This window comes from Miniopterus schreibersii (genome assembly GCF_964146895.1).
Source record: "Miniopterus schreibersii genome assembly, chromosome: 8".
NCBI lineage: Eukaryota > Metazoa > Chordata > Mammalia > Chiroptera > Miniopteridae > Miniopterus > Miniopterus schreibersii.
This window is the reverse complement of record NC_138109.1, coordinates 54,003,024-54,108,752: the sequence shown is the minus strand read 5'-3', so window position 1 is coordinate 54,108,752 and position 105,729 is coordinate 54,003,024. Positions and strand designations below refer to the sequence as shown.

Genomic DNA, 105,729 nt, shown 5'->3' with positions numbered 1-105,729 from the left:
TATTTCTACAATCCTAATTTGTGTTTTCCATGTATCATGCTCCTTTTTTCTTGTCTCTTTCTCTACTTTCTTCCTTCTATTGGGTTAATACAGTTTTTCTTTATTCCCTAAATTTGAAAAAACCAAAGTTAATAAAGAACCTTAGATCTTCTGCCTCAGGTCACCCTCATTCTCCATTTATTGTCTGTCTTACACGTTTTTGTCTAGTATTTTAGTTCCTTTTTTGCATCTCCTTTTCCTCATAAGTTGTTGTTTTTACTCAGTGTCTGGTATGGGTAATGTTTATTTAGATGTACTCCTGTTTTTACCACTTTAGTCAAAATGCTTTTTGCAAACCACTTCTTCTTTGTGGGTTCAATTTCCTTCTTTCTTTAGTAGCTCTTTTATTGAGCCTCAGTCTCAATCTGAAAAAGAGTTTATTTCACCCTCAGTTTTCAGCAATTTTTTAGCTAAAAATTAAATCCTGGGCTGCCTACTATTTTCCTCCAGCGCTTCGGTAATGGCACGTCATCCCTGTTGGGCTCCGCTGTCGTCGAGGAGTGTTATCAGTCGAGCGACCTGTCTGTTCTTGCCAGTTGCTTTTCAGATTTATTCATTTTTAATACTTCATCGTGGGTGTGTGTATATTTTGAAAATTTAATTGTTCGAGGTCATTGTAGTTATTGAATCAAAAAATTCATGTCTTTCTTCAATTCTGAAAAATACTGTCATTTGTTTTTAAAAAAATATTATTTCCTTCTGCCCATTCTCTCGTCTTGATTTCTGAAAGGGATTGAAACATGTTGAATGGTCTCACTCCCTTTTCCCTATCTTGTACTCTTTCATATTTGCAATTCCCTTTTCTCTTTCTGCTATAGTTTAATGAATTCTTTAGCTATATCTTTCAGCTCATTCATTTTCTCTTCAGTTTCTGTTTTTAAATTTTTGTGTAAAAGGTTCATTGAGGTTTTTTTGTTTTTTGTTTTTTTAATTTCAATGACAATCTTTTATTTCTAGACGTTCTTTTTGGTTCTCTTTTTGTGCTAACCTCTTTCCCTTTTAAAGTGTCTTACTTATATTTTCAACTTTTTGCATGAGCTGGACTCACTAAGATGTAAACAGAATATAAATTTAATTTTTCCCCCCAATTGCCCATTTAAACCTGATATATGATTGGCCTTTTTCCTGCCTTTTGGGTGAAAACTTAGCCAAGTCACAAATGCTCTAGCTAGTGTTAGATAGTTATCTTGTGATGACTTTTAGACACACAAACAGCTCTGTTTCATTAACTGTAATTTCCTACCTGGTACATTAATTAAATTTCTGAATTTCATTCGAAGTTAAAATTTTTCTCCTTCCAAGGCTTGAGTGTTTCCAGCTGGAAAACCCGAAGTGGGAGGATGGAGTCTGGTTGTCACTGGTGTTTCTTTTCCTTTCCGTGCCCCTCTCTTCAGCTATCTCTGCTCCTGACCTCTCAGGAGAGGTAAAGAAGGGTCACGTGTGTATGGCTGTACCATCTTCATCTGGCGCTGGGGCCCTCTGCACAGCAAATGTTCAATAGCAGCCTCTTTCCCTCATAGGATGCTTTTCTGGGGTTTTCAGAGATTACCCACCCCTCACCCCCAAACACCTTTAGGGAATTAGAGCTGCAGCTACCATGAGTGGGCAAAGCCTCACCTGCAGCCAAGTCTTCCTTCTCCTGGTTTTCATAACTTTTTATTTTATGTTTATTCCTACACACATGGACCATTATTCTTTTTACTGATACTCATACCTTTTCCCCCTCATTGTCATTTGCCTCCACAACATCTGTTCCCACCACAGCAACATAAAGTAAGCCACGTCCCCGTCATTAAAAGGAAACTGAGATTGGAGCCTCCTAGATAATCTTCTACTGTATTTATTAATGTTTGCAACACATATAAAATTATATGATGTAATTATTACAATATGCTTCTTTCATAAAATTATAGAATCTTATTTTAGTTTATATTATTTTTTGGTTTCAAATTTTAGTACATTAAAAAGAAGGCTGAAAACTCAGCTCTTGGTCTTCCCTTTTAAAGGAATCAACCTTCTGGTTTACGTAGACTAAAGGTTAAGAGCTCAGATTGTTTTTATCTCCCATTTGTGTCTTAGTCTACTGTGTTAGTATCCAAAATACAATATCCATTAAATATTAATCTGGCCAGTATTCATCAAATCCAATTGAAAAAATCAATCTGGGAGATGAGATGTTAGTGTCCTATGATAGCTTTCTTTTGCAAAACAAGGAAAAAAGTTTAGTGCATACAATGCAGAAAATTCTAACATGATTTATTTACAACTCCTTCCTTTTTCTTTATCAGGTTTACCAGAATAAATATTTGTACAGCTGAAAGTGTTGCTCATAGCGGGTTGTTGGTGGCTGCCTCAGGCAAGGCAGATATCTAGGCATAGTTGGAGCATCAGGCTTCGGAGAAGTTGGCCTATTCCATGAGGAAATCAATGGAAAAATATATAAAAATAATTTAGTTATCATTGTCCACAGGCGGCTCCAGCTTTGCCTCTGTGGACCCTCAGCGCCCACATGGTTGACTATATGTAACCTCCGTGACACTCTCTTAAAGCTTCCTGGCCTAGTATGTACACATTTCTCAGGCTGCAAACTTTGCTAGCAAACATAGAGTAGCTATTTATCTAAAAATGGGCCTAAATTCTATCTTGAACCCCCTATTTCTATCACTGACCAACAATTTAACTGTTTTACTTTCCAGGTAAGCTCATGCAAGTTCAGCATGAGTCTTGGTCACTTGTTGTTTACACTTAGTCTTCTGCCACCCGTGTTTTCTCTGTTGTGAGATCTGAGTACTGAATGGACGTGGTCGTGCTCAGGTGTTGGGGTGGGGTGGGTAGGCGATTCACTCCTGCTCCACCACATCCTTTTGAGAAGTGACTCCCCCTCCTAATCATGCTGACCTCTGTTCCTGCTGCATCCACAGCCGATACGGCCTTTTAGGTACTTTTTCACAGGGAACTGACTTTAGTGCTGTTCTCACTACTTTGGGGCCCAAAGAAAAGTCAGGATTCGGTTCCTCCTATGTCTAGCTATGCCCTGTCACCACTTCAATATTGCTGTTCCCATAGCACCGTGGCATGGAGCACTTACGCGTGAATGTTTCCCATCAGACCGACAGCCTGGTACAGTACTTTTTGTTTGTTTATGTTTATATATTTTTCCATTGATTTTAAGAGAGAGTGGGGGGGGGAGGGAGAGAGAGAGAGAAACATCAATATGAGAGAGGCACATCTTTTAGTTGTCTCTTGCACCAGCCCCAAACTGTAACCCAGGTATATGTCGTGACAGGGAATCGAACCCATGACCCTTTGGTGCTCGGGCTGACACTCTAACCACTGAGTCACGGGCTATGGTACATTTTTGTTTTGGCTAGAATAGGCTAAGTTCTGCTGTGGTGACAAATGCTCCCCAAATCTCAGAGGCTTCAAAGAACAAAGGTTTACTTGTCGCATGTCATTCCTGGGTCAGCCATGGTGCCGTTCCATGCCCTCCTTATTCCTGGAACCAGGCTGGTGGAGCCGCCTCCATCTGGGACATTGCTGATATCAGGGTAGAGGGAAAGAGAACAGAGTAAACTTTGTGCTGGATAGTACAGCCCACACTTTTTGGCCAAAGGAAGTCAAATGGACAAGCAGAGAAGTATAATTCTCCCTGAGGGAGGGGCAGCTTATATTTTCAAATAACACAGTCCTCCACACTGTTTCTGGGTTTCTAGCCTGAGGGAGGGTGCATGTTTCTCTAGGAACAGCCTGAGGAGTGGTGAGGGGTCAGAAACCTCTTGCTCGTGTCTGTTGTTTCTTCTCTAGATCCAATTCTCCTGCGTAGTCGGGAAACCTTATCTGGTCTTCAGGGAAGGTGGTCTGGTTCTTCATCTGTTTTCTTCTGGTTGATTGTTTATGGGAAAATAAAGTGTGTTCAGCTTCTTTCAGCATTTAGACATTTAGAGCTCCAGAGAACTCACCTTTTGGAAATCATAAACCTTGGTGTTTAGATAATTTTTGTGTGTGTTTTGTTTTGTTTTGTTTTGTTTTTTAACTGCTATGAGCTTCAGAAAATCTATTTAAGAACCCAGGAGCTGAAAACTGTTTTCTTTTATTTTTTTGGGATTTTTTTCTCTTAAAGATTTGTTGTTTGTTTGGTTTGTGTCTTCCTTTATTAAATGCTCCCCAGAACAATGAATGCTGAGGGATCAGAGGGGTAAAATAAGAAAAAGTAGTACAAGAAAACTGCAATTATTATCTCCAAATGCAATTCTATCACGGTTGTAAAGAAAGTGAAATGGTTGCTAAAATAAAGCCTGCTTGGGAGAGGAGAGATTGTGTGAATATCTAAAGCGTGCTTTCCTTGGTGGTGGCAGATTACCATTTCCCACCCATCATCTCCAAGGCTCATTGTCAAAGGTGTTTGTAAGCGATGTACAGGGCTAGCTTCCTAGCTTTTGCTTGGGGTCTTTCCTCTGAGAAGCACAAATGTTGTGCCTGTGGTAGGAAGCTAATCCTCTCCACATGGATTCTGGTTTCATGGACCATCTAAAATTGAACAAACTCTCAAATCTCAATTTGACTGTATACGTTTTTCTTTATAATTATTTGTTTGGAAAGTCATGTGATCCAATAATAAAAGTATTATTTTTAGAAAATTTGGGGTATAAATGTTATACATGTTCATTGTTGAAAAATTTGAAATTATGGAAAGTATATGAAAAATAAAAATATGATAATCCCACCTTCTCATAATATCTACAGTTAACATATATAGGGGTATTTATTTGTGGTATTTTTTTTCTTTTATACAAAGACATGTTTTGTTTTGTTTTAAATACGTCTTTATTGATTTCAGAAAGAGGAAGGGAGAGAGAGAGACAGAAACATCAATGATGAGAGAGTCATTGATCAGCTGCCTCCTGCACGCCACTGGCTGGGGATGGAACCCGAAACTTGGGCATGTGCCCTGACAGGAAATGGAACTGGGATCTCCTGGGTCTTAGGTCGGTGCTCAACCGCTGAGCCACACAGGCAGGGGCAAAGACATGTTTTTTTAATTAGAAAAAAAAAAGGAAACAGATTTAGTTATATACTTTTGTATTCTACTTTATATAAAAATTTAATATGAAATCAGTTTGTTCCTATCATTATATATTTTTTGAAAACATGACTGTTAAGGCTGCAAGACATCCAATCCTATAGATGTATAATAATTTATTTGATCTATTTCTTATTGGATTTTTAGGTTATACTTATAAGTTTTTAATTTGTATAAATAATACTGAAATATTGATATTTATATTAAAATCTTTGTATACCTTCAGTGGCATCTCTAGGATAACTTTCTAGATGTGAATTTACTTGGTCAAATGGTATGAACATTTTTAAGGCTCTTGATATTTCACAGTACATTATGCCCAAGATCTCATACATTGTAAGGTGCACCAATATTTTATGTAACACTAAGAAAGAAAATGATGACAATTAAACATAATACTATCTTATCACATATACCTTTTATTTTATAATTATTAAAAGAGGTTTGGGACTTACATAAACATATGATCAGCTTATATTTTATTCTTCTGTATCCACAAAGGAGGAGCAAAAACGATGGCTATGGTATTCACCCCTGAACTTTCTCATTTTTTGGAGTCACCTTTTGACTCTATGTGGTCCTTGACCTGAGTGCCATCAGGAGCATTTGGACGTGACATTTAAAAAAAAAAAAAAAAGTGCTCTACTTTTTGCTCCATGATTTCCTACCAGAAGCCAACCCCCATTCTTTAAATATCAGTATATGTGGGCAGGCAATGACAACTAAATCACAACTGCTGCCTGGTTGACAGTGATCACAAAATGTACCTCAACTTAGATATTAGCATGTAATAATTTTTTTAAAAAGTACTTCTGAGAATGAATGAAAGCTGCTATACTGCAAATTGCCTACCAGGGAATTTTACCAACGTGTATTCCCACCAGCACCACATGAAATTACCCATTTCCCTTAAACTTTAGTCAGTTTTGGGAATATCTATAATCAAACACCTTTGCCAATTTCATAGGTGACAAGTAGTATCTCATTTTAATTTACACTTGTTTTTACCAACTTACACTTGTATTTCTTCTTTTGCTAATTCTTTATATACTTATTTTTCTGTTTTGATGTTAATCTTTTAAATATTAAGAGGTCTCTACATGCCTCTCAATAAGTAATGTAGGACAGGTGTTCATCTTTTACCTATTATATGCTGCAAATAGTTTTCTCCCCTAGATTTTAGTTTTTTTATTTTATTTAAATTTGCATTATGTACAGAAATATCTAATTGACATACAGTCAAGAAACTAACATTTTTTCCCTTGCTCTTATGTTAAAACTGGTCACCCTCAAATTTAAATAAATATTCATCTTTATTTTCTTCTAATTGTTTTATGTTTTTTTTTCTCTTTTTAAACAAATTAACTCTTTAATGCATATGAAAATTACTTTGGTAAGACTCTAGCCTTATTTCTCCCCAAAAGTAAAGGAATTGGGCTGAATAAGCCTTCCTGTTCCTACTGATTTAAGATGCCAACTTATTTAAATATAAACATTTTTATACTCACTATATAATTTATCAACCAAACTAGGATGCTTTTGCAAGTGAATTATGCCTGAATGACAGGCACAAATCTGGGCCCTGGGTTCCCTAGTTATTATGGTTTTATAATAAATTGTTATACTGGCTACAATAAGAGTTCCATCATGACTTTTATTTTCAAAATTGGTCACTCTTTTCTCAAGCACAAAATACGCAGAATTAAGTAGTGATGGGATGAATATCTCAGAAGTATTGTTGAATGATTTATGCATGTCATTTGTGATGTTTGTTCAATTTAAATGAAATTAAGCTTGTTTTTATTTTTCATTTTTTGGTATTTGCTGACTCTTTCTGTGACTTCCCGCTGCTTTCCACTTGAAGTTACATGCAATTGAAACACTCTACAGGCCGTCACCTGGCTTAATATCATCTCTTTTTCTCTGATTTTTATAGTTAACCTTTTGCTCTGTCTTTCCTCAGAACCTTCTAGCGCAACAATTTTCGACCTTTTTCATCTCATGGCACACATAAACTAATTATTAAAATGCTGAGGCACACCAAAAAATATATTTTTTGCCAATCTGACAAAAAAAGGGCATAATTTTGATTCATTCACACTGGACAGCTATTGTTGTGTTGGCTCTTGTCATTTTTTTGTTTGAAGATCTAAGGGAAAAGAGGTCAGTGCCTTGACCAAATAGTCAGGCATTGCATGTTTTAAAAACTCTTGCAGCACACCGGTTGAAAATCGCTGTCCTAGCTGTCATTTCAGGTGCCACTTACATCTCTCACTTAATAGTTGCCATTCCACTTTCTCACATTATTCACCTGCTGTAGGCATCCTCATGGTTAATTGGTACAGATGAACAAAATGTAACAGTTCTATAACATTTCAGTTCAGATATTACAGTTCAGTTATTTCCCAAAGTTAAGAATGCAAAAATCTATGAATTCCCGTCCATGTGATCAGCGGTCCAAGCCAAGCTGGGGGGCAGAGAAACATGGGCCTCTTTCCACAAACCCAGAAAGGAAGAAGTTGCCTGAGTCCCACAGTGCTTCTCTCTGTGGCAGGAGGCAGGCCTGTTTTTAATTTAATTTAATTTGTTTGTTTATTTATTTATCTCGCTGCATTTATTCCCTGCCAAGTAAAATGCTGGCTGACACTGGGTCTCCAAGGCCATCACAATTCTTTTCCATCAAGCACTGTGGAATGCTCCCTTTTTCCCTTATAGAAACAATGTTATAATCTGTATCTCCAAGAGCACAGAACACAGCACCATGCAGGGAGCTGATCCCCAAATATTAGTTGAAAAATTTTTGAATGACTTTCCAGCCAGTGAACTTTAAGGCAAAGTATACCCTTGGACTTTGAGTTTGCCATTTTTGATATTAATTTTAACTTAGTTTTACTACTGAAAACTGGTAGAGTAAGACCCTACAATGACTTAAAGAAGGTTCTGGTGGGTTACAGGCATTAATCCTTCAGCCTTTCTTTAAAAACTAGGATTTGCGGGTCACACCTTTATTCGTACTTATCTTCTGCCTCTTATCTTTTTCCTGTCCTTGCCTGTAGACCTATGTGTAAGCCGGGTGTCCTCCCTGCCCTCTTCCCTCTACATCTTTTTCCTAGATCACTTCCTTGCCTTCTGCTCAGGTATGACCCACATTTATTTAAAAAAATCTGCCTTTGTCTTTTTGCAGCACAGCTCATCATATTCCCTTCTCCTTTCTCCCCTTTTTAAGGATTTGCATGTTAAAGGCAGTGACATCTGGCTTTCTAGACTCCCTGTTCTACTTCGCAGTGCTCAGGCGCAGGAAGTTCCCAAGCTACAATGATGTGTTTCCAAACTGCCTTTGCTAATGAGTTGTTTGAAACTTGGAACACATTTTTCCAGCAAAAGTAGTCTCTAACTGGGGCTTACAGTTCCCAGTCCAGCCTGCAACAGCTTACTCCACATAGGACACATTTGTCAAGTCAGGCATTTGCTGAGCGCCCGCAGTTGAGACTTTTTTGTGTTTACCAGGTTGCCCTTCAGCACCTTGCTATTGGTTGAGCGTTCACTCCCCTGCCCTCGTTCTCACAGGTCCTCTGCAAGGTTTTTGCTTGTTCTGGTAAACGCGATCTTTCTTTAGTACTTGCTTTGCAAGTTGTAGCCCTCTGCACACAGTTCATCTGTAAGACACCACAGTAATTTTCTGAACACTCAGGGGAAGCAACAATAATTTGTACATGTTAATCAAAATGAAGCCACATCACTGTGAAGGTCTGAGGCGCACCAGGCTGTCATGGCCTCTGGGATGAGGTCCACTGCATTATCCAAACACGATCTTCAGAGACAGCAGAATTCCTTCGATGGTAGGGGCAGGTGATCATTGCAGGTTGTTTCCTGGAATATGGTTCCTCCACGGCATATAAAAGTTGAATGAAGAATGAATGACTGAATGGCAAAGGGTTACAGGCAGTCACCTGGGCATATGCACTCAGTGTTGCCCAAGGTTTTGAAGCCAGAATAAGAAGGACCTCACATTACAGCACTTCCCTTCCGTGCGGTCACCAGGGAGGCCCAACTTCTAGCACTTCTGTGATCTCATTTTGCTTTCTTCAGAGAGAACAGTCTTCATGACATTGTTTTACTTTGCATCTTTCTTCTTTACCAAAGATGGGTCAGTGGAGACTTTATATTTCAGCTTTAAAAAACAAAGTATCCAGGACTATTTACCCCAGGAGGCCAAGAAGCCTCTCATAACTTTAAATATTTTTTGTTTCCTGTTTCAATCAAAAGGTGCTTAGGACCATCCTCAGACTCTGGGGCTGCCTGCACCCTCGGGTTTGAATTTTAGAACAAATGTTCCCGCTTGGCAGTGAGCCTGCTCCCCACGGGGTTGAATGGGTGTGGGCTGCACTTCTCAGAAGCCTCTTCAAACAGATCTGAAGGGCAGAGGGGCAGCACTTAATACGCACCTCCGAGGTACGGCTCTGCAAGGCCTGTGGGTGCTCGCGGTCCTTTAGTGGGCTCCTTCTCCAGGCGGGCCACCCTCCTGGGGACAGTCCCAGGTAGGGGAGCCTGGGCAGAAGAACCTGATCCGTGCCTCGCCGGTGGGGGGCGCTCTCCCGTGGGAACGGTAGGGCTCCTCGAGCAGGGCGGGGCAGGGCGGGGACGCGGCCCCTCCGCCCCCTCGGCGCCACCCCTAGCTCCGCCAAACTTTCCTTGGGCTGCGGACGCGTCGCAGCGGCTGCTGGAGAGGAGGCGCGCCGCCGCCACCCGCCGAGTCCTCCGCTGCTTCTCGCGCCCGGCGGGAGCCTGGCGCCCGGTCGCCCCGTCGCGCACGGCCCGAGGGCATGCGGCAGCCGCAGGGGCCCCCGCTCCCGGGCTCGGCGGTGCGGGCGAGCGTGAGTGGTGAGTGGGGCGCCTGGCACCGGGAGGGTTCCCGCAGCCTCAGCCGGCCGGGGCGCGCGCGGGGAGGCTGGCATGCAGGGGCCTCCGCAGGGCCCGACGTTTCGGGGATGTCTGACGTCCAGCCCCGAACCCGAACCCGCTCCGTGCACCTGGGACAGGCCCCTCGGGGCGGTGCGTGGCGCATCTTGCGCTTTCTCACTTTTTCTCCCCGAGGAGTAAAAAGCAATGCGGACGCCAAAGCCGCCCCTGCGGTGGGCTGGTGAGCTGGGCGCAGGGCGCCTAGAGCGCAGCGAGGCCCCGCTTTGCTTTGGCACAGCCCTGCTTTGGCACGGCCCCGCTTTTGCACGGCTCCGCTTTGGCACAGGTGCTTCTTACCGGGAATCAAACTCCGTCTTACCGCCGTCGGTGGGGAACGTAGGTTCTCCCGCGGAGCCCGGGGAAATAACATTTTACAGCCTCCAGTTCCTCCTGGTACAATGGTGTGTCAGGGAACAGCTTGAACCATGCAAGGCATCTATAAGTTCGGGAAATAGTTATTATTAAGTAGTAACACTGTTGGGGGGTTGTGCTTTGTAAGTGAAGGTCCCCGTGGTAGACAAAAGTGCTTTGTTCTGCAGCAATGTTACTTTATTGCTTTCCCCCAGCAAGCCGCGACTACTCAAAATTGCTTAGAAATTTCTCAAGCATGTAATTTGAGGAGTGACAGTGAATATTGCAAACAATTTAATCTTCTTAAGGTAATCATTCAGACGCTCTGCCAAAGCATTTGTAGGTAAGTTGTTTTTATTTTTTGTTAATCCTTACCCTAGGATATTTTTTCCCATTGATTTTTAGAGAGAGTGGTAGGGAGGGAGGGGGAGGAGAGATAAGCCTGATGTGAGAACATCATTTGGTTGCCTCCGGAAGGCGCCCCCACTGGGCGGCATCCAACCTGCAACCCAAGTACGTGCCCTTGACCCTGAATCAAACCTGAGACCCTTTGGTCCACACGCGGATGCTCTAACCACTGAGCAAAAACAGCCAGGGCTGTAGGTCAACTTTTAAGAGAGTAATTTCCACGAAATGCCTCCCCCCCCCAATTTGTTGTTATTGCAACATATTTACTTCCTCACTCCTTTGCCACCCAGAGTATTACTTAGAAGTTAAGGGCCCCCTAGCTTCTCATGGTTCCTACTTGTTTTTGTTTTTATAAATTGGAGAATAAAGTAAATGTTAGCCACAAACAGATTATTCCTTGCACTGCACCATATTTCATTAATGCATGAACTTTCATATTGCTCAGGTTGCTGGTTTTTCCAGTGAACTCTCTATCAGTAGTTGCTAACCCTGCTTCCCATGAGTCAGTGGATCCCCTTTTGTGAGGTCCCTCCAGTGAGTAGAATTTTCCTCACCACCAACCACCCCACCCCCACCCCCACAGAAGTGATACAGTTAGAAGCGCACAACCTTGGCTCTGTTAACACCATGCTTGTCTAAACAAACTGGGCTATTCTAAAAAAAACAGCAAGCAAACCCTGCCAGTGAGGCTTATAGATTTGAGATAAGCTTCCAGAGTTGTCTTTTGTGCCTTAAGTATGGGACCCAGGACCATGACCCAGTATCTGGACATCTAACCATCTGGACATAACTTACATCGATTGTCACTACCATATAACTAGAAAAATAGATCATTTGGACACATTTTTCTTGTTTTATTTTTGTCTTTAGAATTCAAAACGTTGTAGCTTTGATTTGACTACAAATGGCATATCCTTTCTTCTAAATCTGACAAATGCGTAAATCAACTACCAGACTATCAAATCAGATGTATTTTAGGTATCTGGCTGTTTTACAAGATGTTTGATACAACAGATCTGTATATGTTTTCTATGAATGAAGGCTGAAACAAGTACACTAAACTACATGATTGTTTTTCATGTATGTTCATCAGAACCTGTTTGAGAGTCTACAACATGTTCATTCTCTAATTTTTCCAAAACACACACGCACACAGGAACAAATGCGCACACAGCATTGTAGCCAAGGCACACACTCTCAAAGTCACATCCACGTGCCTAGGGCTGGCTAGTTCTCTCCCAGGTTTTCCATCTTCCTGCTGAGGAGCAGAAATCCACCATAACTTAAGCCTAACCTCTTATTTCTTTGGACTGGAGCAAAGGGAATCACTGTAACTGGAATGGGAATTACTATAGCTCAAATGACCCATTAGCCATTCTCCTGGGAGTATACATTAGTTCAAAATGCTTTCTGGCCTGTGATTATACCCAACAGCGTGGTTAAGTCTGATTGCAAGCTTCTAAATGGCAGAGCCCAGGGCATTATGCATGTGGTGCAAAGGGAAGGGAAGGGCTTTGCAGTCAGACCAGCCTTTGTTCCAGGCCAGGCTTTGTGACCTGGGATACATTGATTCACTTCTCTAAGCCTTCATTTCCTTGTCTGCAAAAATGAAGATTATACCCACCTCCCAAGATTAAAAAAGAAAAGCACCTAGCAGGCTCTCTGGTACACAGGAAGTATTCCTTAAATGCCCGTTGCCTTCTCTTCCTTCTAGATAAACATTAAAGTATTGACATTTCTGGAAACATGGACACAAGTGTACATTGTTCCGGAAAAGTGCAAAGGTAGATCCCCAAGCTGTAGGTGACTTTGAAAAGTTCTGCACACTTTCCTTGCTTGGTTCCCCCCTTCCTGGCTGTGGTCCTTTGCTCTTTCCTTCGTCATCCCTCCTGCAGGTACTGAGCCGCCTCCTCTCTGACCTTGCAGAGCCTAGGTTCCTCATACAGGATTCTGTATGTATATGGAGGAGTCCCCTGGAACTTAGTCCTGCTGTGGATGAGAGAGGTGTTTGCAGAAGCCCTGAGAGTTTAGAGGGTTCGAGGGGCAGCTGCAGTCCAGGAACCTGGGTTCTAATCCCAGCCCCACTTTTGTGAGTTCTTGTGATCTTGACTAAAGTTTGGCTTGTTATCCTTGAATTAATTTTCTCATTTACACAATGGGGATAATAATTCCTTTCCTACCTACCTGTGTGGGTGGTTGTTGGGTCTCAATAAGTCTTGTATGTGAAAGAGTTTTGTACATACAAAGGGCCATATAAACATTGGAATTAAAGAGACAGGGCCTCCATGTGTGGGACACCCCAGGCAGACTGTATGGGGTGGTAGGATCTCCATGTGGGTGTCAGGTGTGCTGAGTGGACACGGGTACAGTCCCCCCACACCCCTCCCTCTTGTACTCTGATGTCAAAGGAGACATCAAGGATAAAATCCTGCTGAAGGTTGAGAAATTGTTCTGCAGGGAATACAAGAGGAAGATAAATTTCAGGATTGAGATTATCTGATACTGTGCAATCGAAGACACAGGGCAACATTCCAAAAAAGCTTTATTTCCTTCTTAGAATTACCTGCACTGTCTACTCACCTCAGATCTTAGTGGACAAAGCAAAGTGCTAACCAGCCAATATGCCAGAGGAGGGGGTGAAGGCAGGCCTCAGACTCTGCAGTGGGACGCCCTAGGCTGTTCTCACTGCCCTGGGCCTTCTTGCTAACTTGGGTCTCTGAGGGTCGCTCTGCAAAGCACTAAACTGACTCAAGGCATTTCCCCTTCTCAAACAAACTAATAATGCCATTCAGTGTGAAAGGTGTGTATTGCCGTCTGCCTGACCTGCCTGGTAAGCCAGGTGAGTAGTAGCCAGCGAGAGGAAGGTTCTGATTTACTGAGTTGTAGCTCCCCCTTTTTACTCTCTGGGCCAATGTCCTCCTCACTCCCCTTCTCTCCTGGCCTGAGCTCTGCAGCACCTGGCCCCTAGCCTCCTGCTCTGTTTGCCTACTGCCTTGAACTCCTCCCTTGCCTGTGATCCTGACACAGTCTGGGCCCCATGGACCTTGCCTTTTCTCAGATGTGAATCATTCATATACTTCAGGCTGGGCCAGACTTGGTGTCACTCTGGAAAACAACCCCCCCAGTACAGCCTACCTCACCCCTTCCAAAGGATATTCATCAGTCCCCCCTCCCCCCCTATTACTCATCAGCTAGTCCTATGTCTTCATTGTTTCCTGGGACTTTAGGCTGCAGTGTTACTAGCCCTGGCCTCGACTCGGCCATGTGCAAATTCAGTAGTATCATCAAGGGATGGCTTGGCAGGTGGCAGAGCTGGGTTGGAGGGCATTTTAGCCCCTCCATAAGCTGTACTGGTTTGCCCAAAGGCCCTCCAAACAAACATGAGATCTAAAAGGCAGTATGCTTGCCTTGTAAACGCAGCTTTAAGGCAGCCACTTAGGGCCCCTTTCTCTACGACTGCCCTAAAGCCCCTCCTCTACAGAGATTCTGGAGCTGCCCCAAGATGAACTCAGGCTAGGTTAGTCAAAGGTGGGCTGAGAAGTTGGTCAGAGTCTTTTGCTCCCTAAGGAGAGCTAGAAATCCAAACACAAGGCTCAGAGTCCTTGGGAGTAACTAGTAATGGAAGACCCAAGCAAGGGATCAGGTATAGAACATCATTGTATCATTTGCCTCCTGCCTTGGTTGATTTTTAATAGGTCAATCCTTGGATGGGTTTTTCCCCCCCATCCTGGACTAAACTGTCACATGGATCTAGCAAAGAGAAAATAAATATAATCTTTTTCTGTATCCCCGTGGCATTTAGATTAGTCGGTGTTCATCAAAGAAACAGAACCAATAGAATATACATATGAGGAGATTTATTATAGAAATTGGCTCTTGAGATCATGGAAACCAAGAAGTCCCACAATCTGTCATCTGCCAGCTGCAGACCCAGGAAAGCCGGTTATGTAGTTTAGTCTGAGCCTGAAGGCCTGAGAACCAAGCACTGATGTCCAAGGGCAGGGGAAGATAGACTTCCCAGCTCAAGCCACAGGGCAAATTTGCCCGGCTCCTTTTGCTCTGTTCTGGCCCTCAGTGTATCACGTGAGGCCCACCCACATTGGGGAGGGTGATCTTCTTTGTCTACTGCTAATTAGACAGATAGGAGTGATAGAAATAAATATCACTATTTGGCAGCCTTCATAGAGGTGGCTGATTCAGTAATTATATTCAAATGCTAATCTCCTCTAGAAACACCCTCAGACACACCCAGATAATGTTTTACCATCTACCTGGGCATCCCTTAGCCTAGCCAAGTTGATATAAAATTAATCATTGCACTAGTAAATCAGGAAGTTGAGTTGGTACAACACTACCACCCAATCCACAGAGCCCATTCCTGTTTCATCAGTTGTCCCCCAAATGTCTTTTTTCATGTCTGATCTAGGATCCATGTTAAATCTGTCACGTCTCTTCTGAATAGTTTCCCAGACTTTCCCTGTTCCTAAAGTCCTTGCAGCTCTTACATTCTGTAGGATGACTCAACCTGCGTCTAGCAGGTATTTCTTCAGAACCTGACTCTGGTCGTGGGTTCTTGGCAGGAATACAGACTCTGCTCTTCTCAAAGCATAGCATTAGATGGTACAAAATGCCAGCTGGTCCCACCACTGGAATATTGGCTTCGGTCACCTGGCTATGTTGGTGTCTGCCAGATCTTCTCACTTTAAATTCACCATTTTTCCCTTTGAAATGTATCGGTGGGGAAGTATTCTATCTAAGGTTATGCCAACAGCCTGTTCCTCATTAAATCTCCACCTGCAGCCTCATCATATTGATGACTTTTGCCTGAATCAGCCACTTCTATGAAGGCTGCCAAATAGTGATACTTATGTCTATCAGCCCTACATTTATTAGTTGGCATTCTACTATAAGGAAGAACTTTTTTCTCCCTAATTTATTTATTAATTTATATTAGGAAGAATTCATGGATTTCCTTTGTATGTAATATGTTGAAATCTGTTACTATCATTTTGATGCTATCATTACTCTCTGTCTTGATGCCCAAATGGTCCTCGGTTTTGGACTCCCTTTGAACTGGCCTTTTGAGTCCTGTATCCTTTTGACATCCTTACCATTCATGGAGCACTTAAACAATTTCTGCCACTACGTGATATTCCAGGCTCATCTTGTACTTTCTCTGACTTAGTTATTCATCCTTTTTGGTAGAGAATGATATTTAGAAACCAAGGTTGGGAAGGTTGATGTGCCCATTGTTACTGGGGTGTCATTGCTTTAGGTCTTTGAGAGAACAGAACTAGGAAATATAAACGGAAACATTTATAAATTTTTCTACATTAGGCCATGCATTATAAAATCATTCATTCATAGTAATACCTCCAATTCCAGTCCAACACCCAGGGATCTTTCTATTCTTTCCCCTTTATATCTTTGTACATATCTTCTCTGGCAGTTAGAAACTTAATCCCATGATCTTTAATATTGGTACTTATTTGCTCAAAGTAGCCCACCCTCCAATCACAAAGGCCATCCTGTCTGCTCCACCTCCCTTCCCCCTGCCTCTTGTCTTTGCCAGGCCTGGGAGCCCTTGTGACTTGGCAGCTTCATTATCAGCCTCCAGTCCCTCCAGCTCCCTGCTCTATGTGGCTTCCCAGCCAAGTTGCCCAAGCCTGTGTGCAATTCCCCAAACACTTTCTCATCGTATTGCATCAGGCTTATCCCTCAGTCCTGGGGAGGGAAGGAAAGAGAAGGCAAAGGAAGAGAGAAGATGGGAATGAAAAGGAAGCAAAGATAGAAATAGTATATATCTACATGTTTAAAACCTTTGATACGTATCGCCACATTGCCCTCCCCCAAAGTTGTATCAATTTACCTGCTCACCAACATATTATGAGAGTGCCATTTTCCCTGTACCCTTCCCAACACTGAATTTTATTCACCTGTCTAAATGTTGTCAATCTGATGGCACTTTACTTTTGTCTCTATTACAGCTCATGCCATACTCAACCCTGATAGGATGGCCTTCATTCTATGTCTCATCTTACCTTTAGATCAGGGTCTCTCAGCCTTGGCACCACTGGCAGTAGGCTGGATGATTGTTGTGGGGCTGTCCAGTGCCAGTAGCATCCCTCAGTCATGTTTACCACAAATATCTCCAGATATTGGGAGATGTCCCTGGGGAGGGTGGAAGCTTAGCCCTGGCTGAATATCTGCTGCTCAAGATGACGATCTTGCTGAGTGCATTTTATGTCTGCAAACATGTTTGTGTGTATCTGTCTTTCCCCTGCATCTGGTGAACAGTGGGGAAATGTGAACTGCACAGGGATGAGAGGAACCAGTGGTTGGGGAGAATCCACTATTCATGGCACCAATGGATCTTGCCCACGGCATGTATGCAACTCTCCACATATGCAGATCTATGAACATCTGACAGGGAAAGGACAGGGAATGTCAGCAAGGATGCTACCAGGTCATTACTGGTCTTTCTTAGTTAATTTCCATCTAATTTCTTATAGGCAGATCATTAAAGTCTGTGGCCTAGTTCAACTGGTAGACTGTTTGGCTGATGGGAAAGTAACATGCTTTAAGAGAAGGTGTTTCTTAGATAACATCATTCGACATGTTAGAAGTAAACCGGTTACTTGCTCTTCTGAGCTTTCTCTGAAACAGGAAAACTGACCGATCATTGCTATTTCCTATCATGTATTTAGAGTTTTGTTCTGTCGTTTTCATTTGATTATATGAACTTTTCCCCATAAACATCTGTCAGAAATTCTAAGTAGAGATACACTTACAAATTTTTATTGATGTTTACCATAATCATAATGCATTTCTTCTAGAATCAGTAAATGTTTGTAAAAAGCATTAATGTTGTTATAGAGGACAAATCTGCATATTTTATCTCTCAGGGGGGCGTAGAATTAACCACTGAAAAAATGCCGCAGTGGTTGGTGTGACACGAACGATGGCAGCTGGTGAGAGTGAATCGTCTCCCAGGTTTGGTTTTCTTCTCTGTAGAACAGAGAAGGCTACACTGCCCGTCTCGCCACAGAGCAAATGGGAAAAGAGGTGTGCATTCACTTTGAAATTCATTCAGTGGATATCGTTGAAAATATTTGGATGGATTACTCTAAGATCTAGATTGAGTGAGTGGTCTAGAAGTAAAATAATAATAGAATCAGAAGGTTAAACATGAGGCTTTCAACCCAGCTGGCTGGCTAGCCCTCTCTTGCACATATTCATCTAGTACTAAGTGTTTTCCGTCATAGTGAGAAACTCCAGCTGATGGCTCTGGACTGAGTGGTAGAGGAAGAAAGGTCCTGGCTTTGGGGTGGTCATGTCAGGGTCCCACCCAGCCTGAGGGAGGGGGTTTCCCTCTTTGATCGCCCTCCCTGGTAACTCTGTCGGGACCCTTTCTTCTGTACCTCTTGAGAACAGGTTTGCTCTGTTGCTTACCGGACTTGGCTGACTGCCCTGGACCCAGAAGTGAGCCGGGGTCTTACGTTGGCTATGTCATTCACTTTGTCCCAATAACCCAACAAGTTAGTCCGTCTCCCTTTTGCAACAGCGGAAATTGAGTCTCAAAGAGGTTAAGTAACTTTCCTCAGTCCCCACTGATAAATAGCAGTAAGGAAATTAATACTATGTGTCAGAAGGCACTGTTGTTCTCCCCATTTTATAGATGAGGAAATTAAGGCACAGAGAGGTTCACTGACCTGCTGGTAGGCAAGGATTCAGACTCAGGCCATCTGTCTTCAGAGGTCGTGCGCTTTTGCATGTGGATAGCTAGTTCTCCCCAAACCATTTGTTCAAGAGACTGTCTTTTCCCTGTCGTGTATTCCTGGCACCCTTGCTGAAGATCAGTTGACTGTCCATGCGTGGGTTTATTTCTGGGCTGTCTGTTCTGTTTCATTGGCCTATATGTCTCTCTTTATGCCAGGACCATATTGTTTTGATTACTGTAGCTTCGTAATAATACATTTTAAAATTAGGAAGTATGAAGCCTCCAAATTTCTCCTTTCTCAAAATTGTTTTGGCCCTTTGGGATCCTTTGTAGTTTTATATTAAGTTTAGGATTGTTTTTTTCTATTTCCGTAAAAGATTTTGTTATTTAACTTTCTTGGGAAATATTAGCTACTATTTATTGAGTCCTTCCTAGGTGCTGTGCATCTTGCTGGACACTTTATAAACATACATTTAATTTGATCCTTTCGACGATCCCATGTGGTAAGTGTAGTTATTATGCCATTTTTAGAGAGGGAGGAAAGGGCTCTGGCTGGATCAGCAATGTGCCAAGTTGGAGTCATTGCTGAAAGTGATGAACCTACATCTGATTCAGGCCCAGCTGATGCAAAGCATCTGCTCCCTTCCCCTCACCACCCTGCCCTCTTATGTGTTATAGGCCACCAGGCTTTCCTTGGGAGGGTTTAGTTTACCAGAACGCCTTTCCTTCTCTAATGCTTTAAATACCCATGTTCATTATTTCTTTATTCTGACTGAGAAACATCCATTATACAACGGAGGAATAGAAACAAGAAAACCACAAAAACAAAAACAAAATACACCCATTTAGAAGAACGGGAGATAGGTGTGTAGCAGCCACAGGCGCCTAAAAATGATGAAGGCCCCTGAGCCGGAATTACTCAGACCTCTCCGTCCTGGCTGTGGAGTCTGTTTTGTGGTTGATCCCTGCTTCTGCCCTCGGGGAGAAGCCTGTCAGGGTCCCTGGCTTTGACTGTGTCCCCTGGGAAGTTCTTCCTTGTTCATTACCGTCTGTGGCCGTATCTGAAATTGCTGTTGGAAAGTGTGTGCTTCTTGGGGGAGAATGAAGACGGACCTTTCCAAGCCAAGCCGTGGCTTCCATGGCAATATAATTCCGTAGAAATGTCACAGGCTTCTTTCTGGTCTATTTGCATCCAGCCCATTCCTCTTGCCAGGTACCACATCCAAATTCTTAGTGGCCTCTGCCTTGAGGTCCTCTAAAACAGGGACTAGGGCCGGGAGCTTCATCTTGACGTAGGCCTGTGTTTCTCTTGTTCCACGGCAGCATCTCACTGAGAGGCCTGTGAGAGCTGTCAGGGGTGATACTGTTTCCTGCCCTTTGGATTTACAGAAGCAGTTAACTTCTCTAATCTTCCGGGCCCCCCAGCTTCTGGATGCTGTCTGTTCGTTTCCACCTTTGCATACAAAACTTACAAACAGTTCTGGCCCGAGCTCATTGCTTCCTTGAAATGCCTCGCTAACAGCCGCGCTGAGCCGCCAACACACCCACACTGTTTCTTTCCAGCACCTTCACTGAGAGCTACCGGCTTCTTAGGCAGAGGGGCCCCAAAACACTGTGGCTTGGGAAAAACAAAAACAAAAGTTTATTTTTCTCTCGTTAACCGTCCTGAGGTTAAGTGGCTCAGGTTCCAAGGGTCCCTTACCTCTTGTTTCTCCGTGGCAAGGGCCGTGCATCTAAACTCCCATGTTTAAAGACTGGTTTCCTTATTTTCAGTGTGTCTAAGACCCATACTTCTGGTTTATACTCCACGGATCATCCACTTGTATTTTAAAGTAATGTCAAGGTGCTGTAAACATTTATAAGTGCTTATGAACGATTTCTGTACTTATCGCCTCGTTGGTGGAAACTAGTTTGTGCACTCCTTTGAGTCATGCACTGGGCTTTGCCTGGGCTGAGCGATCCATGCCCGACCACGGGCCTGTCTGTGTTCCAGCTTGCAGGAGCGCCAAAGAGCTCGGAGGAGCGCACACTCAGTGTTTGAGCGCTCGCCTGGAAGTGGCACGCTTCAATTATGCTCACCTTCAGGGCCGCAGGACTTAGTCACGTGCCACCCTAGCTATGAAGTCTGGAAAATGGAGTTTAGTGCGCTATAAGAAAAGGAAAACACAATTTAGCAGTCTGTGCCATAGAACATAAAGCGAAATGATACAAAAAATAATGACAAGAGAAGTTGCAAGGCAATGTACGATATACAATTATTAATGAGTTAGAAGAAGAGCTGAGCTTGGTGTCACACCACCCAGAGCAGGATTCCTTAGAACAGGGAATCTGGGTTCCTGCTGGACCTTCTGTTTGGCCTGAAGTCCAGAGGCTGGTGGTGTGGTGAGGTTAACAAAGGGAAGTTCACATGAAGAGAGACTGAGAGCCACTGGGCGGGGGGAGTCCAGACACCACACACCCGGGTTTGGAACTGAGTTAGAACCCACAAGAGTGCTGGGGCAGGAGCGTCTCTGCAGGCCTCGAGCACTCCAGTAGTCAGGCCCTGGTGGGGCATCAGAGAAGCGAGCCCCATGCTCTGCCCTGAGCCCAAGCAAAGCACCAGGAAGAGGGAGACTGAAAGGTTCCGACCAGGTGAGAGGGATGGAGCCTCTCCAGTTCCAAACCTCTGTGCCCACTTGTGGATGCTGTACTGCAGACACCTGCTGAGGCCTGAGGCCAGCATCCTCTCAGTCTCCTGCATTAAAAACCTGCTGTTTAAACTTGCAACTTTATTCCTTATTGTGGCCTTTTCATCTCTGACGGCAGAGCTGAGGGAGACGGAGAGTTCTAATCTGCATACCTGCTACCCTCAGGGCGACTTTCTTCTTGTTTATCTTGAAGGCAGTTTGGGAGGTTAGCCTGAGAGGGAGAGGACCTGAGATAGTTATTTGGGAGTCATCACGTAGAGGCCATAATTGAAGCAATAGTAGTTCTAGTGGAAGAAAGTTTAAAGGAAAAAAGAGAGGGCTGATATCCGAGTCCAGTATATGCATACCCCAAGGCCATGGAAGGACTGGAGACGAAGTCCAGGAGGGGACAGAGCCACACAGGCTTGGGAGGGGAGTTTCAAGAAGGAACTAACTATTTGTCAATTTCCACAGTGAAACCAAAGAAAAAGAGGACTGGACACTGGATTTGGGAATTAGTCAATCAAATTGAACCCATTTTTATTCTGTGCCAATTACAAGCAAGTTTCTGCATTTGAACAGGGAGACAGAAGGATACCAGTTCTGCTCCCGACAGATTCAGAAGTGAGGTTAAGACAAATAAATATTTAATAAAGTAAGTTGAATACCATAGGAGAGGTTCCAAGAATTTATCAGATTTCTTGAAAGAATAGCCTATACTTTCTTCCTACTTCCGTCTCACCCAAGCGTTACCCAGTACAGTGTGATCAGGTTTCCGTCTCCTCTGCTTCCAACCAGCTAACTGAAACTAACCACCATGTGCACCGAGCACTCGTTGGGCATCGACTGCATGCCCCTTTGTTGGGCATTGGTTGCACAAATGTAAGAGACTCTTCTGGCCCTTAAGAAGCTCAGCTGACACTGAGGTAAAGAACCCTTCTGCAGTGCACGGTCAGGGGATTTCCCTTCTCCCAGTGGCTGAGAGAGAGTCTGAATTTAGTAAATAAAAAGCCACTTTAGGGAAATCGGTGGATGCATGTGTGAAAGGTCCAATTGTATAGCCTTGTATAGGACCCGGGTTCATCCAGGTCTTGTATCGCCCCTCATGTTTGTATTCCCACTGTAAGGCTCCGGTGGAAGAGCAGAGGTGAAAATGCTAGAATAAAATGAGGCTATGGATGGAAGAGGGATGAGCTATTCCTGAGCCCCTGAGCTTTTTTGTCCACTCAGGGACTATGCCTGGCTCGTGTTCCCAGCATCTAAAGACCTGCTGCATTTATAGCATCTCCACCAGGGCTGCAGACTACAGAGCTCCCGGGAGAGCGGCACTTGCCCAGCATCCCCCACAGCTAGTCCTGCCACTGGAAGTGCCACTCAGGAGGGTGCATCAGTAGTGCCACCCAAATGCAACCCTTGTAGCTAAATCTGTGTTGGGTTTGCTTCGCTCCAGGCTGCAGGGCCCCCTTGGCTCAGACTGTCAGTTACCCCCACCCCCACCCCCCTTGCCCTCCTCACAGGCCTCTTAAGGAAAAGTCTACTGCTTCCTTCTCTGCAGTGTCTTGTTTTGAGCCTGGCTAATCCTTAGGCCCAAATTAACATTTAAATCCATGTCACTTATTTCCACGGTACACAAGACTAGGAACACAGAGAATTGGAACTGATCCTGGCTTGCTCTGGGCTTTGGAGGTGGACTGCACTGTGCAGGGATCTGCTGGAATCCAGTGTAGTCATCTTTGTTTTATGTAACCCCTATAAGTCACTCATTTAGTGAATCACTATGTGTAGAGATATTTGCTAGGGTTCTGGTATGTGTAAGGGGACATGGAGGACATCAGAAGAATTGTGCTACTGGTCCATGCCAGACAGAGGATTTCTTCCACTTTCCTTCTCTGAGAGTTGCTGTTTATAACCAGAAAATGTTATGTGTTTTAGATCTTAGTGAAAGATTTAAGAAAATCCATAACATATTAAAACTTTGCAAATAACGCTTTTTGTTTTATTACTATGTGCTTTAAATGACATCTGTATTACTCAGAGTTCCACAGGAAAGAGATGATCCAGTCAAACTGGTCATTGGAGTGGGGGATGGTAACTCGGTAACTGAGGGAGGGCAGATTCATGTAAACCAGCAAGAGAAGATGCAGTTGCAGCGCCCCAGAGCTAGAAACAGTTAAGAGCGAACTCCCCTTAACCTGAAAGACTGGGGAATGGAGTAGGAGAGGCTACCTGACAGGAGCTAACCCAGCCAACCTACAGCAACCAGGCGGGGAGGGAGCCGGGGAAATCATTATCTCAGCCTCCGCCCTCCAGATCTCTAGCTATACCTCTCACTGGTACCTCTCATTGGTAGGAGCTGGAAGGCGAAGAAGCCTGCAGGGTAAAGAGCGGATGGAAGGATGGAGAGTGGAGCTGGAGGGGCCAACAGTGAGATCAGACACAGCGCTCACATGCCTTTTACATGCGTTTCCATGACCTGGATGTCTTTACACACATGTGCTATTTTGCTACCAGTCTGGCCCAGGGTGAGAGAGGGAGGCAAGAGGCTGTGAGCCCCCTGCTCTAGTGATGAACCTGCGTTCTGGCCAGTGCAGAATTCCTGCCCGGACCCTGACTCGCTTGTTTAGCAATAGCACCACTCTCCTTTCCAACCTCGGAAGCCTTGATTAAAACAACGGTTTCCCACTACAGCCACACGCTTCGGAAATATGATTCCCTTTCCTGTGCAGAGCTTCGGGATTTAGTGAGGCACTAACCTGGGCTGGTGTGGTGTCCAGAAGCATGGAGGGGTCACTGCAGATCACTACTGACCTGTCGCTGGTAACGGGGGGGTTATTTGGAACAAACCATGTAGAGCGAGAGACTCTTGAACGTTGTCAGAACTGGAGGCAGGAGATGAAATGGAGTAAGCAAGGGGATGCGGTACCACAGTTAGGTTAGCACAAACAGCTTGGAGCAACATTTTGCCTGTTGTCAGTTTTGCAACATGAAGAAATCTAATTGTCTTCTCATGGGGAGTTATTTGCTGTGAGCAAGCACTTTGAAATTTCCCAAAATGCAGTTTCACTGAGTGACAACATTCTTTGTACAAGAAGACCATCTCTATAAATTTTGGCATTTTGTCTTCCTTCAAAACTACTGGCATATGATTACACAACAGTCTAAGGATATTATAGAGCCTATGCAGTTATGTTATTATGCATATTAATTTTGAGCATTTTGATTAGCACCTTTACTTTTAAGAGGGTCAGAGGACAAAAATGTACCTGTCATCTTTCTAGCCTAATGAATTAGATGACATTAAAATTGCATAATTGGGGTGGTGAACACGCAATACAATATACAGAAACCTATATAATTTTATTAACTGTTACCCCAATAAATTCAATGAAAAAGTAAGAGAAATTGTATAATAGAGAAAGCAAACAATGAAAGATTTACGTTACATTTGGATAAACTAAGCCAGGAATTTGCTCACTCATATAAAATCTTGGTCTCACCTCTTTTATTTGGTTTAGTTCTCTGTGTTTTCAAGTTTGCTTTCCTGTTTAATCAAGAGGTTTAAGGCAGCCCTTAGTCATCAGTGACATCCAGGGAACAATAAACTTGATTATAGTTGTTTATTAAACAAGTCCCAGGGTGGAAGTTGTGCGTGTACACCGTGGCCTCCTGTAGATCCACCCACTCAGTGGAAAGAAGCAGCAGCGGTTGAACCAGCTGACACACGGCGGGCTGTCCTCCCCACTTAAAGGGCTCGCCAACGTGCGCTGACACAGAACCTGTTTATTCCGAGAAGCTCAGGTGCAGTTTGCCTGTGTGTCGCCACTTCTGAGCTGAAGATGACTTGAGGCATGGAAGTTTCTTGTTTCTCAAGCACGCCCCACGTGTGTCTGCCTCTCTGTGTGGCTGCTGTGCTTACCGTCAGGTGGAGTGTGCTGTGGAGACCTGTTTTTCTGTAGAGAACAGAGGATCTAAATCAGAACAGTTTTGTGCCTGAGACGACCATTTGTTCTTAAGAAACAAAGTAATGCAACTTTCACAACGTTGAGTTTGGCTTTCTTAAGAGAAATGATCTAGCATGTTAAGATAGGGGAGCGGATTTGTAACACCCCTACACTAAACTCGCCATCCCCAAAGTGAAAATGTGAGCTTTACCCAGTCATGTCAGAGGCTTCCAATGCTCTGATTATAGACAATATCCTTTTCAACTGAATCTCAAACAAATTGCTACCCCTCTGTGTATTTTACCAAAGCAAAGAGTAAAGTAACTGCTTATGAGACATACAGGCTTTATTTATTTTAAAATTACTGGAGTATGGTAGAGTTGATAATATCTTCTTCCCCAACCCCATCTTTTTAAAAAAAGTTTAAAAATTATTTATTTATAGAACAGTTTTGTATTTATAGAAAAATTGAGCAAATAGTATAGAGTTCCCACATTACACCCCCACTTCTGCACACAATTTCTCCTATTATTAACATCTTACATGAATGTACGTTTGTTACAATTAATGAACCAATGTGGATACATTATTATTAACTTACATCCATACTTTATTCAGATTTCCTTAGTTTTTACCTAATGTCCCTTTTCTGTTCCAGGATCTAGGATACATATTGTATTCAGATGTCTTGTCTCCTTAGGTTCCTCTGAGCTGCGACAATACCACAGATTTTGCTTAATTTTGATGACTGATGGGTTTTGAGGAGTCCGGGTCAGGAATTTTGTAGGTTGTCTCCGAATTGGGATTTGTCTGAGGTTTTTCTCATGATCCGGCCAGGGTTACGGGTTTGGGGAGGAAGATAACAGAGTAAAGTCCCGTTCTTAACATATTCTATTAAGATGACAGACTAGCCACATGACTTACCATTGTTGATGTTGACCTTGAGCACCTTGTTGAAGTCGTGTTTGCCAAGTTTCTCCACTGAAAAGTGACTCTCTCCTCCCCCCCCTTTTCATACTGTCCTCCTTGGGGGGAAGTCACTGTGCACAGACCACACTTAAGGAGTGGGAGTTACGCTCCCCTCCTTTAGAGTGCAGTAGCTACATCATTTATTTGGAGTTTTTCTGCAGGGGAGATTTGCCTCTCCTTTCTCACTTACTTGTTATTATTATTGTTATTTTTAAATATGTTTTGATTGATTTCAGAGAGAGGGGGAGAGAGAGATAGAAACATCAGTGATGAGAGAGAGTCATTGATGGGCTGCCTCTTGCATGCCCCCTACTGGGGACCGAGCCCGCAACCCGGGCATGTGCCCTGACTGGGAATTGAACCTCGATCTCCTGGATCATAGGTTGATGCTCAACCTTTGAGCCACACTGGCCGGGCTCACTTATTTATTATTTTATTCATTCATTTACTTATATTACTATGGACTCTTGGATGTTTATTTTATACTTTGGGTTATAATGCTTTGATTTTGTTGCCTAAATTGTTCTAGTTTTAGCCATTGGGTCCCCCTCTCTTTTGAAGTTTTGTTCCAAAGAGGAGCCATAGTTTCTGATGTGTGTACTGACAAGGGAGGGGTCTCACTGTGGCACTGCCCTTCAGATCACCCTGTCTTGTTTGCTCTGATGAAGCCACTGTTCAAGGGTGGCAAATGCCCCTCCTCACCCATCTCAGCCAGCAGGGCTTGGCGCCAAATCTCTAGAGGGAAATGAAAGAGTTGTAAGACCCAAATTAGAAAGTGTGCAGTAGAAGAAAGTAATACTGCTCAGTGTGGGTAAACGGTTAGGGTGCACGTGGGCACATGTACACAGGACTTTTCATTTTATTCTACATTTAACAATTGTTTACTGAGTGCCTGCTCTGTGCTGGGCATCATTCCAGGTACAGGGGATGCGTCATAACAACACAATATCCCTGATGTCCTCAGCACCCAGGGAGATGGACCTTTTCCCCGAGTAGACAGGGTCAGGTAGTGAGAAATGCTGTGAGGACAATAAAGCACTAAAGGGCAAAAGCGCAGGAAGGTGGGGTGAGGCGCTCTTTTAGAGAGTGGAAGGGAAGGGATCTCTGATAAAGTGACATTTGAGCAGGAATGAGGTGGAGACACATGCCCTTTGGGTATCTTGGGAAGAGGCTTCTGGGAAGAGGGACCAGTAAGACCAAAGGCCCTGAGATTAATGGCTGAAATGAACCTCAGGGGTCATGTGGGTTTAAATCTCCCATGCTATCCTGGATTTTGCCATTAGCATGAATTATTAAAAAGAATTCAGTGAGCAGACATGGCTGCTTTTATGCAGGAGTGGTCTCTTTCCTGGCTGTGAGCGTGCCCACTAACCTAGCCTTCAACTCCCGTGTGGCTGGGGTTTCCAGAACGGAGAGGACTAGTCTACATTTGTGGACCACAAGGAAAAAAAATATGCCTAGCACCGAGTGACCTTGTTGGGCTGCACCCCCATTCTTCCTAGGAGGAAGAGGAGAGTGGCAGTGAAAGGCAGCTGAAGGGCCAGCAGCCACTTGTCTCGTAAGATGTAGCTAGAAATAAAAGCTGTTTGAGTGGTTTTCAAATGTCTTAATTTTCATAATTGTTTCCACATTATGGGCTGGCTGGACATTTTTTTAGAGAATCAAGTTTGGGAGAGTCTAAATGAAAGCTTTGCTCATGAAGTTTTCATTTGGATTCCACATATAGACTTTCCAAACCTTCATTTTATGAAGTCTTAAATTACTGAAGTTTCAAGTTGTGGTAATAGCTCCAGAGTTTAACATCTCTTGTTTCTGGATCAGAACAATTCAAGCCCTTTATACTATTAGTATAAAAGAAAAGAAAACCAACACCGCTTGGGATTTGGCAGGATAAAAGTTTAGCGAAGTTAAAGTTGTCTTGATATTGACCATATTGTGTGGCCTATTATAAAATTTGAAAATATATTTACAGAAAAGTGACTTTTCTGTGCTTCTTAGGGCTATTCAAACAAAACAAACAAACAAACAAACAAACAACCCAAAGACCATTTAGAATGCCCAATTTTTTTAAAACTTCATCTAATTCAGGCTTTATTCTAAGCAATCTACATATATTAATCTATTAATTTCTTTTATTTTTATTTTTAATTTTTAAAAAATATATCCTTATTGATCTCAGAGAGAAGAAAGGAGAGGGAGAGAGATAGAAACATCAATGATGAGAGAGTCATTGATCGGCTAACCCGAAACCTGGGCATGTGCCCTGGCCAGGAATCAAACCCTGATCGCCTGGATCCTAAGTCGATGCTCAACCGCTGAGCCACGCTCGGCCAGGCTATTTTTAATTTTTTTATTATCATTGTTGTTGAAAGTATTACAGGTGTAGTCCCCCCCCCCCCTTATTTCTCCCATATTGCCCAATTTTTAAAAAATAGTGCAAGACAGTCTTTGAATGTCATTTGATTGGGTCATTCTGTTTTGGTAATTCTATAGTTATTTTAAGTATGACGCTTGGTCTGTCTGATGTTTTGTCTGTGGAGAGATGGTGTTGTGTTGTAGAAAAACGTGTGCCTGAGTAGAATCGGGTCTTCCACGCACTAGTTGTGTGACCTCAGGGAAGGCCGCATCAGTTTTTCCATCTGCGAAGTGACTGTGCTAAGAGCATCTACGTCCCTGCTGGGGGAATTAAATGAGATGACCTATGCAACATGCTTAGTCCAACACTAGGCACGAAGTAATCACTCAAATATTAGCAATTAAAAATACAGTAGTAATAATGAAGTAGAGATAGTAAATAACTGACCCAAGAAAGCGTAGTTAATAGGTAAGGAGTTCACTCGTTGGCGTATTTAGTGGGTGACGTGTAAGTCAGCTAAGGCATTTAATTGAACCCTTTCATTTTAGTGGGGGAGGAGATAGTGCAGATGGAGATTCATTCATTCATTCCACAAATCTTGATGCTCTCCACAGGAGCATAAAAGGCATGGTGCCCGCTCCCCTGGAGCAGAACTGGTCTAGGGTGAGGATGGACTATAAGTGTATAAACACAAAAGAAAATATGGAACAGACAATAGGTGCTCTGGTGAAGATATAACAGGGCTCTCTGGTCGTGAGAGCTGTGGGGTTACTTTTCACCCTCTCCCTTTTGTCCACCATGAGCTTGTTCTCAATATCTATGCATTTGTTTTGATTTTTTAGGTTCCGCATATAAGTAAAATCATATGGTATTTGTCTTCCTCTGTCTGACTTATTTCACTTAGCACTATACCCTCTACGTCCGTCCATGTTGTCGTGAATGGTAAGATTTCATTCTTTTTTATTGCTGAATAAGTTCCATTCTATTTATACAGGGTGAAGCAAAAGTAGGTTTATAATTGTTCATATGGAAAATATTATAATTAATAAATTATAAAAGAATAAACTCTGTGTCTTGCATACTCACAACTGTAAACCTGCTTCTTTATTTATTCATCTACTGATGGATATCTAGGTTGCTTCCATATCTTGACTATTACTAGCAATGTTGCAATGAATACAGGGGTGCATATATCATTTCGAATTAGTGTTTTTGTTTTCTTTTCTTTCTTTGGGTAAATACCCAGAAATGGAATTGCTAGATTGTGTGGCAGCTCTATTTTTAATTTTTTGAGTCATCTCTGTACTGTTTTCCATAGTGGCTGCACCCGTTTATAACCCCAGCAACAGCGCACAAGGGTTCCCCTCTCCACATCCTCATCAGCGCTTGTTATTTATTGGTTTATCGATGATAGCCATTCTGACAGATGTGAGATGATATATCATTGTGGTTTGAATTTCCCTGATGATTAGCGATGCTGAGTATCTTTTCATACGTCCGTTGGCCATGTGTATGTCCTCTTTGGAGAAATACCTCTTCAGGTTCTCTGCCCATTTTTTATTTGAATTGTTTGGGTTTTTTGGTGTTAAGTTGTATGAGTTCCTTATATATTTTGGTTATTGATTCCTTATTAGATATCTATCATTTGTGAATATCTCCTCTCATTTTGTAGATTGTCTTTTCATTTTGTTTATGCTTTTCTTTGCTGTACAAAACTTTTTATTTTGATGTAGTCACAATTATTTAATCTTTCTTTTATTGACCTTGCCCGAGGAGACATGTCCAAAAAGATATTGCTAAGAGAAATGTCAAAGAGTTTACTGCCTATGTTTTCTTTAGGAGTTTTATAGCTTTGAAGTGGTCAGAGAAGGTATCTCTCTGAAGGGGATGTTTAGGCTAGGATCACGAGTCATATTTTAAAGTTTGGGAGGGGTCAAGAGATGATAAATCCAATCATTTGTTATGAGTTCACCAAAGTTTTTGGTAATTTCCAGGTAAGAAAATACGGTGATCTGTAGTTGAAGTATGCTGAGGACCGTCAGCAAGTTTAGCAGCATATGGCAGAGAGAAAATAATCGAAAGTACTAATTCACAAAACTTCCAGTTATTAATTTTTGGAGCTCTGGGGTGATCTTGTTAGGAAATGTTTAATAGGAGAGTTGGGGGAAATGATATCCTGATTTGGTTAGTTGTCAGCATATAAGGTTTTCTGGTTACGTGAAACTTTAAATAGAAAACCATTTTATTTTCATTAGTACTGAAAAACTCTAAAGTGTGCTTTGCTGATAAATGTAGTAATAATGAACTGTGTGAGGTTTTCCTTTGGACATTAATTTTAATGTTTCAGACTGTAGTTGTCAAAGAAAGGTATTCATTAAGTAGTATGTGTGCTTCTTAGACAGAATTTGTAAAGTAGCATTTAAAAGTCTATTTATTTATTACAGAAAATGTGGAACAGAAAACTCTGGAAAGAATTTTTTAAAAATGACCCACAATCCCACCATCTTAATATTACACTTTGAGATTTTTTTCTTATCTTTATTCTGCATCTTTAAAAAATAGTTAAGACATCACACATATTTATGTGTGTATATGTGTCTATATATGTATACAAATATATGTATACAGGTATATGCATGTGTAATTATTTGTAATTAAAATAATAGCATATGTTTTTTCTTATATAACCACAACTTCATGGTAAATGTAATTTTTAATGGCTGCATAATTTCTATCCTGTGGAATATTTTTTACAAATTCCCTATGTGAACATTTTTTGCTCTTATTTATTTCGCCCTAAAGTAGAATTCGAGGCTGAGAAGTAGGGAGCTGTGTGGTGGAAGTGCTGGCTAATCATGATTTCTCTACTTTGTAGGACAAAACTACTCAGTCTCAAGACAGTTTTTGTTAAAATATGTCTAAGAATGTGCCATTTTACTTTTTATGGGGGAAAGTTAAATTTGAAGATTTTTGAAGTAAAAATCATTGAGGTTTTAAGACATCATATAATTACAAATTCAATCAAATTTATGAACCAAAACTGTAATGTTAACACTCTTTAGAAAGGAAATTAAGAAATTTTAACTTTTTTTGGTAGTATTATAATGCCAACAACTTTCTGACATATTACTCTTGATTTTGCAGATGAATTAATCAAGGATAATATAATTTTAAATGAGAAATGTGTTTCTCTTAGGTATCTAGAGCATATAGCAAAATAAAATGTTATTTTTCATTAGTGAAAGGACACATATTAATTGTATCATTAAAATTTCTCGTGTGATTTCTTTTTTGAATTTCTATATACTTTTGATATTGTTGAAAGCTGAATTTTCTCCTTGGATATTTAAATTGAATTTTACTATATTAATATCTTTTATTCAGCTCTAATTTACTGCTAGTAAGATTAGAAATACAATCTCTCTCAAGGGCAGTTCGACAATATGTATCAGAAACCTTTAAATAAATTTACATCCTTTACTTCATCAACTTGAAGTCTATGGATTAATCTCAAGGAAATAATTGGCCAAGTATGTAAAGATTAATGCACAGAAATGTAACCTTGCTTACAAAAGCAAAATATTGGAAACAACCTAAGTGTCTAGCATTTAAAGATTGGTTAAATAGTGTGGTATATTCATATACTGGAATATTAGGAAGCTATTAAAATAATCAAATACGTCTATATTTTTAATTTGGGAAAATTATCACAAGAAAGTGTAGTTATATTGGCCTGTTGTATGGAGTTATCTGATATTGGCAATTAAATACTGGTGAATTCTGTGAAAGAGAGTAATTTTTGTTTTGTTATTATTAAAATTGAGACCCCTTTCCTTGTAATTGAAAGGCACTAGAATTATTTGTCTCTTGAGACCACTCTCAGTTGTTTATTTTAAGCATAGAAAGTGATATTCTTACCTTCCATTTGCTATGACAGAGAGGCATGTGTCTAATTCACTTAAAAATATCATGTCATTAAAACATAAATAAAAAAGAAGACTGCCTAAGATACATTTCTGTTCTGTATTACTTCAAATTGATATCTGATATGCTTGTCCTGATTCTGTCTGTGGTATTGGATTACAGAATTTATAAGAACCTTCAAAGCTGGGGATTTCTATTAAGCTTTTGCTGTTAGAGCCACTCGTTCCCAGCAGTGAACTGCTCAGGGCCTGAGTTTACTGGATCTCCAGCATAAACTGCAGCCTCACCCCTTGTGAGGGAGCTAGGTTTCCTGGCCTTCAACCCCTGGCCCCTTTAACAGGACCTTTCATGCTGTACCCAGACCCTGTGAGGCAGAGCACCTGGTCATCCCACCACACATAGATGGTGGGCAATCTTAGAGCCTCTGCCCACCCCTCCTTGGCCACAGTCCCTCATTTTGGGGGTCCGAGAGATCTTGTCCTGAGATTAGTATCTTCCCTGTCTGCCTGATGCCCACTTTGGGATCTACTTTCAGGCATGTGTCCTGAGGACTTGCCCTCGCTTGGCAGGTATGTTCTCGTATCCTTGGATGTCTGCCCAAACTCCAGAGCTCAGCCTTGCCCATGGAGGCCTGTTCTTCCACTACTTAGTGCATTGAAGAGAGTCTGGGAAAGGAAACTAACCCGAAGTGATTGAGTTAGAAAATCCAATAAACAAATTCAATTGGTACGATTTGGATTAGGGGAATAATAAAGAAGTAAGCAAAAGCGGTTAGGAAGGAGTATTGAGAGCAGTGTCCAGCCCGGCACCCCATGCCTAACAAGCGGGTGTTGTCACTGTAGCTTGAAACCAAAAGATGGCAAAAGCAGGATCAGGAGTGGAATCAGAGTGGAGGAAACTTGATCTCTTGGGGAAGCCATTTGGTCATGTGAAAAGTAACTCAGCACCCGTTATCTTGGCAAGAATGTGCCTGGCATTGCCAACCTACCTTTGATTAATGAACAGAACCCATAAATAAGAAATTAGCTGGAAACCACCAGGAGAAAGCATTAATATGTTGTGCTGTAATCATTACCAGTGCAGAGTGGATATTGCAGGGCTCAGAATGTTTTACTTACTGCTGCCTCCATGATCGTTTTTTCATTGATTTATTCAGCCAGTTGGCCAGCCAGCATTCAGCAAAGACCTGCCATGAGGCAGCCAGGGCAAATGGGTCCAGAGGTTATAATGATGACACATACCCTCCCTCACTGAGCTCCCACCTAGCCTGGGAAACAGACGACAATTACCGATGTGAGATAAATGCTATGATAGGAGGAGATCAGGGCTAGGGTCCTGGAGCGAGGGATCAGAAAGATTGATAGGAGCTGGCCAGACAAGGGGGTTGCAGTGGCAATTTGTGGTTTATTGATTGATTATGCAAAGAGTGATATTTGTTTCTTCTTTAATTTTCCAGGATGTTCAGCTCTTCTCCACAATGAATGAGTGTCACTATGATAAGCAGATGGACTTTTTTTATAACAGGAGCAACACTGACACGGCCGATGACTGGACAGGAACGAAGCTTGTGATTGTGTTATGCGTTGGAACATTTTTCTGCCTGTTTATTTTCTTTTCTAATTCTCTGGTCATCGCAGCCGTGATTAAAAACAGAAAGTTTCATTTCCCCTTCTACTACCTGCTGGCTAACCTAGCCGCTGCTGATTTCTTTGCTGGAATTGCCTATGTCTTCCTGATGTTCAACACTGGCCCCGTTTCAAGAACTTTGACCGTCAACCGCTGGTTTCTCCGCCAGGGCCTTCTGGACACCAGCTTGACCGCCTCCCTGACCAATTTGCTGGTGATTGCGGTGGAGAGGCACATGTCAATCATGAGGATGCGGGTCCACAGCAACCTGACCAAAAAGAGGGTGACGTTGCTCATTTTGTTTGTCTGGGCCATTGCCATTTTTATGGGGGCAGTCCCCACACTAGGCTGGAATTGCCTCTGTGACATCTCCGCCTGCTCTTCCCTGGCCCCCATTTACAGCAGGAGTTACCTCATTTTCTGGACTGTGTCCAACCTCGTGGCCTTCTTCATCATGGTCGTGGTGTACCTGCGCATCTACATGTACGTCAAGAGGAAAACTAACGTCTTGTCTCCACACACCAGTGGCTCCATCAGCCGCCGAAGGACACCCATGAAGCTCATGAAGACAGTGATGACTGTCTTAGGTAAGAGGAACCAAGTGAGCCATTATTCCCATTCACTCGGCAAGTATTTATTGAGCTTCTGTTATATACAAAGCACTTACTAGGTGGTAGGGATGCAGTAGTAAACAATAGACATAAATCCCCACCCGCCTCCAGCTTATACTCTGGTAGGGGAAGAAGACAAAATAATTTGAAAATAAAGTATTCTAATAGGGAGAAACAAAGTAATTCTATAATACATTTTATTATGAAATTTATAAAATACGAAGTTGATGAATCTTATTGGAAAAAATAAAGCAAGGAAGGGAGATGAATGCTAGGCAGGTATACTTTGCAGTTTTAAAAAGTGCTGTGAGGAATAGCTTTAGCTAGAGGATGACTTTTTTTGTTTAATATATCTTTATTGATTTCAAGAGAGGAACTGAGAGGGAGACAGAGAGATAGAAACATCAATGATGAGAGAGTCATTGATCGGCTTCTTCTTGCACTCCCCCGACTGGGGATCTAGCCCACAGCCCGGGCATGTGCCCTGACCAAGAATCGAACCTCGAGATCTCCTGGATCCTAGGTCGACGCTCAACCACTGAGCCACGCCCGGCTGGGCTAGAGGATGAGTTTTGAGCAGAGATGTGAAGGTGGCAAGAGAACCAAGCACATGGGTGTCTGGGGAAAGGTGTTCCAGGCAGAAGATGCAATAACCTCAGGGGCCCTGAACAGAAGGAGCCAGTGTGGCTGGAGTGGAGTGAGCAGGGGGAGAGCAGGAGGAGATGAGGTCAGAGATCTGAGGGTAGGATGAGATAACTCAGATTATGGAGGGTTATGCACTTATCATAAAGACTTTGGCTTCTCTGAGTGAAATGAGAAACCATTGGAAGTTTTTGAACAAAGGAGTGGCATGATCCAACTTAGGTTTTAATGGCCTCTCTCTGGCTGCTGTTTTGAGAAAATACTATAGTGGGGCAAGGGCGAGAGGGAGAGAATTTCTTGCAAGGGTATTTCAGTACTTAGGAAGGATGACAGTGCTGGGGACCAGAGGGCAGTTTGGAGATGATGAAGTGTGGTCATATTCTGGATGTTTCTAACGGTAGAGTTGATAAGATTTGCTAACTGGTAGGTGTGAAGGAAAGTGCGAGGAAGAGGGGTGGTGGGGAGTGTTATTTACTGAGATGGGGAAGACAGAAGAGGGGGGTTTGGGGTTAAGGTCAGGAGTTTGGTTTTGGACAAGCTAAGTTTAGGATCCTATTAGACATTTCAGTGGAATCACTGAGTAGGCAGTTCCATGTATGAATTAGGAGTTAGAAGGAGGTATGGGCTGGAGATCTATATTTGAGAGTCACTGAGGGAAGAAATGGTATTTTAAGCCACAAAAACAGATGAGCTCGTCATGGAGAAGAGAAGAGGACCCAGGAATGAGTCTTAGGACACTGATGCGAGGAGGAGGGGAAGGCAGGGAACAGCCAGCAAGGGAGCCCAGAAGGAGTAGCCGGAAATCCCAGGAGAGTGTGGTGGCCCAGAAGCCAAGAGCTGGGAGCCCTGGAGGAAAGGCAGTGTGGGCAGTGGTAACCCTGAGAGACGGCATCCGATGAGCCTATGGGGTCTGTAGAGCGGTCGGTCGTATTTTAGTGACCTTGAGGAGACTGAATTTAGTGTAGCCAAGAGCCCAAGCCGAGCAAAATAAAGAAGGAAAGTGAAGAGAGGCTTGAGGACAGCTTCTGAGAAGTTTGCTTTGCCCCCGTGAGCCCTGTACCAAGAAGACACATTTGATGCAAAGAATATTCCCTTCATTTTGTTTTCTCTATGGTAGGGGGTCTGCTGTCCCCCAATTCCAGTCTTGGGTCACAGGTAGAATTTGTAATGTGTGTGCAGACAGGAACTTTTGTGGTTTCACAGGCCTTGTCTTCGACGTCCAGAGACCTTTCCTCCCCATGTGTGGCGGCTACAGCAGTGGGGACTGTTAGTGAGAGACCCAGGAGAGACCAGGAGTATATTCTGTTCAAGCCGCAATGTAAAGGAACTATAAAATGAATTCTCGAGAAACAGTCCACATTAGGGGATGTAGGCTGTCTGCGGTGTGGTATGGGAACCATCATGATGTCTGTAAATCCTGAAACTGCTGATAAGATTTGCAGATAAGCAGACACACAGCATGATTGTTAAAATAATTTCCAACTCAGGATTCATTTTAGTTAGCAGATATTTATGTATTGTTTCATATGTGTCAAACATTGTCCTAAGTATTTTACATATGTTAGTTAATGCTCATGGCAGCCCTGTGAGGTAGGTACTACTGTTCCCCCCATTTACCAGATGGAGAAACTGAGTAGAGTTCAAGCAGGATGCCCAGGGTCACTCGGCTGTTACTGGTGGAACCAAGACTGGCCGGTTGGCCTTTGGAGTCCACATGTTTAACACCATACCCTGTAGCTACTTGGATTGGTTTGGATTTTTCGCTGGTCTCATCTTTGTCCTATCTCCTGCTTTGACCACCCACCTCATTTTTCTCTGAGTGCCTTGACAAGAGCATAGACAAGAATAAGACAAGGAGGGTCAGTAACCAATGTTTCTGCTCTTGAGCTAGAGACTATATTTTTGGTAAAGAGTAAAGTTTGTTATTTATTGGTAGTGTGAATGATTTCTGCTACTTTCCCTGCTTAACTTGCAAACATAATTGTCTGCTTGGCTATATGTCTTGAGAAATTACTTGCCTGATGAAGGAGAAAACTTTCTTTTTTTCAGCATATTATATTCACACATAGCATGAGATAGAGAAGGCTTCTGTAACCCCAGGTGGAGAGAATCGGACTCTGTGAGGCAGTCATGGTCACTAGCTTCGGTTTCGTATGTAACTATGTCTGGACCATATGGAAGGATTTAAAATAAAGCAGCTGTGTGGTTTGGGTAGGTGAGGTATTGGATAAGGGAAGAACTGGAATAAACAATGAAATGCCAGGTAGGATAAGAGAAGTTGTGGCATTGAGATGGAACAACATCAGGGAACTGATTGATGAGAGGAAGACAGTTTGGTGTTGAGGATGTGGGGAAGCTGCTCAGTGGTGAGCCAGAGGGATCTCCTGGAAGACAGGAAGTTTGGGGACAGGGGAAATGAAACTGAAAAGCTAGGTGGTCTGAGGTTTTTAGACTTCTAGTTCCTGATTTCTTTGGATAACAGAAGATTTGGGGTTTTAGCCCCAACTCTGTCACTTTCTACAAGGGTGATCTGAGGCACATTAGCTCACCTTTTTTTTTTGTTTTGTTAAATAGATAATCTTTAAGCTCTTTCAAAGTTATAAAATTCAATGATCCTATTATAACAAAAAGTAACCAAAGCCAGCACAGTCTCCGTGGATTGACTGTGCATCAAAGCACAGAGTCCGCTTCCATGAGAACATCTACCATAGTATTGGCTCAGGGAGGAAGCCCCTTAGTTGCTCTGTCTGATACATGTAAGAATTCAGTTGCCTGAGACAGGTATCTCCCATGTGATAATATATCAGAAAAATCAACAGTGCTGGCATCTACCATCATTGTTGTCACTGGTTCTGAGTATATGGAAATTAATAGCTTAATGATTATTTCTATAATGATTTTTTGATTTAAATATCTTCATAATAAAATTCTAAACCTTTCTATTTATTCCTTGCTATGTATGTTGTAAGAAAAGTTAGTTTAAGATTAAAGATTCTTTTAAACACACCTTTTAAATATTAGAAAGTCAATGACTATATATTAACTGTTTGTCAAACAGCATCTAAGAGGCAAAGGTTGCATGAATTCAGTGAGCTGAATCTCATTTCAGAGAAGGAGAAAGGGATAGATAGGTCTGTAGAGTTTGGGAAAGGCTTCTTAGAGAGCTTGGGTTGTGATCTGAAAGAATGTGTGGGATTTGTATGGGCAGGAGGGAGAAACATTCTAAGTAGGAGAAAAAGTATAATTAAAAGTGTGATGGTAGAAACATCGAAAGCTTTTGCAGTACCACGAAGAAAGCCCTGTGGAGCACAGATGCATGTTGTGGCACAAAGGGAAATAGTTCGGCTGTGAGCTGGAAAAATTTAGTTGGCTGTCCTCTTTGGGAGGCGAGAGGTAGACCAGATGACCTTTGTGTTTCTTTCCAGCTTTAGGATTTTGGTTGGACACAGAAGCATGCAGGGCTGGATGGGGTGCAGATTCTTTCCTTGCTGAGGGAGGTGGTAGTAGTGATGACGGTGCTGTGAATTTTAAATCTGTGCATGATTGGAAAGGCATATAGTCATCATGTTCCCATTTCAGCAGCCCTGAGGCAGAGTGCTTGCTCACACCAGGTTATGATGCGTGATGGGCCTTTTACGTGAAAGAAGCGCTTATTGAATATTCTCATCGAAAAGATACTGGGGACATATGATCTTACTTTCCACAGGGCACTAAAGCCCTGCCAGGAGAGAGTCCTATGTTTTGAAATTCTATTTGTCAACATGCTTAATCATCTGCAGCAACCAAACACACAAGAAACCCCATGTGGAAACCTCTCATTTACCGTCAGACAACACACCATTCAAACTGCGCACACAGGGATGTCTTGTTTCCCAGAAAATGGGCTTGACTTGCTTCTATTTTGCAATGTCTTGAAATACAAAAGAAAAGAAAGGTTGAAGGGATTTGTGAACCATACTTATGAAATCTTCCATGAACCTTCCTGTCTCCTGGGGTGGTGTTTTTCAGACTGCAGGTTGTGACCTGCTAGCAAGTACTGAAGTCAATTAGGAGACTGTAACTGACACTTTTTAAAATGACATAAAATAAAAGAGAAAATATCTGAATGCATTGCATGTAGTAGGTATTAAGTACTGTTTTATAACGTGTGTGTGTGTGTGTAATGGATTATGGTATAAAGCATATTTCTTACTATGGGTTATGGTCAAGAAGATTTAAAAAGTCATGGTTTTAGGGTCAAGGTTTCTTTTTTGCCAATAAGAACTGAACCCTTTTAAAATATGAGGGACATTATAGTTAAGGGACTTTCTAAAGGTTTGTGGTAATTGAAACAAAGAGCTGGATGTTTTTCTTCTCATTCTTCCCTCCCACCTCTCCACTTAGATGAACCCTAAATCCTGTCTGCCTTCTCCCAGGGGAGAGAGGAAGGAGGCAAGGCGGTGGCCACAGAAGAAACAATACTCGGAGTTCTCATGCTAGGAAATGGGTGAAATTAGTACCATAATGAGCCTTGCTAGAGCACTCCTAACAATCATACATGACATTTCTGCAACACCGTGTCCTTCTCAGTGTCTTAATACATTGTTCTCATCTGGTCTCATGGAAATCCTGCAAGGTAAGTGGGGGTGATGTTTTCCTATTTTCCTGCCACTCCCCTAGATGCACCCTGTACTCAGCTATAATTAATTATTTACAGTTCTTTGTCTTGCATCCCTAAGCCTTTGTACTTGCTGGAATATTTTCCCCCTGATCTGCAGGGAAACTCCCATTCATCTCGTAAGATTCAACTCCAGGGCCTGTCTACTCTGACTCTTTCCCTGTCTTACGTAGGTAAATCTGATGGCTGCCTCCTTGGGGCCACCTCTATCTAGTCCTTACCTTAATCAATGCACTTAATTGTTTACATGCCTTTGTTTTGAACTAGCATGTGCATTCTTTGAAGTCAGGGACTTTACCTTATCTACCTTTGCTTATCTGCTCTGTAACACATTGGTTGAGACTATAATAGAATAAATAAAAAATGAAATGGAGGTTTAGGGAGGTTAAGTGCCTTTTCAAAAGCTGGAGCTATAAGTAGGACCCAGGTTTCCTCACCTCCAGCCTGGCCTTTGGCACGCTCTGATTGTGACCTGCCGAGGAGGTCGCAGTGGCTGGGGAATGAGTGGCTATCTCACTTTATAATATGGAAGACTGAGGTCTCAGAAGAATAAGTGATAGTGCTCCATTGGAAAGAGGAAAACAAATGAACATTTTTGAGTGCCTACTACGAGGGGGTCTGCATGGGACATGCTTTTAGGGTTTTATTTCACCTAATCCTCATAACAATTCTGCAGGTCTGTTTTATAGATGAGGAAACCCAAGTGGACTAAAGCATCTTGACCATAGACCATACTGGTACAAATAATTATAGTCAGTACTCATTGTGGGCTAAATGTGGCTCTGAGCATTTTACATGTTTCATTTCACTTAATCTTCATGACAGCCCTATGAGGAGGTTCTGTTATTGCTGAGATTAGAGTCCAAGCAGATTGGCTCCAGGACCCCACTCTTCAAGGTTAGTTAGCAGCCTCTTGTAAGTGATGGGGCTGGAACAGCACCGACCCGAGTGATGAGGTATATAGCCTGTATATCCCTCGATTTCTCGTTGAGTTTATTTCTGTAAAGTCACTTGATCTCTCAAAGTTTAGCTTGCTCTTGATTAGTTTTAAAGAGTTTGTAGCATGTTAGCCATGGTAGTAACAGTTATGACAATATCTCCCAGAATGATATCTTCACAGTCTTCAAATTCTATGTTCATTAAAGTAAATGGCAAGGGTAGGGGCTTGGGAATAGGAAGGGAACCAGATTTAAATTCTGGCTTTGCTACTTCCCAGTGGTATGACCCCAAGCAATGTAGCTAACTGCTCTGTGACTTAGTTTCCCCACCCATAAGGTGCTGTTGATATCAGTACTGCTGGCATGGCCAGGTTTTGAGGATGCAATGAGATAATGCATTCATAATATCTAGCGCCGTGCTTGGCACATAGTACTAAGCAACTTATTTAATAAGCACTAAGTACTAAGGAGAGTAAACTACTCTTCTCAGGCCTTACTTTGACCCTGAAGAGCCTTGTCCAGTGTATTCCAGCAGAGTGCCCTTTCCCCCCAGTAATGTCACAGGTACTGTAGAGATGGGGACTGGAAACCTGTTGGTGCCATCATGATGGCAGGTTTTATAATGTGGACAAGTAGCCGGGAGGAAGCTAACTGGGTATGCTTTGCAGAGGCTATGTGACAGCTGGTGAATGGCACCAGCTTGGTTCCAGGGGACCAGGGCCAGTCTGAACACTTGCTCAGGACAGAACTGCAAAGCTCTGCCCTTGCATTGCTAGTCCTTATACCCTCCCCCTGCCCTGGTGAAATTCTGTTAATGATTCCTGTCTCTGACAGATGATCTTTGCATTAATAATTCATTTTACTTTTGCAACATTTATGAATAAAACATTATAAGTGAGACCCTGACCATCAAACGTTAGCTTAATAAGAATCCTGTAATACAGCACCAACATCTTGTGTGTAGATCTTCAAGACAGTCCTCAGAGGAGACTGTCCTCATCTCGCTAATGCATCCTCCCAGGTGCCTGGTTAGTCAGGTACTATGACCATCTTTGCTAGGATTGGAAATTTGCCCTTTGTCTGGAAAGAATGGGGACCAGAACCCAGACCTTTGATACTGTTTCTGTTTCTGGCCTTCATCAATGAACTGTCCTTGCTCCATTTAAAAAAGGGGGCCACACACACACACACACACACACACACACACACACACACTCACACCTGCCCACACGTGCCCCCCCCCCCCACGAAGAAACTAGGAGTCCAAAGTAGCTAACAAGAACCCCTGGGAATTCTGAAGCATTTGTTTTCAGCTTCTGTGGCCTTATAGTGGCTTCTGTATCACAAAAGCCTGCTCTCAGTGTTTGCTGCCTTGCATGCCTTAATAATGAAATATCTGTTTTTAAAAAAAAGAAAAAGTTAAAGCTCTGCCTTAAAAAGTGCTGAGTGAAACGATCAGGTCGTTGGCCTGCAGGAGCTCTGCTGCTGTGCAGTCATGTCAGAATGCCTCATTCTTGTCACCGCCAAGTCACCCAGGCACCCACACTGAGGACACTGAGTCCAGGTGTTCATACTTCTGTCTTGAAACAGCGAATTCAAGAAGCGCCTTTGTGCAGATGCTATTCCTATGTGCTCCAGGACATTGCAACAGGGCCCTGCAGGGAGAGGCCTTTATTCCAGGGCAAACTGTCAGTGAGCGAGTGCAAAGTATAATCTCCTCCCAGCTGTGCTCCCGGGTGCCCATGGCCAGGCCCCTCCCTTCCGAGGGGGAGGGTGGTGACTGAGAAGCCTCAGTGTCTGACGTTAGAAGGAAGACAGCTTCAACTTAACAAACAAAACCCCATCGCTGAAAGCCGCTCCATCCCACCTTTCACGTTGTCTCCACGTCTTGACACCTGTTCCGCCACCCGGTCTTCCTTCTGTCCCTCGCCCTCTCAGCTGCTGTCTGAGGCCTTTGCTGTCTCACGTGTGGCTCTTGTTCCCTCAGTTTCCTCCTGCGTCGCTGCTGCCGGTGCCCCCTGAGTCGGGGCAGAGGTCGTTTTTCTAGATTCTGTCCTATCCGGTAGTCACTGCTCTGCCTTCCCCCACCTCCTCCGCGTGCCCCTCCCCTCCTGCTCATCTCAGTCCCCTGGCTCTTTCACTCCCCACCACACTGCCTCCTTCAGAACTTTTTTCTGGTTTTTCTTCTTTTTGGAAACCCAAAACCCTCCTTTTCAGCTGGAACCAACAGTTATTGAACATTTCCTGAGTGCAGGGTACAGGAACACTTCTCAAATTCTACCTCTTTCCCCCCCAGCATTACAGAAATAATTGACAAATTAAATTGTACATATTTAAAGTGTACAACGTGGTGATTTGATGTACATGTGCATTGTGGAATGACGACCGAGATGAAGATAATTAACACATCCATCACCTCACATAGTTAATTCTGTGTGTGGGGTGTGTGTGTGTGTGTGTGGTGAGAATACTTAATTTGTACTCTCACTAGCTTGCAAGTAAACAGTATCATAATTAACTATGGTCCTCAGGTCGTACATTAGATCCTCAGAATTTATAACTGAAATTTTGTGCCTTTTGACCTACATGTCCGTTTCCCATCCCTAACAACCACCACTCTATTCTCAAAAACTCTACTCTGCATTTAGCAGCTCCCACCTTCCTCTCAACCCATCAGTACCCTCAAGACCCTCAAGGTGCTCTCATTCCGTTTTTTTTTAAATTGGCTTTTTTTCTTTTAAACTCCACATATAAGCGATAGCATAACAGTAGTTGTCTTTCTCTGGCTATGTCACTTAGCAGAGACATTCCATGGCCCAACTACATCTAAACCTTCTGCCAACAGCCAGCCTCCTGGGAGGCTTAGAGCTCCAGGACTCGGGAATGGCCTCTTTTAGGGCTTCAATTTCTACCAGAGGAGAATGTGATTATCACTTGTCACACCTCCAGGCTAACACCTAGAATAGCAAGGTGTGTGCTGGCCTGTGGTAGAATTTTATGAAATCCGTGCTAATGTTGTTTGTACTTTTAAAATCTCCACTGGGGACTGTTTCATCTAGTGTGTAGCTAAAGCAAACAGGTTGGGTGGGAACAGGGAGTAAAGGGTGTTTGCTGGAATCCCAGCCTGTCACAGACCTAGGGATCCACATAGAAGCTGGGAGAAAGGGCAGGTGAACCTGTAGTATTGCCTGGGGACGCCACAGGCGAGTAGCCCTTCCCCCTGATCTGACAGTTGTCCCTCCAGTCCAGACACCCGCTCTCCCTCCCCACCAGATGCCTATTATAACTCTGCAGAGTGTGAGAAGGAAGGATCCCATTACCTTGAGGGATCAATAGCTGTTGAGAGATTTGCCCAAGTTCACCTTGTAAATCATTGCTAGTGTTGTGGCCAGAGCTCTGCTTTTCCTAGTTCCTGCTGCTTCTAGTGGCTCTCCCCTCCAGCCTCATGAAATACACCTGGCCTCGGATGCTGCGTGACAGTGATACACAACAGGGGCTGTTTGTTTCCATCAAGTCAGAGTTTACTGCCCACCGGTGGGCCTGTTTTAGACTTTATGTTTTACCAACAAGAAGAGATTTCTGTTTTTTATAAAAACTCATCATAAACATTTATTGAGTACCTACCAGGTTTTAGGCAGTATGCACACTAAAGATGTGGCCTCTGCCCCAAAGGCACTGTGAATCTGGGCTTGCTCTGATGTTTGACGGCTCTCGGGAGACGACTGAGATCCGTGAGTCAGTGGTTGGCTCGTGTGCCAGATAGATTACCCGGTGTCGGAGCTGCTCTGGGTGGCTTTTCATATGTGCAACTATGAGGGATCCTTTTTATAGGCTTATCTGAGGAAATAAAAAAGGTAACAGAGAAATTTACACAAGGATCAAGTGATGGGGTGTCCACGCACAACATGCTGTGGATGGTCTATAGAGGCCTCCTTGAAGAGGTAGGATTTGAGCCGGATCTCAGTATGACATGTGGAGAGGAGAGGACACTGCAGATAAGAGGAGAGGCAGGGCGGGAGACAGGCATGCACATATCTAGGGAGACCCGACCAGGGCCAGGAGTGGGAAGGGGAGACAGGGCAGACTGATTTCTGGAATAAGGGATATGCATAGTAATAGCAATCTGGTTTGAGAAGCATCCTGGAGCCAGAGAATAGATGACCTTGAGTCCTAAGATTGTGTGGATTTTATTGTCAAACACCTGTGGAGAGCAGGTAGATATCATGGGTGTGTGAACTGGGCCTGGGGTGGGTATGATGCAGTAGGGAAGGGTGGCACCTATGGCTAACCGGATAGACTCAATTTTTGTTCAAACACTATGCAGGCCAAATTCAATAGGTCCGTGGCCAGTCTTCAGCCCACAACTAGATTGCCCCATCTGGGTCCTGGGGCTCCTTATAGTTAGCCCTGATGTTCCATCGAAGGCTCCGGGCTCCAGAGGAATTATACTTAGTTTATTTCTGAGGGTTTGGACACTGGAAAGCATGTAGCGAAGTTCCCAGGATCTGCGTGGCCACTTGTATGTCTCTGCATGCTGTCTCAGAGTGGAGTTCAGTGTCTTCTACTGGGCCTGGGAATCATGAGGATGCTGAGGTGCACAGCAGACCTGAGTCATTCTGGACATGCTGATTCAATCTTTATTAGAAGCTAAAACTGTGGCTCTTCAGTAGCGTGGGATGGACCCTCAGGAGGACATAGAGGTGGTCCTACCAGAGGTTAAAATTAATTTCTGGGACAGTAACTGGACTCTCCTCCATGTTCTAGCTTGGAGGAAAAATATCGTTCCTCTGCTTTGAGGCCATGGGCAGTTCAGGGAGGAAGGAACCTGGAGAATCCTCGGGTGTCCTGATTCTTCCTTACCTGCTTCTGTGTAATGAGGGATGGTGCAGCCCCTCCTGACTCAGGGACCCTCTCTGAATGTGATCCCCAGGGACAGTGCCAGGAACCAGCCACTGGATTCTGGACTCCTGTCATCTGGGAAGGGACAGCGGGTAGCCTGGGACCCCACAGGGACAGTCTGGAAGTTCTTAAATTGAAGGCTTTCTTGGATTTCCTCAAGCTCAGGAATGGGGTAATGAGGAGAGTACTCTGCTGAGGGGAGGGGAAGAATCAGGTCTGAGCCTGCCCCAGATGGAAACTCGACGGTCGGGCTCAGCCTGAGGGGCTGCACTGATTGTGGAGTGGACGGGCCATGGTCTTCAGCATCTGGCAAAGAAGGATGGGATCTCTAAATTAAAGAATTCACTGGGACCTGGCTCTGCAGCCCTATGAAGGCTCTAGGGTTAGGCTCTGGGGACCTGGGGATTTAAGGACAACCGTAGGAGGCCTCAGGGCCTCAGGAGAGAGGAGCCTTCGTGGACCATTTGGAGACTGGTTTCACTAGGCACCAGACATTCAGAGAACACAGCTGAGCCAGGTGCATGGAGCTCATCAGCCAGAGTCAGCCTCGGACAAAGGAAAAGAGAGTGGACTAAGGTCCGAGGATTCTGTAAGGCCTCATTCTCTTAAGGTCCTTAAAGACGTATTGGAGCACAGTGATGCCTGTTTTATGTTTATCAGTTAGGGTGCAGGTAGGCTGAGACAGCTTTTCATAAGCCAAGCAAGAAAGGTTAGATGCAAAGCTCACAGCAATCATGTCTCCAGAGGAGATACGTTCTCTAGCATCCTGGGCTCCTCTTGAGTTTCCTAGAAAGCTCTCTGAGTATTCCCTTGGCATGTGAGGTCATTCTCTGACCTCTCACAAAGGCTTGTGCCTGCTGTTTAAGGTGGTGCTGGGGGAGTGCCCCAGACATATCAGTGTAAAGTGGCAGATCCTAGAATAGTGCCCAAGAACCACCAAGGAAGGATTGGGGTCCAGGCAGGAGATCTGGGGACAACAGATGCCACTTCCTCTAACAACCAAGTATAGGAGGCCACCTTGAGATCATCCAGAAGTCAGGGTCAGGGGAGCCTGGCTGGAGGTAGTAAGAACCTGGTTACTGACCTGGGCTAGGCTGGGGATCAGGATGTGCAGATGCATCCTCTGAAGGGCCAGCAGGTCCCTAAGAGAATGACAGGAGTTGGGGAGAGGCCCAGCCTCAGCAGACCTGGAGTGCCAAGGGGGTTACCATGGAGACCCAATTAGCAGAGTGAAGAGGGAGCAGACACCAGTGTTAGAGCTAAACTGAGGCTTGGGGCTCCTTGGATTCCTCCGATCACAGATGGGCTCTTGCTGGCTCCAAGGGCTTGGTTTGGAGGGCTGCGGAACGAGGGCCCAGACAGTTCGTTACAGAAGTGTGGTTTCTGGAGGTGGTGTGGTGCTCTGTGTCAGGATCCCCGGGCAGCATTTTCAACATGTGCTTGAGTTCTTACCCCTCGGTACGCACAGACCAGTTCCTAAGTCAGAAGTCTGCTGGGAGAACCCTAACGTGCTATTTTGAAGAAACCACCAAGGTATTCTGAACACCGTCCTCCATGCGGAAACCCTTGAGAGGCAAGAGTTACTGTGAAAACAGAAAGGGAAAGGAAAAATGGATTTAAAAGACATTGAAATGATAGATGCCTCAGGAGCTGGAGACACACTGAGCATGAATCCAGCTTCAGACTTTTATACTTGGATGACTGGAAGAAGGAAGAAAATTATGGTTTAGAAACAGAAGAAGTTTGATGAAATAGAGAGACCCCAAGCAGAATCTCTGATCTTCCTAGAGAACATAAGATACCATTTTTTTTAAAACCGTTGGAAAATACTCCCCCAGCCCCAATCTCTAGGAGAATAAACCACAGGGTAGCCCCTCAAAACTCTCAGCACATTGAAACTCCTAATTGCTCTGATAGGGCCCATCTGTTTAATACATGTCCTCTCTTCTGCCTGTCTATCATAAAGAGACTTAACACATTTTTGTCATTGCCTTGTTCTTTCAGTTATTAGGAATATACTATTTTGTTAGGTTGGAATGAGCCAGTTTGAATTTGTTTCACATCTCATTTGCTCTGACACCGATAATTCCTTTGTGGGTAATGAAAACAATTTAATGGTGTGGTCTGAAGGAGAAAACAATATTACTCAAGCTATTAACACCAGGGGACTTTCTCGCTGACCTCTCACAATGACCCGCAAATTGTGCTTCCAGTATTATTGCCCTCTTGAGGAAGCAGGGAATGAAATCTTGCCCAAAAATATGCTAGAGAATGCTTAATATGGAAAAGCCATTAAAAGAGAAGGCAGAGAAATGTAAGTTGCTATAAATGAGAGGGGAGAAGGGACTTCTAAAATTAACCTGATGACAAGGTTTACTTATTTTAAGCAGCACGTCTGCAGCACCAGTGTGTCTGAATGGGGCACAGGAGCCTGCAGTTATAGCATCTGGAAAATAAAAATTGCATGGGGACTAGAACTTTCAAAGAAGTGCAAATGAGGCCTATCTTTTCTAACTTTAATGCTCTGTGTTAGGTGAACTTTTTTGAGTCAGGGAGTAGTACATCTCGTTTATCTTCATATTGTACAATGGGCTCCAGAAATGTTTGTTGAATTGAATTATCTAAGCAAAGAAGTCTTTAAGAAGACAGTCTTTTATTGCCATGAAACATGTCTGGTTGGCACTCCCAAGGAAGAGAGAATAATAATTACCACTTAAGAAATATGTCTAGGGGCAGGGTAATTGGTAGTGGCCTACTGTTTCAGCTATATACCTGCAACATCTTTAAAATGGCTTTTTCAATACTAGGAAAGTTTATCTGGGAAGTCTTTTTGATAATCTTTTATTATCAATAAATTCACATTCTTGTTTATTGTCTTAGTAGACCCCTGCTGCTAGGAAATTAGTAGAATTTGGGGCTAAAATGTGTTTGCTTGAAGCTGGGGGAATTGGAGCCCAGCTGCCTTATTTAGAAATGGGCCCTCTTATTCAAAGCGTTGGTAAGAGTAATAACTTTTAGGATTATGGCCATGTGGGACAGGTAGAACATGCCCTCCAGCCCTCTTGTTTTTTATGCCTTGTTTGTATATAATAGTAGCATTGTTGTAACAAGCAAACCTTTAGAAATTCCCAGTGGATAAAGTCTCCCTTTCTGCTGCTTGTCAGAGTGAATCATTACCTGTGTTTTCTACAAGGCTCCTATTTCCTCCAAGTAAAGACATGTTTATTTCATCAAAGCCTGTATTTTTTCATCTCTTAAAAAAATCCTGAATATTCTAAAGAGGTTTTTCCTAAACTGTTCTGATTTCTGGTTTTAGATGCACCAAAACATTTATTTGAGCATAATTAAAAGATTAACTGTGATGATGGACCAACAGGCTTTGCAGAATAAGAAACATAGAGATTTTTCCCTGAAGTTTTAATCTATTTCGTAGTTCCAGGGGTGCTGATTTCTGCTCCCGACTCTATCCCGTCCCTTTTGACTTGGAGGGGTCATAGTTCACAGAGCCTCGTCACCTACCTCTGCTCTGGGTGGCGAATGGGATGGTGTGAGGGGTTCAAGTCTGAGTGTTTGATTCCACTTCTGCTATCTGAGGGAGAAGCTTAATTTCTCTCCTCCCAAGTTTCCTCACCTGTACAAGTCATCACACAAATGCCTCCCAGAGTGTATTCTTAGAGTAAACAAAATATAATGCTAACAGATGGCTTAACAGTAACATAATGGCTTCTTGGAATTCACGGTTTTAAATTGTTTTCAAAATTTGTCCTATGAATTTGATTTAGCCACCCAGTAACCCCGACAGTAGACAGGACAAGAATTCCTAGCCTCATTTTATGGATTAGAAATAAATAAAGCCTGGAGAGGTGACAGAATTTGTTTATCTGAACTTTGAGACTAGAGCTCAGAAGTAATAGTTTTATAAATATAAAATGCTTTAGCTCCAGAATGATGTTGAAGACCCTTATTGTTTTTGTTGTTATGAATGTAATACTTGCTTGCTGCTAAAATTACACATTACAGAAATGTATGATTTAGACACTAGAAGTCCCCTCAGTCCTTTCTCTTTAGAAAGACCAGAACCACTGTTAATAGTTTGATGCACCATCTTGCAGACACTTTCCCTGCAAATAATAAAAGCATGTATGTGCCACTACACACATAGTAATATTTTTGTACAGAAATGTGTTCTTAATATTCATACTAGTTGTCCAGCACGCTCTTTTCATCTTGGGTATTTTTTTTTTTAGTCACGCCAAAAATTTGACACGCCAAATTTTCTTCAGTGACTACAATACAAAAAGATTACTTTGTATTTCACACTGAATTATTGATATTTTATGGGCTACTTCTAATTTTTCACCATTACAAATAATGCTACAACGGGCATCTTTGCATATACATCTTTGAGCATTTTGGGACTCTTTTTATGGACTGTATTATTCAAGAATTAGTAGGTCAAGAAAAGGCCCTTTTAAAATTTTTGTTAGATATTTCTAAACTGTCCCCCAACAGGTTTTATCCGTCCTCGCTCCCACAAACACTACAGTGCTCTGGCTCATGCTTTCTACCAACACCAGGTCTTTATCATTTACCTACCTTTAAATGAAGCATTTCTGCTTTAGCACAGACATTTGAAAGCGTGAGAGCTGTTTATCTATCAACCCCTGTCAGCAAACCCAAGGCAGGAAGCATAGAGGAGTATATTAAAGCCGACAGGGAGGTGAGCGCATGTTAACTGGAAATTGAGATATTTGGCTTCCATTCCTGTCCATTCATTCAAATAGGATTGACTGCGGGCCGGGCCCTCGTGAGGCCCTGGGAATAGAGTGGTACAGAGAGCAAAGTCCTGCCTTCAGGAGCTTACATTCCAGTGTGGGTGAACCATGCACACGTGACTGAGAATAGAATGGCAAATAGTGTTAAGATCTCTGATGAAAAATAAAGGAAGGACGGGATATACTGTGACTGGCAGAGCTGGTAGGAGGGGCAGCTACTTTAAATCAGGTGGTTTCAGGTGTTTCCCTGCTGACATGAAGCCTGAAGAGAAACTCAGCGTCTGTAGGGCTGAGCTCAGGGATGATCTGGAGGGAAAGTTCCATCTAGAGCAAAAGCCCTGAGAAAGGAGCAATTTGGAGGGCTCCAGGAATAGCCCCAAAGCTTCACTGACTTGATCTGCCAGAAGAGAATGACCGAGCTGCTTGCTTTAAAGAAGGCCATATTCAGGTGAACGAACATGTGGAATGCTTATTATGTCTCTTTAGAAGAGCCATGCTGTTGGTGTAGACTAAGATTTTAACCGGTAGGGTCCATCCGTGAGTGTCTGCCAGGGTTCCGCGGGCGTGAGTTTCACACAGCCTCTCTCCCCAGCAACCCGACTGCGTGTGTTGAACTTAGGCCAGTGCAGCGCAGGCCCACCGCCCGGCAGCAGGGAGGTGCGATGGCACACCCTTACCATGGACGGGTCCTTCCTCTCTGTCTTGGCTTCGTGAGAGCCCAGTTCCTTATTAAGTGCGTTTTCATACAACTGGAGAGAAGAAGTCACAATTGAAAAGGAGGTTTTTAGAAGGTGGTCACAGAGAGAAGCTGCCACTCAGCAGGCCCGGGAAGTCACTGCTGTGTCTAAGGGCGGGTCGCCCCCACCTTCCCGCTGACTCGGGGACTCCGGCATAGGCTGAGAGCAGCAGCCAGGAGACTGAGGGGTGGCCGTGTGGAGGGGGAAAGGGGACATGGTGAAGGGAAAAGGGCAGTTCTGAACGTGAAGGTGAAGGCGGGAGTTGGAATGTACGCAGCCCTGGACGTTGGCTGAGGCCTGTCCCTAACCCAGGCTTGGCTCACTTGGACCAGAGTGACGACCGAGACAGGAGTTTACGTTCCCTTCAGCACCTGGTCCCCTCCTGAGCCCTCATCTTTTAAGGAAGGGGTGAAGTGGACTTGATATAAAGTTACAGAGGCTGAAGCAGTGCTTACTTACTGGGTGGATTACCTTTCCTGCACACTAATTCCTCCATGTCTCAACATGCAGTGCATCTCTTTTCTTTCCTCTCCTCCGAGAGTCTTATGCAATAGGGCTCAAACGAGAAAAACCTCCTTGTGAACAAAACAGCACCCCTGGAAGACTTTGAAATCCATGCCAAATGTGATATTGAACTTGAAATTCAAACATAGAACTGTTGTTCTTCTGCTTCTACGAGGAACTCCCAATGCTACCTTCATTTACCTACATAAAGAAAAATGTGCTTACTCACAAGAACTTTAACAGATAATTTTTTAAAAGACGGTTTTTAAAGAGTGTTATGAATAAACAGACTGGTGGGGTTTATAATCTGCACAAATACTCTTCATTCTATTAAAAAGAGAACTAATCTACTTAAGAGTGTTTCTTTAATACGTCCCTTCAAAGCTGTGACTTTGGAAGCTAATGGGAATGCAAGGAAAATGATTTCTGCTAGTTCATTTGCATAGCCATATATTATGGGTTGTTTTTTGTTTGTTTTTTGTTTTGTTTTGTAAACTCTCTGGGAACTTTTTCGGTTTGAACCAGTGACTGAACTCCTTTAGTCTGAGACTCTAAAATTATAGTAAATGATCGATATGATAGTGGTGGTTATATCATATCTGGAAGAAACTATATATTTCAGTTTTTGTCCTGTACTTAAATGTAGAGTTCCATTCGTGTATTAACTATCCTTTTTATTGCAAAAACAAGAAACAACTTACGTTGCTTAAATGAAAAGGGGGAGAGAAACGGGAATGTCTGGGTGTGTTCAGTAGAACCAAAGGGTGTGTGTACATCACCATGTCTAAGGAATGGCCTGGAGGTAGGGGTTGGAAAGCCCCATGTCATCCAGGAAATCCTATTCACTTTTCACCTGAATGTCCCCAGGTGTGCTTATTTTATTCAGATCTCCCTCTGCAAACTGCTTTTTCCCCTCCCTGGTGGTTCTGTTTATATGATACAAAATATGATAGCCAGTAGTTCCTAAGTGTGCATGTCAAGGTCTCTCTCTCATTTACAAATTTTCTGGGAAAGAACCCAACTGGCCCAGCCTGGAATTAGATGCCAACCCTTAGACTGTTCACATCTGGCCAGAAGCTGAGGTCTAGGGAGGGGATTTTGATTGGTCCATTCTGGGTCAGGGCCTTCGTGAAGGAACCAGTATTGGTCAGGAGTGGAATCAGGTGTGCCAGGAGCTTCACCTGTGTAACCATGTGGCTGGAGGGTGTGTGTGTGCTTGTACATGAAAGAGAGAGAAAGGGGGGGGGGTGAAAAGGAGGGAGAGAGAGGGACAGAAACTGAGAGAAAGAGTCAGAAGCAAGGGATATGACACTTAATTACTCCAAATCTGAGACACAGACAGAGAGACAGAGATTAATTGAGAGGGGTGCAGGTAGAAGCAGTCACCAGCAAAGAGAGAATCCTGATTGTAGGTGTCCGTTCCAGTCCCCAAACACGAAGCTGTACACACAGAATGACCTGAAAGTGCAAAGGTTGAAGCTTGGAGAGTGACCTTGAGAGGAGTCCTTGAGAATATTCTAGACTCTCATAGGAGCTTTAGCTCCCCCACCACCACCCCACTAACAGACAAACTCCACTTCAGCAAAATCCAAAGACTCTCTAGCCTTTTAGTTGTTTCAAAATGTTTTTATTAAGTTAATGAATAAAACATTATTTGTCATAAGGCACCATTGTCTGCAAACCTCTCAGGCAACTAAAAATTTTTATGACTATGCTTTATTTTAAGGAGTTTAATCTCTGTCACAGAAATGAGAAATAGGGTTTTGGTCATTCGTTTTGACCTGTGATCTCAAAAGAAAAGATGAACTTCAGTGGCTACTCTGTTATTTTTGTCACCAAGCATTTCCAAAGTATGGGGTCACTGTTGAGAACTGAAGAATAATGTTTATGGTAAAAGTTCTGTTTGCTGTTTCTTCACAGGGAAATTCCAGTGGGTATTTAAATGGGTGAAGGCTTTGGATTGCTCAACAGAGGGTCAACTTTGAATAAAAGTTTTCTATTATCTCTATGTCTCCAGCCACTGTTTTCAGCAAATGGGGTCTTCATTTCAATAATCTCTGAGCAAGAACAATGCTCCTAACAAAATCCTGGCCTGGTTTTCACTCCTTTGGTTATATCTTTTCCTAAACAAAATTGTTTTAATAAGACATCTGCTTTGCTTTTAAGAGCTCACAACTAACTTCCCTGTCGAAGTCTGAGGATGCATGTTTTTTACTCTTAGTAAATCATACAGGAAATTTCCCCATAAAATGGAACTTCTTTGGTCCTAAAGATTCTCACAAATCTGAGATCTTACCTTTAGTCTTAGGAAATGTTTCTTTGTAACTTTCTTGTGAATGTGGTTTCACATGTAAGAGTTTATCCTTTATATAAGTAAGTGGTATGCCCTGAAACTTCTGGATCATTTCCTCTTCAGAGTGGGCAAGGAGCCTGCTCATTCATCTGCTGGTTTTGTTGTTGTTTGTTAAAGAGTCTACTGCTAGGATATATTGTAAGGAACCATTAAGCTATTTCTCCAATGCTTTGGCAATATTTAATTCTAGGACTAGCATATATTTGAGGATTGTCACTTTCTCTTAGTTCCTCTTGCCTGCAAAGTTGAGCTAATGATATTCATTCCACTTTACAAGTGCTTTTAGTTCCTTCATTAGCATTAGTGCTAGTACCAGCAAACGTATAGTCCTTGTAAGTGCCAGGAACTCGACAAAGCACTCTACAGATGAGAATTTATTTAACTCTTCTGCGAATTATGTGTTATCATTGTCCTCATTCCAGACAGAGAAGTTAAGTAACTTGGTCAAGGCCACATGGTTAGTAATAGGAAGAGCTAAGATTTGAACACAAGCAGATTTGTTCTAGAATGTGCTCCTAACTCTTAAACCATATTCCTGAGCTTTGTCTTCACTTATTAATTCAGCAAACATTCATTGGCCTTCCATCTCCTAGATGACCACCAAAAAGCAAACATTCTTTTCCCTTCAAGACCTGCGGCTTGTGGTACAGAAAACTGGGAAAATAGATAATGGTACGTGTTATGATAAACACAGGTGCTCTGGGCACACTTAGGAGGCACATAACCTACCTTTGAGAGATCATGCAAGCTCATCTATAAAAGGGGAACGTGATAATACCTACCCCAAAGGGTTGATATGAGGATTAAATGACCAAATGCATAAAAATGCTTTAAACAGAATCCCTCACGGTAAGTATAAGCTGCTATTTTTTATTAAACCAAGCCCTGGAAGCTGTGGAGTTGTGTGAGGAACTGGGTTGTGGATCTATAAAGCATGCTGAAGGCAGAGGGAGCTGTAGGGACAAAGACCCAGAAATGAAAGCTGGCCTGGCCAGTTTAGGGCAATTCAAATAACACATAAGACAGGAACAAGGTGTCAGAGGAGCAAGGAGGCTGGCAGGTCAGTTGGGGTGAGGTCATGAAGGACCTGCCTTTCAGGCTGTGGACTTTGGGATAGTCCTGAAGACCTCTAAGCAAGGAGGTGGCTCTGTCAGACTTGCTTTCTATAGAGATCACTGACCAACTTTGGAGAATAAATTAGAGGGAGTAAGACTGGAGGCAGGAATGCCATTTGGAAGGCTATTAAAAATTAATCCAGCTCCGGCCAGTGTGGCTCAGTGGCTGAGCATTGACCTAGGATCCTGGAGATCGCGGTTCGATTTCCAGTGAAGGCACAAGTCTGGGTTGTGGGTTCGATCCCCAGCAGGGAGCGTGCAGGAGGCAGCCCATCCATGACTCTCTCTCATCATTGATGTTTCTATCTTTCTCCCTCTCCTTTGCTCTCTCTGAAATAAAAGAAAAAATTTTTAAAAGTTAATCCAGACTAGAGATTACGGGAATCTGACCTAAGGGAAGGATAGGATGGTTGGGAAGAAATGAATGGGTTAGAGAGATATTAAGGAAGTAGAATCAACAGTACCTGGAGAGTGTTCCCATGTGAGGGTAGGAGAGGAAGAAGTGAAGGATGACATCCAGATTTCTGGCCTGGACAACTGAGTGGACAGTGATCCTGTTCCTGTAGCTCAGGACATGTCATCCATACGTAAAAGGGCAGGTCCTGGAATCGCTGAGAATGGGACCATGAGACGTGGTGGTGTAGACGGTGAAAGAGGGCCACCTACAAAGGAGTCACCACAGACCTGGCGCCACTACCGGGTGGCACAGAATCCTTCGCATTCGAGCGAGCGGCTAATACCCAGTCTGTTTGCAACACTGAGCCTCATCCTCAGATACCTTTTGCTTCAAGGACCCCCAGCTTTTCTTCCAGCCTCCAGGCCCTTCCCTGGTGGGAGGTAAGTGCAACTTGCTTCTCCAGGAGTTGGCCTGTTGCTGTTTGTGCCCCAATACATCCTAGAGCTCTGGTGTTCTAGGGAGATTTAAAAAAATCACAGTGCATTTCTTTAAATAGGAACCTTAGAGGCCTTCTACCTCAACCATCCCAGGAGCGTATTGGACAAGTACATGTGATAGTACTGAATTATATGTGTTGTAAGAATATCATTTCTGAATCACATCATTTTTCTTCCAGCTACAAATAATAATTCTCTTTACTCTTGTTTCTGGGCATATAAGAATAAACGCTTCTACCCAGAGGAGGAAACCATATCCCCTTTGATTTTACTGTGGCCCAGAAAAACGAAGGGGTATGTAAAGGAAAGTGAAGTTTGATTACAATCTGCACAAACGCTCCGCAGTCTTTCTGCCCTCCTGTTTCTGTCTCTCATTTCTATCGTTAGTATTTCAGCTTTCCTTTCCAGTGGCAACACACTGATACGACTTATTATATTATATCATTTGTGTGTGTGTATAATACACATAATCAAGATTTTGCTAATGGACCTCATTTCCATGACTTATGATGAGTAACTCCTGCCAGTTTGGCATTTCATCCACCCTGTGTTGACTCCACAGGAGTTGATGTCACCTTGGTTTCTTTCATTGGGAAAGGAGCCCATATTCCCCTTGCTGGCCTCCGACTGGCTCCCTACAGGAAAGCACCTCTGCTGACGATGTGGAATCAGCCTGGAGGAATGTTCTGTTTTCCTTTAAATAATTAAAGAGCTGTGTTCACATCAAGTGAGGTTTTTTTTTTAATTAATAAGTGATAAAGTAAGTGATTTTCTTTCAGTGATAGAATTATTTTTAAGAATATAGGGCTTTTAATTTGCAGGAGAGATCAGCCTTAATTGTATCATTTGCTAATGAGATTCCCTTAACAGCTCTGTGTCTCAGTTTCTTCATCTAAAAAATGAGGCAATTAGATAGCACAGAAATGGCTGTTCACTTGGAGACCTGTAGTTTTAAGATTTTGTTCTAATTTTCTAAATTAAATCCCAAATAAGCTCTTATGGTTGATTGAAAATGAAATGTTATTATTCTTTCTTAGTACATAATAATATAAGTTTTTCAAAAAAAGAATATAATCGTTTTGAACTTTAACACTTTACATTTCATATTCTGACCATCTTTAGAGAATTTTTGAATATTTTATGATTATGAGTGGTTTTATATGAAGTCATAAAATAAGTCATGCATTTATATTACTTAACTATTTTAATGTTTGATGAAGAACCTTACATGCTCAGCAAAATTGTAGAATAGATTTTTAAGTGAAAAAACAAGTGGTGTTCATAATACATCACAAAATTAAATAACAAGTTAACCACCCAATTTACATTTTGTGATCAGGTTTCGAGGCAAGTAGATAAAGGGGATGTTTAAACAGTATAGATGTGAATGCCACGCAGACCGTTGATAATTGGACATAGTATTCTGGTGATCAAGAAGAGCTGTGGTCAGGGTGGTAGAACAGTCAGGAAGATTCACCAACAACTGAACAATTACACCAGAAGGCTGGAGATTAGTGATAGGACTGATGTCAACTTAGCAAGAACCTCCAGGACTGCCAGAGAACTCTGCACTTGCTCTGTATTTCCTCAGCAAAATAGCCATGGCTTGGAGAAGATGTAAAGAGCATTGCTTGTAGGTGGGAAAATATGTAGGTGGCAAATAGAGAAAAGAACTAATATGTTAGATGGGAGGTTCCAGATTCAAACAGCTGTCAACAGAGTAGAATGACATGCCAAAACAAGCAAGAACAGCGTTTTGTAGGAATAGATATGGTCATTAGGTTTAGATAAAACACACATGTGTGCACACATGCACACTGCAACTACACAACCACAAAGATAAGGAAGACCTCCTTAAAAACAGTGCATGTGTGGTAAGAAGAGGACAGTTTTTGCTGACCAGAAGTACTATGGGGTGGGGGACGTCATGCTGTGCAATTGGCAGAACGTAGACTGCACAGGCGGAGTCATCGAACATGAAGAACCCAGAGTTAGAGAAGAAGTAGTTCTGCTTTCTGTAGACACAGGTAAGCCCCCGGTGGCACTGTAAGGCAAGCTCTGGACATGACATTTTGAGAGGAATATTGTCAGTGCAGTATGCAGCTATAGGAAGGTGACTGGGGTTTTGAAAGATCCAGAACATGAAGGAATTAAGGAAGTGCCACCAAAGAAGAGAATGAGAACCTACGAGTTATCTTAAAAACAATTTAAGAATTGTCACCTGAAGAAGGAATTATATTACAGAGGTTTGGAAGTTAAAGCTAGGATCAAATTGTAGAAATTACAGAATGGATATTTTAACTTATTAGAAAAAATTTCTAAAAACTAGAGCTGTTCTCCAATGGATCTGGCTATCTAGTGCAGGGGACTGAGCTCCGCCTTGTTGGAGGTGGTAGGTAGATGTTAGATGACCCTCATGTGTAGAGATTCTAAACATGAATTAGAGATTCTTCCACAGGGTGGGAAGATAGATAGAGAAACTAAGAGTTCTTGCAAGTCTTAGAGTCTGTGAGTCTACAAAAAAATGTTTTATTCGATTTATTGATAAGATTTTTTATAAGCATGGGAAGATGACTTAATCTCATTTGAGCATTAAATATTTTAATTGCATGGGTGTGTATCAGCTACATAAAGCAATCTTGCCAAAGGCCCCATGCAGTATATTAGGTCTGGCTGGGCTAATTGGAATTGCCAAACAAACAAGATGATTCATAATAAAAGCTAAAAACTAGGGACCATGAAACTGAGGTTCCAGGTTATGGGAACATCATTCCTGCTCATCTGTCTTCTCGTTTGCTATTGGTTCCTACCTGGTGACCCAAGAGTCAAATTCTGCTCTGTTAATGTTAAAAGGTCTTCTTGCACTTGGACAAATATCTACATGTATCTTTATTCTTTTATTCACTCATTTGATCACTCACTCATGAAGAAATGTTGACTAAGTGCCTGCTTTATGTCAGGCAATATGCTAAGAATTGGGAATGCAAAGTAAGTCAGCTGTGTGTAGTCCTGGCCCATGAGGCACATATGGTCTGGTAGAAAAAACAGGCATGAAATTAAAAAATATTTGCAGCATTTCTAGTGCTGTAATAAAGATAAGCTGAATGGAGACGGCTTAGCTTGCTGTTCTTGCCACTCAGGTCTTTTTCTCTTAGTTCCATCTATACAGCTACAGCTAGGTCCTAACAGACTAAATTTATTTTAAAAATCATTATCCCTCTGGGATTACGTAGAAAACAACAGGTAGTTTTTGCATCTCGAATAGCATTGGTTACTTAGTCTTTTCCCACCCCTTGCCAGACTCTTGATTTTGACATTGACCATCTTTAAACATGAGGAGCAGAAGCAGCAGCAGGAATGGCTGACACACCGAGTCTTATTCTGTGCCGAGCGCTGCCCTGGGTACTTTATGCATCATCAGTCACGTAGCCCTTACAGCAATCCCAGGAGCTAAGTATTCTTATTATTTCCATGTTACAGATGAGGTAACTGAGGTACAGGTGGGCTCAACAGGTCAAGTGCCCAGGGGTACCCCCAAGTAAATAATAAATCTGGGATTTGAACCCAGCAGTCTGGCCCTTGAGGCCAGGCTGTTCAAACACTGTACCCTACTGCCCCCCTGACCAATGCCGTTGTAGGTTTTCCAAATCACAGAAGCCTTTCTTGGAATAATAAGAGGTCACGATCGTGAGGATGACCCCATATGCTAAATGCTGCCCTGAAGAACCTTAGATCCGTCCCTCACTCAGGCCTCACCCACCCCAAGAGGGGGATTTTTACTGTCTGTGTACAGATGGGGAAGAAAGGCTTAGTGTTTAAGTAAATCACGCAAGTTTACCTAACTAGTAAATCCTTCAGGATATGTGTATCATTAGGTAAAAATACCAAATTAGTCACCGTACACAGTAATAAATAAACACAGTTGCTTAAGGAAAAATAAAAATTGATATGTTGAAAGAGGAAGTGTTTTATGTTTTTCCTGTGGGTGAGAGGTGAAGGGATAAGATGAGCTTTTTGTTATTTGAGTATCATGTCTTCAGCCCCACGGTGTGAGACTGTCCTAGACTCCATTTATTCGCCCCTTACTAAATTTAGGGTGTTTGATTTGCCTAATATCCTGGACTATGGTCTCAAATTCAGAGACGTACTCCTTTGAACTTTGAACGAGCTTTCTCAGCATCTGTATCTGCATGATTTAGATGTTTCTTCCTCGATGATTAACAATTTACAAATTATTTATTGTTGTTTACACCTATTAATTTACTAATCTCATTTGATTACTAGGACAGTAAAAGTAACTTTTTAAACAGTGGATTCTTTCAAACTATGATATAATGTGGTTTAAATGTGTTTGATTAACAGAAATGTGGAAGCACAGGGACTGTAAGAAGAGCCTCAAACTCTCTGTTCTAAATGATAATAAATGATCCTTCATGAAAAGAGGAGCCCTCGGCTTCCCAGGTACCCGTGATGGTTTGCAGTTCCTTTGGGTGAAACGCACAGGCGTTGCCCCAGCTCGCTGTTATTACAGCCCTGAGGTGTGGTGCCTAATCCTAAAGGTGCCTGGTGTATTTATATGTTACGTGCTTGGACAGGGGGTCAAGGGACAAATTGAGTGTTTTCCTACCTAATAATTCAGTTCCTGCGTTTCTTTCATGACCGCCCTCCAACCCTGTCTTCTCCGTCAGTTCTTCATTCACCCTAACGGGCAGAAATTTCTTCTCTGCGTGACTTTGTCATTCGCTCATGCTGTTCATTTGATACGTGTCATTTACTGCCTGCCGATAGTTATTTTTATGTGTGTGCCCTTTTGCTATACTAGAGGGCAAACACTTGAGGGCAGGAACTGTCCCATAAGCCACCTTGTATCCCCAACACTTGTTCCGGAGATCAATAAATGTGTCGATGTCGATGGGAAGAAAGCAATCGCCCTCGCGCATCGGAGAGTGTGGCGGGCGGGCCTCGTGTTGACGCCTGCTGCTTGTTTCCAGGATAAAGTGATGGGACCTATGTTCAATCTAAGTTTCAGTACAAACAATGTCTTAAAAGGGAACTCTGTTCCCACCCAAGGGCCTGGAATGTTTGTTTTCTCTCTGAAGGAAATTTTTACCAATTCTCTGTTTTATCAACTCTAAGTAAAACATTTGTGTATAACACAAAGCATGTGTATGCATTTAAAGTGTGCATATGTGTGTGTGTATATGTATATGAATTACACAGAGTAAACAGAGTAAGCAATTGTATGTTTTAAGATTCAATTTAGTTTATTTTCAAATACAGAGGTATAAGAGATACCCGGAGTTCTGGGAAAGGGCTGAGGGGTCTTGAAGAAATAACCAGAAGAAACAAACAGACCTCTGATGCCCTTTGCAGGAGGTAGCGGGCCTTAGGCAAGGTAAGGCTTACAGTTTGGGAAGAGAATGTTTTAAGTTATTTCAAATATTAGCAACGGTAGAAAGGGTATAACTGGCCAAGAGTAAATCAATGGAAAGTCACTGCAAATTAAATTCTTGTGAGTCTAGAATTGCCTATAAAGTAATCAACTGTACATGGGGGAATAGGCTTTTATAGATGATGTAGAGCCCCATGTATCACTTGTGTTCATGACAAAGTGTATTTTGAATCCCACCTAACCATCTTACAGAGTTTGCAAACAGAATAACCTGTTGAGTAAGTTCATGAGGTGGGTCTTCTGCGGTGCCGTGGCCTTGCATTTACCTTGATGGCATAGAAAAGTGATCAGGGCCTGTTGTTCGAGAAATATTCTCTGACACCGGTGCATTCGAATGAATCTTTCTAAGTGAAAATCCAGCAAGGGTCACTTTTAATTTTCTTTTGTTACCTCTGTGTTTCCCATCCCTGACATTTCAGTTTTCCTTTTCTGCTTACTTGAAAATTGAGCACCTACTAAGCATATAACCCCAATCAAGTGTCAGGGATCCAAGGTGAACATGGCAGCATTTCTGCCCTTAGGTGCTCTCAGTCTAGCTGCCAGATAGAGGGATAAGCCACTAATGGTGTCTGGTTTGACAATAAGTGTGTAGAGTGTGCCATGGAAGCATGGAATGGGGAGCAGCCGACTCAACCTAAGGGGAGTGACTGGGGAAAACTTTGCAGAGAAGGTGACACATGAGCTGGCCTTCAAAGAGTGAGGAAGAGATCACCAGACAGTGAAGAGAGCAGAGGGAAGGACGGGAATAATGTGTGGGCGTCAGAACTAATTTGCCTCTTTCCTTCCTCCGTTTGGCCTGCCCAAGTGTGTGTGTGTGTGTGTGTGTGTGTGTGTGTGTGTGTGTGTGTGTGCGCGCGCAATTAACTAGAATGGCAGCATATTTATTTGGACTAAGGAAATATAATTACCAAGGGGTTCGGATACTCAATACATGACAAGTCCAGTTACAGTCAGAGGCTGCCATTTGAACAGAATCAGAACAATAGAGAAATGTCCCAGCCTTGAGAACAGACTGACCTTGACCGAGAGCTTTTCTCTCTGGGAAGTGCACAGGGTCCTTCTAGACATCCTGGCTTTCATGACATTCTTTCTTCTAAGATGTTATTGCCTTCAGCAAATTTCAGTAAAGGTGTCGTAGGTCTGGAGACTGGCAAGATCTCTTTTGGGTGACTTTGGTTTGGAGTTTAACCTTTTTTCTCTCATTTCCAGGTTCCTATGAGACACCTTAATGGCATCTCCTCTATTGCTCGCAGTGTCCATCTTTCCTTCCACCATTATCTTTTACATGTATTCTGTTTGTGTTTTCCAACCTTATTTTACCTTCTTCTGTTTCATCCTTACTATAGACTTAAGCCATCCATTTTCTCATATTTCTTCTATCAGACTTTGAAAGTTTGCTTAAAGCAAACTAAGAATAGCTTTCCAAATAGCATGATATTTTTTAGTTTTCAGATTGCCTCATTTGTTTATTATAGTAAATTATTAACCGGGTTGTATTTTACCAATAATTTTCTTTTTCTTGAGTATGAGCCTGACTGATAACACTCAGATTCTTGTGGCCCATTCCAGATTCCTAGAATCAGAACTTCTGGAAGGGACCTAGAAAGCGCTGTATACATGGAAGATATCTGTAGGAGAATTAAATGGGCAAAGTTCCCACTTTTATGCTTACTTTCCAACTGGGGTGATGTGAATTAGTAAATCAATCAATTAACCCATCAACCAATAAACAAGTGAGAAGAGTGATACAAGGAAATCAAGCAGAATGATGTTTTAAGGAATGGCTGGGCTGGGTGCTACATTATATGGTACAAAGGAAGACCTCTGCCAAGGGCACTTTTGGGTTGCGACCTAAACTATGAGAAGGAACTGGTGAAGTCAGGAATGGGGAACGAGCTTGTATCTAACTTGTTTACCTCCGTGTCCTGGGTGATCAGCACTATCATTGGCTCCTCATAGGAGGTCAATAAATATTTGTTGAATGATGCATAAAATCCTGGGACAGAATCTGAACAAGGGAATCAAACGAGTGCTTTTAAGTTTGAAGGGGTCACTAAGTTAGGTGAGGTTATCATCCCCAAAAAGATACAAGCAGAATTCCTGGAAGAAAAGAGAAAATGAAGGAAACTGGATGACAAAGAACATTTGAGAGTAATAGGACATGGTGGGGAGAGGGTGACAACAGGGCAGCTAAGGGGTTGAGCAATAAAGAGAAGATGAAAACAAGTCCATGTTTGCACCTCTCACATCAATGTACTGCTGGTTCGTAGGTAAATCAGTAAATACTGACCTATTCTTGGGATTTGAGTAGTACGCTCTTACCAGTGTTGCTTTGTATGTTACAAAGTAAACAAAAAGGTCTTTAGAAAACAAAGATGGTGTCTCATTGCATTCCTTTAAAGCAAATTATGGTAAGTACCAGTTGCAACTAGCTTAGGGAAAAGTTAATATGATCAGAGGTAACAAGTGGAAGATATTTCCACAGAGTTTGAATGGTGCTCTGACTCATACTCTTGCCAAGTTAAAACTGTAGATGTTTGTCACTTGGATTTCTTTTCCCCTCTTGGCAGCATAAAGCATAAACAATGCAAACTGAGTTATTAGAGAAGAAGGTGGCTGTTTAAAAATTAGCAGGGTGTATTCACAACAGAATATCTCCACATCTGTGTGTTTGTGTCCAAAGCTTGCTCACCTTGCTTTCAGAGTGAGTGCTTGAAATGGAAAAGAAGATGTGAATCTGTTTTCCTGTGTCCTTGTACCAGTTCTCAGACCTTAGGCGAAACTTTGGAACTGAGCTATAAACGACTTGCTTAATAACCATTTTTATTATTTGCTTAAAAAACAAATAAATGTAATGGTGGTGAGCTAGTTTTCATGTTTCATGGGAGTGGATTTTTAAAATTCACCTATATAAATTGTGTTTTCTGGGTGTCCCTGAATTTTTTAAATCTATAAAACAATCTCTGACACAGACTCCCATAGTGGAAAATGTTTTCTGAGCACAAATAGTTGTCTCAAAGCCTTTTAATGTGCCCTCCCCCTAGTGCCATCCATTGACTTGACTCAACTGCCGTTCTCACTGCACTTTCTAAGCCCACAGTACGTTATAAGCAGCAAACTGAAGGGCAGCTGGGCTTGTCGGAGGCACAGGGGCTTCTGGCAGTGGATACCTGATGGCCTCCACCACGAGGGCAGCTGGCAAACGATGCCACCCACCCTGGGGTAACGATGTGCACGGTAGTGACATAAGTATTAAGAAAAGGTAGAGCCCAGCCGGGCGTGGCTCAGCGGTTGAGCATCGACCTAGGATCCAGAGATCGCAGTTCGATTCCAGGTCAGGGCACATGCCCGGGTTGGGGCCTGATCCCCAGCTGGGGGCGTGCAGGAGGCAGCCGATCAGTGACGACTCTCTCATCATTGATGTTTCTCTCCCTCTCTCTCTCTCTCCCTCTCTCTCTTTGAAATCAGTAAAGATATATTAAAAAAAAAAAGGCAAAAGTGAAGCTGGCTCTGCTTCATGAGGAAGGGAGGAAAGGCTTGTGTTTAAAGGTATTTAAGCTTCCAAAATAAAAATAAAAAATAAAGGTATTTAAGCTTTAGTTAAGTGGAAGGTGGAGTATGTGACACTCATTCTCTGACAATAGATAAATGAGGGAATCTACGCAGTCTTGCCCCCATAATATGCAGTCTGTGGTGGCTTCCATCTCCCTAGCCCCTGTTTCCAAGTGGAGACCAGCCAGAGTTATGCTCTGTGGGGAGGGGGAAGTGATCGTTTCGCGCCTTTAGGCTCAGTGTGCAGCACAGTGTATTTCCCTTTCTTTACCTTTGTGCTTTTGTGATTAATGTACAACCAGTGGGAAATAATTTAAATTAATATTGCAGTAACAAACCTCACATTTTATACAAGTGATTTTTATTGATGCCATTTCGAGGGCTAGGGGCATGGTTTTACGATTTAATGACTTTTTCTATTTTGTAAACTACCTGTAGGTAAAAGGGAGTGAAATTGCCTTTAACAGATTTATTGGGAAAGGCAATCTTGTCCTCATTTCTCAACTATGTGGGATCAGTTTTATGGTGCTTTTTTTGCAGTAGAAATTTGGTGCATGCAAGTATATTTGTTCCCAAAATAAAAACAAAAATAGCTTTAGTGAGCATTTATTATATATATATATATATATATATATATATATATATATATATATATAAAAGACATGTTCATGGTAAAAAATTAAGACAACAATAAAAGATACAAGGAAGAAGGATACATCAGTTGGATCATGCTGCCTGTATCTGCTAGGATATTTGGATATATGTTTTGAGATCTTTTCTAAGTGCGCACATGTACACACACAAATGCCTGCTTAATTTATTCTTTTTAATCAGAATGGAATCGTACTGTTTATAGTATTTTGTAACCTTTTTTAGTAAACTCAGCAATATATTATGAACATCTTTTATAGAATATTATTGTTTTTAATAGCTGTTTTTATAATCTATATTATAATTGTTTTCTATATTATTTTCAATCGGTATTGATTTCAATATTATTATTATTTTCAAAGATTTCGGTATTATTTCAAAAATATTATTTATATTGAAAACAGTGTAATAATAGCTGCTATTCTTAACATCTCTACCCTGTTAACACTCAATCCCTGGTGACCCTTTAGAGGACATGTAGTAATTCTGCGTGTTGCTGAGACCATCAGGCCGTATGCCCTGTGGTCGCGTGTGCACCCTGCATGGTAACCGTTAGCTCCTCTGTCTCCTTTGTCTGTTATTCCCAGTAATTAGCACAGTGACTAACACGTAACAAATGCTCACTGTATGTTAGTTCAATAAATACCAAATATCTGAGAGCACTCTGGATGCCCCATCTCCAGATGCCAGTTTCTGCTGGAATTGCATCACATGCATTTTAAATTTGCCACAAAATTCTCTCTCTCACTTGGCACCATACAGACCATCTCTTTTTGCCTTTCTGCTCTGTTACGTGGACTATACATTGGCCATGACTAAAGGAAGCTATGAGTGAAACACGGAATCAGCAAAAGGAACCTCGCAGGTCATTCAGTCCAACCTCATTAATACATGGCTGGAGAAACTGGGAGCAGAGAAAGAGAATAGACTTTTAAAAAGCTTACTCTAGTCCAAGGGTCTGGATTTGAATCAAGATCACTTCTTCATTGAACAAGCTTTTATTAAGTACCTTCTATTTGCATAGGACACTTGGCAAATCACTGGGTATCCCAAGTTAAATAAGATATAAAAGGGGTCTCTCCTGAGGCTGTCAGTCTAACAGAGCAGCCACATGCATAAAGAAATAGGATACAGTGTAATAAGTTGTGTGTGCGTTGTGTGCGTGTGCATGCACGTGTGGGCACACAGCAGCAACTGAAGCACCTAACGGAGGGGTTTATAAATTGCCTACAGAAATGCAGCAGGGGAAGTAAGCAACACTATCTGGGCAGTCGGAACTAACATTTTCTGAGTGTTTTCTGTGTTGGGCACTCTCCACATGTTATCTCATTAAATTCTCGCAAAAATCTAGTTGGGTCAGTATCTACATGCTCATTCCCTAGCTAAGAAAATGTTGGGAGGCCCAGGAGGAGGAAATGATTTGCCCCTGGGCCCAAACCAGGATTTCATCCAGGGCCTGCTCAATCGCAAAGCTACGCTTTCTACTGTACAGGAATGGGAAGTGGGTTTCATCTCAAAGGCAAACTCCAGCTGATGGGCAGAGGCCGCTCAGAGCACTGTGCTATAAAGGGTTCCAGGCATGTCTGGGTTCAGAAGCAAGTAGTGTGGTGATTTCACCGTGACCACCTTGGCATAAGACGAAAGTGGTAACCCTTATGTCAGGACTCTGTACCATGCTGTCATTTTTCCAGGCCCAACTATCTCTAACTCACGCCCCCCAGCTCCTACTCCTTTCTGTTTCCTCCTGAGCTTAGAATGGTGTTTTGTGCCTTCTGGGTGTCCCAGAATCTCGTCTCCTATTGAGGGCACCATGCAGTGTCCTATGCTGTAACCCTTTTCAAAATGTTCAGCACCCCAAAGATACCTTTTACATTGCCTCAGGGCACTACTCTGTGCTAATGGCAGTTCATGTGATAAAATAGTACATGCTTACAGCTTAATGTTAATGTTTTTAGGTAAAGGACAGCATAGACCTTTGTAATTTGAAGGAGTGATTCTGGGCAGGCTAGTTGGGATCTGTCAGTCATGAGGATTATACCAGACAATAGACCAATACACACAGCTGACCTCACACCTTTTCTTAGATGCCAGAGAGCCCTCGATATAACATTTAGTGAGGTGCTGAGGTATCGTTGGTCTAGGCCTACGATGCTTAAAGAGGAATCTAGAGGAGGAGATGGTGTTTTTTATGTACTTTATGACTTCCAGCTGTTGCCCAGAGTTAAACACTAGAATTAGGTCTAGGCTGTGGTCCTGACTGGTATGCCTCTGCTTTAAATTTTATCTCATAACCACTTGGCACCGAGATTTTCAATTTTCCAAAGCTGGCCGTAAATTTAAAACAAGTGTCTAAAAGCAGTTGCCAGAATCAGAAGATCCAGCCGTGGTAACAATAGTGTCAAATGAATCATTTGTGGAATGCTTAACTGCCCATCATCTATTTGAAGTGTCTTAGTGTTTGCTTGTTTTCTGCAGTAAAAATAAGTCAGGTTTACCAAAGGTATATATTTTCATTCCTTTCACATATGTGACAATCTATTTTCTGAGTTATTGGACTTCTAAAACACTGTGGGTAAATGAGCATGCATTTGAATGCAAGCCACATGTGCAAGTGTTATTTTTAAATTATCGAATAAATTCTTAGTATGGAAAGAGCATTTTCACTTGAATATTCTATTAGCGTGTAACTTACACGTAATGCTTCTAACCAAGAGCCATTTACTTTTACATTTCAGTTTTAAAATTCTTTTCAAATAAGAAGAGAGCTCCCCTAAGATGAGGTCCACAACGTGATTCTTATGTAAAGTTGTAATTTTCTATTTTGGTAAATCAGACAGCCCTGTGGCTTACTAAGTTAGCATCCTTGCCTGTGCCCTGCCACTTTTTCCTGGACTAAACACAAAGAATAACAGAGTGAACATGTCTAAAATATACCCTCCTCGCTGATGAAATGAGTAGTCCGTGTGCCAGAGCAAAACTATTTCTTGCGGGTGATTGCTTTTGTTATGGACGCTTTATTTGGGTGCCACTCACATGTCAAGATTTCACTTTAATTGCATGTGTGCATTTTTAAGCAGGTGAAAATATGGCTAACTAGTTGGAATAGTAGCTAGGCAGGAAAGTATTAGCCTTGAAGAACAGGCTTCATGCAACTTGAGGCCTCGGCCTTCTCTGTATCCTGTCACTAAAATCCCAAGAATGCCGAACTATCTTAAATACATTCCAGTGAGGGGCCCTTCTCCTGGAGGGGCTGGTGTTCTTCTTTCTCATTTCTTATAATGTGGAAATGGGGTATTAACCAGAGCATTGTTTGAGATATTTTGAAAACTTCCAAGTAAGGGGGGTGGCAGTTATAGGTTATTTAAACATAATATGGACTGTGGATTTTGAAAAATCTTTTATTTCACTCATCACCAGTATTTTCATTTGTAATTGTATCTTCCAAAGTGTTAGACATTTCTTAAGTTGATGTTTCTGATTACTTTAAATTGCAGTCATTAAATATCATTTGAGTACTTAATTGAATATTCTAGTATATGATTCACTATACTTTAAAAATGAATATTGAACTCATAATATTGGTTTTTGAGTATAGCACTGAAGCTGGTTTATTTAATTACCAGAGGAAACTCGTTTATAGTCTATTTGGACTATTAGAGAGTCTCTTAAACAAGTAATGAAAGAACACAGAACATCATTAAAATAAAAAATAATTGTTTCTTATCAATATCACTGACCTGTTACTTGGCAATAGAAGGAAATGAGAATTGTTATCCAAATGCAATCATCATGAAGACATTCACTCTTAGTAGCTGGCACCTGGTAGGTGGTTGCTTAGTAAAAATTTATTTATGGAAGGACATGTGGACTCCAAAGGCAGCATTTCCATTTGGAGCTCTCAGAGTTCTGACATACACCTGGCTGCCTTCTCCATGTCTCTGGCTGGAGGAGCCACAGATCCTCTAAATGCCCAGTGCCTAAAACTGAACCACTTTCTCCTCCCAAACCTGCCCCTCCGTCTCTCCCACTTAGTTGGCAGAACTACATGCTATCCAGTCACCCTGGATTTTCCCCTCTCCCTCGCTTCCTAGATCCAGGTCTTCATCAAGGGTTAACGTTTTTCCTACTTATTGACTCTCTCACCCATCCCCTTCTCCACGACCACTACTTTTTCAAATCCTTATAATTTCACCCGAATTTTAGTCAGTCTTCAGATGAATCTTCCTGCCTAGGCCAGTGGTTCTTACACTTTAACGACACTAAAGCACTTCCCAGGGAGCTAGTTAAAACTGGAGATTCCTGGGTCATACCTTCATCGGTTTCTCATTTGGTAGGTCTGGATGGGGCCCAGAAATCTGACTTTTAAGCAGGCACCCCAGGTGATTCTGATGCAGGTGGGAGCAGACTGTGAGCTTCACCCTCCTCCAGTCCATCCTGAGCACTCAGCTAATGCTTCACTCTGAAATGGAAGGCTTAGCTATGCCCCTGATCAAAAGTCTTCAAAGAACTGCTATTCTGTAGCAGTAGTTTTCAAATTATGCTTCGTGGGGTTGCCAAGGGTTCCTCAGAGGTTTGTATGAGTCTGGGGCGGTTGCCGTATGAACGTGAGAGTGAATTTTGCTGCAGAGGGCTTTAGTCAACCCTCCCCCGCCTTTTCTTTCTTTAGTCAGAGCAGCTCTGATTTTGAAGTTTAACAAGAGGTTTCCTTTTGGAAGTATTTATTTTTAAAGAATGATTTGAAAAACCACTGATCTATAGAAGTGGATTTCCAACTTAAAACAAAACGTGGAACACACAATAAGAAGTAATATGTATTGTGTATCATGGCTTAATATGCACACATAGTTTTGTGTGTTACTGAAACAAATTTCATGAAACATACCTTTACTGTACTTGATGTACTCTGATGTTTTCTGCTCTGTTCTAGTTTATTTTTCAGAAAATTGCTGGTTGCAATTTTTCAGAAATTGCAAATGTGCAAAATTGATTTCACAACTTGCTCTGAGTTGCAACTGAGCCTGCAAAACCTCTGATCTAGGCTTTTTCACTGGGATTCCTAGGAACCATGGAACTTTGAAATATTTTCTTTCTTTTTTTGAACTTTTTATAATTTTTATTTTTGTTTAAAGTATTACAAATGTCCCTTTTTCTCCCCAATGACCCATTCCCCCCGTTCCTTCCCCCTCCCCAGCCACTCTCCCCACCATTGTCCGTGTCCTTGGGTTGTGTATATATGCACATAAATTCTTTGGTTACTCTCTCCCCCTCCACCCCCCCGCCCCCCTCCATCCCTCTGACCTTTGGTCAGTTTCAACTATGCTTCCATGTCATTGAATCTATTCTGCTCGTCAATTTATTAAGTTCTTTAGGTTCCACGTATAAGTGAGATCATGTGATATTTTTCTTTTGCTGCCTGGCCTATTTCACTCAGCATAATATTCTCCAGGACCATCCATACTGTCCCAAAGGGTACGAGCTTCTTCTTCTTTACAGCTGTGTAGTAATCCACGGTGTAAATGTCCCACAGCTTTTTTATCCACTCATCTACTGATGGGCACTTGGGCTGTTTCCAGATCTTAGCTATTGTAAACTGTGCTGCTATAAACATCGGGGTACATATATCCTTTCTGATGAATGTTTCAGGATTCTTAGGGTACATTCCTAAGAGTGGAATCACTGGGTCAAACGGCAGCTCCATTTTTAATTTTTTGAGGAACCTCCATACTGTTTTCCATAGTGGTTGCACCAGTCTGCATTCCCACCAGCAGTGTGCTAGGGTTCCCCTTTCTCCACACCCTCGCCAGCACATGTCGTTTGTTGATTTGTTGATGGCAGTCATTCTGATAGGTGTGAAGTGATCCCTCATTGTGCTTTTAATTTGCATCTCTCTGATGATTAGCGACGTCGAGCATTTTCTCATGTGTCTCTTGGCCATCCGTATGTCCTCTTTGGAGAAGTGTCTATTTAAGTCCTTTGCCCATTTCTTAATTGGGTTGTTTGTCTTCCTCTTGCTGAGTGCTATGAGTTCTTTGTACACTTTGGAAATTAACCCTTTATCAGATTCATCCTTGGCAAATATGTTTTCCCAGACTGTGGGGTTCCTTTGTATTTTGAGGCTGTTTTCTTTTGCTGTGCAGAACCTTTTTAGTTTGATGTAGTCCCATATGTTTATTTTTTCCTTTGTATCTCTTGCCCTAGGAGTTGTAGCAGTGAAAAGTCCACTACGTGGGATGTCTGTGACTTTACTGCCTATGTTTTCTTCCAGGATTTTTATGGTTTCGTGCCTTACATTTAAGTCTTTTATCCATTTTGAGTTTATTTTTGTGTATGGAGAAAGTTGGTAGTCTAGTTTCATTCTTTTGCATGTATCTGTCCAATTTTCCCAGCACCACTTATTGAAGAGACTGTCTTTACTCCATTGGATACTCTTGCCTCCTTTGTCAAATATTAACTGACCATAGTGGCGTGGGTCTATTTCTGGGGTCTCTATTCTGTTCCATTGATCTATATGCCTGTTGTTGTACCAATACCAGGCCATTTTGACTACAGTGGCTTTGTAATACAGTTTAAAGTCTGGTAATGTGATCCCTCCCCCTCTGTTCTTTTTTCTCAAGATGGCTGCAGCTATTCGGGGTCTTTTTTGGTTCCATATAAATTTTCGAAATGCTTGTTCTAGGTCTGTGAAATATGCTATTGGTATTTTCATAGGAATTGCATTAAATTTATAAATTGCTTTGGGTAGTATAGACATTTTAATGATATTAATTCTTCCAATCCATGAGCATGGTATCTTCTTCCACTTGTTTAAATCTTCCTCTATTTCTTTTTTCAGTGTCACGTAGTTTTCTGAATACAGGTCTTTTACATCCTTGGTTAAGTTTATTCCTAGGTATCTTATTTTTTTAGTTGCGATGGTAAATGGTATTGCTTTTTTAGTTTCTCTCCCTGAAAGTTCATTGTTGGTGTATAAGAATGCCACTGATTTCCGGATGTTGATTTTGTATCCAGCTACCTTGCCAAATTCGTTTATCAAATCTAGTAGTACTTTGATGGAGTCTCTAGGGTTTTCTGTGTACAGTATCGTGTCATCTGCAAATAACGACAGTTTTACTTCCTCCTTTCCAATTTGGATACCTTTTATGTTTTCTTCCTGTCTGATGGCTATGGCGAGGACTTCCAGTACTATGTTGAATAAGAGTGGTGGAAGTGGACATCCCTGTCTTGTTCCTGTTTTTAATGGAAACGGTTTTAGCTTTTTCCCATTGAGTATGATGGTGGCTGTAGGTCTGTCATATATGGCCTTTATTATGTTGAGGTGTGATCCCATTATTCCCACTTTGCTGAGAGTTTTTATCAGAAATGGGTGCTGGATTTTGTCGAATGCTTTTTCTGCGTCTGTTGATATGATCATATGATTTTTGTCCTTCATTTTGTTTATGTGATGTATCACATTTATTGATTTGCGGATGTTGTACCAGCCTTGCATCCCTGGAATAAATCCCACTTGGTCATGGTGTATGATCTTTTTAATGTATTGCTGGATCCGGTTTGCTAGTATCTTTGTGAGGATTTTAGTATCTATGTTCATCAGCGATATTGGCCTGTAATTTTCTTTCTTTGTAGTATCTTTATTTGGTTTTGGGATTAGGATGATGCTGGCCTCATAAAAAGAGTTTGGGAGTTTTCCCTCCTCTTGAATTTTCTGGAATAGTATGAATAGAATAGGTGTTAATTCTTCTTTGAATGTTTGGTAGAACTCACCTGTAAATCCGTCTGGTCCAGGACTTTTGTTTGCTGGGAGTTTTTTGATTACTGCTTTGATTTCATTAGTTGTTATCGGCCTATTCAGGTTTTCTGCCTCTTCTTGATTCAGCTTTGGAAGGTTGTATGCTTCTAGGAATTTGTCCATTTCCCCCATGTTGTCCAATTTGTTGGCATATAGTTGCTCATAATATTTTCTTACAATGCTTTGTATTTCTGTTGGGTCAGTTGTTATATTGCTTCTTTCATTTCTGATTTTATTTATTTGGGTCCTCTCTCTTTGTTTCTTAGTGAGTCTGGCTAAAGGTGCATCAATCTTATTTACCTTTTCAAAGAACCAGCTCTTGGTTTCATTGATTTTTTGTATTGTTTCTTTAGTCTCTATGTCATTAATTTCTGCTCTGATTTTTATTATTTCCTTCCTTCTGCTTCCTTGGGGCTTTTCTTGCTGTTCTCGTTCTAGTTCTTTTAGTTGTTGTGTTAGATGGTTCATTAGATCTTTTTCTTGTTTCTTGAGATGTGCCTGTAATGCTATGAATTTTCCTCTCAGGACTGCTTTTGCCATGTCCCAGAGGTTTTGGGTTGTTGTCTGTTCATTTTCGTTGCTTTCCATGAAGTGTTTGATTTCTTCCTTGATCTCCTTGGTAACCCATTCATTGTTTAATAACATGCTATTTAGCCTCCATGTGCTTGAATATTTTTTAGTTTTTTTTATAGTGGTTGATTTCTAGTTTCATGGCATTGTGATCTGAGAAGATGCTTGCTATGATTTCAATCTTCTTATATTTGTAGAGACTTGCCTTGTGCCCTAACATGTGGTCTATTTTTGAGAATGTTCCATATGCACTTGAGAAGAATGTGTATTCTGCTGTTTTGGGGTGAAATGTTCTGTAAATGTCAATTAAATCCATTAGGTCTAGTGTTTCATTTAAGGTCTGCGTTTCCCTGTTGATTTTTTGTCTTGATGACCTGTCCAGTGCTGACAGTGGGGTATTAAAGTCTCCCACTATGATTGTGTTGCTGTCAATCTCCCCTTTAAAGTCCCCCAAGAAATTTTTTATATATTTAGGTGCTCCTGTATTGGGTGCATAAATGTTTATAAGGGTTATTTCCTCCTGATGGATTGATCCCTTTAGTAATATGTAGTGACCATCTTTGTCTCTCGTTATGGTCTTTATTTTGAAGTCTGTTTTGTCTGAAATAAGAATTGCTACTCCAGCTTTCTTTTCCTTTCCATTTGCATGGAATATTTTACTCCACCCCTTCACTTTTAGCCTGTGTGAGTCTTTTGCTCTCAGGTGGGTCTCTTGTAGACAGCATATATTTGGGTCTTGTTTTCTTATCCATTCAGCTACCCTATGTCTTTTGATTGGACCGCTTATTCCGTTTACATTTAAGGTTACTATTGATATCAACTTATTTGATGCCATTTTCCCCCTTTATGCTGATGTACCTTTCTCTCACTGTTCCTTCTTTTTTCTTATAGCAGTCCTTTTAACATTTCTTGCAATGCTGGTTTCATGGAACTGAACTCCTTTAGCCTTTTTTTGTCGGGGAAGCTTTTTATTTCACCTTCAAATTAAAATGATAGCCTTGCTGGGTAAAGCAGTCTTGGTTGCATGTTCTGGCTTTTCATTACTTGCAGAACTTCATGCCACTCCCTCCTGGCCTGAAGAGTCTCTGTTGAGAAATCAGCTGTCAGCCTTATGGGGGTTCCCTGCTTGTAGGTCACTGCTTGTCTCTCTCTTGCAGCCCTTAATATTTTCTCTTTGTCCTTGCCATTTGCCATTTTAATTACGATGTGTCTTGGAGTGGGTCTCTTTGGATCCCTCTTGTTTGGGACCCTCTGTGCTTCCTGAATTGGTGTGGCTTTCTCCTTCGACAGCTTAGGGAAGTTTTTTATGATTATTTCCTCCACCAAGTTCTCTATCCCTTGTTCTCTTTCCTCCCCCTCTGGCACTCCTATAATGCGAATGTTGTTTCGTTTAATGTTATCCCAAAGTTCCCTAAGATTGTCCTCATGTTTTTTAAGTGTTTTTGCTTTTTGCTGCTCTGATTGTGTGATTTGTTCTACCTTGTCTTCTAAGTCACTTATTCTGTCTTCTGCTTCATTGAGCCTGCTTTTAATTCCTTCCAGTGCATTCTTGAAATCAGATACAGCATTCTTTATCTCTGTCTGAGTTTTATTTATGGTATGTATCTCCTTTTTCATATTTTCACTAAGGTCCTCGATCTTATCATCTAGGGTCTTCTTAAGTTCCTTGAACATCTTCATCATCCATACTCTGAACTCCATTTCTGATAGCTTGCTTAACTTCATCTCATCAAAGTCTTTTTCTGGCGATGTTTCCTTGTCTTTAATTTGGGGGTTGTTTCTTTGTCTCCCCATTTTGGTAGGTCTTAGTGTTTGTATCTATATATTAGATATATTTGCTGACCCCCAGCCTTGTGGGATGGGATTTTGTCTTGTGGGTCTAGTGGAGCCCAGAGGTGTGTTTTCCTTATACCTCTGAGCTCTTTGCTCTAGTTGTGACCCTCTTGTGGGTGCTCCTTTTGTGGTTTCTTTATGTTCTCCTGTTGTGGTTGGGTCTAGATTGTTGTTGCTCAGTCCTTGGGAGGACCCTTCTCTCAGGTTGGCTAACTGTGTCACAGCCCCCACCTCGACGTGTAAGCTGTTGTACGGGTGCTGGTAAGGCAGGCCAATGCACAACTAAAATTCCAGGAAACAGGAGGTATTTTACAAAATATCTTGACAGTAACAATGAAAATAACTCACGTGAAAATAGAACTGGGAGAGTGAAGGGAGAACACAACACTCCCACCCCTGCACACATACATACAGAGAGAAAAAAAGAAAAAAAGGTGCTTAACAAAAACAAAAACAAAAAAAGAAAAGTAACACTTAGAGAGAGAGAGATGTATATAGTTGTTGATACTGGTGAAAATTTAGAAACTAATAATAAACTAAAATGTAAAAAATAGAGAAGCTACTGGGAGATAATAGAAGCAGAGAAAATATTCTGAAAGAAGGGCAAGCAAAGAATTAAGAGAGAATAGAAATAGGATAGTTGAAAATGAGAAAACAAAAATACAATAAAGAGAATAGGAGAAACTAACAATCAGACAGGAAGACAGAAGGGAGCTTAATGAAAGAATGAAAGAAAAGTAGGAAAAGAAAAAAGAAACAGAAGAAAAACGTTATGCCAATGGATTGAGAGGAGAGAGAGAGATAAAACCGGGCAGGGAGGGAGTCCAGTAAGAGATTTGGGGGAAACTATAGAGGGAAGCAGTAAACTTGGATATAATGATAAAGTCCCAGTCGTTGAGCAGGGATATCAAGAAAGTCTTGATATTGGAGGCAAGGATACAAGAAAACAAAGCAACTATGCAAAACAAAACTGAAAAACAAGCAAAGCAAAACAAAATTCGGACTCCGTGATGTGTCTTCAGTGCTCCCCACTTGCACTCCGTCCACTCAGGTGTGTTTCTCTGGGTTTTTCAAGCTGGTTGTGTAGGATTTTAGGATTAAATCGAGTCTGTGGCTGGGAGCGGGGTGGCTCTGCCGCTTCTCACAGTGCCGCCATCTTCCGAGCCCTAGAAATATTTTCTTAATCTTCCCAAATAAGGTATATGACTCATATCAGACCATCCCATATGCTTGGGAGAGAGGTTAACCCATTACATACAATGGATACCTGAGAGCATTCAGGCTTCATTCTCTCGGTAAAGTCCTGGTTTAAAAAAGGCTTATGGGGTCTGGTCTATACAACAAATCCAAACTCCTCAGTACCACCCACAGGGTCCTTCCAAATCTAACCTGGGTTCATCTCTTAGGCTTCATCTTACTTCCTCAGTTCCCTCCCTGGATTAAAACCATCCTGAACTAGCTGGCATTCCCCAAATGCATCCTGCTGTTTCTTACTTCTGCACAGTCATTCTTGACCTTCAGCAATCAGCTCAGCTGTCATTTCACCTGAGACCTTCCTTGACAGTAGTCAGAGTCATCACCTCTAGCTTCCATGCCTGTCAGCGCCTGGGCAGGACTGTGCACTGTTAGCATTATTTAGCAGGTACCACAGCTAGCGAAGTACCTGACCCCGTGTGGGCACTTCATAAACTTCAGTTCCATTTAGCCCACTCATCTCCTCTGCTACGAGTGTGGGGCTCCATACTTAGTTCTAAGCATATGGACAGGTATGAGGCACAGCCTGCGTGCTTAGGGAGCTTAGCCTATGAGAGACAGGACATATGTCTTTAAAAACTACCTCCAGTATAGCACAAAGCTCAAGAGGTTGTCTGGGGGAGTCAGGCCTGGGTTCAAATTATGACTTTTCTGTTTGTTGGCTTCTGAACTGAGGACAAACTCTTGAGCCACTCTAACCTTCCAACCCATCATGTGTAAGACTGGAATGATAACAAGAGTAGCAACCTCGTCGGGCTGGGGGTTTTAAATGACGGATACATGGAAAGCCCTGAGCACACTGTCTGGCCCAGAGCTCTCAGAAACGTTAGAGGGAATCGAGCAGATAATGTGCCCAGTGCCACGTGGATGTTGTAGGTGGAAAGCGCCGTCGGGGTTGAAAGGAGGTAGTGGTGACTGTGGGCTGGGCAGATGGGAGAGGTCCGGTGGAGGAGGCGGAATGTGAGCTAAGCTTAGAAAGAAAAGTAGATCTTAGATTAGGAGGTGGGAAGGCGTTCCTGGGTGAACCAGGGAACCAGCCAAGGCCAGAGGAGGACTGTGTATGCCTTGTCTGTAGACTAGTTTTGCTACTAGTGTTTGTGCATTTATTTGTGTGTATGATGTGTTCGAACATTTGTCCAAATGGAAGCTGAAAGTGTTGATCTCGAGAGATGTTTGCTTTTTTACTTTTGAAGAATTCTGCCTCCTTTCTCTTCTCCAAGACTTTTCGCTAAGTCTATATAGAGTATGTATTTTGCTGATGGAATTAGCTTGATTAAACCATTTTGGGTCAGCATAGAGAAATGGTTTATAAAACTGTCTGTACATCATAAATAGGCAGGGAACTTTTGAGTCTTGTACATTTCCACATCCCACCCCAGAGCTTATGACTATTGGGTCTGATGTGGGACCAGGGAACCTGCATTATTAAAAGCTTCCCTCATAGTTTTGATAGCCAACCAGGTTTGGGCACTTCGAGCTCAGAGAGTTCACTTTAATCAGTGTTTAGCCAAACTGTCTTATAATTAGGCTTGGGGAAAAAGCCAAGTTTGAATTTTATGGGAAGTGGGAACTTATAATTTTATAGAATTTAGCCATTTTCTACCTGGAAAAGAGTTCAGAAGCTACTTCCTTCCTCTCCTTTAGGAAAAATCGCTTTCCTTTGAACATCTCAGGATAATCCAGACAAGGAAATACCCTGCTCAAGGGAGGCTCTCCGACCTCTGAACAACCAGCTCCTCTCCTAAGTAGCTTCATTTACTTAAAAGAGGTTTTACATCCAAACCCTGCCTCTTTGTGCTGTTCATTTGTTTCAGGTGACCTCGACCGGGGCAAGTCTGTACTTCCCCTTTCTATGTGATGTGACGTTTTTCCTTAGCAAGAGAAACATACCTGATTTCCACTCTTATCTGTTAATGCCTGATTTAAAAAAAAAAAAGTGATCTGGACTTGGCATGCTCTCTTTGAAAACTCCACTTGTTTCCAGTTGTCATTGTCTGAGCATTGAGTCTACTCACAAAAATTGGATTAGCTTTTTATTCTAAAATTTATGGGAAATTGAGGGGGGACCGACTGATACACATTTCCCAGGATCCATCATCTGCTGCTCTTTTAAGAAATAGCCCAGGCCCTGGCCAGATAGCTCAGTTAATTAGAGCATCATCCTGACACTCCAAGGTTGCGAGTTTCATCTCTGGTCAGGGCACATACAAGAATCAACTAATGAACACATCAGTAAGTGGAACAGCAAACCGATGTTTCTCTCTCTCTCTTCCCTCTTCCTCTCTCTCTTTCTAAAAATCTATAAATAAAAAGAAAGAAAGAAGAGAAAGAAAGAAAGAAAGAAAGAAAGAAAGAAAGAAAGAAAGAAAGAAAGAAAGAAAAAGAAAGAAAGAAAGAGCCCATTTGTATGTTTCTGACATCTCACACGTTCTTCAAGAATTATCCAAGATTACAGTTTCCAAGGCCAAACCATTCCTGACATATTCTTCTCCTTTGAAATGTGTCGGGCAGCCTCATATCTGGCTGCTGACATACAGTAAAATTCCCAGAAGAATGAGTTGTTAGATAAAACGTGCACCTGCTCTGAGATGTGCGGGTGGAGGAGTCACAGAGCAGAGTGTGCTGCGCAGGGTTACTGCCCTAAGTGTAATCATCATCTCGGCCGACACCCTCTCCAGCTTAGCAGTTAGCGATTGGGGCTGTTCCATCAGACTTGCCTTTTGTTCTTGGAAACAGTATAAAGGAAAGGTCAGATTTGTGTTTCTCCTCTTGCTCCCATGGCCAGCATATATTTTTGTTGGAATTCTTCCTTCCTTCTTCCTCCCCTCCCCTCCCCTCCCCTCCCCTCCCCTCCCCTCCCCTCCCCTCCCCTCCCCTCCCCTCCCCTCCCCTCCCCTCCCCTCCCCTCCCCTCCCCTCCCCTCCCCTCCCCTCCCCTCCCCTCCCCTCCCCTCCCTCCCTCCCTCCCTTCCTTCCTTCTCTTTCCAGACCAGAAAATCTTTCTGTTAGCACACCAGAGAGTGACTTAATAGTGATATATGCAGCTTCACAGTCAGATACAACATACCATGAACGGGACTTTAAAGGCCATAAGTACCTTCCCCTCCCCCCTCTCTCCTGTCACTCACTTTAGTAATAAGATCCTTTCTGGCCCACTGCTGAGCAGCCATGTGGACCGGAGCACAGGCTCTGGTTGCCTGGGTTCAAACCCTGACTCTTCCACTTAGCAACTGTGTGGCTTGGAGCATATTACATAACTTCTCTGTGCTTCATTGTCCTCAGGTTTAAAATGAGGGAAGTATCAGTACCTATTTCCAAGGGTTGCTATGAAGATTAAGTGGTTAATTTATATAAATGCTTAGAACAGTGCCTAGGCATTGTAATCTGCCTGGCATGTAATCATTGCTCAATGAAAAGTTTGTCAGATGTTGATTGAATGAATTATGTAATTCAATTCAAAGGGAAAAGATGTATGAGTTACTATGACCAACAGCATAGATTTGAAAGTTTAGTGTTTTTCAGTTCTTTGACTAACCCAAACTAGAGTATCATGCTGGAGGGGGGAAAACCTTTTATGATTAAAAAAAAAATCCCATTTTAAAACATAGTTTTTAGGAAAATATATTGTCAATCTAATCTTTTTTTGATGGGTATATGTGGGTGTGTGAAATATATCAAATGAAATTATAGAAGATATAGGTATAGTTTAAAGAATAAAACGTTTTAAAAATGTGTACTTGCCACTCAGTTTAATAGAAACTACGATTATCTCCAGCACCCCCTATGTGCCCCATCCCAGTGGCCCTCTCTCTCCTTCAGAAATAACCATATCGTAAACCTTGCTTTTCCTCATGGTTTTACTATGTATGTTGTGAGATATCAGATTGCTCAGATTCACCTGCTTTTTAAAGCTAATAATTAACACTAAGTTTGGTTTTCGGGATATTTGGACTCATTTCCAGCATCTTATTTTGTCTTTTATTTCTCCCACACTTCCATGATGTGCTCCCCATCCTCCTTTTTTAAATTTTTATTTTTTATTTGAGCTTTTTTTCCCCCTTTCCTTTAGTTCCATTCTTCCCCTCCCATTGGTTTGAAAGTTATATATTCTCTATTGAATTTGACCTTTGTATTTAACAAAGAGTAAAGTTAATTAATATTTTTTTCCTCCTCATTAACACAAGGACCTTAAACACTCCTAAAGGAATTTCTTTGGAAATACGCAGTTTCACATGGAAGGGACTCTTGACATCAAAGTTGGTAGCTGCAGCTGCTGATGTCTGGTTCTCTTGGTTCTTCCTCCTTGACGACGTAGTCACCCTCTCTTGGGGACAGCAGACAGAATAAGAGTGCTACTGTTACGGGAAATACAGGCCATTGGAGCTGGATGGAGCCTTACAGATGATCTAAACTAGTATTTTAAAAGCTTTTGACTTAGCCCAACAGTAAGAAATGATGTTTTACTTCACACCCAATACACACACAAATATAGTTTGTAAAACGGAAACAAGTTTAATGAAACAGTACTTTCTTTAGTCTACGTAATACGATATGAGCCTTTTCATTCCATTCCTTTCTTTCATTAAAGAAAAAAAACCAAACCCATTAAATTGATTGTATACCCACCAAGGGGTCCTGATCCACAATATAAAAAACCCAGAACTAGCCTGAAGTCCTTAATTTACAGCTTAGGGAGCTGAAGCCCAGACCAGTGGCATGGGTCTCCCACAGAAAGTGAAGGGTTGGGACCCAAATCTCAGAACTCTTATCTCTGCATCCATTTCTACTTTCACATATGTCAGTCAGGCCAAAAATAATACAGGATGGAGGAAAGAGGGGCCACTGGTGAGCTGTATCTGTGAAATGGGAAATCAAGTCTTCTGACACCTCCTAGACAGCTACTCTCGGCATTGCAGGATGGCCGCTGCTTAGTGAACCCAGCTCGGAGTTGGGCCCCGCTTCCTGTCACCTCTGGCCCCCACGGCCACCCTGCACAGCTGAGACTACCCATCCTTATTTTATAAGTGAGGGAATGAAGGCTCAGATAGCTGATCTGCCTCCTTCATTAGCTCATAACATGAGGAGCTGGGCAGAGCTGTCCGACCCGGTGAGTTTCATGGCCTCACCCTGATTCTGTTTAATTCTTGACTTGACTTGCATATTACTATCCCTCTCAGAAAGAAGGTGAAGCAATGAGAGGACTGCTGTCCAGGACTGGTTTTAACCAATAAGAGTAACTAGCTGGTGATGTGGTTTGCAGATCTGCTGGCTTGTCTTCTCTCCCCGTGAGCCCTTCGGCTCCTGGAGCGCGTGGTCTTCACCCCCTTCACTGTCTAGTACAGCTCCTCGCACCTTGTGCGCTCACGGTGCATGTTTATGGAGTCGGTAAACAAGGGCATTTAGAAATGATGAGGGCTTGGGGAGAAGCCACATCACAGGATGAAGGCCCGTCACACAGTGGCCGGGAGCACAGCCTGTGGTCCAAGACTGCCTAGGTTCAAAATCAGGTGTCCCTTGCAAGCTATTTCATGATGAGCAAGTCAGTTCGCTTCTCTTGTGCCTCACTTTCCTGGGGATGCTAATGATGCCACCTCATAATGTGGTTCTGTGAGTTACTAGAGGAAAGCACTTACTGCAGTGCCTGGCTCCTAGTAAGTACTATGTAAGCACTGTGACCTGAGGTGATGATGACTGAGTAGGCGAATATTGAAACTATGTCTCATATTTTAGGAAAAACACATCAGAAAGTTTCAAGGTAAGCTGAATATAACCGATAGCTAGAGACTCAGAGAGACTACCTTTCATGTGTAATTGGTGCTAAAATTCTGCTTAAATAAATAAATGTGCTAAAAAGCACATCTCTGTCTCATTGTGAAAGAGATTTATTTCTGACCAAAAAAAACACCCAAATCTCAGTCTAGAGCAGATTATTAACCAGATGGCCTATGAATATGTTAGTGCTTGCTAAGCACCAACATGGAATTATAAAGAATAAAATTTTTGAGCAGGCGACTTAGTTAAGAGTAGGAGAATGCCATAGTTGCAGTGTGTCTTACTTTCAGGAAAGCATTTCGAAAATCTGCTTTAGAGAACAGCAGTGTTTGGTTAAGTGGGAGGCCTCCCCGTATACGCCCCTGGATTTGGGCCTCAGTTTTCTCATTTGCAAAATGTGAGTAATGACAGCAGAGGCCTCCTAGCGAGTTTCTAAGAACTAACAGAGATAAGGCATGTGTAGTGCTTAGTAAGCAGGAGGCAAATGTCAGCCCCTAATTACCAGGCCTGAGTAAGCAGATAAGAAGATGCGGTAGAATGTGGAATAGTCAGAGGGAGCTCAGCTGTTTGCCTCTAACAAGCCAGGTTTCACACGCTCAGGTGAAAGGTGGAAGTTTGCTTTGCACTTGTCAACACAAATTCTTAAGGTCCCTGGGTGCCACTGACAGGAGGCCGGTCCAGAAGAAACCTAAAGGAGCAGCCTGAGGTCTGAGCACCTGTTGCTTGTTTCTCTCTCCCTCCAGGGGCCTTCGTCGTTTGCTGGACCCCGGGCCTGGTGGTTCTGCTGCTCGACGGCCTGAATTGCAAGGAATGCGGCCTGCAGCACGTGAAAAGGTGGTTCCTGCTGCTGGCGTTGCTCAATTCCCTCATGAACCCCGTCATCTACTCCTACAAAGACGAGGAGATGTACAGCACCATGAAGAAGATGATCTGCTGCCTCTCTCAGGAGAAGAACGCGGAGAGGCGGCCCTCCCGCGTCACCTCCACGGTCCTCAGCAGGAGCGACACGGGCAGCCAGTACACGGAGGATGGCATCAGCCAAAGCACCGTCTGCAACAAGAGCAGCTCCTAGCCCCCGACGCCCCCTGCCCCCGGCCTCCACTGGGGGGCGCTGTTGAGAATGGTGGCCCGTCTCCAACAAAGCCCATGTACAGTGTTATCTGAGGTCTGAATTAACCACTGCTAGATTAAAAAAAGAATTGTTTTACATAGTTTAAAAGCATGGGCGGTAAAGGGAGGACACGGTGCATTTAGAGGAGATGCACAGGAAGAGGGAGGATCTCACAGTGGAGTCCTGCTTGCAGTCCTGTGAACCGCTCGGAGCCCGCGGGCCTGGACGCGCACTCTGGGCTCTGCCGCCGCCTTGTAGCCATTCTCGTTGTGTTTTAAAAGATGTTGGTAAAGGGCTTAGGCCAAAATAAATAATACTGTTACTTGAGCCACTTTACGTAGCTGCTTGGAAAGCCTGTGTAGTTCTTTCTGCATGCATTTACAGTTTTTAAAAAATGCTTCAGCATTGACCTCTATTTTGCCCAAAGAAACCATGGCCAGTAGCTAGGCATTCAATAGGAATCTCCGAATAACAATTCGGTAAGAGCTCCAGGTAAAACTTGATTTTTAACTTACAGAACATTCTGAGAAGAGGGTTTTACTGTAAAGTTAATAACAAAAAAGGTCAACATTGAAAACTTCTCTTGAAAAAAAAAAGGCCTGTTGTGGTCCTCTAATCGTGCATGGGTGTGTAAGTACACTTGTATATTCATACATTTCAATTTTGTATTTAAAGACATCAAGAGCAGTGATGATGAAATAAATTCACTGGCCACCTAGACTTCCCTGTCTAGGATTATAGCTGTAGAAATGACCTGTTATGTTCTAAAAGAAAAAAGAAAGAGGTGAGCTATTTGAAAACAGACTTACAGCAGAAAAAAAGGTATATTGACACGCGGGCTGAAGTCCTTCTATCTAGGATGAAGTAGGAGCCCGACTCAAGTCCTCATTTTCAGTTACCTCCATGCCATTGGTGGCTTGTCAGAGTTAGTATGTGGAATAATTTTTGTGTCTCATATTTTGCCCACCATTATCGACATGCTTCTGGTCCTTGTCTTACTTGTGGACTGAATTTTGATGTGGGTCCTATTTAAAATGTTTCTCCTTCAAAGACCTAAGTAGGCAACATGAAAGGCAAGTCAATAAGAAGAAAAAAAAATGTTTCATACACATAAGCTACTGACCAAAGTTTTCTGTGTAAAGCATTTAGAGTATATTCTGATTTTAATGTAACAGTAACTTCAAGGCAGATATATAGTATTTATGTAGTTTGCAAAAGAAGTTTACATTTTTTTTGGCTATTGTGATGTAACATTTATGTGCAAGAACTACTTGTAATTAAAGGATTTGAAGAAAAGGATTTGTAAAGTCATGCTTTTAGAGATAATGGCCTAAAATAGAGAGTGTTATGATTTGAAGGTATAGATTTCACAAACTCTGTGTAGTAAGTGGGTCTATCTGAAGCTTATATCAAAGCTACCTATAAAATAAAATTTAAGAAAGAATCTCTTCTCTTTTGTTAAGGTGCGTTATTGCTTTGCCTATTTTCTTTTTCTTTTTTTTTTCTTTTTTAATGTTTTTATTGATTTTCAAGAAAGGGGAAGGGAGAGAGAGAGAAAAACATGGATGTGAGAGAGAAACATTGATCGATTGCTTCCTGCATGTGCACCCACTGGGGATCGAACCCACAACCTGGGTATATGCCCTTACCAGGAATCGAACTGACGACCCCTCAATGCACGGGACAACTCCCAACCAACAGAGCCACACCAGGCAGGGCTGCTTTGTGTATTTTCTAAGTAAAAATATAGTTTGTGGTAACTGTAGCACACATTTTTATTGCAGAGGAAACTTCGCATTTGCCATGAAGTACATACTCTTTCTGTTTTATGTGAGCATTTTGAATCTACAGCTGGTGAAAGGGTGGGGAATTGAAATTGAATTTCAGTCCCCAAATAGCTACAAAGGAAGGGATCTTTAAAGGTTTTGTTTTGAGGAAAGCACCATTTTTAGTACCCTGCAGCAGAGTGTCATTCAGAATGGTGTCTGGAGGGGATCCAAGGGTGAAAACTTGTGGTGGGAATATATAGCTTTTGTTTCTATGCACACACATCTCAGAAGGTGCAAGCATAGAGAAGTCACGTATATTTGGAAATGACAAATGGCAGTGGTCACAGGGCCCACCGAGAACACAGCAAACCCCTCTCTTGGGGAAAAAAAATGAAAAAGAATATTTCTTCTCAAATTCTAGGACCCCAAGCTTCTGCAAGTCATTGAGAGAACGGTTGTAAAACTTTGATTTAGACCTTTCAGGCCAGTTCTTGACTGACAGCCTGGGCTACTCCCTAGCAGAACAAGATTTAATTTTCTTTGATTCATAGCACTGTGCAAAGTGTTCTGACAAATCTGTATTGGTGCGAGAATTTAGCCCTTCATGAAGACTGCCTGCTTGGAAAGACAGATATTTTTTTGAAATAAATGGTTGACATTTCTTGGTGAAATTGTGTTAAAAGTGGGTGGTAGACATGGGGCCCTAATATGACCCTGCCCCGATCTGTGTAATTATAATAAGAACAACACTAAATGTGAGCCTCCATCAAAGCGCTGATGTCCCGCACAATCAGCACTTGGATGCTTTTGATAAATACTAAAAATAAAAATTTAGAAATTTCAGTGCCCCTGCTTCTCTGGTACTGAGCGTGTGCGCAGCCCATGGTTGACTGGCCCAGGACCACAGACGGGGTGAAGTCAGCAGCAGCAGCTTCAGGCTGGGGGTGGGGGGCAGCTCTGTTCGCCTGCTGATGCCGCTCCAAGTAGACTGCAGGACCTGCCCCGCCCATGACTGTAAGCTAATTTCCTCTTGAGGTAGAAAGTATTTTGAGCTTATTAGCTCATTAACTCTCTAATCATTCAGGAAGGGGGCAATACAAGTGCTTGGCCCTCTTTTTTAATTGAATGAATAAGCATAAATGAAAGTAAGCCCTGTAGACACCCATGAAGGTGACTTAGCACCAAACTCAAGCACTGTTAGCGCCTGGAGTAAAAACCAAAGCGCTATTCTGCACAGTGACTCCTCTCATCATGTACTAAAAAGAATGAAAAACACGCAGAAACAGATCTGACTTCAAGGATGTTTAGCAGAGAATTACACCCCCTTGGTCAACCACTAAAGGTGATATTAAATTGCAAACCCTCAGGGCTCCTTCCAGTTTTACACATTGTCTTTCAGGTTTAGGAGTTGGGGATTAGAATCACTTAAAGACATGAAGAATTTTTAAAAAGAAGCTGCATTTTGTGTGAGTGGTGATCTGAGCACATCACATAGAATATGTATCGTTTAAGACTGGTGATCACAGAGGAATAATGCTAGGATGGGAGATGCTGTTGCTGTGGGGAGTTTTTTGGGGGTGGGGTGGTTAGTCTACATTTTATTTTTATAGCATCCTCTCCAGTGCTGTGTAAAGTGTGCTCTCTCCCAAATTAGCAAGTGGCAAATTACTAATGGCAGCGGTTAGGGGTTAGGAGTGCTTTATTATATATAACTTCGGAGCTAAAGGCTCATAGTGCAAACAATACTATATAATGTGGCACCTCGTGTGCCAGTCCATGAACATGGTTTACAAATCACTGAGTCAGCCAGTTTTGAAATTTGCAGTTCTTGACAGCTTTTTAGAGAGTTTTATGCAGCAAAACTTGACACATTTTTTTCTATATCTGTGACTTCAAGTTTGCATAATTTAAATTTCCATAAACTGCCTCTGTATTGTATTTGTTACTAAAATTAGAGCCTGCACATTCTATGTTAACCATAACGTTGCATTGAAGATACAGTGTTGGGGGGGGGGGGCGGGCTGCCTGTCACAAGCCATGTCATATCTATGTGAATATTAGAAAACGGTATCCCTTCCTCAAGACACTTTACTTGCATCTAGTGGAAAATCATCTAATGCACTATTTTTTTTTAGAATTTTACTGCTACCTTTCAGAAAGCTGTGCCAATACATATGCATGTCCTCAGTATGACTGACACAGATTTGTTCAGTTCACCACTCACGCAAATGCGCATGACAGCCTTCTTGATGAAAGTGATAGATTGAACCCTGGCGGGGTAGCTCAGTCAGTTATAGCATCATTCCAGTGTGCTATGGTTGTGGGTTCGATCCCCTTTCAGTGTGCATACAAGAATCAACCAATGAATACATAAATAAGTGGAACAACAAACCGACCTCTCTCTCTCCCCCTTCCTCTCTCTCTAAAATCAATAGATGAAAATAAAAAATAATTTTAAAAAGCACTAGATTGAAATTGAGAATACCTGGGTTCTGATTTATGTTCTGTCCTAAACTGCCTCTGAAACTCTAGATACAATTGCTGATTTTGCCAATGAGGGTCTCACATTAAGTGATCTATAAGGACCTTTCCAGCTCCCAAATTCTGTGATTCTATACATCACTTCCCAGATGTGAGTCCTAGAAATAACCCTAAGTCTTTAAATTCTTTGAATTCCACTCCTTGCATAGGGATTTCAAAGAAAAGGTACTCTGTGTTCATGGATTGTAGCAGTTCTCAAGCTTTCGTGCGTAAGAATCACCTAGGGAGCCCAACCAGGGTGGCTCAGTGGCTGAGCATTGACCCAAGAACCAAGAGGTCTAGGATTTGATTCCCTGGTTTGTGGGTTTGATCCCCAGTAGGGCGCATGCAGGAGGGAGCCTATTAATGTTTCTATCTCTCTAGCCCTCTCCCTACCCTTCTCTCTAAAATCAATAAAAACATATCTTTTTTTAAAAAAGAATCACCTAGATCACCTAGGGAGACCACCTAAAATCTATGAGATTAAGGCAGGTGTGAAATGTGTAATCATAAATCCATCATCAATATCAGAAGGGGAGGGATTTCTGAAATAAAATGGAACCGCTGATCAAAATGGAGAACCTAAGAGGCTCAGTGATCTGCTTATGTTTGTTAAAGTTAATTTGAATTTGAAATATGTAAGCTGCTGTTTACTGCAGCAAGGCAAACAGAAAAACACACTTATTTTTATTTAATTTAATCAACATCTTTGAACATTTCCTAGGTGCTAGGGAACAAACAAATAAAAAGGCCTTGCTGTTAAATGATTAAGAAAATCATAAATCAAATGTATATATAGCTCTGGCCAGTTGGTTGGAGCTTCCTCCTGTACAACAATTCCCTGTCAGGGCACCTACTGAAGTTGTGGGTTCGATTCCAAGTTGGGGTGCATATGGGAGGCAACCAGTCGATGTTTCTCTCTCACATTGATGTTTCTCTCTCTCTCTCTCAAATCAATAAAAATATATTTTAAAAATAAATAAATAAAATGAAGCAAGAGCTCCATATAATTTTTAAAAAGAAGAAGAAATAAGGGCCTGATTTATGCATCCTTGTGAGGAAGTATGTAGGGATTATCTTAATTTTACAGTTGAGGAAACTGAAGTCCATAATATTGAATGAGTCTTTAAGTGACTGAATCAAGAATCATACTTAGATAGCATCTTCTGTATTCTGAAAAGTTTCCCTAATAACTCTATATAACTTCAGATTTCAAAATGCCAATGTTTACTAATACTAGGTTAGCCATTTTAGGGATTAAGAATGTTTATGCTCTTTGAACAATTCAGCTTCTGAGAATATATGCTAAAGAAGCGATTCTAAATTAGGAACAGGCTTTGCACTCGGAGATGGTCAAAACAACATGATTGATAACACTGGAAGCTTCTAGGCAATGTAAACATTCAAGCGCATGATAAATGTAAAGCATTTTCAAGCCCATGACTCTGGAATCGAGTGCCTAGGTTTGTATCTCAGCTCTCTCACTCGGTAGCTGTGTGGCTCTGGGCAAGCACCTCTGAGCCTTAGTTTTGAGATTGTAAAATGGGGATAGAACTCTGCCTATCTCGTAGGGTTGTTGTGGAGATTAAATGATGTATGTCAAGCACTTAGAAAAGTGTTGGGCACTATGTATGTGTAGTTATTGTTATTGACAGAATGCTATTTAGCCACTTAAAATTATGGGCATGGGTAATCTAATAACATTGAAAAACCTGTATGATGTACACATCAATGTGCTGATGGATTGGATGTGGTAGCAAGAGAGGTGTCTTAAGGTCACTTCCAGGGTTTTGGTCCAAATTACTACAAAAGTGAAATTTCTTTTTACTGAGATAGAGAAGGTGGAAGACATGGCCAATCTGTGGGGTGGTTGGGTGGGGGTGTCAGGAATTCTGTTTTATTTATTTTTATTTATTTATTTTGACTTAAACAACAGAAATTTATTTCTCAGAGTTCTGGAGACAGGAAGTCTGAGATCAGAGTGCCAGCAAGGTTGGTTTTTGGGTGAGGGCTCTCTTCTTGGTTTCTAGATGGCTGATTTCTTGCTATGTCTTCACATATCAGATTGAGAGAGAGAGGGAGAGAAAGAAAGAGGGAGAGAGAGAAGGAATTCTGTCTTGGTGCAACGTTTGCTGCTGCAGAGACACAACCAGGTGGAGAAGTCGAGAAAGCTGCTGGATAAACACATCCGCAGCTCAGGGGAGAGGCCCAGGCTGGAGGTATTTAGCTTGGAGTCAGCAGGATGGGAATGGCATTTAAAGCCACAAGGCTAGACTAAGTCATGTGGCCAGGCAGTGCAGATAGAGAGAATAACACATCAGAGAACTGACCCCTGGGCGTTTGTAATGTTTGAGGTCAGAGAAATGAGGAGTCAGTTGAGGAGACAGACGGAGCAGCCTGTGGTGTGAGAACCAAGGGTCAGAGGTGACCAGAGCCATCAGCTCTATCAAATGCTGCAACTTGAGGCTTGAGAATTGACAGTTGACTTGACCTTGGAGGTTTTCAGTGACTTTGACAAAGCTGTTTCAGTGCAGGGGTGGAGATGAAAGCCTGATTGGAGAGGGTTTAAGTGGAATTGGGAGGAGAGAATTGGAGACAGTGAGGGCTAGCTATTTTTAAATTGTCTTCTTTTCCTAAAAAGGGACCAGAGAAATGGGGGAGGGGGAATTTATTTCATGATCAGAATTATTACAGCATATGAGCAGTTGGTGGGAATGATCCAGTAGAGAGGGGGTAAGCAATGATTCGGGAGTCGTGATGGGCCCTGGGAGGAACGGGCTCCAGGGTGTAGGCAGAGGATCTGGCCTTCGACAGCAGAGACAATTTCGTCAGAAGTAAGAGGAGGGAGGGCAGGGTGCCCTGCAGGGAGCTGGAAGTGTGCCGATGGGGGGTGTTTACTTTTTTTCTCCTATCTTATTAGAGAGTGAGTGTTTAGATTCTTAGCGGAGAGTACTGATAAGGCAAGAGGAGTTGAAGGTTTGAGGAGAGAAGAGGGGGTGAAAAATCAGGCACCGGACAGTTTGTGGACCAGGGGACTTAGTAGGGCTGCCAGACCAAGGCCCATAGGCACCAAGTTAGGACAATTCCGAAAATTCATATGTTTCTCTTCAGCCCGTCTGGCTCCCTGGCTGCAGTCGAGGTGTAGACAGAGAGCTGAATTGTTTGTCAAGCAATGTCTGGGCTCCATCCCAACCAATTAAGTCAGAATCTCTAGGTCCCAGCCTGCAGTGGGCATATCCAAAGTGCTTGCTGGGGTTCAGAGCCATGGATTAAATAAAGCTAAAGGTGAATGGAAGATTCGCAGAATGCCCGAGACTCAGGGCATCTGCTGTGAAAAATCTAGTATCTATTAAATTACTTTAAAGTAATTTACATTTACATGGGCTGTGAATTTAAGGAGAAAAGGAGCCAAAGAGGAGAAACTAGCATTGCTTGAGTGCCTGCTATGGGTTAGAAATTGTGCTGTGAACTTTATACGCTTAGCCCTGAATAAAATAAGAATTATAACCCCTACTTTAGAGTAAATAAGCTGACACCCAGAAAAGGTGATGGGAGTTGCCCTCTGCTCTACCATGAACAAGTAGCAAAGCCAGGATTTAGATCCAGAACCAATTTACTCTAAAGCTTTTGCTTAAGACTTTGTGGAAGACAGGAGACGTGAGCTGTGTGTTAAAGGCACAGTAAGATTTTGATTTTGGAGATTCAGGAGGGCTTCCCAGCAGGAGGGATACCCTGAGAAGAAAGACATGGGGCCCTAGGCAGTGTGGCTCAGCAGTTAGAGCATTGGCCCTCGGACGGAAGGATACTCAGTTCCATTCCTGTCAAGGGCCTGTGCTTGGGTTGCAGGCTCCGTCCCCGGCCCGGTCAGGGCATGTGCGAGAGGCAACCAATCGATGTGTCTGTCTCACATTGAGGTTTCTCTCTCTCTCCCTTCCACTCTCTCTGAAAAGCAAGGGAAAAAATATCCTCTGGTGAGGATTTAAAAAAAAAAAAAAAGAAAGAAAGGCATGGGGGCAAGAAGGAACATGAAGAATACAAGGAATTTTCAGGGCAAAGGGTGCCTCCGGTGGCCAGGTGGGTTGAAGGAAATGAAGGAATAAACGACTCAGCCAACCAACAAATAAATGAATTGGGAGGGTGTCTGTCCTCAGTGGCGGGAGCGGGCTGCCTGCCAATATACTTGGGGCCCGAGGAAGCTGCATTGCCACACTGCTGAGCAAATGTCCCCCGCATTGTGTGTACAATTCATTGTTTTCAAAAAAGGAGAGCTCTTGGGCCCCATTGAGATAAAAGATGGCCCCTGAGCATAATCTCATTATCACCTGTCACCGGGCTGGGGAGCTTTATGTGTCCGCAGAATCTTAGAATCTGTATTTCTCTAGCGTTAATCTCAGGGTCGATATCCCAACACGGCACTGCTCACAATAAATAGCCAGTAGTAAATGATAAAGTAGGCTACTGTGTTTTATTTTATTTGGCTTTCAAGCCAATCAATTTTAGAGTCGTCTGTTTGAGTGCTGGGGGAAAAAATTCTGGAGACAGCAAAGAATAATATGAAAACATGACAAAATGAATCTCTGTCCCCGCCTCCCCCATGGAAAGAGGCCCTAAGTAGACTGTTGATTATGCATCTAATAAGTGGCTGCTCCTGAAACGGCCCTTTTGATTGGCTTGCAAAGAACCGCGTGTTACGCCTCTTTGGCTTCTCAGCCGCCCGTGTGGTGTACCAAGCGATAACCCCGGGTTGCCTGTCTTCCCACAGAGATTTTTCTGTTTTGTTTTACTTTGAGAATATGGACAACTAAAATTACTGAAATGGCAGCAAAAAAAGAGAGAGGTAGGAAAAATAAAGTAGCATCTGTCCTCACCAGCAGTGCTGCTTAGAAAGCTGGATCCCCCACCCTCACCCCGCCTAGTGATTCCTTTTGGAAATATATGTGGTCCAAAGAGGGAGGAAAGTGTCCTGCCTGTCCTGTGGTAGAAAGACTACACTTGTGAGTTTTTGTTTATAGAAAAAAAGTATAAATGATCCAATCAAAAAGTTTGCAATAAATTCAACATAAAAGGTAACTTCTAAGTATGGTTGTTATACTTGTCTGAGTTTCTGACTGAGGAAGTTTTTTTAGTTCAAGTAATTCATTAATGCAACAGGCTCTACTCATTTATTCACTGAGAAAACTTTTATAGAGTGCCTACCCTGAGCCAGACAGCTGGGCACTGAGAAAGAGACCAAGAAAAATAAGATGGACCCTGAGATCAAAAAGGCTTTACACTAGTGACTAAGGTTTTTCCACTAGATGTTCATGGGGCACAAAAGGGGCTAACAGTCAGAGGTTGCCCACACTGTCCAAATGCATGACCAGATTTGTGACTGTCCGAAAGTGCCATTTGGGTCACCTTTTTACAACTTGCAGGGGATGGTGTAAAATTTACTTCTGCTATGGGACCAGCTGGAATTTTCCTAAGAACCAATGACCTCAAGAGCATTTGCGTCTGAAGTGCACATTTTTTGGAGATTATGTGAATTAGTTATAAGCATACATTTAAAAAATTATTCTAGGTGCACGTCTTGATTTTTATTTTCTTTATTATTTTTTAATTATTAAAATCCATTTGATTTCCCTACAGAAGTCTGTGCAGGAAGGCAAAAGATGTTCTGTTAGAGAGAAAAAGTTAGGGGAAACTGGGAGGGATAGGGTAAATGTCACCTGGACTGCTAAGGGGCTGCTGTCATCACACGGACGACATTCCAGAGTTTAAATACAGACTCCAGCACCATAAAAGATACAGCTCCTTGGCTGCCAGACTCCACATTATCTTTTTTTTTAAGTGTGTCTTTATCGATTTCAGAGAGGGAGAGAGAGAAACATCAATGATGAGAGAGTCATTGACTGGCTGCCTCCTGCATGGCCCCTGATGGGGATCAAGCCCACAACCCGGGCATGTGCCCTGACTGGGAGTTGAACCTTGATCTCTTGGATCATAGGTCGATGCTCCACCACTGAGCAACACCAGCTGGGCCAGACACCACATTATTTTGGTTGCCACATCTCAGCCTCTTTTGCTGGTTTCATTCTTCTCCCTGGCTTCTTAGGCTGGAGGATTCTGCACTGGTCCAGTTCTCTGTTCCATTTACCTTCACTCTCTTGGTCATCTCATCAAGTCACATGGTTCTGAATACCATGTATATACTGACAATTCCCAAATTTCTGTCTATAGTCAAGACCTCTCTTTCTTGCTCTCAAACTCTAAACTCATATAGAAAATTCCCCTTAACTATCTAGTATTTATTCCCTCCCACCTAAAACCCTCTCTACTCACAGCCCCACCTATCTCAGTTGATGGTAACACACTCCTTCAGCTTGCTTAGGTCACAATCTAAGTGTCTTCCTTCACTTCTCTTTTCCTCACACCCCACATGCAATAGGTCAACAGATTGTCTTAGCTCTTTTCAACATAAAGGCAAAACCCAACCACTTTTCACCAGCTCCAGGGGTACCTGCTGGTCTAAGCTACCTTCATCTCTTGCCTGGATTCCTGCATACCATCTGATCGGTCTCCCTGCTTCTACCCTTACCCATCTACAGTCTATTCTTCACACTGTAGCCAGAGTGAGCCTTTTAAAATTCAAGTCAATTCATGCCATCCCTCTGCTCTTCACCTTGCAATGGCATCCTATCTTATTAAAGTGTTGCCAGTGTCCTTCATGATCCATACTGTCACCTCTCTACCTCTTTCCCTTCTATCTCCCCCTCACTCACACCACTCCAGCTACATCATCTTCTTGCTTGTCCCTGTACATGTTAGAGATGCTCCCACCTCAGGGCCTTTGCACTGTTGGTTCCTTTGCCTGAAATGTTGTCTCCCCATATATCTACATATAGCTCACTCTCTCACCTACTTGAAGTCTTTACTCAAATGTCTCCTTCTTTAAAAAAGATGGAAATCTTACCTTCCATGAGAACATGGATGGACCTAGAGGGTATTATGCTAAGTGAAATAAACCAATCAGAGAAAGACAAATACCCTATGACTTCACTTATATGTGGAATCTAATGAACAAAAAAACCCAAACAGAATAGAAACAAACTCATAGATACAGAAAACAGACTGACAGCTGTTTAGAGATTGGGGGGCTGGGTGAAATAGGTGAAGGGATTTAGCAAAAACCAAACACACACACACAAAAACTCATAGACACAAGACATCAGTATGGTGATTACCAGAGGAAAGGGGGGAATAAATGGTGACAGAAAGAGGCTAGACTATGGGTGGTGAACACATAATATATAGTTGAAGTATTATAGAATTTGTACACTTGAAACCTATTTAATTAACCAATGTAACCCCAATAAATTCAGTAAAAAAAAGTGATTTAAAAAATGTCTCCTCCATTTGATCTCCCCTGACCATCCCATCTAAATTGCAACCTACCCCATTCTTGGCACTTAAAGTGGGTTGAATGGTGCCCCGACCCCAAAAGATATGTCCATGTCCAAATCCCTGGAACCTGTGTTACCTTATGGGGGGGGGGGGAAGACCTTTGCAGATGTAATAAAATTAAGTACCTTAAAATAAAATCTTCCTGTCCGGATTACCCAAGTGGGCCCTTCTTATATGACACAGAAGAAGAGTCACAGAGAGAGGGTGGTGTGTAATGGAGACAGAGATTGGACTGACATGGCCACAAGCCAAGGAAGCCAAGGAAAACCAACAGCCACCACAGTGGGAAGAGTGGAAGGAATCTCCTCACGAGCCTCCAGAAGGAGCAGGGCCCTACTGACACCTTGGTTTCGGACTTCCAGCCTCCAGAACAGTGAGAGAATAAATTTCTGTTGCTTTAAGCCAACCAGTTTGTAGTACTTTGTTACGGCAGCCCTAAGAAACCAATACAGTGGATAAGTATCACTCAGCCCCAGGCTAGTTTAGATTTAAGTACTGAGGTGCTTAAGGAAATCAACCTGTTGTATATTAATGTTTGTGTGAAGGAGAAGCACATATTTGTTATTTTATGTGCCTGTAATGTTTAAGACAATTTGGCCTAATATTAAAATTATCGTATTTGTTTATTTTTAATCCTTACCTGAAGACATGTTTTTATTGCTGTTTTAGAGAGAGAGAAAGAGGAAGAGAAAGAGAGAGAGAGAGAAACATCAATCGGTTGCCTCCCGGGGATTGAACCCGAAACACTTTTTTTTTTTTGGTGTACAGGGATGACGCTGGAATCAACTGAGCCTCCTGGCCAGGGCTAAAAATTAACATGTTTTGAAATTCCAATTTATAATGTGTGAACAATTGCTTTAGATTTTCAAGTTACAATTTTCTTAGTTTATATATAGTATTGAAATACTTCAAAGAAGCTAGGGTTAACCCTATTTATAAGTTTGATTTTTTTAGTTACTGTGTGAGTAGTCAGGAAGTTATGTTAGTTCAATCAAAACACTGAAATAATAATAAAATTAAAAAAGAAATAGAATACATTGATACATAAATGCAATTTAAAATGCTTAAGTTATTAACTTAGTTAAGCTAGAAACAGGATCACATATTAGTCAAAATTGTTTAATAGAGCTTTAAAAAATATGACAGGCTGTATCTAATATTCAAAGAACAATAAGATTTGATGCAGAACTTAAAACCTTCAGGAAAAGTTGTTTTTTAATCTGTAACTTTAATAAATTAAATATTAATTTTTAAAAGCAACATTAACCTTTGAATAGTTTTTACTGCTTCCAAACCACCCAAGGGCACCAAAAAGCTCACATTTAATAGAAGCAACATAAAAGAAACTTTCTAACTATGCCAGGGGAGGCAGTCAGCAGAAATGAATCAGTGTTGGGACAGTGTGGAGGTGATCTGTGCTGTGGGGGGAGCAGCAGCAGGTCATGAACCTCCCTGGTGGGGGCCTCTGTTCTGAGTCAATGCATTCCTTGGCACAGAAGGAACATCAGGTCCAAAGGCCTCTAGTGACCTGACAGATAACATTGTGAGTTCCATCAAAGCTCTACTCTGCTCACCTCTGCCTCTCCTCCCCAACACAGTGCCGTAAGTGTGGCATTCAGGGAAGTGTCTGACTTTCTATTTCTTTATTAGTTTAATTTGAGGTACCAACTCTGCCCCCACTGAGAAAACCACAGAAGGATCATTTTGAAGTGGTAGCCGTTTCTGAGTTTAGTGCTTTACTTCCCATTCATTGCTGCAGGTATTGGTGGTTCCTTTAGATATGGCTTCTGGTTCTAAAATTTCCATCTGCTTCCAAGTTGGCCCATTGGTCAGGTCTGAGTGAGACAGGGAATGACTTAAGGCCTATAACATGGAAACCGTAAAGAAACTCTAAAGAAACAAAAATGGTTTTATATGAAGAGAAACCCAAAAAGAGACTCGACAATGATTTTAAAATATACAGAGTGAGACAAAAATGGGTTTATAGTTATTTGTATGGAAAATAGTACAGTAAATAAGAAGAAGAATGTACTCATAACTATAAACTACTCATAACTACTTTTGCCCCATCCTGTGTAACCAGTTTTAATAGTGTCCTTAGTTCTGTACACTTCCATATTTATTCACTCAGAGCTCTCAGGGTCTCACTCCAAGGGCTTATAGTGGGGCAGTGAGGGAACAGGGGTGGTGGGGAGGAGCACGTGGCTGGCACTGTGGGATGGCATCCCTCAGCCAGCCCTGCAGAGAGGTGCGCCCAGGGTTGGATGCTGTTCCAACCTGGACTGCAGGGAACTTAGCTCCTTTTTTCTGCTCTGGGGCCAACTTGCCAGTTCCAGAAAAATAAGAAACACCCCACTTACTACTTCCCATGATCACATTAAGAGAACAAGGAGACTGGTTTTAACTGGATTGAATCAACAAGGTGTTTTTGTGTTTATCTCCATGGAGATTATTCAGTAGGAAACCAAAACACAATAAACCAAGGTTTTTATTATATCTCGTTGGAAATTTTTCCTTTTATTGTATCTCGTTGAAAATTCTTCCCTTTATTATATCTCATTGGAGGTTCAGTGTCCAGCTGGAGCTGAGTGACAGGGATGAGCACTACTCATACCTGCTCTGTGACAGAGTCCCCACACATCCTCTTTGCTAATCCAAGTGAGCTAGCTGCGCTGTCTTCTATTTGTCTGACAAACACTTGCTTGGCGCCTGCTAAACTGGGGCTATAAAAATAAAAGTTCAATCTCTGATGGTTGCCAGAGGCGGGGGCTATTGGGGGACTAGGTGAAAAAGGTGAAGGGAACCCGGTGCGTGTGGCTCAGTGGTTGAGCATGGACCTAGGAACGAAGAGATCACGGTTCGATTCCAGGTCTGGGCACATGCTCAGGTTGCGGGCTCAATCCCCAGTAGGGGGTGTGCAAGAGGCAGCTGATCCATGATGTCTCTCTCTCATTGATGTTTCTATCTCTCTATCCCTCTCCCTTTCTCTCTCTCTCTAAAAATCAATAAAAACATATATTTTTTAAAAACGGTGAAGGGATTAAGAAGTACAAATTGGTAGTTGCAAATAGTCACTGGGATGTAAAGTACATCATAGGGAATATAGTCAATAATATTGTAATAACTATGTATGGTGCCAGGAGGGTACTGGAAATATTGGGGAAGAGCACTTTGTGAAGTGTATGATTGTGTAACCACTATGCTTAGTTCGGTACACTAAGCATAGTGTACACCTGAAACCAATACAAAGCATAGTGTACACCTGAAACCAATACAAAATTATTTGGAATGTCAACTGTAATTGAAAAATAAAATAAAAATAAAAACAATGCTTACAATAAATAAATAAATAAATAAATAAATAAATAAATAAATAAATAAATAAATAATAAATATTCCATTCTCCAACTTCGAGGAGATTTCAGTAGACTGAAGAAAGGGAAAAGCAAACAGCTAATCACAATGTATTATTTTGAACACTGGTGGAAGTGGCAGGGCTGCTGTGTATGGGTATGGAAGTGGGGTACTACACAACTCCAGGTGGGGCAGGGTCCTTTCATGCAGCAGTCAGGTGAATGCACAGCCACCTGCGGCAGCCTTGGTAGCTCTGGAGGCAAATGGGAGGGTCAGCTAATCTGGGTACATGAAGGAGGGCAAAGGGTAGTGGATGGACAGACCCTAAAGCAGTTTCTATGCTTTCCAACCTCTGTATTCACATACTTTGCTGCCTCTTTCCCCTGGACTGTGGCCAGACCTGTGATTTCATTTTAACCAATATCATATAGAAAAGGTGATAGGATGTCCCTTTTAGATTACATGAGACTTTATGCCCCTCTTGCTAGGAGACCCACTCCTTTGCTGGCTTTGAGGAAGTGCACTGCCATCAGCTACCCTATGGAGACAGCAACATAGCAAGGAATCAAGGCAGCTGACAGCTGACAGCCAGCAAGAAACTGAGGCCTTCAGTCTGACAGCCCACAAGGAACTGAATTCTGTCAGCAACTATAGGAGCTTAGACGTGCATCCTTCCCCAGTCAAGCTTTCAGATGAGAACCCAGCGATGGCTGATACCTTGATTGTGAGAAACCTTGAAGCAGAGAATCCAGCTAAACCATGCCTGGAACCCTGATTCCATAGATACTATGAGAAAGTAAATGTGTGTTGTTTTAAACTGCTTGATGGATGGTGATGTTGTTATGTAGCAGTAGCTAACTAATACAGGTGGTTAGGGACATTATCTCAGGTCACATATACACTATGCTTCCACGGTACTATGGAAAATCCTCAGAATGGTGTATTGCCCACCTCCCCTCTTGAAGCTGTTGACAATGTCTAATTCAGCTCTGAGTTTCTTCATCTGTAAAATAGGATAACAGTAGTACCTGCTGCTTCAGGCTGTAAAGTAGGTAATTTAAACAATGTGCTTAATATTATGCCCAATTTAGTAAGTACTTATTAAATACTACTTCTAAATGTTTAGGGCTTAGCACAGTACCTGGAACATGCTTTATAAATGTTTATTGAATGATTGGCTAGATGCAAGGATTGATGGAGGAGGCCAGTACCTTATGAAAAAAGAAAATGTGTTAGAAGTTTGGCTATCATCTCTCAAGGAGATGGAACCAAAAATGTATAAAAAAGTGGTGCCAGAGTGACTAAGCAAACCCAGGAAGAAAGCAGGCCTAGTTAAGGTGGTACCTCTTAGGAATATCTGCTAGGAATAGCTGCTTCTTTGGTTCTGCTCTCTCTGGACATATAGAAGACAATCAAAAGATTCTGCTGTGATTGTTTAATTCCTCCTTTCTAAGGATCTGATAATAACCTTTAATACTCTGTGTAATACTTCATTTTTATCATTTATTTTAATTTTTAAAAATTTATCTTTATTGTTGAAAGTATTACAAGTGTCCCATTTTCCCCCAAATTGACCCCCTCCACTTCAGTCCCACCCCCTCCCCAGGCCTTCACCCCATTATTGTCTGTGTCCATGGGTTATGCATATATGCGTATAACTCCTTTAGTTAATCTCTTCCCACCCTCCACCCCCCTTCCCTCTTCCCTCTGAAATATGATCGTCTGTGGCATGCTTCAATGTCTCTGGATCCATTTAGTCTGTCAGGTTCTTTTGTTCATTAGCTTCTTAAAGAAAACCCTTCAACAGTTCATGTAGTACTGGTCTGGTGGTGATGAACTCCTTTAGCTTTTTCTTATCTGAGAAGCTCTTTATCTGACCTTCAATTCTAAATGATAGCTCTGCTGGGTAGAGTAACCTTGGTTGTAGATTCTTGCTTTTCATCACTTTGAATATTTCTTGCCACTCCCTTCTGGCCTGCAAGGTTTCTGTTGAGAAATCAGCTGACAGTTGTATGGGTGCTCCCTTGTAGGTAATTAATTGCTTTTCTCTTGCTGCTTTTGAGATTCTCTCTTTGTCTTTAACCTTTGGCATTTTAATTATGATGTGTCTTGCTGTGGCCTCTTTGGGTTCCTCTTGTTTGGGACCCTCTGTGCTTCCTGGACTTGTGAGTCTATTTCTTTCCCCAGATAGGGGACGTTTTCTGTAATTATTTTTTCAAATAGGTTTTCAACTTCTTGCTGTCTTTCTCCTCTTTCTGGCACCCCAATAATACGAATGTTGGACTGCTTGAAGTTGTCCCAGAGGCTCCTTATACTATCTTCATATTTCTGGATTCTTTTTTCTTTTTGCTCTTCTGGTTGGGTGTTTTTTGTTTCCTCATGTTCCAAATTGCTGATTTGATTCTCAGTGTTCTCTACTGTTGATTCCCTGTAAATTATTCTTCATTTCAGTTCCTGTAGCCTTCATTTCTGATTGGTATTTTGTTATGTCATTGATGGTCTCACTAGTTTCCTTAGTAGTCTTACTAAGATCCTTGAGCATCCTTATAACCATTATTCTGAACTCTATATCTGTTAGCTTGCTTGGCTCTATTTCATTTAGTTCCTTTTCTGGAGATTTCTTCTGTTCTTTCCTTTGTGACATTTTCTTTGCCTCCTCATTTTGGCTGCTTCCAGGTGTTTCTTTCTATGTATTAGGAAGAGCTGCTATGTCTCCTGGTTTTCACAGCCGGAAGTTGTGGGACTTCTCTTCCCAGCCCTGAAGCCCTGGGCTGGGGGGCCTGTTGTGGGGCTGGGACCCCTCGCTCCTCCAGGAAACCTTCACCACCGAGATGTCCCTCCAGGGTTTAAACCGTGGCCGAGTGTCCAGGATTCAGCCCCAATCAACCCTCATGTCCGCCCCTCCTACTGCTCTCGATGTTCAGTTCCCTGTTGTAGGGCTTCTGTTCAGCCAGACTTCGGAAGGTTCTGAGTGATGGTGGTTCTGTATTTTAGTTGTAATGTTGATGTGGTTGTGGGAGGCGGGGGGGAGGGGGGCCCATGGTCCACCTACGCCGCCAGCTTGTTGTCTCTCCTCTGGAGGCGCTCCCTTTACTACTTCTTTCATTCATTATGCATTCATGCGTTCCACCCACAAACATTTATTGAGGACAAGTCTATGCCAGCAATGCAGTAAGCACAGGGAATACAACATGAATAAAACAGAGCTGCTCACACTCCTGGGGCTCGTAAGTGGCATATCTAGTCAGCATCTCTTCCGTACATCCCGAGCAGCCCCCATTTCCCACTCCTTGCTGTTTGTGCTATGCTAGAATCCCCTACTCTGGTTTTGGGGCTCTCAGTATTCTTTGCAAAGTCTTTACCCTCTGTTTATGCACTTGTTTCAAGTAGAGTCTTTAGATATTGAGTCTTCACCAATTAAACGTTATGGAAGGCTTTTCTCCCTTCAGTAAACTCCTTCCCATGGGATTAGGCAAGTGATTTTGCAACTAATAGCCTCTTTAATCTGGGTGTTCTTGGTGATCTCTTTTCTGATGTTTTCCTGAGGATTTGGGAGGATAGGAGGGCCCTTTGATGGTTACAAAATATTTATGGCTTAGAACATGAGCTTAAAATGGATCTTGCATTGCAGAACACCTAGCACTTCCAGACACTATAAAAGGTGGGATAGCCTATCTAACTGATCCCAACAGCTGCTGTTTGGTTGTGGGGTGGGTGAAGTAATCACCAGCAGAAGCACAGAGAGAGCAACAAGGAGAAAGCCCAGCCACAAGCAATTCGATACATCCCCAGGTGGCCAGGGAGGACCAGCCCCTGACACCCCAGTGCAGCCTACAGCTACTGCTGATTGCTTAGCAAAAACTTTGGATCCACCAAGTAGAATTATAAACAATGACAGACTTGCTTTAATGTTTGCTTGTTTGTTTCTTTTTAAAATAAAACAATAAGCCCGGCCGGGCGTGGCTCAGCGGTTGAGCGTCGACCTGGGATCCAGGCGATCTGGGTTCGATTCCGGGTCAGGGCACATGCCCGGGTTGTGGGCTCGATCAATGACTCTCTCATCATTGATGTTTCTGTCTTTCTCTCCCTCTCCTTTCCTCCCTCTGAAATCAATAAAGATATATTTTAAAAATAAATAAATAAATAAATAAATAAATAAAATAAAATAAAACAATAAAAAGAGCAGCCATGCACCTACCACCCAACTTAAGAAATAGTGTTCTTTTTTAAAAAATTTTGTTTATTGATATTTAAAGAGAGATGGAGGGAGGGAGGAGGAGAGGGAGGGAGGGAGAGAAAAACATCGATTTGCTGCTCCACTCACTTAGGTTGATTCTTGTATATGCCTTGACTGGGACAATGCTCTAACCAACTGAGCTACCCAGCCAGGGCTGAGATAGAACGTTCTAAACATCCCTGAAGTTCCTGTGAGCATGATTGCCAGATGTAGCAAAACCAAACAACAATGAAAAAATATGCCCAATTAACTTTAAATTTCAGATAAGTAAAAAATAAGTTTTCATTTAAGTATGTCCTATGCAAATATATGGGACATATTTATACTAAAAACGTTATTTATTGTCCAGATTAAAAGTTATCCGGGCCCCCGTATTTTATCCGGCACCACTCCCTGTGACAGCCTCACCAGTCATAGCCCGAGTTCCCCCCTAACAGATAGCCATTGCCTTGAAATTATCTTTATCATCCTTTTGCTATCATTGTTTTTCTTGCTTGCTTCCCAAGTTTATTAAAATATCCTATTTCATGTATTGTTTTCCTCTTAACATTCTATTTCTGAGGTTCCGTTGTGTAGTTGATTCATTTTCACGGTTACAGCCATTTTATGAATATATCGCAATGGGTTCGTCCATTCCCCTGTTGGTGAGCATTTGAGTGGCGTTCAGGTGTTTGTTAGTATAAGCAGTGCTGCCTCAGACGTATCGCCTGGTGCTCACAGGCACACTCCTAGGGGGCATAGGAGATATGCATTGTCAACTGTACAAGATCACCTCGAATTACTTTCCAGAGTGATTGCTATCACCCATCACCAGTGTTTAGGAGACCCCATTATATTGCAGTCTTTCCAACACATACAATTGTCTGACTTCAAATATATACCAGTTTTGTAGATGTGAATATATTTTTCATTGAGGTTTTATTTTGCTTTTGCTTGATTACAAACGGCATTAAGCTACATTTTGTGTGTGTATATATATATTTTTTTAAAAAATAGATTTTTATTGATTTCAGAGAGAGAGGAAGAGAGAGGGAGAGAGAGAGAAATATCAATAATGCGAGAGTCATCATTGATCGGCTGCCTCCTGCACGCCCCCGACTGGGGATCGAGCCCCCAACCCAGGCCCGAACCCCAATTGCCTGGATCCTAGGTCGACGCTCAACCGCTGAGCCAGGCCTGGCCGGGCTACATTTTGTATATTGATTGGTCACTCATGTTTCCTCTTCTGTGAAAAGCCTTTTCATTCTTGTTACCTATTTTCTTTTTCTTTTTGGGGGGAGGGGGTATTTTTAGGAGTTCTTCATGAATTTTGTATATTAATCTTTTGTTAATTATATGCATGGCAAATATGTTCTCCAAATTTTTGGCTTATCTCTTTTTATGATATCTTTTAATAATAAAAATAAATTCATAATTTAAATTTCTCTAAGTTATCAACCTTTTCCATTATGGTTTATATTTTCTGGGTGTCTTGTTTAGAAAATACTCCTTATCCTAAATCATAAAATATTCTTCTATATTGACATGTATAAATTTTAAAGCTTTTCCTTTCATGTTTAAGTTTTTATTTCACCCCGACTTTATTTCATATATGGTATGAGGAAGGAATACAGTATCATTTCCCCCCAATGTGGATAAACTCTTGTTCCCACACTATCCATTGCACAATTCATTCCCTGTCACCCCTTCTCATACGTGCGAGCGCGTGCACACACACACACACACACACACACACTGCTCTACAGTGCCAGTTAATATTTTCATGAATCCATTTATGGGCTCACTATTCTTTCCTTTAGTCTATTTGTCTGTCCCTGTTTCATTATTACATTGTCTTATGTACATAGATATATCAATCTTGCTATTTGTCAGGGCAACGCCCCTCTGCTCCATCACACACACACCCTGTCCTATTCCTTAAGAGTGTCTTGACTATTTGTGGGCCTTTGTTCTCCCGTATAAATCCTGGAATCAGATTATTAAGGTCTATCACAAACTATTGAGATATTGGTTGAAATTACATTGAATTTAGGGAGAGCTGACATACTTATGATATTGAGTCTTTCTACCTATGAATATAGTATATCTCTTAGTTTAGGTCTTTAACATTTTCCGATAAAATTTTTCTTCATTAAAGGTCTTGCCCTTATTTTATTATAGTCTTGTTTCTATTATAATATCTTTTAAAAATTATATTACTATAATTTTTATGACTACTGTGTGGAAAGGCAATTGGTTTTTGTATACTCAGCCACTTTGCTA

General features: G+C 42.2%; 1 protein-coding gene across 1 annotated transcript; it reads left to right on the top strand.

The window, feature by feature from the left end:
• The first annotated feature begins 9,808 nt into the window (after positions 1-9,808).
• On the top strand, positions 9,809-85,567 carry LPAR3 (lysophosphatidic acid receptor 3). The gene is made up of 3 exons (XM_081144058.1): positions 9,809-10,000; positions 33,870-34,626; positions 83,777-85,567. Exons 2-3 carry the CDS (start codon positions 33,891-33,893, stop codon positions 84,103-84,105), a joined length of 1,065 nt encoding a protein of 354 aa, XP_081000184.1. The 5' UTR covers positions 9,809-10,000; positions 33,870-33,890; the 3' UTR covers positions 84,106-85,567.
• Positions 85,568-105,729: the final 20,162 nt, after the last annotated feature.

Coding starts and splice junctions, on each gene's coding strand:
- LPAR3 (XM_081144058.1), top strand. CDS start 33,891: ATGAATGAGTGTCACTATGATAAGCAGATGGACTTTTTTTATAACAGG. Junction 34,627..83,776: donor GACAGTGATGACTGTCTTAG/GTAAGAGGAACC, acceptor CTCTCCCTCCAG/GGGCCTTCGTCGTTTGCTGG.